This window comes from Gavia stellata, chromosome Z, assembly GCF_030936135.1.
Source record: "Gavia stellata isolate bGavSte3 chromosome Z, bGavSte3.hap2, whole genome shotgun sequence".
NCBI classification, from domain to species: domain Eukaryota; kingdom Metazoa; phylum Chordata; class Aves; order Gaviiformes; family Gaviidae; genus Gavia; species Gavia stellata.
In genome coordinates this window covers 49,368,010-49,512,188 of record NC_082637.1, presented here as the reverse complement: position 1 = coordinate 49,512,188, position 144,179 = coordinate 49,368,010, and the positions used below count along the sequence as shown (strand labels likewise).

At 38.8% G+C, this 144,179-nt stretch overlaps 1 protein-coding gene across 1 annotated transcript; it reads left to right on the top strand.

Moving 5' to 3' along the window:
* The first annotated feature begins 45,243 nt into the window (after nucleotides 1-45,243).
* MFSD14B (major facilitator superfamily domain containing 14B) lies at nucleotides 45,244-78,832 on the top strand. The gene is made up of 12 exons (XM_059833534.1): nucleotides 45,244-45,303; nucleotides 56,789-56,884; nucleotides 60,325-60,387; nucleotides 62,686-62,813; nucleotides 63,698-63,812; nucleotides 65,649-65,867; nucleotides 67,053-67,166; nucleotides 67,711-67,782; nucleotides 69,790-69,902; nucleotides 70,827-70,924; nucleotides 72,749-72,906; nucleotides 77,193-78,832. Exons 1-12 carry the CDS (start codon nucleotides 45,259-45,261, stop codon nucleotides 77,394-77,396), a joined length of 1,425 nt encoding a protein of 474 aa, XP_059689517.1. The 5' UTR covers nucleotides 45,244-45,258; the 3' UTR covers nucleotides 77,397-78,832.
* The last annotated feature ends 65,347 nt before the right edge of the window (nucleotides 78,833-144,179 follow it).

The following is a 144,179-nucleotide window of genomic DNA, read 5'->3' as shown; positions in this document are numbered from 1 at the left end:
GCAGCTCAATGTAAGAGTATTCTGCTGTTTTGGCCAGAAATCTGGATAAATACCTTGGGTTTTATTTCCTGATTGGTCTGGGCTCTTTTTCTTCCTTTTTTTGATTGTCGTATTTTTTTATAATAAGGTTCAAGAACACTCTCAAGGTGTGCTCTACAGTTCTTAAAAAGCCTTTCTCATCACTACCAAGATTTGGGCCTTTCTCTTCCCATCAGAGACCTCCTTGGTGGCATGTTCCTGGCTGGTGGTACACTCTTCTTTTTGCATTTTTTTAGCTAGGTATGAACAAGTCAGGGTTTCAAAAAGGGAAAGCATCCTGTATATCTGTATTGGTATTCTGTCAAGATCATTAGAGTTAGAACTCAACAGGAGCAGAGAGCCAAACAAGTTTCAGCTGCTTTCCAGACCTAACAACACAAACGGCTCTTCTGTGAAACATATTCAGACTATTTTTTTGCATTTACCCATACTGATTCTGCCACTTTTAGGGGGGGACCATCATACCAAAATCTGTTCATAACTGAACCGTGTCGGCTTGATGCTCATCTACCCACAGAAACATATGTGGTTGATGTGTACTTCCAAGCCTGATTTGGGATGATGCAGAGTAATTCATTACCACACTCTGTGTAAGGGCATCCACTTCTGGTTTGAATTACGACCTGAGGTCAGAGGCTGAGTCAGTCTTTTACTGCCTAGCTACAGAGTGCTCTCCTTCTGAAGTGGTAAGAAATGCTCTCACAGAATTTAGCCTTAGATGAGAGCAGGGAGAAGACAAAGATTTCAACTAACTGGCTGAACATTAACAGTAAGTTAGGAATTTAACAGCTGTCCATTGGAAGGGTTTATAAATCTCATCCATTATATCACTGAACTTTCTTTATTCGCTCCGCCAAAGATTTAAAGGTAGGAATTTGAATAAAAGCAAGAGACTTCAGTGCAAATCAGCCTGTCAAGAGTATCTATTACAAAAAACATGTGAGTTAAAGTTTGTTGATAAACTCTGTATACTTTGTACACTTCTTTTATAATATTGCTTCAAAGTATTGCAATGAAACCGATATGAAAATTACTCAATGCCTAATTATGCTACATCCTTGGAACAGGGAGAGGAGTGCTTACAACTGATACACTGTCTGTCCTGTCTGGGAAGTGTAAAGGAAGGTGTGGGAGATGCCTCCAGTCTCCCTACACTATGTCACGTTTGGTCATACAATATTTTTGTATGCAACCAGCAGGGCAAGAAAAGTTTTCTATGACAAGGTGGACCTTCAATATATGGTACATTCAGAGCAGTGAAACAGTAAAGCAAAAAACAAGTAACAAAATGGATGTCAGTTCAAAGAAAAGGGGTATAGAGCCAAACAGTTAAGAAAAAGTGGTCAGAGTTTACAGGTAGCACTGCGGGAAAGAAAGCACATATACCAAACAGGTTTTACATTCTCTATGCAGTACAAGACATCAAACAAGCAGAGGTACTACCACCTAAAGAGTACTGAAAAAAACCCCAAATGATGAAGTACTGCAAAAACGTGAAAAAGTGCCCCAGGAAAATAGTTCTGTAATGTAAAAACTCCACCAGATATGAGTGGAAAAGATAATACAGGCTTGGACACCATTAGTAAAAGTCTCTTTCACAAGATAGATAGTAAAAATAGACATTGCTGGGATCTGGAGAGAAGCCCAAGCAACGTCTATGTATTGCAGGCCTTACCAAATACTCATTTTCTGTCTGCAGATGAGAAAGATGGGAATATTTGCAATCTGACTGCAAATTTCAGAAGTGGTGATAATGCTGTTAAGTCAAAAGCCTTGCTGACCCCTCTTTCTACTAGTAATATTTTGCTAGTAGAAAAAAAAATCCTAATATATTTCAGCTTTGCAACTTACTGATAAACTGTGTTTTTCATTGTTAATCGGCTGCTTTCAGTTCCATTTTTAGAACAATGCAAATTAATGAGATTTGATAGAAACCAAAGTATAGAAAATGACAGACAGCCGGTAACCAGTAGACAGTGACTGTACATGTAAGAACTGAAGAGACTGCAACTCGGTATATTGCTTGAATAAACACTTATTGCATGCAGAACACTTAAATCAGCAAACCCAATTGTTTGTTGTGACCCAGGTTTGGCAGAAGGCTTCTTCCAATATTGTTTTCCCTGGCATGGCTATGAAGAATAAATGCCACATGCTGCAGTTACAAGCATGTGACTTTTCTATGTAAAGTGGCATCTTTCAGTGTGGAGAAGAGGAGGCTGAGGGGAGACCTTATTGCTCTCTACAATTACCTGAAAGGGGCTTGCGGACAGGTGGGTGTTGGTCTCTTCTCCCAAGTGACGAGTGACAGGGCAAGAGGAAATGGCCTCAAGTTGCACCAGGGGAGGTTCAGGCTGGATATTAGGAAAAATTTCTTTACTGAGAGAGTGGTGAAACACAGGAATAAGCTGCCCAGGGAAGTGGTGGAATCACCCTCCCTAGAGGTATTCAAGGAATGTGTGGACGTGGTATTGTGGGACATGGTTTAGTGGGCATGGTGGTGTTGGGTTAATGGTTGGACTTGATGATCTTTTCCAGCCTTACAGGTCTTTTCCAACCTTAATGATTCTGTGATCTTCCATTTCATCTTTGCTGTAAAATATGACAGAAAAAAACAAATACAAAATAAGAGAAACACACTGCTAGTGCATGAAGAGACACACCTCTGCAGTGGATTTCATCCTACGTGTTCTTCATATTACAAGTGCATAATGTAATGTTTGCAGGTCTAGGATATTTGTATAATTATATGCCTTGCCAAGTAAATAATTGCAGCAATGAAAGCTATGGGAGAAGGAATATGCAGGACTCTGGGTAATTGTCCAATCACAGATAGGAAGGTTCTGTCAGGCAGATATCTTTCATTCTTCCAAACAGTGAAATGTTGAGTTCAGGAAGCTCAAAATGCCTAAAACTAAAGCTATTATCGCATAAAAAATACAGGGGGTTTATTGTAATAAAAATAACTGTATTTGAAACAAGCTGCTAAGAAAATGTTCAAAGGATAACAAATGAAAGGAAAGACTATTTGTAATGTCAGAAGCTTAATAATATTACGAGAAAATATTGTACATAGACAGAGGAGATTTTAGTCCTGCATGTTTTATAAGCTGTATTCAGGAATCATTTTGCCCACTGGTTGAAGTCACTGAGGAAACATAAGGTGGTCCCTTCCAGCAGAACAGACTTGAATTGATTCCTCCCTGAGAGAAAGGGCGGTTTCACTCCAGAGAGCCAGGTGGAGTTACACGGGTAGTGCAGAGTGTAGGAGAGGGCAAAGAAGTGCCGGCACTAATCCCCACAGCTTCAGTATTTCAATACTTGTTATGTGTCCTGACATCTGGAAAAGTGAATCAGAGATGTTTTGTATTACAGCTCTACCTCCACACAGGCCTTCCACCATGAAAGGAATCTGCTGGTGGAAATACCTCCTTATTGATGCAAGGCCAGAAATTGCACACAGAAAGGTAAGGCACAAAAGTAGGAGTCACAAGAAGCTATGATATTTACTGTGTGAAGATAAAAGGTATGACAGACAACAGGGCTGGCCACAGAGAAAGGCCAGAACACGTGTAACACAGCATTGTTATGCAGATATTCAGTACAGCCAGCAGAAAGGCATACAAATTCACTTCATTGTTTTAAGTTTTGGGAGTTCAAAATACTTAAGCATGTTAGTTATTTAAAGGAAGAGAAGATGGTAAAAACAAAATCATGAAAAACATCAAACTAACATGAAGAAAATGAAACAACAATGAATTTACATAAACCAGACTGTTTTATTTTTGTCTGATATATTTTTCTTTTACTGTTAAAAATGAAAAAATTGCCATAAGCAGTTACGCTACCACTACCTCTGCGCTTTCATGGTGCAAGTCCATGGCTAATCTACCTTTCTTCATTTCCATTCTGATTTAAAAGAAAAACTAAAATTTTATCTAATTTTACTAGAACTGTATTTGCTTACAGCCTTTTTCTTTACAGTGGATCCCACTAAGAAAATGCTAATTTCATTAGTAAATAACTGCGTGTCTAGGCTGACACACAGACTCTTTTTGTACAGGTTGTGTGATTGAACGCTCACCACAGAAAGGAAGCAAAGGGTTCTCAACATGTGTCTGAGGATTTGTGTTATCAGAGATAAATAGGGCTGTGTCTTGCAGTCTCCTGGGCAAAATAAGGTCTTAGATTGAAGTTGTTTAGCAAACTCATGTAGAGAAATATTGTAACCTGATTTAACTCATAAAATGCTGTCCAGACTTGTATTAGAGATTCCAATTACCAGAGGGCACACTAACCTTTTTTAACAAAGCACAAAAAACCAGGCTTAGATTTAAAGTCCAGTGTTTCTTATGTATAAATATTATACAGTCATTGTTACATCTCACAGATTTGCAATTAACTGCTAAATGAATTATCACAAATTGATTAGTGTTGTGTTTGGATATTCTTTTATATACTTCTAAGCAGATGCAAAAAGGTATACAATCTTGTTTTGTTGCCCTGGTGTATATTCAACTAGGACATGTCTGTATACTGTGTTATTCTATCCAGCAGTTAAAAACTGTGGCTCCTGATTAACCCAGCATTGCAGTTTTACTCACCTAGACTTAATTTCCATATAACATTCCCTGGTACTTTATTGCCATCTTTGGACCCATATGTTCCTCCAAACAAACAGAAAATCTGTAATAAAATATACACGTCACCATACTCAGAATAGTATCTTATGCGAAGACTTTCCCACATACATAGGTAGACAGAAAAGTATTTATACCACTGTAAAAAACAGTCCTCTCACTTACAGAGGAAAAAAGAAAAAAAGTGGGGGAAAGAATGGAGGAGCTCATCAGTTATTATCTCTTATTAAGGACAGAAGATAAGTATGGGATTTCATGAAATCTACCATGAACTCTCTAAGTAGATCTCATTGACTAGGGGACTCTTTAGGTAATATCCTAATGCAATTTCAGTGGGTCCTTAGGCATCCTAGATGTTTCCAATGTCCTAGCAAAAGAAAAAGAAACCCCAGGCTGTTGGGAAGTGGGGGGCGTTTGGGACTGCAGCTAAAAAAATTATCCAGTCCCCAGTTCCAGCATATGGATTCCCCGATGACAACGGCATGGCTGGATTTTCCAAGGAACAAACCTGCTGGTAAGCACTCTCACAGCATCCTCGGCAGGCTGATAGGTGGTGTGGCAAAAGAGGAGATCACAAAATGAACAAATGAACAGATCATGGCTTTTTTTTCTTCTGATGTGAACTTAGTGCTTGCAACACTGCACTCTTGGAAATGAATCTCTCACTTATACACCCCTGAAAAGTAGTGAAATTCAAGAAATATCCATGTTGTGCTGCTTGTGGCCCTCACCTCAGTGCTGGAAAAATCCCACTTCAGCAGTGAAAACAGTTCCTCTCTTATCTGTCCTGGGTGTCCTACAAGACTTCCAACCACAGCGTTATTTATTCATGTGGACAACCGTTTACTTTTCTGATTGCTTTCAAAAGTCAAAGAGCCACTAGAAAATTATGCTATTCAGTCATTATTCTCTTGAAGTTCTTTGAGTGCCAAAGGTTGAAGAGCCCTTTTGGAAATTTAGGCCTACACATTGTACCCAAGGCTGCAATATAGCTCAGGGATGTCAGAGGCAGGATCAGGGTGAGGGAGATGCTGCCTTTTGGTCCTCTGCTCAGGCTGTTTAAGCACATTGCTGTTCAGCAAGCCACAGAGTGGAAGACGGTATAGGCACCCCCATTGATGCTGTCTCTGTTAGAACTCTGAAAATGAATTGTTGAGGTATTTTTTTACACACCATAAGGAAAATCATTTTGGACAGAGAGATAAAATCAGTTGTTCCCTTGTCACGGTGTGCTGTAAATGTAATGACGTGTCCTTCCAACGCGTATTTCTCCTTTGACTTTGCATGCTGCTGTATCAGTCTGAGGGAAAATAGCTTAGAATAAGTATGCAATTTCCACTACTTCCTTTGCTGTCTGAAAGCTGTATTTAAAATTTTCCCTCGTCCCCAACAAATCACAATTCTTTGAAATGCAGCTATCAAGAGAATGATAACCATAAATAAGAAATATTAATTGTCTCCAGTCGAGGGGGTGCTGTAAAAAAAGAGAATGTTCTCCCTCTATTTCTTTCTTAGACTCCTGCTTTCTGTCAAAGATTAAGACAGGATGCCTGCACATCCTACATTGCAAGGAATACATTGAGTTTCTGGTTTGACCCTTCAATACCCACCCAAAAGGGCAACACTTTTATTTTAGAGTACATTTGTTTCACTGTAAAAATGCCAATATCTCAGCAAAAATTACTAATTTCCAGATGATCCAACTGAAATGAAAGCATGGGTTGCAGGGGGTGGGAGCAGGAAAAGTGGGGAAGATAAGAATGGTTCAGTAATAAGTCTCAAAGGAGAAGTATTTCATGGGAGTGTAGCATACTGTAGGATGTCAGTGTTGGCTGCAAAAGTCTTTAGCATCTCCTGGGAAGCTGGTATTAACAGTTGGCAAGAAACTCTTCTTCTTTAACCAGATAAGAATGTAAGGACATTAAATGTCCTACAAAGGGAATAATTTTTGATACTGAAAGCTGCCTGAATTGAGTACATACACATCAGTAGAGTATGTATTTTCATCAGAAAAGCTGCCAAACATAATCACACTGTAGTAAAAGTATGACCTGAAAAGAATGAAGTAACTGCTGATTCCAAGAATGTTTCTAGAATTAATTAAATTAGCCTGATTATTAATGTAGGGAAATCAGACTAGCATTAGATGAAAATGAGAATAATATTGCAGAAAATATATCCTGTTTATATTGTTGTCAGTAGGAGTTTCTTTCCCTTTTCTGAAGAGGCTCTAAATCTTAATTCCATATTCCTAGTTTGTTCCAGTATCACTGAAGTAGTAATTCTTCTTACCATTGAGTTTCCTTCATCCACTTTTCTGCATCTTGGGATAAATCTCCAGATGTACAAAATGGGTATGCTTGGAGGGTGGAAAGTATTGGTCAAGACCTGGTAACTTAAAATATCGTTGCAGAACATGATATTTTCACAAAATCTAGAGTACCAGAGATTGCTACAACCTTTGGGACCATTCTATCTCAGCCCACATAAAAATAGATCTAAGAAGCAAACAGTAACACAATTTCTACAAAAGATTATAAAATAATCTGTTTCAAAAGAATGAAAAATATATTTTCTAATTAAAACATAACTAATGAAAAACAGATATCAGTATGTAGAAGAAACGGAGTAACTCCTACACAGCGATGCTAAGTTGTAAATTATATAATGACAAATCATTGAAGAAAAAGTTTAAAATATTATCTGTGGTAAAATGTTATATTGCAGAATGCAAGTGAAGATGTCTGTATAAGTTGTCCTTGGAGGACAGTGTCTCTGTGTTGAACAAACATATGGCCTTTCCAAAGTCCTGAAGTTCTCCACATGACCAGGTCTAGGAGAAATAAGTCATGTTTATAATGACTTTTAACATATTAACAGAAAAGAGCAAACATTCTATTGATTTACAATGTTAATTAATTAAAATATACCATCAGAAAGATTTTAAGTGCATTTTTTTCAGATAAAAAAAAATTGTAAATTATTTAATTTTATGCTGAGAATTTAGTTCTCTAAAAGATAATGTAAGTGTATTTAAAAGCATCATTGCAAAAAAAATCAAAAAGTATTGTTTGAAAATACATAGACAGTAAGTGTCAGGATTATTTTCCATTTTTCCAGTATTTTATACAGCATAAGATACAAAACAACATCCAGGGTCTCCCTGTTTGCAGTCACTATCAAGAAATTTGGCAATATTAGTTTGTTAAGATTCATTAAGTCGGAAACAGTGCAAACATAAAGCAAACAAAAGCTAAGAAGTGAAACCTTGAAATAGTTCCCAAATGACTCTGCTACCTGTATCCCCAGAGATACTCAATACACAGCTGGACAAGGCTCTGAGCAACCTGAAGCTTTGAACTGGTGTTGGACCAGATGCCCTTCAGTGATCCCGCCCAACCTAAATTACTCAGTGATTCAGTGGTCCAACAAAATGAATGTCACTGTGTAGATGAGATGCAATACTTAGTCCCAGTTACTGTAGCAAAAGTTCACATCTCACTGTATGTTAATTACTAGATTAAGAAAAAAGGGTACCAAGTAAGTAAAGAAAAATACCGGAAAAAGCAGGAAAAGAAAACAAATGGCTTGGTAAAATTAAATACATAAACATCATTATCCCTTGGTCTCTTTTACATTGTCATACTGACTTCTCTAATAGTATCTGTGACTTCATTTCCCCTCATGTCCTCTATCAAGTTAGAAAAGATAGCATTAAAAATCAAAGAGATATTAATTATAAGACAGAAGGAGAAATATGTATATTATCCCCTTGCATTGCTTAGTGAATCGTTCATGCTCTGCTTGAGTTTATAAGAGATCATCAGATTCCTCCTTGAATCAAACACCTATAAAGGCTTATCTCCTTTGTATCATCTGTATGAAATAGAATCTATTTCCTCATAAAATTATTCAAAAAACCTGAAGAAAACACAGTTTAGAAAAAGGGCAGACTACTCATCTATTTGGACATCTATTTAGCATCTGTAAGACTTCTAAAGAACTTTTAAAGTCTTAGGTAAGAAAACAATAGCACCATGCAGGGTCTTTAATCGAATAACCTAGGGTTCTGATTTTCTAACAGAATTTACTAGATTTCCTGTTCTATAACATCTATTTTTATAACAAAACTATTAGTCAGAAGTGTGGCTTTTTTGCCTCAGTAAATGAATTGGAACAATTCATCATGGTACTATCATAATGATTATTTCTCATTTGTATTGTGGGGTATCACCTAGGATCTTTCTTTATTGACCAAGACCACATTACGTTAGGTACCGCACAAACACAGAACAAGAAGACGATGCTTATCCCTCAATTTTGCAGTCTATAACATGGCATGTTCACTAATTCCACTTCCTCGTGTATGAGTAAGTAACTGTGTACATTCAGCTGTTGTACGTGCCTGATCAGGCTACATCAGCAACAGTCTGTTGCACACCAGGACCTTCAGAGTAGGACACTGTTCACCGCAACCCTGCATAGCTCCTTTTTTCAAAGCCTATTTAATCAGGGTGAAAGGATTTAAGTCTACTTACCACCTATGCCAGCCCCTGTGTTTTATTTGTAGTGAATAATACTTTGTCATGGAAATGTAAATATGGAGCCAAGGTCAGAATACATTTTCTAGGACAACCCATTCTTTGTGTACCTCTTTCATAAAGCAGACCTTGTGATTTTTGCTGAAAAGCTTTTTATGGTAAAGGTGGAGGCATGAGAAATATTTTTCCATGAAAATTACAGCTCTGAAAAACTGCAGCAAACATGATGGCTAATTAGTGTTTTGATTATACAGCTGGAATCATAGCCATGAAAAATTCTAGTCACAATGTTCTTAAATTCTGCATTCCAAATTACTTCAGTAACTCAATTGCAAAGTGAGTAAGTTCAGTCCTGGTGTAAGCGGGGTGTTGCAATGACTGTTCTGTTTCTGACAGAGATAAACATGGCCTAAAGCTATTTATCTGCTATTTATAAATAAAGTGCAATTACTCCTGTTTTTAACAATCATGTTTGCTTCTTCTATAACCATGATAGTATAACCACATTCATGCCCATTCTTTAGATACTGAATTAAACTGAAAGGTAAAAGCAAGATGGCTAAGAAAAATCTTTCTGTACTATTAACACATTTGCGTCATTCTAAAACTTGTAGTACCTATGACTCTGTCAACCATCACAAACTTATTTAGCTTAAAATAGAAACAATAAAGGACAGAGGATGACAGATGGTTACAAAATGAATTTCATGACTAAACTCCCTTGCTTCTACAAGCAAAAATGCAAAGAAAGACCAGAATCCACACCACAAATCATCTTTGTACACATAATTTAATTTCATTTTACTGATACTAGAAAACCCTTCATTTAAAAATATGCTCAACCAAGATGTTTTTCTGGAGCACCAAAGCGGTTTGCTTTTCCACCCTCAAAGAGCCTCGATGAACTTTATTTTTCAAGGAGTCTACAGCTTCACATTAAGCAGAAAAAACCTCTTATCATCAGATTTGTTAATATGAGTATCTGTCCAGGACAATTCTTGTCATAGATTCTTGCTGGAGACAAAGAGAAGAAGCACTTTTGTTTACCTACATGCTCATTTGCTGTCTTCATGGCTATGATGACCTGCATATTAAATTAAACTTATAAATGCTGGGAAACTTTCTCATAAGTAGTAGCAATCTGATTGAACTAGAAACACTTACTTTTAACTAAGAAAATGCTCCAGTGGTAGTTGCATATAATATTTTCCAAGACTGGCTAAACATTTAGAAAGCTTGCCTAGATGGATTAGCTTAATATCAGCTTTGGGGCACTTTCCCTTCTATGACATATTTTAGGATTTTTAGTGATATACAATGTCAGGCTGTTTACCAATAACCTTTTCATTTGTTCCTTTTTTTGTTTCTAATGAGAGATAGGAATTTGTGATCTACTATGAGTTTGCAGATTTTAGCCTTCATGACGTAAACTGCTGACTCCTACTGAGTCAGCTTTGGGTGCAGATGCATTTTAGGATATGGCTTTTTATGAAACACTGAAGTCCTATAAGGTTTTTAAACAATTGTCTTTCCTTATTGGATGCCATGCAGGAACAAATCTGGACTTTAGGGCATGATCCATTACAAAGACATTGGTGAAGCCTCAATGGAGTTCAGTTTTGTTTATAAAGCTGAGATTCAATTTCTGTGTTAAGTATATGGAATTCATCATATCTTCCCCAAATATTTAGCACTTCTTAATTGAATACTGAATGAATTTTCTCAGAATTTACATATAAAGCCATAAACTGAATAATGGATTAGAAGAAATTAAAAATTAGTCAGAATTTTAGCATCTGTGTGAGCTGGTCCTTTGCCCTGAATAATCCAAACAATGCAATAAAGCAGCCCTTTCAGGCTCATTGTGAAAACTAATTGAGATTTTGTATACAGGCTATATTTGAAGACACTCTTCATAGTTGCTGTACCTATTTAATTGGAAAGACTCAAAGAGGTCATCAACTCAGATGACTTTTAAAGGGAATTGCAGGAGTAGCTTAAATAATAACTGTTCATCCTCTAGAGCTAACACAGTGAAAAAGTTCTGCTGTTTTTTGTGACTCACACATAAGAATGAGGCCAGATACTCATGTTATCTCACCAGATACCAGATTACATGTTCCATCCCTGCCTGGTGTTAAAGATCCTATGGTTGCAGCCCAGCTCATGTATCAACTCCTGATGGACACCTGGGGGCAGCAGTGGCTTGATTGTAAGCTGGTTAAGCCTAATGGTTTTCTTCTTTTCTTAACCGTGACGTTGGCATTAATGAAAAGTGCTGAATTGTTCAGTTTGCAAACTGGACTCTTATAAATGCAATCAACCCACACCCCTGCCAGCTTTGTTATACATGTAGATGGCTATACCCTATTACTTCACCAAAAGGCCTTAGCAGAAACTTAGATGTGTATTTATAAGATGAGAAAATCTGTCAGACTGTATTTTTACACAGTTCTTGGCTTCTGCAACAAGACTGTTAAGAGAGGTGTTTTTGTCTACTGTGAAAAGAAGGGAAGCCACCAAATTTGTTTCACACAATTGCGTTATAAAACTAACACATTGTGGTCATTGCCAACATAAAGCAAGAAAGCAGAAGGGGAAGTCTATATATTCTGTTTCAACCCCGTAATCTTGATAGTTTCCTGTACATTAACATATTGTAAAAAAGGGAAAAGCAAAATAAATGTTTATTTGGGGTGAGAGTAACCCATAGATCGTTCATATGTTTGATCTTGTTTTTGAATGTTTGAAGAAGCTGCATAAAGGGAGGAGATTCCAGCAAAATTGTTAATGCCCCCACCCCCAGGCCCTCAAGCCATTTTAAATCTACTTATTACTGCCTTCAGAAACTGAGCTGCAGGTAAATGAAATATCTCACACCCCTGCCTCGGCCACCCCCCCACCCTCCCCCCAGCACAAGTTGCAAAGTCAGAAAATAAGTGGGATTCATTTAGCTCGCTTGAGTTCGTACTTTGATGTAGTCTGTAACTTCATGGTTGCCTACTTTTTTCTCCTCAAGATCTTTGCCTCTTTCAGTGCACAGTATAAACATTATACATCTCATGCGGAAGAAAAAAAATGGAAAAAGAGAAATAACATTGCACAAGACTGTAATGTCATCCCTTCAGGTCATCAGTTGACTTGGAATCTGAAAATTCTCTCCACAGACCTACCTCTGTACTTGACCTAATATAGTAACAGTCTGACATTTTGCCAGTCTCTGTCTGGACAAGCCTTAAAGAAAGATGAGATACTCCTGTGTTTTTTAGCATCAAGTAAATACGGAACCTCCAGAACATTGAGTTACACTGAGGTGTCTTCCTCCTTCACAACTCAAAAGGTTGTGAAAGGGGAGATTAAGAACACAGAACAGGTAGACAAACCTTAAACCATTGAATCATTTAGGTTGGAAAAGACCCTTAAAATCATTGAGTCCAACCGTAAACTGGACAATGCCAAGTCCACCACTAAACCACGCCCCTAAGCACCACATCCACACATCTTTTAAAAATCTCCAGGGATGGTGACTCAACCACCTCCCTAGGAAGCCTGTTCCAATGCTTGATAACCCTTTCAGTGAAGAAATTTTTCCTAATATACAATCTAAACCTCCCCTGGTGCAACTTGAGGTCATTTCCTCTTGTCCTGTCACTTGTTATTTGGGAGAAGAGGCCAACACCCACCTTTCTACAACTGCCTTTCAAGGTAGTTGTGGAGAGTGATAAGGTCTCCCCTCAGCCTCCCTTTCAAGGTAATTGTAGAGAGCAATAAGGTCTCCCCTCAGCCCCCATTTCACCAGACTAAATAATCCAGTTCCCTCAGCTGCACCTCATATGACTTATTCTCTAGACCCTTCACCAGCTTTGTTGCTCTTCTCTGGACACGTCCCAGCATCTCAACGTCCTTCTTGTAGTGAGGGGCCCAAAACTGAACACAGGATTCAAGGTGTGGTCTTACCAGTGCTGAGTACAGGGGCACGATCACTTCTCTACTCCTGCTGGCCACACTGTTTCTGATACAGGCCAGGATGCCGTTGGCCTTCTTGGCCACCTGGGCACACTGCTGGCTCATATTCAGATGGCTGTCAACTTACAACCCCAGGTTCTTTCCTGCTGGGCAGCTTTCCAGCCACTCTTCCCCAAGCCTGTGGCATTGCATGGGGCTGTTGTGACCCATGAAAGACCCTCCACAAAATTTCCTGTTATATCTCAAACCTAAGCTTTCTAAAAGAATGTTTGCCAGAATTTTGCCAGAATTGCAAATCGTGGACAAAACAAAATAGCCAGCACCAGGGGAGAGACATATGGCTTGCAAAACTGAAGCTGTAATTATTCCACTTGGCAGTTATAAGGCATGTTATAATGAGAAGTGATAATTAAGATTACTAGATCTGCCTGAAATATTTGCATGTGTGTGTGTAGAGTGTTTTAAAATTTATATAGTTCACTGAGAAAACAAACATTTCAGATGCTTATGAGACTGTGATTTTAATCATCACAGTGACACTTAACTTATTTCTATAGAGCTATAATCCTGAAATGACAGGTGAAGACCCTCAGGCAAGTCATGAGGTGTTAGGTGGTAGGAGACAGAAAGCAGCAGAAGCAGCAGTTTAATTTCCTGTGTGTTGTCCAGAAGCTCAGGCCCTTTGAGGTGGGGAAGTGAGAAAAGACCATAGTGACTGACAGCAAGTGTTTGTTAGCCAAGGATCTGCCTTTCATTACTGGCAATAGCTCAGTTTCTCCGAAGAAGTGAAGTAAATGTAAACACTTCCTGCCAGTTGTTATTCCCATTTTTCAAGACCCTGTTCTGGAGAAGCCAAGCTGCGAGCATGAGTGTACCTTCGCTAGGTTATACAAAGGACAAAGCTTGCAATGAGTTTGACCACTGATGGAGTATGTATGCCTTTACCTATACTAATATCCAAATACTGCCCCCATACTAGACAAATGAGAAAATCTCATTGCTTTCAAGTTCCCAAATTCCATAAACAAAACTTAAAAGGCTTATGTCTGATGAAACTTTAAAAACTGGTTGTCATGTATGTTGCTACATCTATTGACATGACAAGAGAATGAAATAAAAACTCAAAACATCTTGATGAGGCTTCCAAAAAACACTAACAAAAACTGCAAATCTCATCTTCATTTCAAATTTACTTTAGAGCCTGAAGAAGCTTGCTCAGCTTTTCCAGGCATTTTCTCATGGCAGTAGGTAATGAAAGATAATTTTCCCAGCATTTCTCCAACTGAATTGCAGGCTTAGCAGCATTAAATTGTACATATTTTTGTCATGCTTAATGGGGTTTAGTTTAGTCTTTAATTTCAAATTGTATGAAAACCTCTCTCTGAAAGTAAACCAGCAAGGATGCTGTTTGAGGAATGAATGAAGATTTTTACCCTTTGAAACACCATAGACAGTAACCTTTAATTTGTCATTTTGTGTTTTGTTGTACTGTTTCTTTTTATGGTTTCTACACTGACTACACATTTATCACTTACATATTGCTCATGATAAGAAGTGCATTGCAGAATGTTAATAACAAAAGTGTTATTTCTTATTCTATGAGAATAAAAAATTTTGCAGCCTTCAAAAATGTTATTATGTAAGAGCTGCCTTATGCAGTAATGACAAAAAATGAAGTTGCTTTGCAATTTGCACTTAAAGCAGTACTGATAATTTCTTCTTTCAGTTTTCTGACTTTGATATGCTCATTTTTTGAGGACAATTAAGTATTTCCTGTTACTTAAATTGCAGAAATACTTGCAGAAGAATGTTTTTCTTACCTTAGGTCTTATGCATCCATGTAACACCTCTGTCAAAGAATTTGCTATTTTGACTTCAATTTGTTTCACCTTATTCTCTAGAATATAAACTTCTCAGACCAGTTAACTGGCTTTTTAAACGAGGATCATTTTAATAGCACAGGTATATCCTATTTGTTTCCAAAGAAATGCTTCTTAAGTATGCATCTTTAATTATCATGTCACAGTCTAAAACTAAGAATGCATTGTTTCTGTGTGTTTAAATGTTAAAAAAGTGACACTTTTCCAGTGACAATTTTGGAAAAAGTACAGAATTATACCATATATATGGTGCTTGGAGCTTGAATTTCAGCTTGAAGCTGAAATTAGTTGGTAAATTCTTCATCATTTGTAAGCTCACTTTACTTCAAAACTTTGAATCAAATAATTCCTTAATGTCAACTATGATAGTCTTAAAATAATACATCATTAGTCTGCTACCATATGCTGAACTAGTGATTTTAACAGGGGTCTAACTAAAAGATTGTGAAATGCAATACGGAATTTTAAACCAAAAGACATAGTAACAGCAGGGTAGTTGATTATAACTTGTACCCTCTTCAGGAGCTGTAAATGCTAATGAAGAATGAGGACTCTATATGCACAGAAAGAATGTTAACAATCCAAAAGGTATTGTGATTACTTTAGCAGCATTAAGAAAGCAATACTTATATGCAATATAATGCAATATTTTACTAAACCCAAAAAAGTGCCTAAAGTTATCCAGCTGGGTAACTAGTCTTCTTATACTTAATGATAACAAAAGAATTTCCATCCAACTAAATGCAGCCTGTGAGCTAGGTTATTTTCTTAGGTGCATAAATATGTGATTTGGTAAATAATACAAGCAGAAAGATGGGGACTTACATGTATGTCCTTAAGTCTTATGTTATATTGATCTCATGGGAGGCAGTAAGAAACTTATTAAGCAATTCATGTTTATATAGCATATGCATAAAGGTTTGTAAGCCTGATTTTTAATGGTATTCTTCATCTAATGCAGTGCAGTGTGTGCAAACACAGCTTTCCATTTTCCAATTGTGTTTTTTTCTAAGGTTGTATAGACTTACCCTGAAACTCAAATACATTGTTTCAGCACTGTGAGACATGTTTCCTAAACACAGAGACAGTTTAGGATGGCTTTATTTACTTGACTGAACACATACAGATCATCAATCTCTTTTTCACAGTGGATAGCAGAATACACACAGGTACCTTCCCCTACCACAGCTGAGCTGTGTCTTGGGTGTCTGAGGTGTGATGTTAATAGTTTTTTTATCTTCTGGCATGTTAAAAAAAAAAGCCAAAGTAAGAACAGAAGTAGATATAAAAACTCCTCTTTGCTTTCATCATTTTGGAATGGGAGTGGAACAGGGCTGGTGTATCCAGAGAGAATTCATTGAATTTGATTCAATGATACAAACTTGCTTTTACAGAGGACAAAACCAATGTGCTGCATCAGACTTCTTGACAGCGGATGGCATGTGTGTTTGAGCTACTCAGAATGTCTTGCCTATGTCTGCAGAGCTCTGATTTGTATCTAAATTAATTTCCTATATATTTTTTTTGGTGTGTGTGTGGTTTTATGTTTTTTTTTTAAATATCATTTACCTCCTGCTGGCTTGCCTTCCTCACAGCACGTTCTTGGTTAGCCACAGATCCCTAACCACTTTCACTGGAGGTGCAGAGAGCCTGGGGAAAGAGGTTATAGTCTAGTTACCTTTCTTTACCTGTGTGCACATGTATTAAGGGGAGTTTAGGGAGATGCAGGTTATTATAATGATTATGATTAAATACTGTTGGAATTAATGTTTTAAACATCCTACAAAGTATAAAAATATTACAACATTCTATCAGAAAATAAGAGCAAATTTTTCCTGTGAGGGTGGTCAAACACTGGACATGGTTGTCTAGAAAGGCTGAGGAATTTACATCCATGGAGATATTCACATCCTGACTGGACATGGTCCAGAGCAATTTGGTGTAGCTCACCCTTCTTTGAGTAGCAGAACTGAGCTAGGTGATCACTAGAGGTCCCTTCCAACCTTAGCAATTCTAAGATTCAATGCTATATTTATTTTTTGGGGGAAAATGGCCAAAGACAATATCATGCATACTTTGGTTATTTGTTGCTCTGGATGACTACTCCTATATCTGAGAAAGAAGAGAATTCTGCTGCAGCACAAAAGAGGAGAGCGAGCAAGAAGTTGGGTGCTTGGGTATCTAAAAAAATGTCCCTGACCCTGAAAGAAAATATGCATTGGTAGCATTGAGGATCTTTCATGACAATAGAACCACAGCCTAAGAATATAACCAGCAGAGGGTTTGTGTATTTGATGAGAAAGAGGGAGAGAGTATGGATGAGACAGAAGGAGGCATAATTGAATCAGAAGAAGCAGATGAGTGTATTTGAAAGCATGATAATAAATGCATTAATATTTTTCCATACTAATAAAAATGCATTAATTACTCCAAAACAAATTATCTTGACTTTTGTTCATGACAACTTACTTAGAGACACCCTTACCTCCAGAGGTCTAGTGGAATCACTGAGGGGAAAAGCCTAGTATCTTCTATATCAGGCTAGGAAGAGAAAAAAAATGGAAGGAGCAGCAGACACATCATATGACAAGGAGACAAATGAGCTGTTAAAGATGATATTAATAATTGACAAATGAGACAGTAAGAAAAAATGGTAGAAAGTAACAGTGTAGGGTTGCAAAGGGTCTAGGAAAAACAGTAAAGAGGCTTCTGCTTGGCGTAGTGAAGCAGAGGAAACCAGCTGCATGGCAAAAAAAGTGAAGTAAAATGGACAGAGCAACATATGATTCTGTGATGGTGTGTTAGGGAGGAAGTTTTAGGGAGAGAAAAAAAGAAGCAAAGAGATTATGACTATAAGATTATGGGACATTTAAGCTTCAGGCAGGAGATTTAGCTGTCTGGAAAGAAATCAAAAGCCATTTTAAGAAATATTAAGCAGTAAGATTTGAACAGACATGGTAATAAATAAAGACATGAAAGCTTAAGATCTCTTATTTTAGTTCCTCATACAGCTCTAACGTTGAATCAGTTTTGGAGAGAAGCAATTCGACAAAGGTATGTGGTAATACAGTTATAACTTGTCTTTAGATCACAAAAAGAGGCAAGTTTTAGATGAACATATCTAAACCAACCCATATTATTTTGTCTTACAGAACATTTGAAAAATCAAGCCCAGAGGTATAACCTTTTGCTTAAAATGAAAAAAATTACATTATCTGTTCTTCAACAGTGCTGGCAATATGCTTGTATCAAGCAAAGGCAGTGCCTTCCCGTATGCCTACCACCAACTTTTAAATCCCACAGTTCATTTTAGACACAAACGTTTTGTATGCAATAAAAACATGAGTCTATATTCTATCTAGTCAGGCAGAAGTTCATGGCATTTGCACAAAAATGGTATTTCTGGGATCCCAGCAAATGGCTGTAGAGTCCTGACCTGTCTATCTTTCTTTCCTCAGAAATGCAGATTTTTGAACTTAAGTCTAATGCAGGCTGAGACCTGAATTTAATCCCATATTTCCTCTTCATAAACAACCGTAGTGACAAGTCATGCATCAGGGTGATTGAACTTCATAATTTTATGCCATCTCTTTGGAAGTGATATATTTTACCCATGCTGTTTAGTCTCAGAATAATAATTTAAAAAAAAAAAAAATCAAAGGAAGCAAAGCAAAAGATCTAAACAAATATGTGCAAAATGTGATCTTGCATGAACAATGCTAGCAAAATTCTTAAAGACTGATGTAAAAACCTGAAGGCAGATATATCTTATATAGTAATAAGAAGGAAATGCAACCCCAAAAATGTAAATGAAGTTATTAATTTTCTGCCTTCCCATCTACCCAAAAGCAAAGTGAGTCAATATATTTTTTCTCATCAATGTGAAGCACTGATTCAAATCTGGCTCACCATTAGAGAAAATAAAATTCTGAGTGACTTCTAATGGACCCGGTTAAGGTTGCTGGCTGAACACCCTGCAGGTTTTGCACTCCACTAGAAATAACAAACACAATCAAGAAAAAAATTTGGACAGCTCTTTCTGCAGTACCAGAAGCTTGTAAGTTGCATGTATATGCATCTTTTCAGATAAGAAGTTGCCTCACTCAATGTTACTTTACCTGCTAGAGCTGTTTTAACTTTCTGTTTCCCCTTATTTCAGGAAATATAAAAATTAGTCAGTTTTCTGTATTTGGTTTGTATGTGCCTTTTTATCAGGCACTTTTTATAAGCTCTGGGATAGATCTCTTGATCTTTCCCACCAGAGTTGTTCCATTTATATTAATTGACCTAAACCCAGAGAATTAGAGGGAGAAAGAGAGTGAATAAATCCATAGTCTAGTAGGTGGGTAGATACCTCAGCTATGGCCCGGTCAGGTTCACATGCTTGCTCTGCCAGAGTATCCCATATCCCATGGAAATGTCCTGTCCCTGGACCACACATTCTTAGTATCTCAGTATTTTTTCAGGGGACCTGATGAAGGAAAGGGAAACTTCAAAATATATTGAGTTTATCCTGATGTTGATGGCAATACTTTGGAAATTATTAAGATATTTCTCCCACCAACCTCTACACACAATGTCTGGGAACACTTTTCAAGGTGTATTTACTAAAGTTCCTGTTTTCATATCAACACTGAAAATGATACTGTTGAAAGGATCTGTTTTGAGCCTGAGTTCTGCTCACTGTTTCAAGTCATGTTCCTCTGTGGAGCTAAGAAGTCTGAAGTGGGACCTGAAATGCTGTACACTCAAAACTGACACTTGGCACAGAATTAGCTTTTTATTTGGAACGCTCACAGCAAGGAACCTCACCCACTGAGCCAAGCTGCCTTCAGTGAATGAAGGAAGGACATATGTAAAAGAGGCACTCCTAACTAAGCTGCATTCGAGCTAGGTTTTTATGCTCCTTGGGAAATAACCTCTAGAATTACAGCTGCAGCTATGCCACTAAATAAAGTTAACTTATTCCTATATCCATCTTCATTCTATTAAAACACCAAGAAACATGCTAACTCTGTAGAGCTGCCTAAAGTCTCGTAGCAAACATGCCTGAAAGAATTCTCTTGATGGAAAAAATTGCTATAATATGCTATACTTTCAGAATCTAAAATGGATTTTGTTAAGTTTTCATATTTGTAAAGCAATGATACTCTAAGGCAATTGGTAGATATTTTGCCATGTAGTATAACACAGAATCATAGAATCATAGAATCATTTAGGATAGAAAAGACCTTTAAGATCATCAAGTCCAACAGTAAACGTAACCCTGCTAAGTCCACCGCTAAACCATGTCCCTAAGCGCCTCATCCACATGTCTTTTAAAAACCTCCAGGGATGGTGACTCAACCACCTCCCTGGGCAGCCTGTTCCAGTGCTTGACAACCCTTTCAGTGAAGGAATTTTTCCTAAGATCCAATGTAAACCTCCCCTGGTGCAACTCATGGCCATTTCCTCTTGTCCTGTTACTCGTCACTTGGGAGAAGAGGCCAACACCCACCTCTCTGCAACCCCCTTTCAGGTAATTGTAGAGAGCGATGAGGTCTCCCCTCAGCCTCCTCTTCTCCAGACTGAACAACCCCAGCTCCCTCAGCCGCTCCTCATAAGACTTGTGCTCCAGACCCCTCACCAGCTTCGTCGCCCTTCTCTGGACACGGTCCAGCACCTCAATGTCCTTCTTGTAGTGAGGGGCCCAAAACTGAACATAGTATTCGAGGTGCGGCCTCACCAGCGCCGAGTACAGGGGCACAATCACCTCCCTGCTCCTGCTGGCCACACCATTTCTGATACAGGCCAGGATGCCGTTGGCCTTCTTGGCCACCTGGGCACACTGCTGGCTCATATTCAGCTGGCTGTCAATCAACACCCCCAGGTCCTTTTCTGCAGGGCAGCTTTCCAGCCACTTGTCCCCAAGGCTGGAGCATTGCATGGGGTTGTTGTGGCCAAAGTGCAGGACCCGGCACTTGGCCTTGTTGAACCTCATACAGTTGGCCTCAGCCCATCGATCCAGCCTGTCCAGATCCCTCTGCAGAGCCTTCTGACCCTCGAGCAGATCAACACTCCCACCCATCTTGGTGTCATCTGCAAACTTGCTGAGGGAGCACTCGATCCCCTCATCCAGATCATTGATAAAGATATTAAACAAGACCGGTCCCAAAACTGAGCCCTGGGGGACTCCACTTGTGATCGGGCGACAACTGGATTTAACTCCATTCACCACAACCTTTTGGGCCCAGCCATCCAGCCAGTTTTTTACCCAGCAAAGAGTGCACCCATCCAAGCCATGAGCAGTCAGTTTCTCCAGAAGAATGCTGTGGGAAACAGTGTCAAAGTCTTTATGAAATTCTAGGTAGACTATATCCACAGCCTTTCCCTCATCCACTAGGTGGGTTACCTTGTCATAGAAGAAGATCAGGTTAGTCACGCAGGACCTGCCTTTCATAAATCCATCCTGACTGGGCCTGATTGCCTAGTTGCCCTGTATGTGCTGCATGATGGCACTCAAGATGCATTATGAATATTTAATATTGTATTTTAGTACAGGATATTCTAATATGTATCAACATAATATTCATAATATAACTTTGACGTTTTTGATGGCGATAAGGATATAGGGAGTTCTACTAGGGCACAAGCTGAATAGATGACAATTCTAATCACCATTTTGCATTACAAAAACAGCACTCAAAAAAATTGCTGTATTTGTAAAGAAAAAAAAGAAGCCCAGCCCTTTGCATTTGACATTGCCTTAGTTAAAATATAAATAGCATTCACATTGAACTTCTGCATTCACTAAGATCATAGCTGTAGATTCCCGGAAGATGATCTTCAGCATGCTGCATTGAACATCCTGCAAATAAATACAAGTTTCTTTCTACTGTACTGAAATGTAAAGTAAGGATTAAATAACTGGTTTGTAACATGGTTCCTGAGTTAATAAGTAGAATTTCTATAAAATCCAGCAAGATTTTAGACTTATTCTTTACAGCAAATCATATATGTAAAACATTTCTTGGATTCAGGCATAATAAACTTCATCTGCAATCTGATAAAAATTCTTATCCTAATATTGCTTGCATCTAAACCTTCCATTTTACTCTTCAGGACATTAAAAAGACCTCAAATAATTTTACAAACTTCAGAAGCATTACAGAGAAACCTTTCCATTGATTTTTTAGAATTAAAATGCATACTTGCAACTCATTGCTGAATAACTGAAAAAGAAGTGTTGTTTTGTCCTTATCACACATCTTTAAGCAGTGTGAATCCCCAGTGCTGCTTGTTCATGACAGTGTTTGTAAGGAAACACATGAAGTGCGTTTTATTTCCAAGTTTCTAAAAAAGCACTACAAAAAATGGAAAGTATTTCTAAATCAAGGAAAGCAGAAGGTAGTGCCTCTTAACGCAAAAACAAAAATCTGTCAGTGTATTTAAAGAAAATCAGTGTAGATTAAAAACCTGGAAAGCAAAAGTACATTGATGTAAACTTTTTTACCTGTAATTCCTCACTGCTGTTGAATTGGAACCATGTTATTCTTCCTTCAGTTTGACTGATATGGAGATTTGGATTTTAGTTGTATTTCCCCAGATTTTGTTCTGTTTTAATTTTTATATTGATTTCCACAATTTTCATTTTTCAACAGATAGCAATCTGAATGTTTTACACTATCTTCCTGACACCAAAATTTTATATTTGGTGCTTCAGAGCGACTGATGTATTTAAGTACATTTATGGCGACTTTTGCTAAACTTTTCTTGCTAAGGAAGGCTGTGCTACTCTTCTATGTTATCTGTTACACATATCTAACTGGTGTATACTTTTTCCTGATTAAACATTGGGGATTGTCATATAGGTATATAGTTTAAAGGATGCATATGCCATTTTAGTATACTGATCCCTTATACCGCTTTTGAAAATGCTAGATATATTTTTCTGTCTACAGCATCTATCTCTAAAACAATGATGTACTAGTAGAAACATATATGCAGAAAGAGCAAAAATCCAGACAGTTACTTTGTTTGACAATAGAAAGTTTAATCTATGAAAGTAATCTCATGTGTCTTTTCTACATCCATTACTGAAGTCTATGCAGGAAGTGGAAATCTTAAAAAGACAGACTACTGCTACAGGCCAAATGGGAAACGGGTATAGTGATTACATGGATTATAAATATGTTCTTCAGAAACAGATGATTTCGAAATACATTGATGTCGGCTGTCTTCCTGACAGTCCTTCCACATGTCTCTCATGGTTAAGGACTCCCTGCCATGCAACTGTTTGGCTCTCATGTTTTTTGTTTGTTTTTTTGGCTGCACCACATGAAATCAATTCCAAGCAACAAAAGAAAACATTTCTGAAAGCAGAAAACAGTCATGAGTTTTATGTACCTACTACAATTCTTCTATGTCTGAGAATACATATTACAATGACAAATAAATGCACAGTCCAGAGGGGAGTGCTGAGAATCAAGGCTCAAAGCTTTTGGGCCTTATCTAACCATAAACTTGCAAAAACACTAAATCAGTTCTGTTTCTCGCTCTCCTCATCTTTTAAAAGGAAGTAATACTAAGCAATTTCACAGGAATTTTGCAAGTTTCTGTTACCTTATACTCTAAAGAGCTTTAGTATTCTTAGAAGTGGCAAAATGTTCTTATTTCTTTTAAGATTAAAAATCCCATTTTTCTTTAGGAATGTATGTCTCTCCAGTAGACTAATTGGCTCCATATGGGAAAAGCCTGTGCAAGAGGCAGTGAAGACAATGGCATAAATCAAGGGTAATGCTAAGGAACCTTACAAATTATTCCAAAATCGTTAACAAATGTGATCTTTTGCTGTGGGATGTTTTCCGTGGTGTGTTTCCACTTAGCAGTCAGATTGTTTACTGCACTCAGGCATAGCAGTTCTGTTGACATGCATTTCCTGAGAAGCCTGACACTGAGAGCAGAGCTTTGTCTAGCTTAGAGACAGTTGCACCAGCAAATGCTCTGCTTCACCTCAGTGCAGTGCCCAGCAGTGTGCCCAGGTGGCCAAGAAGGCCAACGGCATCCTGGCCTGTATCAGAAATAGTGTGGCCAGCAGGAGCAGGGAGGTGATCGTGCCCCTGTACTCGGTGCTGGTGAGGCCACACCTTGAATCCTGTGTTCAGTTTTGGGCCCCTCACTACAAGAAGGACATTGAGGTGCTGGAGTGTGTCCAGAGAAGGGTGACAAAGCTGGTGGGGGGTTCTGGAGCACAAGTCTTATGAGGAGCGGCTGAGGGAACTGGGGTTGTTCAGTCTGGAGAAGAGGAGGCTGAGGGGAGACCTCATCGCTCTCTACAGTTACCTGAAAGGGGGTTGCAGAGAGGTGGGTGTTGGCCTCTTCTCCCAAGTGACGAGTGACAGGACAAAAGGAAATGGCCTCAAGTTGCGCCAGGGGAGATTCAGACTGGATATTAGGAAAAATTTCTTTACTGAGAGAGCGGTGAGACACTGGAATAAGCTGCCCAGGGAAGTGGTGGAGTCACCCTCACTGGAGGTGTTCAAGGAACGTGTGGACATGGCATTGTGGGACATGGTTTAGTGGGCATGGTGGTGTTAGTTGATGGCTGGACTTGATGATCTTAAAGGTCTTTTCCAACCTTAGTGATTCTGTGATTCTGTGCAGCATATTGCACTAGAAAATCGCTCAGGAATACATCAACATAATTATTCAAGAACGACTGTCTTTAACGTATCCACAGCTGGAAACCTCACACTGCATAATCTAAATTTTATTCCCTTACACTAGAGTTCTTCAATGTTTTTAATTGATAGATCACCTCATCTTTTTAAAATACACACACAAAACTGTAGACCTCTACTGTCAAGCAACAGGCAAGAAAGCTGAGCACTGCTGTGTGTGATGTATATAAATAAAAAGTTATTATTATATAAAACTGTGTTTTATCTCAAAATTAGAAACAACTAAGTGCAGAATAGCAAATAAAGAATGTGACACTTGAACTGGGATGCCAGGAGATACCCACAGCAATCAAGAATTAACTCCCAACTTTCCTTCAGGTCACTTGCTGTTTCTCTGATTGCAGTATCTTTATGGATTATCTTCTCCTGCCTTATGAGTAACTTGTGACTTATAGACAATGGACTAGATAACACTGCATATGTACTAATGAGCTCCCAACAAGAGAAAGAAAATACAGTTAGCATCTGGAATTAGGTGGGAGTGGGAAGTGGGATTTAAGCCTATTGGAGGGAGGACGGCAAGGAAGACAATTACAAACTACACACAGATGCTTAGAGAGGTCCATACTGGCCGCCTCATGCCATCAATGAGATGTTCAGCTGACAGCACTTAAAATTTTGCCTCCATAGTTTTCAGGATATATTGGCTTATGCTTTCCACCAAGGGGAAGAATTAGTGTCTTCAGGGGAAGTCCTGAGGGTGCAGCCTACACATCATGCTGGTTTGTATAAAATACCGGGTTCAGTTCTTTGGATCCTCAGGGACCTTGGAGGCAAGACAGGTCTACTGTGACATAAAATGTACATCTACCATGCCAGCAGAGAGAACACAAGATTGAAATCTCTATAGGAAAAGGGAATCCTTTGCAAACATATTTTGTGTGCCAAATGGGCTTGAGACTCCCTACTTGTATTCACAAAAGCTGCTACTTAACTTGGAAAAGGAAATAACAGACAGGCCTTTTTAATTGTTCTTTTTTTTGCTCAGGAAGGAAAGGAGCCATAAAAGCCATCACTTTGGGAACAGAGTACTTCTGCATTTGTTTGAAAAGGGTTACACACACAACTGTCTGGTTTTGTTTGCTCCCCTCCATTTCCTGCCTTGGGGGACTATGAAGAAGAATACTTCTAACTAGACCCTTGAAACAGCACTTTTAGTCCTGGCAAAAAGCATTACCATTATTGGGCTTGGGTTGGGGGCAGCCTTGGCTCTAGCGACCGTGAGAAGATAGAGTTTAGGATCAGCGGCACCAAAATCCATCCTCCTGCGCTGGGTCATGACGTGGTGCTGCTCTCTGCATCAACCTAGGGTCGTTTAGGATCATGTGCAGTATGCACAAAACAACAAGTAGGATTGCAACCTTGGACTTCAGGAGGGCTAACTTTGATCTCCTCAGGAAACTGCGTGGAGAAATCCATGGGTTAGGGCTCTAGAGGGTAGTGGGGCTCAGGAGAGCTGGATGATATTCAAGTTCCACTTCCTCCAAGCTCAGGATCGGTGTATCCCTAAGAGCAAGAAATCAGGCAAGGGAAGCAGGAGACCTGCATGGTTGAGCAGGGAGCTTCTGAAAAAGCTCAAGTGGAAGAAGGAAGTTTACAGCACATGGAAGAAGGGACTGACCACTTGGAAAGATTGCAAGAATGCCATCAGAGTATGCAGGAATGAAACGAGGAAAGTCAAGGCCTCCTTGGAATTAAACCTGGCAAGGGATGTCAAGGTCAACAGGAAGGGTTTCTTCAAGTACATTGGAGGCAAATGGAAAACTAGAGAAAATGTGGGCCTGTTGTTGAATGAGACAGGTGCCATGGTGACAGATGATGCAGAGAAGGCGGAGTTACTGAATGCCTTCTTTGCTTCAGTCTTTACTGCTCCAGCCAGCCCTCAGGAGTTCCAGATGTTGGAGGTAACAGAGAAAGTCCGGAGGAAGGAAGACTTTCCCTTGGTTGAGGAGGATCAAGTTAGAGACCAGTTAAGTAAACTGGATATCCACAAGTCCATGGGTCCTGATGGGGTGCACCCGTGAGTGCTAAGGGAGCTGGCAGAAGTCATTGCTGGGCCACTCTTCATCACCGTTGAAAGGTCCTGGAGAACAGGCGAGGTGCCTGAGCACGGGAGGAAAGCCAATGTCACTCCAATCTTCAAAAAGGGCAAAAAGGAAGACCCAGGAAACTACGGGCCAGTCAGCCTCACCTCCATCCCTGGAAAGATGATGGAACAGCTTGTTCTGGGCGTCATCCCAAAGCATCTGGAGGAAAAGAAGGTTATCAGAAGTAGTCAACAGGGATTCACCACGGGGGAGTCCTGTCTGACCAACCTGATAGCCTTCTAGGTTGGCATGACTGGATGGAGAGATGTGGATGTTGACTTGACTTCAGCAAGGCTTTCGACACCCTCACATCATCCTCATAGGCAAGCTTAGGAAGTGTGGGTTAGATGAATGGACAGTGGGGTGGCTTGAAAACTGTCTGATAGACAAAGCTCAGAGGGTTGTGCTTAGTGGCACAGAGTCTAGCTGGAGGTCTGTAACAAGTGGTGTTCCCCAGGGGTCAGCCCTGGGTTCAGTCCTGTTCACTATATTCATCAATGACCTGGATGAAGGGATAGAGTGTGCCCTCAGCAAGTTTGCTGATGACACAAAACTGGGAGGAGTGGCTGACACACCGGAAGGCTGCGCTGCCATTCAGTGTGACCTGGACAGGCTGGAGAGTTGGGCAAAAAGAAACCTTACGAAATTCAACAAAGGCAAGTGTAGGGTACTGCACCTGGGGAGGAATAGCCCCATGCATCAGCACAGGTTAGGGGCTGACCTGCTGGAGAGCAGCTCTGTGGAAAGGGACCTGGGAGCCCTGGTGGCCAACAGGATGGCCATGAGCCAGCAATGTGCCCTGGCGGCCAAGAAGGCCAAGGGCATCCTGGGGTGCATCAAGAAGACTGTGGCAAGCAGGTTGAGGGAGGTTATCCTCCCCCTCTACTCTGCCCTGGTGATGGTGTATCTGGAGTACTGTGTCCAGTTCTGGGTTCCCCGGTTCAAGAAGGACAGGGAACTGCTGGAAAGGGTACAGCAAAGGGCTACAAAGATGATTAGGGGACTGGAACATCTTTCTTATGAGGAAAGGCTGAGGGACTTGGGTCTTTTTAGTCTGGAGGAGAGAAAACTGAGGGGGGACCTTATGAATGCTTCTACATACTTAAGGGTTGGATGCCAGGAGGATGAGGCCAGTCTTTTTTCAGTGGTGCCCAGTGACAGGACAAGAGGTAACAGGCACAAACTTGGTCATAGGAAGTTCCATCTAAACATGAGGAGGAACTTCTTTACTTTGAGGGTGGCAGAGCACTGGAACAAGCTGCCCAGAGAGGTTGTGGAGTCTCCTTTTCTGGAGATACTCAAAACTTGCCTGGATGCATTCCTGTGCAACCTGCTCTAGGTGAACCTGCTCTAGTGGGGGGGTCGGACTAGATGATCTCCAGAGGTTCCTTCCAACCCCTATCATTCTGTGATTCTGTGATTCACCTGCATTTTGAAGAGGAAGTAACACAGAGCAGAGCTGATGATGTTGCAGTATTTATTACTTGACTATATATGAACTGCAAGGAGGGAAGGGGAACATGCTGTGCAAAATATCTGCTTTTCCTCTCTCTCCCATTATATCTCTGCAAAATTATAGAGAACTCAAATTCTGTGTAGAAGGAAAAAGGCTTCTAAACTGACTCAAAAATATATGTATACTTTAGCAGATCTAGGACTGCTTTTTTTTTTTAATCTTTTCTGAAGCTCTGAAGGCAAAGTTCAAGGCTTCATATTAAAAATAAACAAAAAACTGTAGAAAAGCCATGAAGGAGAACCAAATAATCACCCAAGGGGGAATTCTGAAATATGATACAGGCGTAAACACAGCTGCAAGGGAAATAACTAACTCTGCTAAAGTTTAACATGCTCTGCACTGAAGGCACGTGTTCTTAACTTCTAAGTTTCTCAGAAAAAGCTATCATAGACTATACCACCAGAACTCACAATTTCTCTGTACCTGTAACTTATATGGATATACTTAAGTATGCTGTGAGTTTACACATCAATTTTCATTAATTAGGTTGCATCTTTAAAATGCTATTTTGTTAATCTACTAGTTAAGCTACTAGTGACAGCTTTTGTCTGATAAATATTTTTAGAGCCCTTATCTTCAAACTGAAAGGGGGGATTCAAAATAACAAGCAATATATAGAATGGTATTAACATTCCAGTAAAAAAGCTGAAGATACACTATTGCAAGGTATCGACATGATCATGAATGCACTACAAACTAGAGCTAGTTTTTTTCAGAATGGGTCACCCCCCTGGGAAATCTGAGTCAAGGGGCGAGCAGCGGTAGCAGCTATGACCACCCCTGTTGCAGGAAGCTACCAAACACTGCTCTACAGTGCCTGACAATATATGAATTTGTCATTCAAAGTGACGTGTTGTGAATACTCCAACCTCTAGGCCCTTTCAAACAGCTTAAATCACTGTTATAGTTCATATTCTATTATTTTAGTAAAAGTATAAAAAAGTGAAAACTGAATTCTTCTTCCCTAATTGGTGACATATGCGATATGTAAGGTCAGGCATATAGACATGTCAACACAATAAGGATGGCTTTTCTACTACCCTAGTAGTAAGCTTGAGGCCAAACTATGGCTCAATAAACTTTTGTTTCACACCAGAGAAGTAGAGGAACAGTAGCACCAGCAACAGCTAGATTTAACTGGGTAAGAGCAATGCTAGCTGAAATTCCAACAGAGAAAATATCTGGTTTGCAGCTATATACATTGGAGATTTTGATATTCACATTTTATGTTTCTTGAGCAAATTCAGGTTTAAGTAAGTATGTTCTGCCTTCTTGGCTTTTTTCTTTACTTCAGATTGACTCTCCTATAGTCTTTATTTCATCTGTCAAATTATACAAGCTGCTTCAAACTGTTGAACTGCAGCTATTTGTCGTTAAGTGATTGTTGTAACATAAAGCGAGTAAGTAGCGCCCACTACAGTTAAGGCTGAGTTTTGACTTCCATCCCTCATGTGTAGCCAGTAAATTCATTCGGGGCTCGGCATTAATGAAGTAGGATCTGTGTTGATACAGGTCAAACACCATCTTCCTTTCTCCTGTTTAAGTTTGAACTCTTGCATTTGAGTTTCTAGCACTGGCACCAGGAACTAACCTGCCATTTCCTGCCGACAAGGATTCTTCAGCATTTTAACTCGTTCTTATTTTAATCATTCATTTCTACTACTAAAACCCATAAAGAACACAGGAGATATGCATATATGTATACAGTAGAGACAATTTTAAAATATAGAACAGTAATAATTAAAAGTGCCCTTTGTTTGTTGCAACCTGACTCTCACTTGATGAAGCCATATTTTTATAACGTCGTAATTTTCACAATAATGTTTCTTTTCCTTTGATCACCAACAGGTCCCAAGATGTAAACACAGGCAAAGGCCTAGCACAGTGATGGATGTGTGAGTGCCACGGAAATATGGCATCAATGCCAACCTTGCTGCATGCCTGGAGTATTGTTGAACATGTTATTTCCTTACAGAGTAACTGAAGACACAGCAATCTACTGAAACTTTCTTCTAACTCATTTCCCATTGGAAATCAGCTAAATGAGTTTCTGGACCTCTAAACACACTGCTGTGAGCCAGCAAGATGTCCCATGTTGCCTGTGTATGCACTCTCCTTGATGCTAACACACCTCTTCAGACTGAAAGCATATACCATTTTGACTTACAAATAGGTGTCCTGGTTCCCTTAATCCTCCTAACAGATCACTTCAAGACCATAATAATGGGCTACCTTTCAATATTGTCCCACAGACTTGGCAGACTGTATGTTATGATCTGAATTAATAAGTTCCTTAGGAATATTCAGCTAACCGCTGCGTCTTATGCTTAAAGAAATAATATGTGACTATGCAGAAAGTAATGACTAATTTAATTAAATCAATAAAAGGATGGTTAGGGTTCTAGGCCTTTAATTTAAATACAGGTTTTGGACTTTTTTTAAACTGTATATGCCTAAAATTAGGTTTTATCTACCACCAACACCCTTGTCTCAATGGGTCCTGAGCATCTGTGGTACTCGTTAGAGTTGAATGTGATGGAAGGCATTGGCTTGCCTTTTTCTCTGGTGATGTCAAAGCAAGCTCCAGTTGCCCAACACAGCTGATAATCTGGCCATTCACTTTAAGGTGATCACTTCTAGATAATCAGACTTTACAATTTTGGCTTGCATGCTTACTAATGCATGTCTTATTACACAGTGCATAAACACCCCTTATTACACAAGCCCTCTGTCTCGCTAAACGTATCAGTATCATAATTTCTAATATTCTTAAATCGCTGTAATTTTTAAGTAGGAATGTAGATTTATACAGTATGATTTTTGTAAAACCACTAAGCAGTAGAATTCCCTGCTACAGGCTCTGTTAGGCTAAAAATACCCCAAAACAATTAGAAGTAATTTTAAAGGGACATAAACATGGAAGTCAGGTTTGAGTGAAAGGGTTAAAAGTCTTGAAACTCCTACAGTGATCGAGGAAAATAATTGTCTTAATTTTTTCTTCTGACAAACCACTGCATATTTTACATGTCTTCTGAAGTAACTGGTACAAGAGATGGTCAGGTGCTGGACCTGGTTATCCTTAAAAAATAATTAAATAAATTTCATTAAATAATAATTAAATAAAAAAGAAAAGACAAAATAACTGGGCACAGTTTAATAGATCTCATTTATCTCTTACTGATTTCCCATGATCCCAGTATTTCCAGTTGGAGTGTAATTTGTGTCTACATTAAAAAGTAGGCATTTTTCATTGTCATATTTAGATTTTGAGGTAAAACAAGACTAAGCTAAGAAGGAAACAGAATTTTCTATTTAAAAGAGACACATCAACAAATGGAGCACTCTGATCTGATGTATAAATGTTGAATATCATATGGGGTACTGTAATGTATATGTATGCAAAAGTACATGTCATTCTTCTACTGTCTGTGGTTTTTATGAAGTCTATTCACAACTGCTTTTATTTCCTCTGTAAGAAGGGTTTATGGAGATATGTCCATATGGAAACAGTAAGACAATAAAACATGGAATGGTCACTTCTCCACAGCAAAGTGCATTTTCACTCAGATATACAAAGCACTCCTGAATTCCACTCCTCTCTCAGATCCCAAATGTAGGGTTCTCTATTATTCTTGTATTTTGAATGAATTACAGAGATTACTTTAGCAGTTCTGTCAAGTTGATGACCAGACAGCCATGTGTCTCTAATTAACATTAAGTGGAGCTATTGTACACCCTAGATTTTGCAATACAGAGTTGCTATATTGAGCAACTTGAAATAGGCAATACTACAGGGGAAAATGCTAATGCTCAGCTGACTTTTCCCTAGTCCCTTCCCCTGCTATGAGGTAATTTCACTTCACATAGCAAGAAAAACATTCAAGCCAACTAGTTATTACAATTCATCAGGAATATGATTTTTTGAAAACATCTGCATGCTAATCTTCCAGGTCTTCTCTGACTACACTAACAACTCAACAATAATTCTTGCTACTCATTAGCAATGATATTTTTACAGTTTTTAAAAGGACAGTTAGCTAAGTTGGCTTAAATTAGCTCTAATATTTTCACATACTTAACAGTAAAGCACCTTGTAAAGAAGTACCCCAAGACTCCTTTGAGCAGAAAACCTAAACTGACGTCTATCCCTGGATGAATTCCTATAAAAAACAAAGGTAAAATGTGCATAACACCTCCTTTAGTCCACAGTGAATGACACTTTTTTCCTGAATGATAACTGACTATCATATTTGCATATAATCTCCTTGACAGCTATTAATAGAAATTATGGAAACCACATCTTCATCATTGTACAGATAAATCTCAAGCAAATACCTTAAGAATTTTTTGAATACTCATGCATATCACTTTTATAGCTATACATAAACTAAAGACAAATCAAATTGAAATTTCCTTTCACAACTGCTAGTCAAAAGTGGGAAATTACCCATATCCTGCAGCTGTGGATCACAGAATTATAAAAAACTTCCTTTAAACATGTTGGCCAGAACAGTTGCAAGTTACTACTCATAGGCATTTACACAATACAGGCAGCTGTAGATGATCTCAGGGACTAATGTTTCAATTTTTGTCACTAATTATTGCTGTAAGTTTTTATATGTTACACAGCTCACCCATAACAATAGTCTGTAATGCTTGATGTAATACCTAATTTTAACCTTTGCCACTTTTGTCTATAGAATTAAGGAAATGGTCTAACCAATGTGTATCTCATTCTCTGACACAAGCAATATGCCCTTCCTGTGGTATCCTCCACAAAGTCCTATCAGTGTAAGTGACTGTTGACAAATAAGAATGTTACATAAGTAATTTTTATGGTATACTTCCATTATTTTCCATAATAATTTCACCTTAATGTTATTGCAATAATTTATTTTTTATTCGGCAAACAGCACATGCTACATCCTGTGACAAGGATGCTTCTAGTAAGGAATGGATTACCTATCATCTAGGAAGAAAATTTTCTTGAGCTCCCAGCTCACCATCCTTCCTTCCCATCTTGCTGACACATGTCAAGTTTCTCTGCAACATTGTTGCAGAAAAATCCAAACTTCAATTATATATTGTAAAAGGGATTATGAAAGAGTAATTCTATATGCTACATGTCTGGCAGCAAAAGCAAACTGTTCTAACTACATAGAATATTCCTACATGTATATATGAGTACAGCAGGTTAGCAAATGACTGTTAAATGGAATCATAGAATCATAGAACAGTCTGGGTTGGAAGGGCAATGAGCAGGGACATCTTTAACTAGATCAGGTTGCTCAGAGCCCTGTCCAGCCTGACCTTGAATGTTTCCAGCGATGAGGCATCTACTACCTCTCTGGGCAACCTGTTCCAGTGTTTCACCTCCCTCATTGTAAAAAATTTCTTCTTTATACCTAGTCTAAATCTACCTCCTTTAGTTTAAAACCATTAACCATTGTCATATCGCAACAGGCCCTACTAAAATGTTTGTCCCCATCTTTCTTATAAGCCCCCTTTAAGTATTGAAAGGCCGCAACAAGGTCTCACTGGAGCCTTCTCTTCTCCAGGCTGAACAACCCCAACTGTCTCAGCCTTTCTTCATAGGAGAGGCGTTCCATCCCTCTGATCATTTTTGTGGCCCTCCGATGGACCTGCTCCATCATGTCCATGCCTTTCCTGTGCTGAGGACTCCAGAGCTGGACACAGAACTCCAGGTGGGGTCTCACCAGAGTGGAGTAGAGAGGCAGAATCACCTCCCTTGACATGCTGGCCACGCTTCTTTTGATGCAGCCCAGGATGCTGTTGGCTTTCTGGGCTGTGAGTGCATATTGCTGGCTCATGTCCAGTTTTTCATCCACCAGTACCCCCAAGTCCTTCTCCGCAGGGCTGCTCTCAATCCCTTCATACCCCAGCCTGTATTGATACTGGGGGTTGCCCTGACCCAGGTGCAGGACCTTGCACTTTGCCTTGTTGAACCTCATGTTGTTCACATGGGCCCACTTCTCAAGCTTGTGCATGTCCCTCTGGAAGGCATTCTGTCCCTCAGATGTGTCAATCACACCACTCAGCTTGGTGTTGTCTGCAAACTTACTGAGGGTGCACTCGATCCTACTGTCTACACTGTTGATGAAAATATTAAACATTACTGGTCCCAATTCGGACCCCTGAGGGATACCACTTGTCTCCATCTGGACATTGAACTGTTGACCACTACTATCTATGTGACCATCCAACCAATTCCTCATCCACCGAACAGTCCACGCATCAATCTCCAATTTAGAGTGAAGGATGTTGTGGAGGACCATGTCAAAGGCCTTACAGAAGTCCAGATAGATGACACGTGTAGTGCAGGAGAATCCCTGGCAAAATCTTTGGTTCATTTCAGGAAAAGAAAGACAGGAGTCTTGCAGTTCATGCTGAAAAATCCTCAGCACTGCCAGCCACTTGTGGATGCAGAGTTTGGCATTGCACATCTTTAATTCTAAAGGTGTGAAATATTGCCTTCAGTCAAATTAAAAAGCATTTCTCTTCCAGAATTTAGCCTTCAAACACAAAAATCTCAGCATCGCGTAACACAAATATTTAAAATTGGGCAGTGGGTAGGACCTGCTAATTCTCTTTCAAACTTTGCTAAGCTGCTGTTCTTCAAGTTTCTGCTACAGCTACTTGATTTCCATCTCCAGCATTACCATTTTTTAAAACTTAAATGATTTAACTGTTTCTTCTAACTTGAATGGTGGCAGATAATAGCCATGTCATAGTGATGCAGAACTAAGTCAGTGCACCAGCCCTGGTGATGTCACAGCAGGCAGCCTTCAGCTCCTGGCATCAGCCCTGGAAATGTCGTGGTGGTGTCAAAGTAGGTGGAGCACTGGCAGTGGTAGTTGGTGAGAATCCCAGCCGAGGATGGGTCTGAAAAGGGCTGTGCCAGCCCAGCCTGGCAGAAGAGCAGCCAGGTGAGATGGGTCAGGGAAGGGAGGGGCTGCCCATAATGATGGAGGGTGCCTGACTTGTACTGCAGTTGGACGTTCAGACAGGGAAGACACCAGACCACAACACATTCCTCTCCTTCCTCTGCCACTGAGCTGCAGAGTTTCCAAATGTCTACAGAACAGATAAGGAGGCACCAATCCCTACCCCTCCCCTGCCCCCATGGTGGTCTTAGAGGGAGCTGGAAGCTCCCCAAAGCCATGGGCAAAGAGAGCTCTGTGCCCATTTTCAGTGGGTACCCTGGGTCTCAGCTCCTGACACTAGCCCTAGTGATGGAGTGGCCATGCCAGAGTGGGCCAAATGCTGGTGGTGGCAGAAGAGCAGCCAAGTGAGATGGGGCAGGGAGATGAAAACACAGGGGCAGGGGCTGACCATGGTGATGGAGGGTGGCTGCTTTGTACTGCAGCTGGACGTCCAAACAGGGAAGCCACCAGACCAAGGCACACCCTGTCCTCTCCCTCCTCTGCCACTGAGCTGTACAGTTGCCAACAGCCTACAAGACAGATAAGGCAGCAACAATCCCTACCCGCCTTGTGGTTGTCTTAGAGGGAGCTGGAAGGTCCCCAAAGCCATGGGCAAAGGGAGCTCTGTGCCCTTTTTCAGTGGGTACCTGAGGCTGAGCTCCTGGCAATAGCCCTACTGATTGAGTGGCCATGCATGAGCAGGCAGAATGCTGGAGGTGGCAGAGAAGCAGCCAGGTAAGATGGGGCAGGAAAGGGAGGAAATGGGGTCGAGGGCTGCCCATGCTGATGGAGTGTCGCTGCATTCTACCACAGCTGGACAACCGGAAAAAGAAGCCACCAGACCACGGCACATTCCTGTCTTCTCCCTCCTCTGCCATTGCGCTGTGCAGTTGCCAGCAGTCTACAGGACAGATACTATAGCACCAAAACCCTACCCTGAGACAGATGAGCAACCAAGTGGGCAAAAGCAGGGAGGGGAAGGCAGGGACAGAGGTTGCCCATGGTGATGGAGGGTCTGTGCTTTCTACTGCATTTGGACGTATGGACAGGGGAGCCACTGCACCATGGCACACTCCTAACAACTCCCTCCTCTGCCACTGAGCTGTAAAGTTGCCAGCAGTTTACAGCACAGATAAGGCAGCAGCAACTCACAACACATGGCAGAGGAGCAGTCACGTTAGCAACAGCACGGGGAGAGGGACATGAAGCATGGGCTGCCCATGGTGATGGAGGGTGGCTGCTTCCTACTGCAGTTGGATGTCCAGACAGGAAAGCCACCAGACCATGGCATACTCCTGTTCTCTCCCCCTTCTGCCACTGAGCTGTAGAGTTCCCAACAGTCTACAGCAAAGATAAGGCAGCACCAACCCCTACCCCGCAGTGGTGGTCTTAGAGGGAGCTGGAAGTTCCCCAAAGCCATAGGTAAAGGGAGCTCTGTGCCCTTATTCAGTGGGTACCGAGGGGCAGAGCTCCTGGCACTAGCCCTAGTGATGAAGCAGTCATACCACAGGGCAGCTGCTGCTGCTGCTGCTTCCCGGTCTGCAAAGAGACCCTTCAGGAGGCCCTTATTTCCCCTCTGCCACAGCTTTCTGGGCCCTTCTTTGCTTTTCCGCCTCCAGTGCCAGAAATGCTCCCGCACTTTGCACGTTTCTCTTGGCAGGACATGGCATCAGGCGCCGAGGAAGACCCCGAGGAGAGTGGCTCTGCTGCGATGGACGGCAGCGTGAGCCAGCCGCCACAGGCAGGGCCGGAGGAGGCAGCAGAATGCTCCCAGTGCCCCATCTGCCTGGGAGACATCTAGGACGCAGCCTATGTGGCCTTCTGCCTCCAGCAATTCTGCTTTGACTGCATCGAGGACTGGGCCAGAAGGAGAGCTAGGTGCCTGCTCTACAGGCAGCCTTTTGACCCGCTCCTGCACTTCGTGCAAGCGGACGGCAACTACGAGGAGTATGTTGTTCCCTCGTACAACCGCAGCCGGAGGGACGTGATCAGAGAGAGAGTCAGGAGCAGACCCCCACAGTGGCACGACAACCTGCACAGCTCGACCACCGACGATGCCCCCTCCGCTGGCAGAAGAGGGCCTGTGGAGAGCCACCGAGTGCAGAGGCACAGTGCAGCCCCGGGGCCCTCCTCCCAGCAGGCTCCCGCACCCAGCGCTTCTTGAGAGCCAAGCCTGCTGAGCGCAGGGGCGCACCGGGCCGGCCCTGCAGCTGCAGCCTACGAGTGCATTGGCAGAGCAGTGCTGTGAGCTCGGCCTTTCACCTGCTGTTGCATCCAATAAACATCCAGATGGTTTCCAGGGGCTGGTTTTTTCCCAAAACAAAAGAGCTACCCACTGTAGGGAATGCTTCCCAACACTGTCTCAGCAGTGCAGGAAAGCCAAGGGGAGAATTTCCTGGGGGGTACGATGAGTTTGTTTAACCTAAGTTTAACGTCTTTGACGAACTTGTTGGTCTGATGCAACCAGAGCAGCAATATTTGTTGGCTTGCTGCAAGAGATGATCTCTCCCTCTCGCTCTCCCAGCTTCCCACTTCCAAGGGCCAGCGCGGAGCTGTCCAAACCCTTTGAGCAGCCGCCAGGCTGTGCGTCCCAAAGATCTGCGCATCGCCCAGCTGCCATGGACGCAGGCCACGCTGACAGCCCCAGCCCTGATGGGTCTTCCTGCTGGTGCCTCCGCACCCAGACATCCCCGGTCAGTCTCTGCTCACAGCAGCCTCAGCCTTTCCCTGTCCCTCCTCTACAACAGCAGCCTCACTCCTCCACACAGCCATGGCTGTGCCTGGCAGGCAGGCAGGCCTTGCTCTGCTCTTCCAGGGATGCGCTGGCTGGCTAGCAACACCCATCCCAGGAGAAGGAGGCCCTCTTGCCAATGCACACGCTGTGGCTTGATCTCTGTCAGGAGAGCAAAGCTCCAGACCCCAAGCCACCCAGGTTTCCAGAGGCAGCCCAGAAGCAGGCTGCCATGCAAGCACAGCACAGTTTGGCCACAGGCAGAAGCACTGGAGGAATGGGCACTCGGGAGCAGTGCCTGGGAGCCCTGTTGAAGGAGAAGCCTGGACGGCCTCTTTCCAAAGAGCAGCCACTGGCAAATCCCCAGTCATTAGCTTTGGCCAATCACGCCCGCACCAGAAGTCTGTGCCCACGTGCAGAGGCACTGAGTAGCCCTGAGCAAAAAGCTGTCGGTTTAAGAAAGAATGGATCACAAACTCTCCAAACCTCCTTGCTGATACTGCCTTGAGAAGAGGTTGCATGTGGGACCTCCTGGCATCCTTTCCAACCTGAATTTTCCTATGGGCCCATCATTTTCTACCTCTCGTTCCACACCGCTTCCTTCCGTGCTGGGAGGGGAGGGGAAGGCACTGGGGCATGGGCTGCCCATGGTGATGGAGGGTTGCTTCTTTCTACTGCAGTTGGATGGCCGGACAAGGAAGGCACCAGACGATGGCACACTCCTGTCTTCTCCCTCCTCCGCCACTGAGCTGTACAGTTGCCAACAGTCTACAGGACCGATAAGGTAGCACCAACCCCTACTCCCCCTGTGGTGGTCTTAGAGGGAGCCAAAGCCATGGGCAGAGGGAGCTCTGTGCCCTTTTTCACTGGGTACCCTGGGCCAGAGCTCCTGGCAATAGCCCTAGTGATGGAGTGGCCATGCCAGAGTGGGTTGAATGCTGGTGGTGGCCACCATGGTTGCCCCAGGATTGGAGTCTCATGGCCATCAGGGAGGCATGTAATGGACAGCTTTGGTGTTAGGCTGGAAGAGCCCTGGGCCAGGAGACAGGCGCTGGTGGTGGCAATAGAGAGTGGCTGCTTCAGTTGGTGGTTCTCCTGTCTTTGATGGCTGCAGCCCTAGACATGGACATGAGCAAATCTTAGCACACTTCTGTCCTCTTCTTCTTCTGCCACTCAACCAAGGAGTGTTTGAACTTTCTACTAGGATATTGAGCTAATCATGAAGAAACACCTTATCCTGTACCTCTACACCTTGTCCAGTATCCCACGATAGATAGTGTCATAGTCCTAGAGGAAGCTGGAAGGTCCCCAGAGCCATGGACAAAAGAAGCTCTGCAGCACCCACCTTTTTTTGGTGAAATTTATCACAGAATGAAAGAAGTTTTTAAATAGAAATTTTCTGACTCAGTAACCTATTTTTCCTAACCTAATTTTCCTGAAGTAAAGTTATTCTGCTGCAACCAATAAAGTAAAATAATATCTGGCTATGGGATTCTTCATTCAGAAGGGACCCAAACCACTATGCAAAGAGTTTATGCATTTAACACTATTCTAGGCATGTACATATACATTATTTCACTACACAAGTGCTCCTGAGTAGTGGTAAGAGCAGGTAAATTTTTGGAAACAAAACCAGATGTTGATCAAACTATGATGCTAAACTCCTTAATTGTGCAATAACTGTACTAAATGCATAATCTAAAAAATAATTGCAAAAGATCAAAATCCCAACTTATTACAATATATGAGGGCCACGTGATTTTTAGCTAATGTTAAGCTTCAAGCACACAGAAGACATAAAAAAGGTAAGTATAAGCAAAAGCTGAGTTTCTTATTCATGGGTCAAACAAATGTAGCAACACAAACAAAAGTCTCCTCAAAGCAGAATTACAGTGTAATGCAGCCATGGAATTTTGAAGACGTCTAGCAAGCAATAGGTAAATTAACATGGTATATACTGAGCTTGGACAATCTCCAATGACCTCTTCTCTAATCCAGTTTCCACTTGTCAACACCATCTTTGAACACTAGGGGGAAAAACCGTATTGTTAAGAAGTTCAGCAAGACTGTTTGGAAATGTATTAATGAACTCAATTATTTCACTTAAAGAATTTGGAAGAAAAAATTGTAGTACATTTATTATGCTTGTTGTTATTGTTTCATACAGTAAATGACAGTACTTCTGACAGCTCCCAAGCTAGAAATCTCTTTTGTTAAAAAAAAAAGTTTAAATATTAAGAATCTGTGAGCCAAAAGTGAAGTAAGAAAACCTTCTTTTGTTATTTTTTTCTTTTCCTTCATCCCATATTCTACTCACCTGTTTTACCTGTTTTTTTCACTTGTAGTGTAATTAGTATCTATAGGCTCAATGTATTGTCAGAAATTCCATTCTCGGAATTTGAACTAAATTAGAACTCATACTATGGCTAGGGAAGGTAGATGTTAAATCACTTTTGAAAGTCGATTTTTGATAAGTTTTAGATAATTGTTTAAAAGTTGCTTGAATGTCCAGTACCTCTTACTGGAATTGACAACATTTAATATTATCACTAGATTACTTTTAATTTCTGTGTTCCTGTCCTTTTCCAGATACTCCTCCTATTTTTTTTATCTCGAGTGATTTTAAAAGGTAAATTTCATTTAGAGAATTTGAACCCAGTTATAGGGCACCACTGTGCTAACCAGTTAAAAATATACAATTATATTCATAAAAATTAATAACCAAATAATAGCTCTGTTCCAAACAGTTCATAGATTATGGCACCAATGATGTTACTAATTCCAAATTAAGGTGAGTTGTGTCAGAGTTTTCTTCTTTAATTGCTATTTGGTAGCATAGAAAATGGTACTGCAGTAGTGCTAGGGACAGAAAAGAAAAAAACAAACAAAAATGTAACAGATTTTCAGCCACTGAAATCTATGAACAGTGGCAACTGTGCCCCAAATACATCAATAATTTACTCAGATAAAGCTAGAATAGCTTGTGCTGAACGTAAGAACGGTCAAAAAAATGTGCTGGTGAACCAAAGTGATAAAGAAAATATACTCTAATTGCATAGAATTACATAGGTAACTGGAACAAAATAAAAGGCAAAAAAACGCTTGTCCTCAAACCAGATTGGAAAATACTCTTCATTTGAAACTATAACCCCATCTAGTGGGACTCCTTTTTAATAGCTGATAGGATTTGATCTGTTCCTTACTCTGACTTTGAGTACTTCGTGTTAGCAAATACCATCAAACAAAAGCAGGAGATTCTCAGGTTTTGCCTACACTGGATTTCTCCTTAAAGTATACTATCTTTGCTAGCGTTATGATCCCTGGAGTACCCAGGCTGCACGGATTTCCTTCAAAGTCGTCTGTGGTCATAGGAAATCAATAAATTGCAAGGGGACCCAAGAGCATAAAAGAAACTAATCTTACTGTAGTGAATGTTGGGGACTAGGCTATAAAGAATTTCAGCAAACCAGTAATGAATACTGGCAGCGTACACAGCTAAATTGCAGTATGAGCACATTCCACCAGTTTTGTTCCTCTTGCCTTTAACAACACAAAGAAATTGAAGTGATGGCTCATCAGTTCTAAACTCTTCTTACCAAGAACTGTGATGTATGGAGTAAGGAGAGGGTCGAGGGTGTTTCTGGTCTGTAATACCTATAGCTCACATTATGGTAATGCATAGCTCAGATTAAATGCAGAAACTATGCCATGTGCCTACCTTGCAGAATGAGCTGGCCCACCTCTTGCACACACTACTGCTTCACTGATAGGAGCCTTCAAGTTGTTTTTATTGACAGCTCACTGAGTAAGAGCATCTTCATCAGCACCCTGCCAAGACAGAGCACTCTCACAAGCTGCAGTGATCGCTTTCTTAAGCCCTGCCTAGCTGGCTCCACCAACGACATCACCTTCTGTGTTCAAACGATTCTGTAATCTTTGGTATTTCTTTGATCAGCAATAACAGTTATCAGCATTGACATACAGGTTATCACCGATTTCCTAGAGTGCATACACCCAGCGACACAAATGGGGCAGTTATACTTCTGCCAGACCACCTGCTGGATACTTGCAAAGTTGGTCAGACAGTGCTGTTGTGGATTCTGTTTCAAAAACTCTGAGTCTGCAAAACTGCCAAGACTGGAGCCTTAAAATAAAAGCAGATATGCAGAGCTACACCAAATGCCTACTTATCCTGGCTCTGAGACATTAGCATATGCTTACAGCAAGAGTAGAAAATATAAGCAACAGCAGAGGGATCTTCCAATAAACTCACCCACCTTCGTGCCGCCAGCAGCATAGGGACTTTCTATTTCTTAATAGCACTTAATGGAGTTTTATTCCACAAATTTGTGTAATTGCCTTTTAAACCACTTGTACTTTTGAAACAAAATATCCTGTGGAAATGAGTTCTGTGATTTAATGACAATTTCCCTGGAAAAAAACTTGCTTCTGTTTGAACTTGTTACCTGATCATTCCATTTAGTGCCTCCTCTTCCGGCATTATAAGAGAATATCAAGTAATGGTAACAGACACTTTCTCAATACCAGTCGGGGTTTTATAATTGCTGTCATACCATTCGCTTCCCTGTTATCTCTCACATACTGAAGCCATTCCATGATTCTGCTCATCCTCATCTCCACATTCTACTTTTTTTTTATTTAAGGTAATTACTTCCTTTTGAGATGGGGGATGAGAACAGCATAGAGACTTCACGGATTCGTGATATGTTGACATAGTATTTTCAACTTTTTTCTCATCTAGTTATTCCTTAATTGTTTCAAAATTTCTGTTTTCCTTTTTAACCACTTCTGAGCATGCAGAAAACTACTGAAACAGTTTCTAGTATCTTTCCTAAGTAAAAATAGCTAATTCAGAGATCTATAAACCAAACGACTAATTAGAATTCTTTTCTGCTAGATGACCTGTCTTCATTCATCAATACTTTCAGCTGACATTTTAGCATTCAGTCAAGATCACTGTATTCTTTTAGAACTCTTTATTGTTTTGATCATGCTGAATAGCATTCTGTAATAAACATTGTATCTTCATTATTAATCCTCCCTCCAGATGGCTTAAAAATACTGCTTAGGAATAGTCTAAAATGCATAGAGCATAGAATTGCGGGGAACTGTACCAGTAACATCTCTTCAAAAACTGAGTATTTATACCTTCTTTTTGTTTCCAGTTATTTGGTTAACCAGTTCTTAATAAATATTACATACCTAGCTCAGCATGTGAACAAAACCCTTCCAACTTCAAATTCTGTATGGGACAAGGATGTAATGATATAAAATCACTGGTAGCTCTCTATTGAGCCTGAATCAACAGCCATAAAAGTTGATGGAGGACTTTGTATTGATTTGTTTATGAATTGGATTAAATACTTAAGTGATAGATGTAAATATTTTAACGCTGAAATTGTCAAAATACAATGATTTCAAACAACACCTTTCGCATGAACCTGATGTGGTAGCCAGAAACCCGTCTACCTACAAAAGCCAATATATTAAGCTTATAAAGTCACAACTTTCTAACTGAGGAAGCTGTCTGAATTAAAAAAAATTCTCAGTATTTTGAATCCTCTTAATTAAAAAAAATCCAAAACACCCAAAACTGTAAGGGATAAAGTGGCTTGGTTTTCAAGTCAACACAAAATGGTCAAGTCTTCAAAGGAGCAAAAATATTACTGTATTTTATAGTGGTGACTACTTTTGAAGAAATGAAAGGTTTTGCAAGTGCTTCTAGGCTATCAGAACAAAAAAAGTGGAAAGCAAGCATGAAATTCTACACACAATTGGCTTGGGCTGGCTAGGAAAAGTAATTTTAAAGAGTATGTGTTGATTTACCAATCTCTGTATAATGAGAAAGATAATTTTGGTTATCTATTTAGTTCAGGGTATCCAATGTTCCTCTTAAAATGCTGTTGTCTACTTTAAACAAAAGAGAGCTTCAAAAAAAGGTCATATAGAGAAATGCTTTCAAGTCAACACACACTACTTTGCTAAAAGAGAACACTTACTAAATTGCTGTGTAATGTAACATAGAAGCTAAATTTCACAATGCACTCTATTTAGTAAGTATATAGTTTGTTATACACTGACAAAACAGATACACAGCAAATAGAAAATGGCATTTTAAATTAACTTTTATTGTTCTAGCAAACTGAAAAGTTCTGATCCTGTAAACAGCTTGGTACTTAAGTGAACACCTGAGGTACCAAGGACAACAATGACTTGACCCCATTAACATGTCAAGACAGAAGGAAGTGCTTGCAGGATGAAAGCCTCTCAGCACTGGCCACACAGGCATTTTGAGCTCTCTGGTGAACTTCTGAGCGGGCGACTCGCCTGCTGTATTGATTTTGTACGGCCTGTTAGCAGTCATCATCTTTACCGTCAGCACTACATCATCTCAAAATACTCATTTGTGCACATACGGTGAACTGAGAGGTACTACTACTTCTTATGATAATGCGTCATACTTCTTATAACCCGCTGGCCTCGTAGTACTCGGGTGAGAGGAAACTGAGCTCACAATTACACCTGCCCGGTGACGCAGGCCCAAGGAGCCCAGCAAGGATTAACGAGGTGACGCAGGCCCAAGGAGCCCAGCAAGGATTAACGAGGTGACGCAGGCCCAAGGAGCCCAGCAAGGATTAACGAGGTGACGCAGGCCCAAGGAGCCCAGCAAGGTTTAACGAACCGGGACGCTAGTTTGGAAGAGATTCACCTTCCCGGAGGTACTGGCAGCCGTCACCGGCCGTACCCCCGCGGGGTAGACAAGAGCAGGGCGGCCAGCGGCCCCTCGTCCGTTAACGCGCCTCCTTTCGAACCCACCAGAGCAGCTACCGGCGCGCAGCATCCGGCCGGCAGCAGTTCCGCCGAGCCGGAGGGAGGTGGGGTGGGGCCGCGCGGTCATGTGAGCCCGGCGGCAGCGGCTGCGCCCCGCCCAGGCGGCGCGGCGGAGGCGGCCGCGGGCGGGAGGGGGAGGCCGCCCCCAGCCCGCTCCGCACCGGCTGTTCCTCTGGCCCGGCCTCGCCGGGAGGATGGTGCGAGCGAGATGATCCCTGAGCCGGAGCCGCCGCCAGCCCCGGCCCGGGGAAAAGAAGAAGAGGAGGAGGAGGAGGCGGAGGCGGCGGCTGTGCCGCCGCCGCCGCTGAGGGAGGGCGGCGGCGCCAGGCGGGGCGGCTGCATCATGCTGGTGAAGAGGGTCGGCCTGAAGGCGGGCGGCGGCAGCGCGGTGAGTGCGGGGCGGGGCTGGGGGCGCCGGGCTCCGCGGGGGGCGGTGGCGGCGGCGGCCTGGAGCGGGAGGCCCGTGGCGGCCAGCGCCCGCCCCGCCTCCCCGCCCGTGAGGGGCCATCTGCCTCCCAGCGCGTCCTCCGGGTGCCCCCCGCCGCCCTGGAAACTTTCCAGAAGTTGGGGTGCGGCGGGGTGCTGGGCTCCCGCCGGCCGCGACTGGCGGCACCTCAGGCCGGCCCGGCCCCGGGCTTCCCGTCGGCCGCGCCGCCTCATCTCTGCCAGCCCCGGGTCTCTGCCAGCCCCGGGGCATCGCTGCTAGTTTATCCCGGGCAGAGGAGACACCTAGAAGCAGGTGGTTGTAAACAAGTTTTCCTTTAGAGTATGTAAATCCGAGGTGCCTGGAAACAAAGCTTAGTTTTCCTTTGGAGTTCTAGGAGGTGCCTCTTGAACAGAAACCGTAGAGTTACAACGCAATTTTAAAAACTTCCCGGTCTTTCTGTTTCGTTTCTTCCCACTACATGAAGTATTAAGATGTCTTTGTGCAAATAAAAGGAGCTGGAAAGGAGTGGTCTGTGTGCTCACTTGAAAGCTTCTGTAGGAAAGTTGTGTTTGTGAGTGTGGCAGTGGTGCGTAATTACTTCCCAGCAGAAACGTCTTTCAGGTGGCTTAAGCCTTTCCCTTTGTATGTGCGTGCTCACAAGATACCTTAAAAAGAGACCTGAGATGACACATCCTGAGCTTTTTGCAGTAGGTGGGGACCGGTAACTTGTTTCAGGCAGGATGGCCTCGGCTGAGATGATATAACCCATCCTGGCTTGTTGGCAGTGAGCCCAGAGGAGAAGTTGGGGAGTAGAGGAAGCCAGGGGAACACAAGTAACAAAACAGATGATCCTGTCATTGACAGTTTTTGAAGGGCTACAGATACAAAACTAGGCAAAGCCTTGTGATGATAAATCTCTTTGGCAAGTTGAAATCACATAAATCTTATTTGCAACCTGACTTACTAGCTATTAGTACTTTTTTAGACTATATTCATGTTCAGGTGTTCTTGAATAATGTATTTAATATTAGTTTATTCACAAAATCAGATACGCTGAAAGCATTGCTTTTGCCAAAAGTTTTAAAACAATGTTAAATCTATGTCAGTGAGCCAACACCTGCTACATGTGTCACCGACCCTCCCACAGATAAGCATCTCTACTGTTGGAGAGAAGGTAGTTTACTGTTTTATGTTGATGTGAATGAACTTGTAATATCTTTAGCTGAGCTTTAATAGTGTAGCATTGATGTGATATCATGGCTAGAGCCCAAGAATGTAAAAAAAAAAATCTTGAAACCATCTGTTTGGTATCAGTAGGTTCTTCATCCCTTATTCATATCTGATGAAGGTGTTAAGGCACTTTTAATACATGATTAACCCAGAGAAGATGTAAAAAAAATGTTCTTCTATGGAATTCATTAGTCAAATCAGTTATTTTATGTAAGTTAATTTTGAAGTGACTGCTTCACACTTGTAACCGATCACTTCTGTATTTGAGTCTTTCAGTTCTCTTTTAGAAATGGTTATATCTTCCAAAAAGCAGGTTGGACTCCTTCAAGGAGTGCAACTGATGTCTGTTGTATGGTGTATTTGCTGTTGTAGGTTTGTATACAGCAGCTCCCGTTTAGGACTCTAGATATATATGATGCATTAATGCAGTCTGAAGTCAGAATAGGAAAGTAACTCTAGAAGAGGCCCGTTAACTTTTTAGTTAAGAAATGTAAGCTTTCAGTTTTATTAGCACAGATGATATGGTGAAAGAAGTAAAGGATGATGTCATTATATAGAAGAAAAACAGATGAATTTTTTTTTAAATACGAACAGAGGGTAGGAAATGGAGGGTGGAGGCAGAGAAATTAAAAAAAAATAAAGAACTTTGATTTCTTTCTCTAACTTTGAAGAAGAGTAAAACTCAAACGGAAAATAAAGCCGTAATTGACAAAGGCACGAACCTTTTTTTTTTAATGGATGAAATGTTTGTTAAAGTTGGATTAAGGATTAAAATAATGCTTTTGAGTACTTAAAATATGCTGTTTTATCAGTTTGAAAATTTAGCTTCTAAATGGCATAAATTCCTAATTTATAAAATGATCTCAGGTTTTGCTTCCTTGGTGGTTTTTTTGTCCTCTTCCTCCTAGTTGAGCCCTTAAGGGACTTTGTGTTCCTGTAATGCATCTCCTACAAGAGGGAAAGACATGGAGCTCTAGCCTTATCATCTGTACATTGGTGTAGCAGTAATACACTTAAACTTACAACAGCTTAGGGTCTGCTTCACAGTTCCTGACTGAACAGTCTGTTTCCTACTTCGTTGCTGCAATTCCTGCACCTCCCCGTGATTCTCACGTGGCTGTCATATTGCTAGAACTGTCTCTGTCTAGATGTTACTGAAAGAGGTTATTCAGACTAAAATATGAGGGGCTGGATCATGGATCTAGATGTATTTGAAGAGACCTTTGATATCAGTGATAGTGGATGCCTAGCATTTGAAGGTGGAAGCTTGCCCTTTGGGTTGCTGATGAAGAAAAATACATACAGAAATGACATTTTGGTGAGCCACTTCTTTGGTCTGTGAAGGATGTTTTAATTTGTATTTTTATTTTGATTCTTTCATCACATCAGATCGGTAGGACAAAGTGGAAGAGTATGACCAAGTCTGTAAGGTTGCGCAAGGCTTTCTCCCCTTACCCTTCCAGCTTGGGAGTAACAAGCTTCTGGTTTTTAATTTATCTGTAACTAACCTCACCCTGTTGAACGCATTAGCTAAAATTGGCTAAAGAACTAAAATATTAATGCTGAACAAATGACTTTTTATGAATTGAGTTACTGGCTCAAAACTAGTAAGAATAATAGTATGTTTAAGTAAATTCCACTGGAATTAAATCAGTTTCTGTTGGCTTTATTACGCTGATTTCGGTGAGCTTCAGAAATGTAAGTAAATGATGCTGTGGACTTTTTTTTTTTACTCGTTATGCAATATTGTTCCATCTGAATTATGAACACTGGTAGTATGAAACTTGGCATGTTGTTCACAATATTCATAGCATGTACTTCATTTCTATGCCACCCATTGTCAGTAAAATAATGCCACACTAAGGAAGCTTTTTAGCAAAATACAGTACTGTACTGTTTAAACAAAGTGCTCGTATGGGCGAAGTCCCCAAATGAGATATCTAAGCAGAAAACACACCCATGTACCTCTTTGAGAATTAATCATACATTAGTTTCATGTTCTTAGACACTATAAAATGCCTCAGCTATTGTGAAGCCTGAGACCTCTGTATTTTTTAGAAACATAATGAAAGCATTCTGAAGGTTAAAGCTGTACATCTTGGAAGTTTGCCAGCCTTTATTCATTAAACTATTTTAAACAGCGAAGCACAACTGGTAGATACCCAAAGAATTACATGTTTTTACCCTTACTGCTAGCATTTTTCTTTTTAACACTTCATAAAAAATAGATCAGAGTGAAACTGAGGCAGCATGATTAAATGTTATGAGACTTTAGTGAAACACCTTTCAGTCCAGTAAGCTTGTTTCTTAAATTTCTTGCTTGTAGGATTTAAATTGAGTTGCTAGTAGTAAGCACATTCTTCAAACTGGCAGTTTGGGAATTTAGTCTTTTGTGGACTACTGTTTTCTCCCACACAAAAATTATTTTTCCTGTTAAATCTGAATAATTAGAGATAAACTGTGTTGCTTTCTCAAGATTGCCAATGTCTGAATCTTCTCATCATGTTCAATTAGCACGGGGTCTGAACTCTGAACCAGTACCAGGAGTGATTAGCTGCTGTCTTGAAAAGCAAATCACTCTTGCTTATGTTCATACAGAGAGGGCACTTTTGCTATTCCGGGTTTGCTGTTACTGATCCTCCGGGTTCTGGCAATCTGGAAGGTTTTGTGTCCAGAGAGAAGTATGCTAGGCTAGAGCAACAGAAACTTAATTATATAAATAAGACTGGATATTTTAGTACCGAAAATCCAAACTTTACCACTGGGCAATGAGCTTGAGTAATTATCTATCCCATGGAGAAGCACGGGAATTAACTAAGTAGTCTGTGCTTTTTAGAGGAATTTCTCAGTGTTGTACAACTTTCTACATTTTAGGAAGAAAACTTCAGCAATGGATAAATTGGCTTGCAATTTGGTGTAGCATATATGCCGGTTATATGTTATTTCTGTAAGAAGTAGTTTAATTAGATGATTCAGTACTGTCTAAAGCTGAGCTTTCAGAATGTGGCAGGGCGAATGGTGATTGTTCTCTTGGATGCTTTTCCTACCCTTGGTGGCCTCAGCCCCAACGACTGAACCAGAAATGGTGTTTTCATGTTTTACACTCCTCAGAAGACTCCTCTTTCATAAGCTTGTCCGGCCTAAATTTACAGGAATGTGTTCCCAGCGGGAAGAATGATGTGGCAAGACATCTGAGAGTAAATTGCGTGAAGTGCCATGCAATTTAAACTTGTTGTCTCAGGTTCTGCTTTACTTATTTTCTTGTATTTTAGCATAAAAAGGCAGTGACAATTGTTTTCTTTTCACACTCTTCATGTCACTCCCAGTTAATAAATGCCAGTTGTATCTTCCTGCAGATGTTTTGACTGCAGCTTGGGGGAACCTGCTTCAGCATTCCTCCATACCTTTGGCAATGTTCTTTGTCCTTCTGCGGGCCTCCTTCACTTGCGCTTCCGTAAAATAGACTGTTCAACAATGTGTGTTGCTTAAAGCTTTTGAACAAAACAAGCAGTCAGGGGGTAGGAGGGGAGGATCTTTACGCAGATCTAATAAAAATGGTTAGAACACCAGAAGCAGAGGGTTAGCAAGGTTGTATCTTTGAATACACATTTGTAAACCACTGCTGAATGCTAAACTGGTGTCTTTCGTCAAACTGTTTTCTCCAGGATCACGTTCCTAAGTAGTAGTCATGCGGAATTAAAATTGTTTTTTCCTGTTTGCATTGATTAAATTAATCTACAGTAATTTTAATCTGCCATTTGATTTATTTTACTGATTCCATCAACTTCTGATGTTCTTCACCATTGCTCTCTAACTTTTCTAACGTGAAATGTGCTTTGTCGTAAGTGAACTTCATCACTTTGCTTTCACCCTTTTTACGGCTCAGTTATGAATGTGTTGAACCGTAGTGTTACCGAAAATTGTAACGAAGAAAACTCTCCAAACCAAATGATAGTTTAGAAAGCCGACATTGGTTTATTGCAGCGCCGGGTGCATGGGGGATTTCTCCTTCTAACATGCACACTGGGTTAAAATCATGACAGGTATTTAAAACAGTTAACAAAGTTAGTTACGCCTACTGGTTCTACCCCTTAATTAACTATTGGTTAGTATTTTGCTTACTTCAGCTTAAAGTTATAGTTCTCTTTTAATTCACCACGCGTGCTCAGAAAGTAGGGGGCTTAATTGGGTTGGGGGCTTTTCTAGCTAGGAGGTGTGTTCTTTAGCATTATAATGAGATTATAGGGCACTATTTTGGCATTCCATTCTATTTTTCTAAGATTTGTCCTTGTGTTAATCGTTATTGCTTGTTAGCAGACAGTTAGTGAAGACAGTCTTTATCTCTAATATGTCTAAATGCCACGTGCAGTTGTTATGAAGTATCTCCTTTACATTCTTCTCAAGATGTTCTTACTTTGTTTCCCAAGACGTTCTTACTTGCTTTTAACACTTACTTTTTCAAGACGTTCTTGGTTTTAACACTTGTTTTTCAAGATGTCCTGTAACACTAGGACAGAGCACTGGGACTCATCTGGTAACTTCCCTCTGCTGTGAAAACAGATTGTTGTTGGGTTTTTTTTTTTTTAATTTATCCTGTTTCTTTTATTTTTTTCTTTTTTACTTTTTTTTTTTTTTTTACTTTTTAATTCCTGTGAAGAGTTTGCACCCTTTTCTGCTTGCTTTATGAGCCTTTGGTGAGGGTCTTTGAATACGTTTACTTGAATTTTCAGAAGGCTTATTAACGTGATCTCCCTTATCTATATATATTCTTTTGAGAACTCCAGGAATTTTTTAAGGCATAATTTCTCTTTACAAAATCTGCGCAGGCTGTTCCATTTTGAACGAGTTGTGGTTCTGATACTCTAGACCTGTGAAATATGATTTAACCTAGCTTTTTCTTGAGAGAGTGCATCATGATCTTACTGTCCAGATACAAATCTGCTTAAGGTATTCCTTTTGCAACTGAAATACAAGTTTGGACAACATATAAGCTGAATTAGTTGTGATTTATATTCCAGCTCACAAGGACATCTAAAATGCTAAAGGCTGTGCTGGATTGGAAAGTACTTTCACTTCTATTCGTTGTATTTTTGCCGTGCATACAAGTTACATGTCTTAGACTGGGGTCTGTACACATAATAGCTTGGTAGTTGTTTCATGTGACAAAGGCAGCCAAGGTAATCAGGGTGCTTTTTGCACTTGAGTGAAATCTTGCCAGTTCCAACAAATGGGGCATTTGTGGGGAACGGTTGCAATTAAGGTGGTTCCTAAATACTTCTGTTTGAAAATTAAAGACGGTAGGCACTAGAAAGAGGAGGAGAGCGAGGTAAACATGTAGTATGCCTAGAGAGCTACCTGGGTAGTATGTGTGGAGAAAAGAGCTTCCATAATGTAGTGAGGTGGATTGGTAACATAGTATTTGTGCTAGAATAAGCTAAAATGATTAAATAGTGATGTAGTGAAGCATACCAGGAAAAGTTTGCATTTGAAATGGTTGAATTTTGGGGGGGAAACTAAGGAAACAGCAGTGAAGATAAATGTGGAAAGGGAGGGCACTTTATAATTTGGCGTGAACTTCAAGGTCTGAATGATTCATACATAAAAGCATGTTTCTCAAGATGTTTTGCTGGTTCTGTTAGTTCAGTTCTTTGTTTTCTTGAAAACATGAGAGTTGACATAGTGGACTGCAGTGCAGGTGGTTGTGGGGGTAAAAAAAGTACTCGTAGCAGTTAATTTTTGTAGGGGGAGAATGTTTCTGTAGACACTTTTTAAAAAAAAGTAAGAAAACTCTTCATACTGATACACTTGAATGTTGGTTTACATACTATAGAAGAACAGTGAGTGCTGTTTGCAAAGTCATCTCTGTACTGGAAGTAGAACAAGCAACTAGCAGGCTCTCCTGAGAGACCTTACTGCCTGGTGGGAAAGAATTTCCTGGAGGAGGTTTGTGGGCGGGAAAGACAAATTCCTGTGATTGTCTGTTCAGAAGTTCAGCTTGAGTTTGGTTGTTATCTGCCTGCGAGATAACAGGATTATTGGATTGAGAAGGAACTTCAGGGAGTTCTCTTCCTCCTCACAGCAGTGTGAGCTGTGAGGTCAGAGCAGGTTGCCTAGGGCTTTTCCAGTTGGGTATTGAAACCCTTGAGGACAGAGAACCATGTCCAGCTCTGTGGGCAATGGGCTCTGCTGCTTCACCCTCATGGGGGAAAAAAGCATGCTGTATTTATCCAGTCAAGTCTTTTTCTTAATCTGCCTAGCAGGACTATATGGTCCTCATCCCAATGTGAAAAGTTTGAAAAGGCGCTCTGGAGGACTTCAGGATTTGAACAGTGAGAAGTGGTTTTGTTCGGAAATAAGCACATTGCTTAAGAGAAACAAACAGTTAGCATGTTTGAAATTGGATGTTAAGGTGCTTTTCCAGCTGTTCGAACAATTTTAGTTGTTAAATTACAGATTTGAATTAACAAATAAATAGTTATCTAAAAATTGTGTGAATAAATTAATACTGTCAATTCTAGCTTTGCTCTGAAGATCTGGGACTGGCTATAAAATCGTTCTGGCTGTGGAGTATTTTAGGGTGAATTGTACTGGCTCTCCTTCAGAATGTCTAAGATAAGGTATTCTTACTGATACTATGTTGCAATTTTTTCCCCTTTTCTATGAGCAATTCCTTGCCAGCTAGATCTATCATCTTGACATCTCATGGGTTTATTAATGTTCAACAGCTGTGTTCTGCTTTTAAAAAAAAAAAAAAAAAGGTTGTATTGCATCGCAGTAGTTTTCCCTGTTATCTTCAAATTAACTTTTGGGTTTATTCTGCCTTCAATAAAGGCAGAAGAAAAAATGTTTTTTAGAATTGGGTATGGGTGAAAAGCAGCACAGAGGAGCAGAAGTGTAAAACTGGACAAATAGAAGTTCTAACAAAATATCTACTAGGACTTCAGATTTTATAATGATGGCCTTAAGCTTTTATTGTTAAGCATTTGAGATTACATAATGTTTTGCTTATTATTGATTGTGCAAGCATAATAGCTCAACCAGCAGCTGCATTTGAAAGCAATCGTAATGTTCATAGATAGTTTCTCAGCCCACACACTGGGCTATGATATGAAGATGATCAGCATGGATAGAAAATAAACCCGTAACAGATTTTAAGACTTTCCTGAGGGCACTTAATTTTTAAAATAAACACTTTAAAATTTGGGGGCTGGGGATGATGAAAGCAACTTCTATGTTCACTGTATCTGGGCTATTTCTGAAATTCTGTTTAAATCATTTTAGCAATAAAGAATTCAGTAGGTTGTCCCTATATTGTCTAGTTCAAGAAGCCTGAAGCTCTTTGTGCTTCAAGTTTATAACCATTTTTTTGCATGTGTGTCTCAATCTCGTTCTTTATGTAAATTGCAGGCAGTTGCATTCTGTTGCAAAGTATTTTCTCAACATAGAAATGAGACACACCCATTACTTCTGGGGTAGTTTCATCTTAAAGCAAGTGTGAAGTGCTTTTAGAAAGCTCTCTGATTTCAGAATGAGTAAAGAGTTTTTGTTGCTTATTTTATCAGTGGTCCAGGCTGTGTATATGATCAATCATAAGGTGTATTCTTTTCTTGAAAATAACTTGATGCTTGATTAAAAATGGAAAGCTTTTGTGATAAGAGTTTTTAGGACCTACAGAAAAGATGGGCATCTGGAAGTAACTAGCTGCATTGGTCCATTTGATGTCAGTGAATTTTCTTGTTTGCATGATTTTAGTTTCCCGATACAGCCATTTGCACAAGTGTTCTTGATTTAATCTAGACATTTAGGGCTCTGTAAAGAAAACTGAAAATCATCAACTACAGTCTATGTGGATCATAGATTGGTAGCTATTAGTACATCTGATGTGGAATGCTTGACTTCATTTTGACAGGGGCATGTTCCTTTCAGGTTTTAAATTCTACTTTTCCAGATTATGTCTTGAATCCAAAAGGCTATAGAGATTTCTGGTTTTTTAGTAGTTCGGTACAACTACCTGTAAGCTGCATGATAGTGCCAAAAATTATTTGCAGAGTATTTCAATCTCCAGGAAATATTCATTTAGGCTCAGTCCAGCAAAAATACTTATCTTTCACAGAAGTTTTAAAATTACTTCTGAGGAAAAAACATGCATGTCTTTTTGAGTATGTAGGTACATCATTTTTCTGGTTAAAAAAGTAAATCTCAGATCCAATTTGCATGTAATAAAAACATTACTAAAAAACCCCAAACACTCCAAAACTTCATTTTTAGTGGCATTAGAACTGTCTGCTGAATGCAAACCAGAGGTTTATGGTCCAATGTCATGCTTAGTGATACACAGGTGGGGGGAAGTAAGGTAGAGGCAGGAGAAAGGCTGGAGAGTCCCTTACCTACTCTCTACTGTAAAGTTTGCCTTTTTCAAAGGAAATCGCTGTGGAAGGGATCTTCAGACCTCAGAGTAATCTGTGTTAAGTGCTAGTCTGACTGACATACATTTTGGCAAAAAATTACTCTTAAAATTGTTATGGTATTACATTATATAGAAGTTCTTGCTGATTTCTTATGAGGAAGATTCCCCCCCCCCATAATCTTTGGAATCGTTGCTACTAAGAGATTAAAAATTGCATGGTAAGCTATGGAGAAATGTTAATAGTGCTTGAAAGTTGTCAGCCTCCCAGAGATAATCTTTGATCTACGATGATATTATATTATTTCCCAGGAGAAAGAGAACTGTTTTCTTCAAATCCCTAAGCTTTGAAGCAAGCTGCCATGTAGAAAATAATCTGAATCTTATTAGCTAGAAAAAATGCTGTCTGGGTTACTTTTAGTTTGCTGCTACAGGTTTTGCTAAACTCTCATAGATGTAAAGATTATTTGAGATCTAGGCACTTAGACTGTCCAGGCAGTAGGGATTTCTTTAAAAATCTTTACTATAGGTGGTTAGATTAAATGAATCTTGTAATATGAATGTTTTCTGAACCTATAATTCCTACTAATCTAGATGAAAGGTACTGAGCAGGGGAGAAACGCTGAATGTGTCTCTGCTCTACCTTCGTCGTAGGCTGTCTTGAGTTTTTTTGGTTCTCCCACTGGGAGACCCCGAGTTTCATGTTCTCCCTATTCTCCACCTGCTGAAATGACATAATCTGGTTGATACTTGTTGCCGGATGATGTCTCTTCAACTGAATCCCGGTTTATTGGATTGTGTAACATGCAAGAGAAGTGTCTTTTTATATTTTGGGTAAACTTCACGATGAGAACGTTGTACTGCTCCATTATAAGAATTGCCAGTCCTGTGGGAGTTTAATGGCTTTGGATTGGCTAGTAACACTTAAAAACAATCTTCTACAGGACAAGTGTTAGGGGAAAGGGAAAAAGTAATTTTAGAACCCCAAAACTTTGTAAAATAGTTACTATGTCAAGGGGCACATAGAAATGAAAGAAAGCAGCAGTTCTGGTTAAATCTGCTGTACCCAGAGGTTCTGCCTGGTTTGTCTAAACAAAAAGGTTCCAGATCTCTCGTCTGGGATCCCACCTTGGGTCTTGAATGGCAGCAGTTTCACAGTGTTGTGAGCACTTCCGTAGTTTGCTGATTCTTCCTGGGATTACTTGTTGACTAGAAGAATAGCTCCTGGGTCTCTAGTCTATGGGTACACCTAGGCGTGAAATCAGTTGCTCAGCAGTCAACAGAAAGCAGTTGTACAGACAGCATAAGCTGCCCCTTCTTTTCTCATACTTTGGCAGTTTCAAATACAAAAATTGGTGCTCTTCTGATTATGTACATTGTCCCACTTTTGTTGTAACAGTGATGTGATCTTCATAAAGCAGATCTGTTCCATTGTCATGTGTGGAGGTAGCAAGGAGAGCCATACCATTTGTCACACTGCTGTGGAAGGGTTGTGAGTAGTGCCCAAGGGGAAGGAAACCTAAATGTACACTGGAGGTGAGAGCAGTACAGGGCAATGGCAGGAATGGGGAAAATAGTTTGCTTCAGTCAGCAAGAGTTTGAGGGAACAAACTTTCTCAAGTTCCTGGAGATCTTTAGTCATTTTGTAATAACTTTTCTCCACCCTTGTTTGGCTTATTATCGTTCCAAAGAGCTTGGTAGTAGGTCATCCTGAAAGCTGGTTATGCTAAAACTATGTTTGTAACAGACCTTTGCACATGTAATGAACTGGAGGTGTAAAACCACTACATATTTTTTTTTTTTCTTTTTTAGCCACAAGGTTTTGGTCGGCCAAGTGTATACCATGCCGTGGTGGTCATATTTCTAGAGTTCTTTGCCTGGGGGCTCTTGACAACTCCAATGCTTACAGTAAGTATCACTGATCTGCTGTTGTCTTGGCAGTAATGATGACAAAAGTTAATTTGCTAATTCGTAGGGAGCGGGGTTTTAATTTGTTTTACACTTCCTGCTTACCTCATTAACTGAATTCCAGGAGTCTTAACATTCAGCACTGCACAGTAGTATTATACTACAGCTGCGAATTGGACTGCTGAAAAGACTAAAAGATAGTGAAAAATAAATTAGCAAAATGCTGTACTACTCTTTTAACTTTTATTTGCCTTTTAGAGTAACATCAGTTTAGTGTGTTGATGAAAGCCTCTCTGGAAATTCTGGCATTTTTTAAGACTTCATAGTTCAATTCGTCATGCAGTCTAACAATTGACTAAACTATGCATCCCATAGTAAACTTTATACGCTAATTGTGGGCTGGATGTTTTGCCAGCGTGTAACTTGAAGTAAAAAGTAAAGGCTTTCATGTAAGAAATGGATTTTGTAAGTATTTAATCTGTTCTGGAATGCAGTTATTTTCCAGACGAATAGATAATTTGAGTGTTTGGTAATAATATATGAAGCCTTTCATCTGAAGGCATGGGTCTTATTCACTGAAAACAGGCTTGCCTGGGAGAAGTCATCAAAAGTCTATTAGTCCAGTTTTTCATCAGATAATGTTGGAGAGCACTTTGAATACACGACGAGCAAGGTTTTGTAGGATTGAAAGACCTTGGAGTTAATTGTTTTCCTTCCCCAAACTCCAAATAAAATAATCTACATAACTCTTAAAAGGTGTTTGTCTAACCTTCCTAAAGACAATCACTGATCTTTTTAACATAGCTTAATATTAAAAGAGTCCATATAAACACTTTACAGATTTCCATAAAGTAGATGTCTCACTAAATTACCATCCTGTCACGCTGTCTTGCCAGTGTCAAAATACAGAGAAGCTTACTGGGTGGTCTCTTTTTTTTTTTTTTGTTCCTTTTTTTCGTAACCAAAATGCTCAACTTCAAGTTGCCCACACTTGACACTAATAATTTAAAGTGATAATGTGCAAATAGTAATTCTCACGCAGTCTCCAAAATAACGCCCACTTTAATACAACTACATGTTAGGTGGCTTCTTCAATAGTTCCTCAATAGTGTACTCCAACTGAAATAGTTCCATATGAATTTTTATGGTTAGTCACAAGCAGCTGAAATGTTAACTCTTGAAATTAGTATTTATCATTGCACTGTGTCTAATGGGAGTGTTATGAAATGCTTCTAATGTAAAGCTAAACTCTTATTTTGACTGAAGTATGTGGATTCAGTACAGTTGGGGTCTTGAATATCTTGTATTTTGAATGTTGTGTTCCTCCCTAATGTGGTCTTGAATACTTAGGCTGTTGCATTGGATTGAAAACTTAATTTAAAGCACTGAATTACATATAATGGTGTAACTTACCTTACACAGGTGTAAATGACTTCTGTGTTCTTGGGGGTGATGATCTTTATTTGTAATCAGCCTTGCACACACTGAAAGGCTGCTGTTTGATTTAAATAATTTCAAATCTGGTTTGATACTGTGCACCCTTCTGTGTTGTAATGTGCTTGTGGTTACTTACCTTGGCCTGCTATCAGCCAGCAGTACTAGAAGTCATGTAGAGCTTTCTTGTGAGCAAGGTTCAGCCTTTGAACTGCCAGCTGCCCACTTTTGCTCAAGCAGGTTTGTCTAGTAGGAAAGGCAGAAATGGAAATGTCTGGTCTGTTGGTCAAAGCGCATGATCACTCAAATTATTCGTGGTTGTGTCGTGATTCTTGACGTCATTGTCAACATTCAATCAGATTAAAATGTTGTGTTGTGTATTGTCAAAATAAATTGTATGTATTCTGTGATAGCTGAGATTATTTAAAGTTAGTTTTTTAGATTACTTTTTCACTTCTTCTGACATCTGAAAGCTGTAGTGTTTGTTACATGACACTATACTTAGAGAAGAAAAGATTTAAAGTGTTTATAAAGCACACAAACGCTATTTTGCTCACAGACTGCCCAAAGCTTATGCTCATTCCTCTTACTTATGGATTTATAAGCCAATATTAGTAAATCACCATAAGCAATATTCATCACTTAAGGCCATATTCTGTATTCAATATAATCTTTTTTTGAATATATGAATATTTCTATCGGTAGAACTTGAGTAAGGCAGTTCCCTCTACCTGTTTATCAACTTGCATTTCTCTTCTCTATAAAGTAACATAAATTAATCTCAAAAGTTTGAAGCAATATCAGCAGTGGTTGCCTCCCAGGAAAAATACTGGAAAACACTTCGCAGAAATATAATTAGATTTGACTCTGCGAGCTTCCTGCTTGCTTATTTTTTTTGAATTGGAAGACATCTGCTTTTTAGACCTCTAATTTGAACCCTGACTTTTTTTTTTCTCCATTCATATAATAAGATCAGTGGTCATACAGGTGCAAAATTGCTTTAACTATCTAAAGAGAAGATGAGACCAGAAGGAAAAAGGGGTGTAAATAAGCAGATATATCTGACCAGTAGTTAACATGGGAACGGCCACCTTTATTAAACCTATGATTTGAGCATCTCAGTCATCCTTGAGAAATGACGGTGATATTTTTCAGTGACACTAAAGTATTGTGTTTCTTCAGGCTAGTGGCTTTCTCAATAAGCTTATAAATAATTTTTATAGTTGTTGGCACTTACCTGTAGATAAAAACAGCAAATGAATCTGAAATGTGTGTGCATACACACTTTAATCATTGCAATAACTTTTTTAATCAACACAGTAGCACCTGTGAGGCCTTTTAACTCTCTTGCATATTTATGGTAAATCTGTTTAGTATAGATTAACATGCTTGCCCTTGAATTAAGACAGCCTGTAAAGCACCTTGAATGAATTCATAGCTATACTTAAAGGACACATGAAACACTCAGAACTGTTGCTAGTATTTATAAGCATCTACTTGTTCATCAAAGTGTTTCTAACTGTATGACTATCAAATATCTCCAGTTCGTTCAGAAAAGTTTGCACAGTGCCTTTTTGGGTGGTTGTGAATATAGTTCTGTTTTTTTTCTTGACAGAGTAAGTTAGCTGAATCTCATTTTCAATCCTAATTAGTAACAGTGATTGAGTCAACCTTTTGAAGGAATTACCTACCTCAAAAATTCTGTGATTTGTACCACATGGAGATGCTTTTTGCTTACATTGATCTCCTTTTGGAGCAAGGTACCCCAAACCAAACTATGCAGTACAGTGTGGTCTGTGCCAACAGAGGAATTTTTGCCAATCAATTGATACTAAGCCTTATCAATGTTTTCTTGTGAAGACAAATAAGAGTATAATTCTGGGATAAGATACTTTTTTAACAAGTCCCCGGAGAGCTATCTTGTTTTACAAATCAAATTTAAATTTTGAATCAACCTTGTCATGTCTCTCCTGATTCAAATAATGCTTTTTTTTTTCCCCTGTCAGGTCTTACATGAAACATTTTCCCATCATACATTTTTAATGAATGGTCTTATTCAAGGTGTTAAGGTAAGATTTTTTTTAAAACCTCTGACCTAAGTATTCTCTGTGTTCCTGTATTGTAATTTGTCTCTCCTGCATTCTCCATAAGAACATCCAAAACACCGAGAATGTAATTAATTCTTAAACCATTTTTTCATTGTAATGGTTATGTTCTTGGGCTCAGTTCAAGTTCTACTGCTAAATGGTAGCATATTGAAACAAGTAGACTATGTCTCAGAAGTTTAAATTCCTCTCATTTGAATAGGAACCACTTGTAGCTATTGTAATCTTGATAAGGATCTTTCTGAGAATGGAGCTAGGTTTTTAATGTCTGCTTCCTAATGTTAGATGATTTATATCAAAAGCAGATTAATACAGCCATGATGATACCATTGAGATAAAAGATTAAGCACTTAAACACTGTGATTATTTTGTCCAAGATGTGGTGTAAAAGCTAATTTTCAGCAGGGTTGGTTTTTTTTTCCTGATCTTTTTTTAATCAGTTTTTGAGAGTTCTGTGATAGTCAAGATATTCAGGGCAGCTTATAGCTTACTTATACCACTGCATTCACGCAGTGGTCATGCTGGATTGTTGCCACAAAAAAAGCTTGCAAAATTTCTCTAGTGTAACTAAAACTTGAAAGTCTCTTCTTTGCTAACTGTCTTACTGAGAGGCTTCAAAGCACTTAGTGTAACTTATGACTAAGTTAATTTATAGCACCCAGAAATTATTTAGCTTTGTGTTCTGTAACAAATCTAAAGCGTTGTTTTTAGCTGTAAGAACATGACATCTTTAGGACGGACTTGCCGTCTTGATATCTTCCATGGTGGATTGGCAGAACACCATGCATTAGGGATGTCAGAATGTCTCAAACTGAAAGAGGAAGTTAGCTTTGCATTGTTCTCTTAGAAAAACAAAATCCATGTTCCTCTTGGTGTTTTCTTTCAACTCTGTTAGTTCACAGTGCAGTGTAACTATGAGTATCACTTAAAAGTAGTAAAGGGAGGGATCCCCATATATTTTCTACAGAGCACATCTGTAGAAAAGTGTATTAATATCATGGTGTAAATGTATGTGTTGCTCTAACAGGTGTAATAAAGAGGGGAGCATAGAGCAGAGTGGGTGTGGACTTTAGTGTCCAATATTTTCTTTAAAATGCTGTTTATGAAACATCAGAAGTGTTTGGGGTGACAGTTAGCAAAACATGTTCATTCATATTCTACTGAAATCTTACTCTTAAGGAGCAAAAACATTAATGTCCTCTGAGTAAGGCATCTAACTTTCCTAGGATCTGGTGGTCTGGCTTTATAGCTTTTGCTGTCAATTTACTTACTGAAATCATTGGACTCAGACTTGTTTATCGGTATTTGACAGAATAGTGATTTAGTACAGTAGTTTGTACACATATGTTAAACTTGAAGGTGACTATATTTGAATACCAGAAGTTAGCTAAAGTTAGCTGGAGCAGACTTCCAGTGTATTGAGGTGCTTACAGAACCATGTATTTACTAATGTTTGGATTAATGGCAGAGTTGGATTGATGAGAGAACAATATGCTAATTTAGGAGGAAGATGCATCTGTTCTGGAGGTTTTGCAGTTAACAAACCTGTGAAAGGCTTTGCTTTTCTGTGTAATACAGAACAGACTTGAGGCCTAGATTCTAGGACTTAATGAAATGCTGAAAAATCTAGTATTTGATCCTTAGTCAATTTTTTCCATGACAACTGTACCTGTAAGTCTGACTTTTGCCACTGGAATATCATTATGGTGTTCCACTGTCTCAAGCTGTGAAGCTTGCTCAAATGGTCGTCATAGTTCTTGCAAAGTACAAATGTCTTGTACATAATAAATATGTAGTAGAAAGCAGTAAGTGTTCTGTTCAATTTGTTTCACAGAACAGTTAGGTTACCCAAAACTGTCCCTTAGAACAGTCCAAATTAGAGGGGAATTTGGGTTTGGGGTCTAGCACTAAGTCTCATGATAGAGGCTAAGATGATGTCCTTTGTGAAACTGGACTGTAGATTTTGGAGATTTTTAAGAAGCTTTTGCAGTCTGTGGTACTTCTGTATTGAATGAAATTGATCTTAAAAAATGTGTATGCCTCTTCTTTTGTTTCATTACACTCAGGTTTAATAAATTTGAAACAAACCATCAAAATCACAGAAAAGTAGACTGTAGAAGAAATTGTGTATGATTTCAGTTATCTACAATTTTGTGTTTAATTTCAAATCAAATTCCAATTTTAGCCCTTTTTTATATTGTGGTTAAAGTGAAATTTGGAAATGTAACTATAGACAAATTAATTGTTTTTCTTCTGTCACAGGGTTTTTTGTCCTTTCTCAGTGCTCCGCTAATAGGTGCTCTATCAGATGCATGGGGAAGAAAATCTTTTCTTCTTCTTACAGTTTTCTTCACCTGTGCCCCAATTCCGTTAATGAGAATAAGTCCATGGTAAGTGGTAGAGACTGCAGTAGCGAGCTTGTCAGTACAGCAGAAATTCAACCAGAGGAGTAGTTTGAGGAAGTGGGAGAGGGACAAAAAGACAAGAGGAAAGCCACTTTCCTTTCAAGACGTGATTGCGTTATTCTGGAGCTTTTCTGTTTAAGAGGTGTTAAAACTGTAACTTAAAAGTAGAAATTACGGAATGTGGTTTAGTTACTGTATTCACACAAGTATAACAGTAATTAAAATGGTTTGGTAGACCTGTCTAACGCAGTTTTAAGCTCAGCTGTTATTTTTTTTGCCCCCTGAGGACTGACAATGCTGTAATAAACATATTTTTAAAACTAAATGAACCTTAGAATTTATTGATCACAGAAAAGTATAATTGCTGCAGACGAGATCTTGCAACTCTTTGATTAGGCAACTTTGAAGTCTTAACTGAATGGAAATGATTTGGTTTCAGTTTCATTTACATTCATTGTGACACGAGGATTACAAAAGAACTTTGTGTACACTGAGTGCATTCAGAGTTCAGCTTCCGAAGTGTTCTATATGATAGTTTATTCCTTAAGTGATTGAGAAGCTGAGTTCTCAGATAGTTTAAGTTATGAAAAAAGAACTTGATTCAACTTTGAGAATGTGAGAATGTATAGGTACCATGTCCTGAAGGGGCCACTTCTTTTAGGCTGATGTAAAGTAAACAGCAGAATATTAAAAATCAAAATGCTGTTTTCCAGTATTTAGGTCAGACTGCACCATCGTTCATCTCCAGTAAAGCTCTATATTAGTTCTTGAGGAACACTTCTCATAGCTTAAATACAAACTCGCTTTTAGTAAGAGAAAAGCAAGAGGTCTTAGCTTAAACTTTCTAATTGTTGCTTTTAAATCATTAGGTGGTACTTCGCTATGATTTCGGTATCTGGAATCTTTTCTGTTACCTTTTCTGTAATATTTGCCTATGTAGCTGATGTAACACAAGAACATGAAAGAATTACAGCCTATGGACTGGTAAGATATGCTAAACTTGGAAAAAAAAAAAAAGGTCAGATTATGACCTTTGTATTGAACTTGTGTTTCGATGCACAGATTGTTTCCCAATTAATGTAATGAGGTTGACAGAGAAAGGAATGAACCATTCATCAAGGCATTGCATTAGAGTTTGGGAAATCTAATTTAGACATTTTACTGCTGCACAGACTGCTCTTTGCTCATAGGAACAAAGTAAGAATTTGACAACTTTACCTGCATAGAGGGCATGTGTAACAAAACATATTTTAGGTTTCACAGGCAGAACAAGAAATGTTGTTAAAGGCAATGCAAGTCATTTAATACTTGATCTGGCAACATCTTTCCACCAACTGTAAATTGCACTTTTAGTTTTTGTGATTTCTTTCTACTATAAAATGGCTTTTATTGTAGTCAAAAAAGGCAGGAAGGGCGAAAGTGAATAATACTGTATTTTTAGTAACTTAGTCATGACCTGTCTTAATTAGTAAGGGAAGAGGAAAATAGTTCAGTTAGTACAAACTAGCTGTTCCAGTAATAATGTAATTCCTGCTTAGTTTGCTTTCCTGAATATCTATATTGGTTTAGGTTTTGGAGGCCCATTGGTAGATGCCCTTAGCCTTTGAACATCATTTATCTCTTCATCCTCTCTGCATGTTTTCACTATACAGATATTCATGGACTTGATTTTTGGCTGACTATACTAACTTTGAGCTGTTAAGGTTTCCCTTTATTTTTAGCCTTAGGGATGTATAATTCCTCAGATGTTGATTTAACAGTTAAGAAAATAAAGGACTTAGTTTTCTTGAACCAAACTTGTGTGTATTGTTTTAGCAGAGCACAAAACAGGTTTAAAAGTTCTGGAATTTCCACTTTATTTCTTTTGCGAGTAAAGAGGGCCATAACTATATTTGGAGGATTTATTCGCCTGCCTTCAAACAGCTTTTTTGTTAACAGAAACAGCTTGATCTCAAATTCTGTAAAGCGGTAGACTAAAGTGCAGTTGTTTTGATGAGGTCTGTATATCTTTCCAATCAGTTTGTTTGTTATACCTTTTCCTTATGATTTTTTTTTTCTAGCTTGGTATAAAGCTAAATTTCTAGCTTGTGTTCTTACTTATTCTATAAAATAGTTACGCAGTGTTTTTATTTTGGGGACTGGAAAAAAGTAATTAAAAAAAACCAAACAAGCTAGCCTGATTCAAACCTTTTCTGATGATTTTTATAGTGAAATTTAACTACAGCACTTATTTTTCATCATGTTCCACTGTATGAGAATATAGTAAGTGATCTGTTAGTAGCTGCATGTCACTACAACATAGTATGAAGCAGTACAGTTGCTGTTGAAGTTGTTGTCATGGCTAATGATTTCCTAGTTTGTTGTGCTAATCAGTGGTAACTATGTATTTAATATGCAAACTGTTAACAAAGGCATTATGTATTACCTGGACTGCTGAGGCTCAGGTTCACTTAGGCAGGCATTTAAATGTGCTGACAACTTTTTCAATGAAATTTCATCAGATTCATAATTGGAAAACGGAAACCATTTTAGTTTATTTGAAAGTAAGTGCCACTTTCCTCTGAGCCAAACTCACTGTTTGACTGCAAATCCTGTCTCGTATAGTGGGCTGTGGAGGAGGCTGGAGAAACTTTATTTGGACCCGTATTTACTGTCATAAGTGTTTGTTTGTTTGTTTGTTTTTTTTAACTTAAATACTGACTGGTGTTTTTCTAAAACCACATTTCTGGGGAGGGGTGGTGGTGTGGAGCAAGTTACTTCATTTTTCTGCAGTGGCAGAATAACCACTTTGACAAGTTTGTAAACTGTTCTTGTGCATAGGTATCTGCCACTTTTGCAGCAAGTTTGGTAACTAGTCCTGCCATTGGAGCATACTTGTCTGCCAGCTATGGAGATAACCTTGTTGTACTAGTGGCCACGTTGGTGGCTGTTGTGGACATCTGCTTCATCCTGCTAGCTGTACCAGAATCTCTCCCAGAAAAAATGAGACCTGCTTCATGGGGAGCTTCTATATCATGGGAACAAGCAGACCCTTTTGCAGTAAGATGCACTTAAATAAGTAATTAATAAATAATTGATTATTAATTAACAGTAATAATTAATTGCATTTGTAACCCTGGGAAATCTTTAATCTTATTGGTAGCTTGACTATTCAGTATACCATAATCTCTGTTCTCTGATCTTGCACAAAGAGATCTAGCTACATTTAAAAACCAAAACCAAACCCAACTTTGTGGATTAAATGGTTCTTGAATTGGAAACAATGTTTGATGTGAAATCCAAAGGGAAAATGCTTTACTTTTCTAACTTGCTCTATTTTATTGTAAGAGAAATACTGAATTCTTACACTGCTACAGACCCAAACCCTGATATTGTAAGACTTTTCCATATTCATTTTATGCTTTGTACTTTTGATTGGCAGTATCTCTCCCCACTCTTGAATTCCACTTTTGGTTGTATGTGTTTGGGTTTTTTTTAAATATAGAATGGATCTATAAAGCCTGATTTTTCTACAGGCATATATAGGAAGGGTTAAAACATACCATGCAGTCTTTCTAATAACTTGTTCACTTAAACACATATTAGCTGAGTAAGTGTGAATATGTTACACCTTAATACCTTAACAGAGGAAAGAGTGATTGTTCTTAATGAAATCCATCCTGCTGGGAACTGGTTGTGAATGTTGAGAGATGAGTGACATGCTTGAAAGACTGCAGTTAAAGAATTTGTTGTCCACAATTTATTTGTTACTCAAACGAATTCATATTATGGATGAACAAGTGTAAGAAATGTACAAGGAAAAACACACTCATAATTTGGGAAGAGAAACATTCGTAATGAAGCTATATTATTTGCTAGCATCTTTCAGAACAGATTAGTATGGAGATCAGTTAGAAGATATTATGCATTTTCCTAAATATTATATGGTGCTGTTTTCAGTATATACTTGTAATTTGGCACTGAACAGTAGCTTCAAAAATCAAACGGAAACTGCAGAAGAATCAGATACCACAAATCTTATATAACAGGGGGTTGTTTCTAACTTAGCGTTCAGCTTATCTGTTTCCATGTGAGATTTTTTTTTAATTTATTTTGGGTTTTTTTGGTTTGTATGTGTGGGTAAAAATGGTTTTTTAAAAGCTGAATCCACCTTCTGCTTTCTTTATGCTTTCATTAGACTTGGTATAAACGTTCCAATACTTGTGATGTTTCTTTGTTTTACAGTCTCTGAAGAAGGTTAGAAAAGATTCTACAGTTCTCCCGATCTGCATTACAGTTTTTCTCTCCTATCTGCCTGAGGCTGGCCAGTATTCTAGCTTTTTTTTGTACTTGCGACAGGTAAGTGTTGGTGTCTTCGCATCTTAATAAGGATGTTTATATTCCCTAAAACCTGTTTCTTGTTGAAGACTTTGCTCAGAAAACTGCTTTCTGGCAAAATACAGCTTTAAAAAATAAAGGCAGGGTACTTTGCTAAGCCAAGAACTGAATTAACACTTGACTCCTGAGGCATAAACCCTGCCATAGCTTAAGTATGTGTTCATAAAGGTAAGTAGACCTTTGTTCCCATTCAGTGCAGCAGTTTGTATGTCTTGAGGTGGGATCTTCTCTGTTGCAGAGCTGTTGTGTCTGTGGGAGTGGATAAAGAACTCCAGTTTTCCAGATGCATGACTTCCTCTGTCTCCTTTTTTTAAGGCAGTTTTTTTTTTCTTGTGTGGATTTCTTGGCAAGTGCTCGAGTTAAGGATTATTGAAAGTGGACACTTCTGCATGGATTTAGATTATAAGCAGGGATCAGTGTTTTCTTTGAAGAAGGTACCTCTTTGCTAGTGATTGTCCTGGATTGTGTTTGGCATTTGTTTTATGCATTTTCTGCTTTTTTTCAGATTATAGGTTTTGGATCCACTAGCATTGCGGCATTTATAGCTGTGGTAGGCATTCTGTCTATAATAGCTCAGGTAAGCTTTATTCTTTTTAGTGTTTTATTAAAGAGTACAAACTGAATGCCGAGGCACACTTTTCTGACTATTAAGCTTTTCTATAAACTTCTTACATGCTTTAAAATGCCAGTGTATCTTGCATTCACTAAAGGTTATATTCATATATAGTCTGCGTAAATATCTTGCTTTAAATCTGCTTTCCTTAGAAATACTGGACCTGGGCATCAGAAAATAAAACTAAAATTTGCTAAGCTTGGATCAGTAAATTTACTGGAACTCTGGCTTTAAATGATTAAAATTATGTAGGAAATTGGTTACTTAGTGCAAAGTCTTCTGAAAGGGAGACATGTTATTTGTTTTAAGCAAAGTCATGCTACTTGCACCTATTCAATTGGCTCATGCTATCAAACTTGTGTGCAAATAATGCAGGTGTTGACATGGTCTGTCCAGGGTTGCTTAGGCTCAGCATGGAGGCTGAGGAACTGTGAGGCCGTGGTATATTGCTTTCATACCTCTTAATTGGCAACGGTCAGCTGGTTTTTAGACACGTTCTTTATACCTTTTAGAAATCGAACAGTTTTTATGATGTGATCTTTGGTATCTTTATGGGTACAGTTTGTCTTCTTGTTGTGATAACAGGAGGAGGAATGGCATATACAGTGTGCTGTAACCTTGTTGCCATCCTTAGCTGAGTGGAGGTCTTACTGTTTTGATGTAAACACACATTCCTTAGTGTTTACCAGTTTCTTGGTATCAGTTGTGTCCTTCATTATCAATACATTATTTTAATCCTTGCTCTGTGGTTTGTTCTCAGGCTTTTATGTGCACTCACATTTGCCAATGACACTTTCTTCACACCAGTATTTTTGCTAAAAATCTTTAAAATGGCTGCCCTTCTGGTTCGTAATTTTCAGTGTTAAAATGAGGAAACTGTGCATTGATTTTTGAACTCTTTGAAGAGTGCAGAGTATCGAAATAAGCTTTGCTTCATAAATACTGATTTGTCTTGGCATGTTGGATATCTCCAGAAAGAACTGATCGCATGTAGATAGTTACTGTATTTTTGCTATTTAGCTTTCAAACTAGCTTTGTCTAAGAGTGAGAAACAAGAAAACTAGTGCGAGTAAGCTGTACATGAGAAAGGAAGTATGCTTTGCTCTGCAATCCGTCTGGTTCCTTTTCTCTGGCTTTTTACTGATGCATTGATTGAGTTTCTGTGTTACAGAAAAACGTGCACCGTTAACTGAGTAAAGTTGTCCATATGGACTTTGTCTTACTAGGAACAGCCTGCATGTTGCCATGAGTGTATTGCTGTTGTAGTTGAATTGGGATCTCCTTTCCCCTCAGCAGTAACACTTCTAACAGATGAAAAACAGTGGCCTTCCTTTAGGATTAGTTTCCATGTGCAAATAAAAAAGTCATATGAGTGGTGTAAAGAGTCAGCAGAAAATGCAATTAAAGATGCCTAGGAATTGGCCTCGGACAAATTTCAGTGCATGTGGTGAAGTTGGAAAAGCAGTAGGATTTACGTGTTGGTTTTAATTGTAAATTTGGATAGTAATTCACCTGACCTAAAGAGATTACTTTTATCAGAACTAACAATCTTTTTTTCTCTACTATTTCTAGATACTGGTAACTTCAACCCATATCCAGCCTGTACTATCTTAACTTGGTACCATCATTTATTGTGGAACTGTCTAGGCTGGAATAAAACAGAATTGTAAAGGTGGAAACGAAAGCCTTTTTCAGTAGAAACAGACACTGAAATTATAATATCCATAGAGAAGGCAATACATATATTTCTCAGTGTCCTGAAGTAGAAATTCTTTAATAGTTAAAAATGTCTTGTACATCAAATGTTGTTATGATTAGTCTGCATTTTGGACTTAATACAGGAGAAGTAAGAGCATGAATAGTGTGAATTTCCTCAGCAGATGAAAGGTCGTCTGAACGTGTAGAAGGAGAAATTAATTTAGCAATCTGGCTTTTTAAAATAACTTTTGGGTGAACCAATTTCTCTTGCAGACTGTGTTTCTCAGTATCTTGATGAGGTCGATAGGGAACAAAAATACAGTTCTCCTTGGCCTTGGCTTTCAAATCCTTCAGTTGGCTTGGTATGGTTTTGGATCTCAGTCTTGGTAAGCACGCATTTTTGTAGGTACATACCTGTTAAGAAACTGAAAATGGTTTTCCAAGAAATTCTACCATTTGATTCTGTTGTCATGAGTATTTAAATGTTCTGTGAATTAAACATTCTCATTTGCACTACACTACCAAAGTTTGGTCTGTACTTTGCACATATAGGAATGATAGAATTTTTCGGGTATATAGTGTAAGTTGCAGACTCACAGCACTTTTGAAAAATGAGTCTTTGCACCATTTTGGTCCACTGAATTTTATGTCCACAAATGTGGTTAAAACTTTTTCCTAAACTCACAACTTAGTAAGTAATACGTTTTCTCCAGTAATTCCACTAGATCCGTTCAATCAATCAGTTACTGGACCTCTACTTTTTTATTTTTTTCTAACACATCATTCTCTTACTATAACTATATTTGGTCTTGGAAACTATCTAGAACTTCTTTGTTTGGAAAAACTGTAAGTAAAGTGAACTGGAATCATAAACTGGACCAGCTTTTTCTACACAAAGTTTGTCCTGCTGACTGTGGTGAATGCATGTTCTTTATCAGAGTGCTTCCTAGTGAGTTATACAAGTTGAAGAACTGCCTCACTGGAACACCTTGTGCAATTGTTCCCTTGTACAGCCTTTCGAGAGGGAAAACCTGTGCATCCCTTTGCTCCCACTCCTTTCTTTTCCTTTGCTGTAATAGCTAGTGTAGAATTGAATGCGCTTCTGTTCCAACAAGCTCAGGGTAATTTGTGGGAGGGCAGCAGGAAGAAGGTCCTGACCAGATAATTTCCAGTCTTTAGGTATTTTAATAGGAGGACTTTTGAAAGAGCATTAAGCCTTAAATGATGGTACCCTTGTGGCTTTTTTTGGGGGGTAGGGAGTAATTATATGGGCAATCTAATTTTTAATTCAAAATGTGTATTTAATACAGGATGATGTGGGCAGCAGGAGCTGTAGCAGCAATGTCAAGCATTACGTTCCCAGCAATCAGTGCTCTGGTTTCACGAAATGCAGAGTCAGATCAACAAGGTGAGTATTGATTGAATTTCTGTTTCAGCATCAGCCTGCTTTCTTGGATGACTCTTCTGGCTAGAAAGCAGAATACTTATCTAGGTGTACTTTTCAAATATGTTGAGTAATGAGCTTCTTTGGTAGTAGCTGTGAAAGTCTGCCAATCTATGTAGAGAGGAAGGAGGTACGCATTTATCGAATTTGCATTGCAAAATGCATAGTTTCTGTTTGACCAGCTACTTCTCTTCTAGCTTCCTGTAAAAGTACTACAAAAGCAACAAAAACAGATGTGGTAACTTTCATGTTTTTTTCTTCCTCTTTTCTTAATAAAAGTAATATTCTCTAAGTAGATAGTGAGCATTAATGTAACAATATAATCTTTTTAATCGAAACTAAAACCACATTTTTCCAGATTAAAATAAGCCTATAGAAGAAGCTCTATTCTGTGTGGAAAAGTTGGCCCTATTTGCTATAATACTTCAGATTTTCAAGGAATAGAAAAGGAAGCTTAAGTAAATAGTTGATCTGAGAAGACAGAAAAAGTCAATGATTTTGATGTGAAGGTGAACAAACAATCAGAAATAACTCTTCATTTAAAATGATGTGAGGGAAGGAGTCATCACAAAGTATAACACTGGTGTATAATAACTGAATTTAGTGTTTTCTTTAAAAAAAATCCTGTACGTATAAATCGTAATTATCAGTCTTGCTTTAACATTGTACAACTTGAAGTTAGATAAGTGCAGTTAATATGGGAGGTACAAAGGAGGTGCAGTTCTAGGAGGCAGATTTCTATTGAGTTTAAAAGGTGCAAAAGACAGTATTTTTCACGTTTTTTTTTATCATTCCCCTCTTCCCGATTTTTGTTCCTAATAGAAAAATTTAAAAGTTTTTTAAAATATTTGTTTTCTATTTATGTCATTAAATGAATAATTAAGTTGACAGAAGCCATTGATCTTTCATTTTACACAGAGGAAGCTACTGTTAATAGCTCAGGCATGCAGTAGTTTCTAGAGTGAAGTTTTGCCACCTAGTGGCACGAAGATTGTAAGCTTACATGACAACCTATGAAGAAAAAAACTTGGACAACTTTCTTTTTGGCATGTTTTCTTTCCTTCCATTTTACAAGTGAATGCCTTAAGAAGGAAGGGGATACACAGACGACTAATACTGTAAAAATAGTCTAGAATCTTAATCTGTAAGATCATCAAAAAACTTCTTACACTGTTGTCACAATCACTTAATGAAGTTGAAACAGAAATACACCCATAGAACTTTGATTAATCAAGCTGTTAAAGTAATGTAATGTAAAACTGCAGCCAATCTAGTGTCGTCAATTTACTGCAGTACTGCTGAATTTACTGCCCCGAATAAGTTACTTGGTAGTTAAATAAATTCTGGTTTTAGACTGGTGAAGGGAAGAAATCTGTTACAGTTTGTGCATATTTTGCCAATAAAAACCTCTAACACATAGATATATTACTCTAAATTTCACTTGAAAATAAATTGAGCGGGTACCACACTTAATGTCTGCTTTCTTCATTGTAGGCTTTGGGTGAGGGTGGAAGAACGCTAATACAGAGAATTAGACTTGCACATAAATTTAGTCACTCATATTCAAAACTCATATCACTTCCACTAGCATGCGAGTACAGTGACAGAACTGTGGTCATGCAGAGGATTATTTTAATCCAGGAGAGTTGTCTTCAATGTATTTCTTAAGATCTTAGTATGTAGAAATAATGATGAGATGTGCTGTTTTGGAACAGCCTTTAGAATAGTGTTTTATTCTTGATTTAAAAAAAAAAAATCCTATACTTACATTTTTTTTTTCTTCATTAGGTGTTGTCCAGGGAATAATAACTGGAATAAGAGGTCTGTGCAATGGCCTGGGACCAGCACTCTATGGCTTTATTTTCTTTCTCTTTCATGTGGAGCTCAATGAATTGCCACCTGATCAGACTTCTGGAAAAAAAGCAATGCAAGATCCCAGTGATGAGGCAAGTTTAAAATTTGGTGTGAAGTTTACAGTGTAGAACTCATAAGGGTAAAAATCTGTAATTTTTGGTTGATTTAAAATCTTGATACCTAATTCTTGAACTACTTAATTCTTACTTGTCAGCATTATTGAAATATTAAGTTAGCTTATAATTTAAATTTGATAGTAAATATTTAGATTTAAAGTAGTAGCAGCTTTGGTTTCAGTATTCTAATGGAACCAGTTAACTTCCTTTGATGTAAATCTACTCAAAACACAGCTGTAATCCTGAATTACAGTGAAACATGAAATTTTGACAATAGGAAGGTAATTTTTGGTAACTCAGTAAATTTTAACAAGTTTATCTTTGAGTCTCACAGCAATAGGTTAATTATTCACATATACAGTAATTCAGTATACAGTTGAGATACATGTATTTTTTTTCAATGGCAGTAACAATGCTGTTCATCACTTTTTTCCTTACCTGTATGAACCTTGGGGAGGAGGGGAGAAGTCAGTCCTATACAATGTTTCTTTGGGACTCCCGTCAGTCTTTTCTAGTATTCCTTCCATCTTTGTTTCAGGTCTGCATTTTTGTCTGCTTTGTTCTTTCTTATCTGGCTTCGAAAATACCAAATATATGCTTACCAGAGTTTGGCGAATCTTATGGACCCTTTTTTTTTTTTTAGTTTGATTGCTCTGACCTCTTCAGCTATAATTTCATTGCTTTCTCAAAATACTAAGAAAGGACTTTTCAGAGAGCTGATGATCTCTTAGCTCGTAATTAAGCTGATTAAGAAAAACAACAGATTAGCTGAATATGTAAATAACTGGTGTCTGTTACTGTGGAAACAACCGATTTTTGTTCATCTCCCAGTCCGTGTATCTTTCCAGGTATTAACTGTAACCAGTGCTTGAACATACTGCTCACTGCTGTACCTATGGTGAGGTGCTCCATAATTTACTTAAGCAAACTGAGTAGAGTTTTTAGAGTAAGGAGGGCAAGGACACTCTTTTTGTTGTACAAAATGGGAAAACCTTTATAATCATGATTTCAGGTTTTCAAGAGCTTTGTCATGCTTCCACTAGTTAAAATTTCGCTCTTGAACTCTTGTTTTTTTTAAAGCATCGAATCACATAAGCTTTTCTTGGGGGAAGGGAGTGTGTTGGCTTTTGAGCTTCTACACACATTTCTGTTACAAGTAATTTCAGCATGTTGTTACTTTAAGAATATCCGTGTGTGTTTTTTCTTGAAGTGGACCGGATATATTACAGTGGAGCAACTGACAGTTCCAGTAAGTTATAAATGAGTCAAAACTTCTGTTGTGGCATTTTCTAAAGCTTATGGTAGCAGAAATTCCTGTGCTGAAGCCTAATGTATGAGCTTCCTTATAAAATAATGATTTTTCTAAGCTGTAAGGGTAAATTAAATCGTTGTTTCAGGTGTCCTTGTTTTCTTGAAAAGCTACGTAAGTAGACATTTTTTAGTGAGCAGTACAGCAAAATCAGTAAGTATTTGCACAACTAAGTTGGCTTTTTATTCTGATTTCAGTGGGACAGCTTTTATGTTTAATTATGTATGTACTCATAAGCTTTGTTAAATGTCTGTAATTACATCTCTCCCTGTTGAAAGTTACCAGGCGGCTAACACGTAAAACCATCATTCAGGAAAACAACAATACATTTTTTTTCCTACTAATTCTTATGTTCAAGTCTAATGTAATAGTGGGAAAGAATTTTGCAATTTATGTATTATATAGCTTTAAAAATTTATCTAAGTAAGTAAAATGAGTGGAAGTAAAAACCAGGTAGTGCACCAAGATTAGACAAGGAAATTAGCAAATGTGTACAAGCCTAGCTTACAACAGTAGTACCTTGGATTTGCAAGGCCCAAATGCAAGCTACCTGTCTCTTGACAGTGTTTTAAATTGATAACTAGGAGTTGCTTTACAGATACACGTATTTTGAAAAATGTTTTCTTGAGTTTATTAAATATTAATAAATGTTCACTAAGAAGCATTTTAATAAGTTTAAATGGTCAAGTACCTTGTTTTAAAAAGTTACTAGATGTCTGTGGAACTGCAGTTAACTGATAAAATGTGTTTTAGTCTGTGACAAGCATTGTTAATTTCTTCTTTTTTTTTTTTTGATGCTTAAGCTTGTATTCTACCCCTGCTTGTCAAAGGCAGTGCGTCTATAGGAACTGAACTGAGAATGCGCTTTTACTGTGCTGAACCTTGATCAAAACCAGGGTGCTGTTGAGGTGAATTAAAAACAGTTCTTCCTCCTTTGTTTCCACTACTCTAATACTGGGTGTTACTGCAACTGCAGGAATTTTTTTTTTTTAAGTTGTTATCAGAAGTAGGTTATTTATATAGGTATTGTTAAAATTATTAATGTGAAGAACAAATTTGTTTTTGTAACTTGTAACACGTTCTACTTTGAGGGAAAGCTGTCTTGTCCTCTTTAAAAAAAAAAAAAAGTTTAACTTAACCAGTGACTATTGTCATGATTTAGTATTGTACCTTTCAGATATAAAGTCTTCTGTATTCACTGATGGACAGAGTGCTAAAACAAGTTGTTAAATATAATGGTTCTGTAAACTTCCATAATTAAACAGTGGTGAGAGGAAAGTCTGGATGCAAATTTCAGTTATTTAACGTGTAGAGTAAATGGAGGAGAATACATCCTAGTGGTCATTTCTTGTCGTTTTTTTAAACAGCTTGAACTTAATTTTTTTCTTTTTTTGACTTGCCTTTTAAGTATTAATTTCTGTTATTCTAGAGGACTTAAGAATAGGATTTTACTGAATTTTTTTTTTCTCATAAAAGTGGGAGATCTGCAGTGTTACCACAGGTCACACTTGTGATTCTCTTCTATCAAAGAAAAGATCTGATGCACCTATTTGGGAAGGATTGCATATCTGCTCTACAGAGCATAAGTAGTAAAAGTTAAGCATATCTGTCTTAATTCCTGTTTAAATAACTGTTTTCAAAACTGGAGAGCCTGAAGAGGCGAGTGGGGTTGCATCATTATAATTATCCGCAGGGAGCCCTTACAGCAAACAGTGCAGTCATAGGCTGTGTTTGGAGAGTAATGATAATACTTGGCAATGCAATGAGTAAGGACTGCTTTTCAAAACTTCTTACTCTCTTCGGTGAACTGCAATAGTGGAATATTCAAAAGCTACTCAGATAAATCAGCTGTTATACTACAGATGAGGATATTAATTTATGGAAGTTTATTACATTCTTTAAGTACTTGTGGGCTTAGCACCACCTGAAGATTTAAGTAATATTGTTAATATAAACTATTATTATGATTATATACTTTAAATTTAGAGACCACCAGCTGAAAAATTACGCCTCTGCTTGTAACAAGAGTTGAAACAAGGGAAATATCCTGTTACTGTATGCTTAATTGCAGCTACTTTCTCACTTCATATTAGAAAAACTTCTGCATTTCATTTGGTAGGAGAAAAGTACACTGGATTGACAAATTTCATCTTCTGATTTTTATTTAGTTTTAGTTGATGAAAATACAGTAAAGTTGTTTAAGATTAAAGAAAAAAATTGCTGGATTGCTGGCACCTTCTTTTGTAGAGTTTTGTCATCAAACTTAGCTGGTTTAAAATTAGTCTTACAACCTTTCTGGTGCTTGTTTTTAATTGTGGTTATGAAATGTGGATAAGTTGTGTTTTAAATCTTAAAATAAACTGCTAGAAGCAAGAGAGAATAACTCCAAATACCAAGTTATACATGCCAGCAACCTGTGTTTGCAGTGAGAATGGTATGTACTGCATAGGCTGCTGTTACTTTCCTCACTCATATATTAGTTTTTGGGGGTGTTTGTTTCTTCAGCTAACTTGATTCTGAAGTATGTCAGCCATGGAAGCAAGTGGAAAAAGTGAAGTTAAGTTAAAGATTTATTGAGCATTTGTACTTCTGGTGTTGAAACCTTATCCTATTAATCTTCAGAGGAGTCTTGCTGGCATGTTACCTAAAGAAAAAAAATTACAAAGAAGCATCAGTCAATGTCTGGTTTATCTGCTAAGCAATCCTCTTGTCAACTGATAGTTTTGTGCATGTTTCTGTTTTTTAGATCAATGTGGAGATCAGGTGAGGAGTTCTTAGGGAATGTAGATGCAGAAAATTCATGTTTCAGTGCACATATGAGCTTGTTTGCAATAAACTTTATAGTCACTGTAAATATGTCTCCCATTATTTCCTGCCTTAATGGTATAGTTCTTAATGCAGAAGTTAACGTCTAAAACCTCATGGTTTCTTTGATATGTTTGTTTTCCTGCAGAGAGCAATCATTCCTGGTCCACCCTTCCTGGTTGGAGCATGCATTGTTCTTCTGGCTTTCCTAGTCGCCTTATTTATTCCTGAGCACAGCAAAGCCAGCAGTACCAGAAAACACAGCAACAGCATCAGCAGTACTCTGAATAACAATCTAGACCGAAGTAGTGAAGAGGACATTGAACCATTGCTGCAGGATAGCAGTGTATGAAGGCTAAATTCTGAGGAGACTACGGAACATATTCATGCACTGAACTGTGACTCCGGAAGCTTGGTGGGATGTACAGAGTATCTGGCCTCTGAAAGGAAGGCAGCTGTGTACAAGGGAAGGTCATGTGCTGTAGGATACTTGAGGTTGATACCATACTTGCAGGAGGGTTTGTTTAGCATGGCAGGTCACAACTAGGTGTGATTCCACCCAATATTGGACTGCAAATGCTATATCAAATCCTGGTATGGGGTAGGAGCCTGAATATACAGACATAATGGAATTTTTTTTAAAGTTTGGTTGTTTAATTCCCAAAGTTGTATGCAAAATAATCAGCTTTGAGGCAGAACAGTTTCTGCCACCACTGTTAAAGGTTGTTTTGTGTTTCTTATGCGTCTTGGCTGCATGTATGCCACATGTTGACCTCATGATGTGAGAGGGACTCATCTGTATAGTTCTGGTATCTGAAATTGTGGTTATCAAAAAAGTGATCAGATTTCCTGAAGACTCGTTCTCAAATACTGTTTAGTAACGAGAAGTGCAGTAGTTACCAGAAGGCAATGATGAAACTGAGATGACTTGTGAGAGTGTATGATTGCACATGACAGTCATTACCCATAAATGAAGGTCATATTGAAGTCTTAAACCCACATTCCAGAACAATCAGTTCTGAGCAGTTAAAGCAAATACAGATGGCACCTGAGAGCACTGTTCGCATTAATGTTTTGCTGATTAAAAATAGAATTTTAATTATAAAGTGAGCAGAGTCAGAAATATGGACACTCCTGACTTCTGAGGCAGGAAAAACAGTGGGTGCCAGAGTAGTTTACATCAAGAAATATGTATATTTATTGCATTTTGTCACTTTATCTGCCATATGAAATAATCTTTCCTATTAATTCTTTTCACCCCTGCCTTAACTGCTACTTAGTGTTCAGTTATTAATCATCTCTAGCCTTCATATCACTGTCTTATCTGCTTAGTCTTATGGATATATTCATATCAAATTTCCTTTCTAAAAGATGCTTTAAAAGAGTTATGAATGGCTAAAAATGTACTAATTTTTAGAGACATTTTATGAGAAATACACAGATTTATATGTATTTTGCTGCAGTGTAACTGGACCATTAAACCCAACTTTATTGAAGTACTCCTATGAATGTTTTATATGTATGCAATATATGTAGATATTTGTAAGGAGTTTTAATTTTTCCAGATGGGGTGCTGTGTAAATCATGTATTTATAAATGTAATGAGGGTACTGACAGATATACAGTTTTTTAAAAGGATTGTGTATTGACTGAACAAATTTTAAATATATATTTTGAAACTTGTTCCACATTGAGCAGAAATAACAAACCTTTTGTACTATGCGATTTGGTTTTTAAGTTAATAAGCTTCCTAATGCATAATAAATCTGCATCTTAAGCTTTCTAGGTTTCATGTGTAAGTCTGTGTTCTTCCAAGTTCACTGTTGCGCCTTCGCTGATTCAGAACAGAAGTGGTTTAATCCTAGTGCTGGATTACAGTACCCGAATTCCTATTGTACTGCCGCGTTGTGTCTGTGTGATCAAGCATGTTGAAAAGCATGCTTTGCTCAGAAGTCCATTTGGTGTCTGACATGGTGTCCACTGGGGTAGAGAAGTGGAAAGAGTGGAAGGCAGTCAGTTTTTAAAAAAAAAAAAAAAAAAGGCATTACTGATCTGAACAATACTACAGAATTAAGATGCTTTTTCTGATGAGGCTTAGGTGTTTGTTTCACTTTGAATTACTTGGAATTCAAGCCTGGGCTTTTGTGCTGGATATTTTATTTTTGCTGCAGGCCAGACTGCAGTCAAGTAGGCTTTGCATGATCCTAGTGTAGAGTATCTTAAACTTGGTGTGGAACTTAACACTAACATACAGTATGATGTCTTAAAAGTAGCAGGTGTCAAATTTTTTACTGCTAATAATATTCCAGCAATGGACCAGATTTTGAATTTTTAAAGTAGAATCTCAGAATCACAGAATGGTTGGGGTTAGAAGGGATCTTTAAAGATCATGGGGCAGGGATATTTTTCACTAGATCAGGTTGCTCAAAGCCCTGTCCAGCCTGACCTTGAATGCTTCCAGGAGGTGGGGCATCCACAACTTCTCTGGGCAACCTGTTGAGGTGTCTCACTACCCTCATTGTAAAAAATTTCTTCCTTTTGTCCAATCCAAACTTACCCTATTCAGTTTAAAACTGTTGCCCCTTGTCCTGTCACTGCAGGCCCTGGTGAAATGTTTCTCTCTGTCTTTCTTATAAGCCTCCTTTATCTACTGAAGGGGTCTGTCCAAAGCCTTATCTTCTCCAGGCTGAACAACCCCAAATCTCTCAGCCTTTCTTTATAGGAGAGCTGTTCCAGCCTTCTTAGCATTTTCATGGCCCTCCTCTGGACCTGCTCTAACAGGTCCATGTCTGTCTTGTGCTGGGGAACCCAGAGCTGGATGCAAAAAATATTTTGAGCATGCACCTATACTGTATATATTTATAAATTATGTATGTGTACTGCCTTACTAATAAAGTACATTATAAAAATAAAAAGGTGAGATACAGATTAAGTAAACAATTCCAAAATATTTTTATTAGTGGTACGAAATAACTTTTTGCTCTCACTAGAAAATTAATAAATAAGTGATGCTGTGGAATATGCTTCATTATTTTTCAAAACCTTGGTTTAACACTGTGGTAAAGAGATTCAAAGGTCTGGTTTTAAGTTCAATTTATTTTGATACTTGGTTTTAATGGCTGTCATTGCTGAAGAATATACCTCACAAAGATACATAGATCCAAACTGAAGAAGTGCAGTGGTGGCTGTGCTTACTAAATAATTTTTCAATCCCATACACCAGTTATGCAAAGGTGTTTATTAAAATTTGGCTAGTAAGTTTCCATCTTCCCTGATGTCAATCAGTTGTTCTTGCAAGCTAACTGGAAGGTTTTGAATTTTTGTGTTTTTTAACAAATGGATTGAAAACCCACTAAAAAATTTAGAAGATTTTTAAACAGGTTAGAAAATTATTTCCAAGTTTGAGTGTACAGGTACAAGAGTTCTTACAGGTGACACCTTTGCACTGCTTTTGCAACAAAATCTCATGATGATGGAAACTTTTCCAAACTTGTATTTTCAAAATGCTCCATACAATGAGTTTCTTTAAAAAAAGTTATTTTCTCACTCATTGTTAAAACATCACCTTTACCTTGAAGCGACAGGTTATATGTTTTTATTTTTCTAAAATACTGGCCTAGGTAGCATAGTACTGACAAGCCCTTTTCATCACAGAAAAGGTCAGTAGATTAGGAACACTTGCTTGTCTTTCTGCGAAAGAAAAATGTGTGCTCATCTTTAAGTTTGACAACTCTTTTAAGCACTTTGCCACAAGACAACCAATGAACCTTTGTCATGCAGAAGACTTTCATGGTCACTCCCCATCTCTTTCCAAGGTATTTTAAAGATTCTAGTGTTGAAAGGTCTTGTTTTTATAAAATTAACCACATTGATGACATCTTGTACCACTTTGTGTGCTTCTGGCTCCAACTTACTTGCTGCACTAGCTTACCCATAAGTGATCCAGTGAATGAATTACACTATGGCTGTAACCTTATTCCGGGAGCCTTATTTTATTCCAGTCAAAGCAGCCACTCCATCAGTGGTTACACTTGTACAGTTTTTCCATGAAACATCATTTTTATTAAAGAAACTGCTTACTGTTGAGAATATATCTTCTCCAGTACATCTTCCCTTTAGTGACTCACAAAAAGTTGTTCATGTATTTTGTCATTTAAAAAATCTAGCCAATACCATAAACTGAGACACCTGTATTTTCATCCAACTGTGTAAGACTTGTTTCTTCAAACCTTCAGCAATTGTTTCTATGAAATTTTGTAAAGTACTGGATTGAGTATCACATGACTTTAAACATCGCTGAAAAAACTTGTAAAGGTTTGTCTTCATATCCTGCATGGTTAGTTTTTAAATGCCGTGCTAATCCTGATGGCTTCATACTATTATTAGCTAATGCCTAAAGGCACAATATATGCTTAAACTGAGGTTCATTGTTAGCGATAGTGGATGTAAATTCATATTTCAAATAGTTGTCTTGATAGTTCCGAATTTTTTTGGCCAAATTTTTGTCATAACTGATTAGATTGTCATTGATACTACCAGGCAACGTGGTTGATGAAGGGCTTGTACTAGGAGCAGAAGTGTCAGCTCTGCAACTTTCTTGTTTGCTTGTGCTCGTATTATCAGTATTACCTTCAATCTGTGGGGTTTTTTTCAGGAATCTTTTTAAGCCACTTGGTAATTTTGTGAGGGTTAGTTTAGTTACAACTAAATAATACAATCCATAGATCCACTTAACTAGGCACACTTAAACTGTAATGTCACAGTACGCTGAAAGTGACTGAATGAGTGAGGGTGCCACTGTCAATCCCCCTCTGTGTTGTGAAGCACACACTTTTCCCCAAGGATACCTTGTGTACTGTCTACATGATGTATGACCATCTGACATACAGATGAAATGAGGGTGCCCTTTTCAAGACATACTAAGTATTAGTAAAGCTTGATTTCTTTCTTACTTTTTTAGATAAAAAATAAACAGAAGTTCTAATATTTTCTTCCTGCACCCCAGTGGATTGCCTTGCACTCCCCCAGAGTGTTCAGCCCCTAGTTGGGAGACCAGACATGTTTTATTGTAATGCAAGAATGTGCCGTAACAGTAAGACTTCCTCAGAGAGTTAATGGGCGTGCTTCTTTAGGGCAGCTGCTGGTCTTCATTTGTGTTGAGCTGTGCTTCCCTGATCCAGAGAAACAAAGTTTTAGTTGTTCTGGTGCAATGTATCTTTCTTCTTTTTTCAGGAGAAATCAAGAGTCCTGCCCTCACAAAAGCAGGGGAGGGGAGGAGGGAAGAGAGATGAAAGATCTAGAAAACTGTGCTTAGGATACTTTTTTCCTTTTCTTCTTCCTCTGTGCAGAGATTTTGTGCTGCTGTGTACATGCATTTATCACAAAAATATGATGTTACTGTACTTTGATTATAACATACTGGGAGATTATAAAACAACCTAGATCTATGGCTTGGATTGTTGAAAGAAGTGTGTTAACCAATCTGTTTTATATACTGGTATCAGAATGTCTTAACAAGAAAAGAATTTGTTTTAAAAAGTGGTTCAAAAAGTCTCCTGCTCAGTCTTCCCTGTTGATGTGGTCCACAAGCCTTCACTTACACGATCTTCCAAGCTTAATTGGCTAAGCTCAGACACTTCCTAGTCAATCTGAAAATGTTTGGGCACCAGGATGAGAGACAAGCAGAATAGCCTATTTTTTATATGATTGAGGAAAATGACCATGATTTTTAGTCCTCTGTTTATTTGCATACTGTCTCACGTGTTGTGTTTCAGGAGCTTGGTGGTGAGGCGACTGATCTAAGAGTAGAGGTAAAGGCTTGAATCCCATGTGTTTAAATAACTATATTAAACCACCTTTTTATTTTCTAGACAATTTCTCTTGAATAAATGTTGCAGAAAAGAAGGTACTATTTGTCTTCTCTCATTGCCTCAGAAGAAGAACAGTCTTGCTCTGTTCTCTAAAAGAACACTTGGCAGTAAGAGGATGGAAGATGCTGGGCAAGGTTCAAGACACACTCCCAGGCCTAGCATTGCTACTCCCTGGCCCTTGCAGTCTGTGTATTTTGTGTTGATATAAAGATGCCTCTATCTTATATATCGCATATTCAGCATCAGCACCTTAAAGCAAGAGTGTTAAAATCCTTAATTTGAAAGTAATTGTTGGGTCAATTGTTGTTGAATCCCTGAGAAGTATAGAGCTCGGTAGTGTAAATGCAATCGACTGAATTAGGTCCTAACAATTTTGAAGTCAGAATATTTTATATAACCCTTGGTTTTGTTGGCAGGGAACAATGGCCACTTCTGATTGCATACCCAAATGAGAATTTAGGCTTACGGATTTCAGAAAGTTGCCTCTATCTGAAGTGTCCCTTAATTGCTGCCTTACTTACCCCTTAATGTTTATGTATCAGTATAATTGTGTGAGAAACGGGCTCTAAAGGAGACTGCGCTGCTAGCTCTGCTACATCTGAATGAAGGCAGAAATCTGCTCAGAAGGACCTTATTTAGTGATGATGCAACAAAAACTGACAATGAACAACAGGCAAGGAGCATTAGCCATGTCAAATGACTTCACTACGCATGTGGAAAGTGTTGATGTTCTTGAAAAATTTGCTGTGGTTGTATTGTTTTGTCCAGAAAATCTTACAGGCAGATTTTATCTTATAGGCAACTATTTTTCTTTCCCTTCTCCTCCTCCCAGTTTTGATAAAGAGTATTTTTAAGCATATTTTTATGCTTTGCAGCAAAATTCTGCAGTCTTTTCTTAAAGTGATGAGTTCTCTTTTGTTAGAGATGCTTAATCATATATGGAGCTGTCTGCTGTACAGTATGCAGATGCCACTTTTGACAACTTGATGCCTTTTCTCAGAGCAGTGATTCAAACATCTCTGTGAAAAATAGTGAAGGAAAAAAACATGACAAAATTGTTGTAGTAAGAGAGTGAAGTGTTAAGCGCTGAAGAAAAAATGAAGCATCCAGGTCTAAGCATCCTTCCATGTTTCTTAAAGCTCCAAAGCAGTTTTTTCTTGCTGGTTTACTTCTTTATGCTTGCATGATAACTGAAACGTATTTTTGTGATCATTGGCTGCATCTGTAACTGGCTTATAAGCAGCTGCAACTTCTCTAGGCTTGCCCAGCTAGCCCTCTAGCCCATACACTTTGTGCTCATGCTTAAGTGCATTGGGAGTTTTAACTCATTGCAGCTAGTGATCCCAGAAAGTTTTAAACATGCATTTAAGTGCTAGTAGAATACTTTAAATACAATATTTAAAGAAGTGTACAAAAGGCATGCATTTTATATTTTTGTTACCACTGAGAGAGAAATAAAACGAAGATCGAGGAATACAAATGTTCACTAGACTATGCCACCTAAAGCCAATGGCATTCTGCAGATCCTTGTCAGGCACGCATTTTGACCTCTGAGAGAGGTGGCAGGCCTCTGTGCAGTCTTTAGAGGAAAGAGCTGTTTGCAGAGCTGCTTATTCGTGATCTTAACTGGGTGGCTAAGGATTTAATGTGCTTGGACAATGGGTTTCCATTTTTCCTCAGGAAGCAAGCTTTCCCTGCTAATGAGTTAGCTTTCATTTTTCAAACATGAAGGCATATTGGGGCAAATATCTTGGGAAATATGGAGCACTGAAAACTCCTAGTGATTGTGGAACGAAGTAATCCAAAATAAATCCAGATTTTTTTATTTTTAATACAAATCACTTGAAAACAGAAGATGTGGCAAGATCAAGAGAAGAGTTCAGTTTCTAGTGTTTCAGAATAATTCTGAAATTATTTATCTGTATATGCAATACATCAGCAGCACCACAGCTGCCCTTCCTGAAGGTGAAAGAAAAGAAAAATGTGATAAAGGTCAGATTGTCAGGCAGCATATTATGAGCAAAACACTTTCCTAGGGTAGAGCCTCACCAAGAGTGGGCTGGTGCCACCTTGACATTACAGCATCTGTCAAAAGGAAAAACAACTCATGACTCTAGGCAATAACTGAAGGTAGTAAAAACAACCCATTTGCCCTATTTCTTCCGTCTCTAGTGGGGGGGGAAACGTCAAGCTACCGTGTAGCAATAATATTAAAAAGTTCTGCACAGGTGCCTCAAGCAGCTGGTTGAGGTCTTGGTCTTTTATTTTATTAGGAAAAACACAAAGGTAAAAGCTTATCTCTAAGTTTGTGGAAGGAGCCCAGGGCAAATATCTTTGAATTTATTTGCTTTTATTCAGTGTTGAATGTGGTTATATTTGGAAAAGGGGTCTATAAAAATGGAACAGGAAAGAGTCCATGTGTGCCTTTCGAGGTAATTTTTTCAAATTTTATTTTTAAATAGGATGTTTATTTTCACTTAATTGCAAAGACTCCAAACTCAACCTGAGATTTTCAACTTGTGCTGTTATATTTCTAACACAATTACCAGAAATGTTGATCCACCTAAGGTGAAGGGTAAGTGTAATAGTAGTGCATTTGAGATAGTGTGGGGTTACTGAAGACAGAGAAGGAAAGAAAGCAGCTTGACTTCCTTAACCAACTGAGTTTTCAAACCCGATAAAAATCTCATGAAGTGAGCTTTATCTGGAAGTTGATACAATAAAGATTAGCACTGGTTGCAAGAATGTTTTGTTAAAATCATTTAGTTAAAAAGTGCTTTTCTTGTAGTAAGACCTTGCTTTGAAATGAAGTATTTTTGCCATCCCATTGATCAATGACTTTGGCGAAGGTTGCATCTGAAATATATCTTGATTTTTAAAAAATTGATCCTGTGAATCAAAAGCTAGTACGAAAACCTGCACACCAATCTGGATCTCTGAAAACTGAAAAACTTGGCCTTCAAAGAAGAGAATTCAACCCCGTCTCACAGAGCCATTTTCCTGTGATACCCTGCGTGCCACAAGCTTCTCCAACATTCATTCATCCCCTCAGAGGAAAACTTACAGCTTCAGGTACCTTGTTCTTTAAAGCTGGGAGAGGCCAACTGCTGCAGTCTCAGGTGTCCATTTTGCAGCTGATTCCAGTAGGATATACTTCCTTAACTCCAGTGCTGTAAAAATGTCTTTTGTTTATGTGTTCATGCTCCAATATTTTTTTCCCCCTGAGATGACAGTTCTTTTCTGACCATGTGAGTTTTGAGAAGATTTCTAGTAGTTGGTACATGACGATGTTTAGCAGCAAATAACCATGCTTGAATAGGAGTGTTCAGATGCTTGTTGTCAGAGGAACGCTAGTGTAATGCTTTCTTGTGTCCTTTTTGTCCTGCATAAAAACGATCTGTAAGTCTAAGGAAAGGGTCACACCGGAGTGCTATTTAGAGCATTGGATGTGCTGGTCACTTAAGCCTTGACTGCATCATTTCTTTACTAGCCAAGGTTCAGCTGATTAATGCTGTTGACAGCAGGGGCTGGAAGTGCCTGACACTGCTAGTTGCAGCTGTCTAGAAAGCCTAGTGTTAGTAGTAAAAATATCAGAAGTCTTGACTTTTGTTGTCACAGTATTAGCCTTCACATCATGGTCTCAGGACTACTTCAAGGTGTAGGTGTCTTTGTAAAAAGATTCTACCACTTTCTTCCGAAGTAGAATTAGTCATAGGAGAAAATCTTAGCTGAGGAAGTAGCACATCCACCCACAAAACCCAGCATGTTGTAGAAAGTGCCTTAAGGCACTGAGTTTCAAATGCTTGGGTAAAACATCACACATACTTCTTGGATGTTAGTCTGAGACCTTGTAAGCTCTTTTAGAAAATACAATGCCTGCATTATGGCAAAAAGCTAGAACTATCTAAAAAAATATATCTGGCTTCACCTTTCAACTCGTAGGACCACAAAGAGCTTTACCAACTGGATGCAAACTGTTTCTAATGCCACATAAGACAACTCCCAGTAAAGGACACACTGAGGGAGCGAAGAGTTCTTGTGTTGACCTCTTTGAAAGTGCTAGTTGTGAAATCTGAGATCAGTTTCATTAATGCATTCTGTGGATGGACTAAAAATCCTCACCCAGTCATGCACAATGCAGTATAGTCTCTGTTCATATCTCGCAAAATTTTTAGTAAGCTTGTATAATTGTCTTCTGTGTGTGTACAGATTAGTCTGGATTTCACTAAACTGAAAAAAAAATCAAAAATAATAACCTTTTGTGCAGTGGAAATGTATTTGCCAAAGCAGGTGATGGAAAGTAGAACACGTTCCTGTTTTATAATTAAATGTGGCAAATAGCAGGAAACCTTTGGCGAGAGTCAGCTGTTGTGTTAAATGAACTTGTGATTGAAAGTAGTCAGACACAGGAGGAGCCTCGCTTCTGTGGGGTTAGATGGCTAAATTACTGAAAACCAAATGGAAATAAACTCAGTTAATTAATCTAAAAGAATGTATACAGATTTGTACCAAAAATATTAAGACTGGTATGACTGAAGTGTGAACACAAGAGTGTGTTAAAGCCTTAGAAACAAACAGGGGTATGGTATGTGTTAACTGCTACAGAACACTGTACATAGTTTCATTCATATGACTTGATTGCAAGAAGAAAAAACCTGAAATATTAATGCTGTCAAGGTGAGAGGTCTTGAGCCATAAAATACCCGTATTGGAAAACAAAAGAACCACAAGTCTCGTGCATTTTGCTTGAGGTTTACAAGGAGTGAGACAAGTTGCAGAGGTGAAAGATCCCATGAAGTGTCCACACTGAAGGATTATAAAAAGCACAAGTGTCCACACTGAAGGATTATAAAAACCACATCTGCCAGTCAGCGTGTCATAGTCAACCAAAAAGAAATCAAGATGTGTGAGAGCTGAATAGACAGCATTACTTGTCCTCCGTGTCGTGCCCAAGCTATCCTGGCCAGACTGCTTGGTTGCACGCCTTGGTGCTTGTTAGTATGCAATTGCATGCACAGTGTATCTGAGATAATTTTCTTAAATGAAATCACCTTCCTCTTCTGTATCATCTTGCATTGAATTTTGCTACATTAACTTCCCACAAAGAGAGGAGTGAGTTAAAAGCCCTGCAATGACTGATAGCATTTTAGTAGAGTGGGCGGTGGCTGGAGAGTGCTTTGTTCTGTGTCCACAAAAGTAAGTGGTGCCACCAAGCAGGAAGGCTGTAAGAGGATAACTTCTTTGGTGGCAATGCTAGTTCTGAAATGGTTTGGTTTTAGTGTCTGTTATCTCAGGTGGATGAGCTAACTGTGCAACTGCATTACAGAAAATTTAGAAATGCTGCTCTCTGTGCAGAAGTGAAGCCTACATCAAGAAAAGCTCTAAGTATAAAAAAAGAAAGAAAGCATATGTATGTGTATTGATGGCACTTACTGTTGGAAGGAGGAAAACGAGTCTCTGATCAGGTATTGGATTGTGTGGGACAGAGAGTGAAAACTGGAAGTCGAGATCAATGAGCCTTTGGCACTTGAAAGCTTTTATGCTGTAGAGAGTGAAGGCTGTGGAAGGGGTTATCTAAAACATTGTAAAAATTGGCCAGTGCTGTCACAGCACAGTGTGATCCAAGAGGTGACAAATGTGCTAGTCTTTGTGGAATCACGGGCAGCACCGGAATGGTGTGACTGTCAGCCTGAAAGCACTCCTCCACAAGCTGCTTGTAGCTGCACAAGTTAGTAACTACCAAGTTAGTTAGAAGAGTGCTGCCAACATCTTTTAGCAAACAAACAAAAACATAAACTTCCTGTCATTGAAAACAGGGGAAGAAAACACGAGGCATACAGCTAGATCACAGCAAGACTGAGGCCACCATGTTTGAGCCAAGAGGGAAGCTGGAGCTACAGAGCATCCTTGGGCTGGAGCATAATACACTAATGCAAATGCCTGAAATCGTAACTTTTTAGACATTCCAGCAGCTGGATACTTTTGCAAATATTTAAGGAGAATCTGAGAACTTGAATGAGATGAGCTCCATGATGCACTGTGATGATTAGCAAAATCTAAGTCATCCCTGGGTACTTGCAGGGATGGCAATGGCCTGTCTAGAATTATTAACTTCACTGCTTGATAGCAAGTCTGCTTGTGCCTTGGGAGGCTTACAGATGCACTTCACAGTACCTGACACTGCTGAAGGTAATTAAATGATCTGCTAACGAACAACGTTTGTGTGTGTTTGAAGATCTACCTCCTGTTAGTGGTGACCAACAATGTAACAGGAGCTTGGCTTTGTGTTGTTTACTCAATACCTTTTGTTATACCTGCATTAGGAGATCGCTTGGCACAATAGAAGGGGATCAGTAATTGGAGGCTGGTCCTGGACTTCTGTTTCTGTTCACAGTGGTGGATCTGGGGATTTACTCTGAATTACATCTAGCTTGGTCCCCTAGGCCAAAAGTCTCCATCACACATGTGGTTTGGAGATAGCTAAAGGCAACAGGTATAAGGGCTGACTGGATGTTCTTGTGACAGAGAGGCCTGGTAAAAGGCTCAAGGAATCTGTTCAGTGTACAGGAAAACCACTGTGAGAAAAGAGATTGTTAAGTAGAGACAATTAGGGTAAGTGCTTCAAAACTGCTCTGAACCAAGTTGTTAGTGCAGATGTAGCCTGAATGGAACAAATTTTCCTTTGACCGCTTTAATCGCTCTTGCAGGGTAAAAGATGAAATCTATCTTCTCTCCCCTTTTTAAAGGTACCTCTTAAATTAGGGCTTCCATCACAGGTGGTGGATAATTTTAAGGGATTCTGAGTTTAGGACAGATATTCTGTCCTCAGTAGTAGCTCTGTGCCTTTATTGACAGACCTATTCCTCTAGGGATACTCCTCATAGGAATTTTAATGGGAGCACAATTTTCCAGACAACTGTAGACTTGGCCCTCAGACTCAGTAGCTCAATTTGCACCTTGTGTTTACTGTGGCTATCAGAACCATTTGCAAAGATGCCTGCTATGCTTGTATTTATCCATGCTGAGTAGTCCTGCTGAAGATAGAATAAAATTAAATGGGTATATAAATCTTTGCAGAATGACATCCTGAGGCTGGAAGGACCTTAAATGGATTGTTTTTTAGGATATGTTTGCTGGTGCTCCCTGCCCATATGAGCTTGGTGTGTTCCCACTTTGAGCTGTCTGGGCTCCATAACCACAGCTAGCTCAGAAATGAAACCCACACAATAAATCTGGCTGCAAGGCGAGATGAATTAACACAGATTTTTTGCAAAGTGATGGTAGCTGCCAATCCTGGTTGATCCAAGCCTGAACAGAGCAAGTTTAAAAATGCTTGCAAATGGTGCCATAGAAATACCCTTTAGCGTACTAAGACAGTATAAATCCCAACACTGCCTTAATAAGAACTGTTTGGTGATAACTATATATAGCATTGTCGGCTTGCCTTTAAAATTTTGTATTAGTTGTAATTTCTTAAATAATTTCCTTCAAATTCCATTTTTCTTATGTTAATCTGTAGGAAATGTCTGCTTCCAAAAAGTGTATTCTGCTCTATGACCTTTACATCTTGACATGCAAATGCCGACTGACTTAAATTTTACAATGGTAGCATAGTCAGTGAAGCTATCTACAGAAACAGAGTTAAGCATATATGTTTTTGCAGGACATGACATTTACCTTAGGATCCATTCTTTCCATTCCTTTACTCTCTCTTACCATGTATTTTGCATCACTTCATGTTCATTTTCCTTTATAACTTACTTGACAAAAGAGCCTTTTTGAAACTAGACCTTAGTACAGAGAGAATTCAGAACGATGAATCATTAATATTGTGTCATTATTATAAATGCATGCATTATTATAAATGTACACTCCTGCACCTTCATTGTCCCTTTAGTATCGATTTCATGTTTGTTTTGCTGATGTCTGTGCCTTTGTAAGAGTTTACTTTTAATTGATAAATAGTATTTATCAGCAACAATCAATAAAAAAATCATATTGTTATGCAGGTGTCAGAATATATAGCTCAGACATGGCACAGACAGGAAAATAAACCAACATTAATTAAGCTGTAATACAGTTTCCTGAACTGTGGGAATCAGTAATGTTACGATTTTAAAATATCCATGTGCTCTTGAAATGGAAAACTAAACATAAATGCAGGACTAACATATTCATGAACTAGATGTTACCTTTATGCAGATTTTTAGGTTCTGATAGCTAAGCTACTGAAATATGTTTGCGATTTATTTGTCATCTTCCTAAACTACAGCTATAAAAGGTTTTACTACATTTCAAAAATATTAAAACTGTGCTAGAATTGAGTTATTGTGCTCTGAAGTCAAGTGACCACTAGCTGGCAATGTTATACAGCTCTTCCTGTTGCAGATTCATTGCATTAATATATCATGGTTTGACTCAAGACCTTTAATTTTAAAAATAGAAAAAGAAATTGGATTTCAGTGGGGCTGGGCACTTCTGAATATTTCACTGCTAAGGCTCCAGTGTAGATTAGCAAGAAAATAGGAAGGACAGTGGACAGAAATAGTTTCTGAAGTAATAACCTTTGCTTATAGGATTTCTTTTTTCTCCAGTTCTGTGTGTTTAGTTTTAACTTTGATTTTAAATGTCTTTTACTTACCTCAAACCACCCATTGTGTTGAAAGTGAGGCTTATATAATAATTTAATCTGCCAATAGCCTGGACTGTACTAGCAGCTCTTCGAAACTCCAGTGTAGGTGTCCTTCATTGTGCTTATTTCAAGTATCTTTCCCTCACCTTCAAATGTCTTAAAACTGTATCCCTTCCTGCCTATACACTATAGTTTGTTTCCTGTGGCATCATTTCATGTCTTCTTCAACATCTCATCAAGGGAGACAAACAATGGGAGCTACTCCAAAGTTCAGGGCAATGAGGATGCGTACCAATGGCAGCACAAGATGACTACATTTCTATCCCCATGCACCAGCTACTCCAACTGCCGTTATTCACTGTATTTTTTTATTGCTACCAGGTCTCTTACTTGCAAGTAGGTGGAGACTCACGCTTGTATGAAACTCAGTTGTCAGAGTATTATTTCTTAAGATGAAGAAAAATGTAAGACAATGAAGCACTGAGACAAATGAGTTTAAAAAATTTCTTGCAGTATTTTGTCCTGTAAAGTCACAAGTTTTATCCTGGAAAAGACCGGTGTAGGGAACAAAAAGGTGGGATAAAACCTTGCTTTTAATTCTGATGAGATTCTGGAAAAGAAATTGTGCTCATGACTGAAAATGTTTTGTCTACACTTATTACATTAAGTGTTTTGAGATTGTTGATTCCCGTTTTTCACTTAGTGAATAGACTTGTGTACACTCAGTTCTCAGTGTTCACTTTTCTTTCTCTAGTCAATGCTTTTGTTTGGTCCCTTCAGAAATAAGCAGGAGAAGGACAAGGCCCTGCTGGAGAGAAAACTGTTACAAGGAAAAGAAAAAAATGTGACTGTAAATCATTTAAACAGAGGCATTCAGGAGGCAGATGTAGTGAGGGGGGATACCTTGAAGTCAGCTTCAGCATGGAATAGATTCAGCAAAGATAGCCAATCATGTTTGTTGCTGGTCCAAGGTGGTGGCCGAGCACCCTGTAAATGTGGTGGGAAATCTGGGCCACAGTGGCTGAAGTCAGCAACTAAAGGGCTCCTCTACACATGAAGAATCCCCTGCTTTGAGAAAATTGGTATCTTGGAAGTGAATGGATATGTGAACAGCACAACTGTAGCTTAGATGTAGCATGCTTTTATCTAAAAATAAAAAGCGTCTTCCAGCCAGCTGTTTGCCTAGTAGAGTTTGGCTATGATTGGGCTGTTTGCCTAGTAGAGTTTGGCTATGATTGGGATGCAAAAAGGTGGAGTTTTTGGTAGGAATTACCTACTTCTATATCTCTTAAGTTTTCTCACTATTGATATCTGCCAGCTAGACTTTAATATGAAAGCTCTTTTGATCATGTATCCTGCTTTGCTGGTTTTTTTTGTCTTTTATCTGAAACATGCTTTCTCTCTTGGGATAAACTGTTCACTTTAGCAAAGGTTAATGAAATGTTTACTTCAGGAAACTATTTAGTCAGTAGATGTCTTTCTGTGCTGGATAAATTTTCAGATGGTGCTCACTGGTAAACAAAGGGAGTGAGCTGGAGCTCAAGTCATGTGGAAACTATTCTTGTTTTCCTTCAAAAGCATTCATTAAGGAGGGATGCTTTTTAGTACAGTGATAGAAAAGCATGTTTACTAATGAAATATAATTCTAATTGTAATATTAAAAATGGGCTTAATTTATAGTAATTGCAGATTATTCTGACACCAGGATACCTGAAGGAAAAATCATCTCCATTTCTCAGATGCTGGGATTTGTCTTATATTTTTTTCTGAGTGTGTCTAAGAAGACCTATACTAATGATCTCAAACTGTAGCAACGCTAAAAATTGAGATGCATCCTCCAAGTTTTTAAGTTAATAAAAGTCTGTTCTCATGGAGTAGGCCACAAACAGATCAAGCCTAAATAACCCCTTCCTAAATTACACTCTTAAAATGATGCACTAGGGAAAAACTGGTATTACAGGCTAGAGAAGTTTTATTTCATCAGAAAATGGCAAATCTATTCATCCTTTGATACCTATATTCTAACATATGCCTTCTAATTGGCTTCTCGTCACATCACTGCAGCTGCAAAGAAAATAACTAACTGTAGACTAGTATGTTGCATTTCTATCCCCTCTGCCATGTCCCTAAGGCAGCGCCCTCTCTGAAATGGTGATACTGGAGCTAATCAAGACAGAGGTTATTAAAAAAACTTTGTTTTGATGGGTTACTGAAAGAATGAAGTGTTTGCCAAAGGTAGCTTAGCAGAGATGATGTGCTCAGTTTTGACAAAGAGCTGGGCCGATAAGCATGACTAAATAGGTGGAATTATGGTGATAGCATGTTGATTGCTATTACATTAATTGGTAATAAATGTCTATTACTGTTTTGACTCCAACTGTATTGCTGCACTCTTCTGTAGATGTCCATCAGGATTGCTTAAAAAAAAAAAAGGATGAAACTGTGGCAATTGGGGTCTTTTTAATTTGTCCAAGAATCTGTGGAGAATTGTTTATTGAAAAATTATCAAAATCATAGAGCTCTATAGCTTCCATTCTCAAAGGAAACCACACTGTCAATCTGGTTCTGTTTCCACAATATTTTTGGATTCAGTCAGTTTTCCTTAATAACTTGGTTATATTATTATTATTATTATTATTATTTATTATTATTATTTATTATTATTATTATTATTATTATTATTATTATTATTATTATTATTATTATTATTATTATTATTATTCAGCTCATTGTAAGGATTGTCTTGGAAGGACCAGTGAATGGTAGAATAAAACAACAAAAAAAAAGCAGTTACTTTTTGTGTGTACCTCTAACCCTTTTTGTCTTGCTTACTGCAACAAGAACTTAAACAGATGCAAAAATTATGTTGAATGCTAGCTTGCCAGATTTTAATGTGTTGTGCAGCTATATAACTTAATGGAAGACACTTTTCTATCAGTAACCATGCCATTTGCACATTTGCTTTATTGAGATACAGACCTCAACAGTAGGCAGAGGTTATGTAAGCAAACTGGTTCCAATGTACAAAATGATGTCGTGGTTGACATTTCTGCGAAATATAATTTATTCAGATGGTCTTGTCATTTCCATACTCTGCTTGACTGCACCTGATCACTTTCTGAGTAGATTTTAGTAACATAAAATCTTATTTAAAAATTTTCCTTCGCAGCTCCTCTGCAGTTAAACTGTTTGCTGTACCTGGTAAAGAGATAAGATTTTTCTTGTTCTTTGTGTTTTGACTATGAAAATGTGGGAATTGGAAAGTGTAATTTTCTTGGTTTGAGGAAGAAAACTTACCAGCTAATAAATTACTGGATTTTTTTAATGATGTCTTCAGATATAACTACCTAGTTTCTATTTTATTTATTCATTCTGTTCACCATCTCAAATTTCATAATATTTCCTTCGTGCTTGTGCATTTCTAAGGAATGTTTTGTTTCCCACTTGCAGCTAAGCACTCTGTGCAGTACAACAGTTTTTTCTTTACTGTATACAATGTTAATGATAGAGGTGTTTTGAGAATAGCTGATTCATTCTTTACCTAGTAAGACTATTTCCACAAAAACCAAGTCTCCAAAGTACTGGGCCTATTTTTAACATTTTTTTTCACCTTTTGTCTTTTCACTATTATCTATGATACTCAAAAATGTCCAATTTATTAGATAATTAGAGTGTAAAATGTAATTTTAATACTACTTGTGAAGTACAGTTCATCCTGATTCTGCATCAGATTAGTACTGACACCTTTGATTGTACTCCCCTAATTATTTGAACTAAAGTATGGAGTATATCAGGGATTTATCAGTAGAAAAGCAGAAGATAGGTTACTTTTGTATTTGGCTCTAGAGCAGCTTTTCTCAGTCTTGGATCATTTTTAACTGTCCACAATTCAAGACAGAATTTTATAAGTCTGAGAAGATTCAGAGAAGAGTCAAGAGAGTGAGGAGTTTGCTGTAAGTTGAGAGACTCAGGAAAGATTTGGCTTATCAAAGAGAAAGGGAAGGAATTGTGATTTACACCCATCTGAGAAGGGACAGACATCTGCTAATAAATATCTGAGAAGCAGGGACTGAAGTTATAAAAGAAGACGCAAAGTTTGGAAGTTGAAACTAGATGAATTCAGATTTGAAATGAAGACTGTCACCAATGGCAATAAAGTACTGGAACAACGTAGTAGGTGGTACAGTGGATTTTCTGTTCAGTTTGTTTGAGATTTAGTTTTTCTGATGCTTTTTAGTTCAAGCAAGTACTTAGGTTCATGGCCTGTGCTGTGATGGAGAAAGTTGGAGCATAGCAGTAGCTTTTTGGTAGTTCCTTCTGCCATTCTACTCTAAAATTTCTCATGAATAAAACCACTACTCCACTCCTCAGAGATAAGATTTAATATGCCATTATCTTCTGAATTTTTTGCTATAACACTGCCTATTTAGTGCTAAATTTTAAAGGGCTGTTATTGATTGCACTTTCAAAAATACATTTCCACATAGTATGATATACAGGACAAAGAAAAGAGCCTATAATCTGGGCTGTGTGGGGACAGGATGTATTTTACTGTGCTGTGTAATCTTTTTCTGCAGCTTAATTAGAAAGTCTGTGTCAGCAGATTGAGAGTGTAGAGCGCAAACCGCATGAACCCAGGAGAACTTATTTTATTATTAAATGTGAGGGTCAGTTTTTTCAGCACCTTTGCTATTGTCACCCCTGAGCTATGATGAAGGAATGAGCACAGACTTGCAGTGTGCATGAGCAAGCTTTCTTGAAACTGTGCCCACCTAATGCGTGGGGAGCAGTGGAAGTACCGGGCAGCATATTTTCTCTTAGGTAACTTTTCGCCTTGAATGATAGGTCCTATCTGGGAGACTGTGGCAGCTTCTAAGTGGAGGAGTTTTCCCTCTGTGACCTCCCCCAAGGGTAGAAAATTGCTGAGTCCGTAAGATTTTTTGCAGTGATTGAAGTCTGGTCCCTGGATTGGAGTCTCTGGCAGGCAAAGCCATCCTATTTTAGGGGCTGATATCCTTATATAACACAAAGCCATAGTTAATAAAACATCAGTTTATTCATAGCTTTTCCATTGTGACAAGCAAAATCTGAAGATCTGGGCTTTCTGACAGCCCTGAGGTAAAATTCTGAAAGAACAAGGGGTGGGGAGAGGTCTCAAAAGTTTTTCACATATGTAGGATAAAGATGCAATTGTATTTTGTAATGATAAGGAGAGCAAAAAACCCTTTATTTCCTTCTGGAAATGTTGACTTTGGTGGCAAAGTCTTTTGAAGGTCTGGAAGGGCTTTGCTTGTTTCCGATTTATTAATTGCTTTCATCTGTATTCCTGCTTAAATTTTATTTGCTGAATTTATTGAAGTAATCAAAAGTAATTTAATTTATGACTGAAAACAGTCCATTGTTGTTACTTGTAACATAGGATTTTTGGGTTTTTTTTATTTTGTATTTTCCTTGTGCTATTAGTCTGCCAAGGATTTCCTGTAATTATTTGAGGGTTATTACTTGTGGAAATGGAATTTTTAGAAGAACTTATTTTAAATTAATACTCTTTCTGTGGAAGTCAATGGTGAAGACAAGATAGATTTATTTGGGAGCAACGCAGGAGATATTCTGTACTTTTAATCATCCCAATTAAGTTTGTAATTAGGAAACCCTGGGACATGTGAAATTGGTGCTTACAAAATACCTGGTACTCTTCATGACCTGTTTTTGAAAGCTGGTTCTTCACTGTGCCTAGAAAAATGCATGCATGTATTCACAGTTGAAATTGAATGCAAGAGGTCACATCTATTTGCCTAATTACTTACTTAGGTGTAGACTTTGTGCAAACAATGTTTTATTAAACTCTTAAGCTCTCAGAGTCATTAACTTGAGTGAAAATATGAATATTTTAGGACTTTTGTCTGTCAGTGTACATCTTTAACTGCTCCAGATAAAAGTTTTATATTGTTCCTTCTAGCGCAAGAGATGTACTAGAATGACAGCAAGGTGGAATTAATTTTGAAATGAAATAGTAAATAGCTTTGTACATATTGATGCATTTTGGTTTTTATTATAACTATGAATGTTAATTCTTTGATTTTGCACTGTAAAAGTAGTAATTGTTTTGCTTTTGACATTGTCTTACGTGTTTTTGGTAGTTAGAGGGAAAATTAATTCCTTATCTAGAATGCATTATTTTTTTGACATTTGTATAAGAATATAGCTTTAAAAACTGCCACAGTCACTGCATTCATCCCTCATGAGATTTCAGTGAAATCACGGATGAATTTGGTCATTGTGATGTAAATTTTTAAGGCAAACTACAGAGAATAGCATGTATCTTTGTCCCTACTAATTTTCTCTTTTAGATGGGGAAAAACATCCTTTTCTTCCTTTCAGTGAAGAAAGATTTTCTGTTGAATTTATAATTGCACATCTAGAAATTGTGATCAGTAATCTACAGGGTAGATTTGCTGGTAGCATTGTCATGACATTTGTGAGAGATTAGTGTCAACCTTTAGGACCACAGAAGCTGCAAAATAGGTCTTTTTGCCTATGTTAAGGTCTGCTTTGTTCAACCTGAGCATCATCAAAGGTTAGGAAACCCAATTATTCCTTGAGCTTTTCTGCTCAACCTGGGATCTTTGAAAGAACATGAGGCAAGCTGGCTGAAAAGACAATAAAATGGAAGGAAATCTTGTGTCTAATAATAAAACCTAAATTTATCATAGTTATTATTTTGAAAGACTATGTTTTCATAAAATAACTAGCCACTGAAATGCATATAAAATATTTTCTCCATCTGGTTTCCAAATTAGAATTTTTCTATAAGCTGTTCTTTGCATAATATTAACTTGACTGCATAATGATACAAAGCAGAGAAAATAACTCTTGTTTCCTGCATGTACTGGAGAAAATGGTAATTTGACTGACAGTAAGAATGACATTGGGATTTTTGAGATTTTTCTGGGTCCAAACAGACTGTCTTCCAAAGTGACCAATGCACCATACATAGTCATTTGCAAGAGTATCAACCGTACTTCTTTACTGCCTGTTTTATTCTTGAACAAGAGAGAATACACCTGTGAATAAATCTCACACCATATCGTCAATCTGCACAGTCTTTCCTAGACTGCAGAGTATTTTTTGTATTGATTATTTTGTGTCTGATTTCTACAGGAATAAGCTTTTACTGTAGCTGTGAGAAATATCAAAACTGGTGTGTTTTCCTATTCTCCTTTGAGGGAATTTGATGGTATTTTTCTTTTTCTGAGAACACATACAAATCTAGAGGGAGATTTTCTTATTTGTTCAGAGGGTGAGAATCCTGGGTTCATAGCAATTTAAGGCAAAAATTAATTTTGATTAGTGTGCTCTTTCTGGAGAGCCATGACTTTGGAAAGGAGTTGGAGCTGTTTTGGGAAGTGATTAAGAAAAAACTTGCATTTTGGGCTTTGTGTAGCTACTCCCTCTGGAGCAATTGGAGACTGGGAGACCAAATGTTTTCTTCACTGACTCTAAGTGGCCAGTTTCCCCCGCTGCATCCCAGCTTTGCCCTCCAGGGCCACAGCAGCAGCCCGATTGCCCTTCCAAAACAGGGAGGCCATGACCATTTAGCTCTCTGGAGAGACCTGCTCCAAGCACCTATTTACTTTGTCTGTGGGCAGAGCGTGCTCTGTTATCTGTACATTGTTGTAGCATACTTCCCTTTATTTGGAAATACCATTGGTTCTCGTGGTTCTCACCTTTGTGGAAGATTTTCCACCTGGTATCTTGGAACTGGGTTTTGATGAGACCACAACAATCATGCATTCAAGAATGAAATGTTTTTTTCTTGCCTCAGGCTCTTTTCTTTTTGTGGCCAGAATCATCCATAGGATACGGAAACTGCTGTCTCTCAGCTGAAATAGGCTTTCTAGAAACTGCCTTGAAACAGCCTTAAAAGATACTGGAACCTGAGAAGTTAAATGCAGGAATTTGAATCTGATCCTGAGGAATAAAAAGGGGAACATCTTCCATGCACTGATTTTTTCTATGTGCTTTCTGGCAAAATTATTGGTCAACTGGACTTCACAGTCTTACTGGAAAGTACCAAATCACAGGGACCCCTGATGAATGAAGAACTTTTTTCTAGCCTTTTATGACAACTTTTTTTAGTCAGTTGAAAGCATTTACTTCATTTTGGGAGCATTTGGTGTTCATAGAATTGGCTTATACTTGTATTCATCATGTAAATTCCAGTATAATCACATGTTTCCTCCTCGTGTCTGTTTTGGGCTGTTTCACACCTGCTAAAGCTCCCTCTCCTGGCTTTCAAATTTTCTTTTTAAAACTTCCAGTTTTATTCAAAGGTGGCTTTATACTTGCAAAAGATGCTATATTTAGAGACTGAAGAACATTTGAGGGAATGAGCATGGACCATTTGTAAGGAAATCATCTGCACTTCAGCAGTATGTGTAAGATGTTTAGATAATTAATTTGTTTCTAAGGTTTTGCCCCTGCTCAGGAAAAGAATTGTAGGAATCACTTTTTGCTTCTGCGCTTGTGCTGTGGGAGTCTAATATCCCATGGATTGTTATTTCTTAGCATGACTTTCCAAAATCAGCATGAAATACCTTATATAAGTTTCTCTCTGAGTGAAAAGCTTCACACAGTTAGCTTTGGTAAAGGAATATAGAGAATCATTCCCCAGAGGTCTCTCCCATATTTCTTTAGCTCTCTAAGAAGCAATCAGCAATACCTAAGTATGTCTGCAAGGCATTGAAGGGAGAAAAATCTCCACATTTTTGACCCCATCTTTTAGGTGGAAAATGGAGAAGATGGAATTGCTCTAAAGGAATCAGAGAACACCATGCTGGATTTTTCTGTCAGAGTCTTTTTTTCCTTCAGTATTTTCACTTCATGTCAAGTCTTGCTCCCATCATGCATCTTAGAGATCCTTGTGAGGCACAGCTTAATTGGGGTGCTAGTTGGTTAGGAGTATTTTTGACAAAATGCATTTTCATGGGACTGTACCAGGTGTGACTAAACTTTCAGAAAGAAAGTTCAGTCTGCTGGATGTAGTTTCATACCAAAATCACAAAAAAGAAAGAGGCAAAGGTACTTACTTCATGTACAGGGTTCAAGTTCAAATCTCACCTCAATTAAATACCTATCTGTAGAAAGAGAAATGCCTCTAACAAGTAGATATTAAAAGAAACCCACTCCAGGATAGACAAAGGCCAAACTTGAGTGGTAGTGTCCTGAAGGCCACCTGATTGCTCTAACTGCTGGGATGTGGGCTTTGCTTACTCCCTTTTTAAGAAAAGATTTGAAAAGTCTGTTCATTTCACTGCTAGACAGAGCAGAAAAACTTTTGAAATCTCACAGTTTGAGGTGGGCAGATGGATGGTTGTCACGGAAATAATTTCCCAGAAATCTGCTTTGTATTTTTGGAATTTGGAAAGAAGGGTCTATTCCCAGTATAAGAAATGAACAACCCTTTATCACATTGTACAGCACAAATAGCAGTGTACCTAGAGGAACTGAAACATTTGAACACTTCTCTTCACTGAGAGAGACCTGTAGAAATCTGCAGAACAACTGCAGATGCAGCCTGTCATTTATCAGTGATTCGTAAATGAAGCTGTGGTCTTCAGCCTTCAGGCACAGTGGGTTTCAAACCAGTTCTCTCTTTCCATCATTTGATGCATGAACGTTAGTGATCTGTTAGTGATCTTCTGCTCATGTCTCCTTTTGGGACTTGAGTCCTTCTGGCCATTAGACTGCCAAGATACCTCATTACCCAGCCATGTCTTTGGTATGCACCACATTCAGCTATTTTGCTCGGATATTGTTTTATCCCTCCTCATATTACTGTACATGGAACAATCCCATTAAGCAGCTGACAGTTCTATCTCTTCTGTCTCTTCTCACTATGTTCAGCTATCACCCTGGGTTTTATCTAACTCAGTTTTTATTTCTTGTGCTTTGCTGAAGATTAGCAGAAATGTATACTGCAGAATATGTTGACACAGTCCAGTCCAAAAACAATTTTTCTTGTACCCAGTACCCATGAATTGAGGTGGTAGCTTATCAGCCTTTCACCTGTGGAGCACAGTTTGTGGCTGCAGCTCACAGTGCTTATTATTGACAGGTGAGATCAGAACTGCTTCTGGAGTGGTTCCTATTCTAGTACATCTGGAGCTGTGATAGTGCATAGAAAACTAACACAGAGCTAATACAGCCTTAAAAGCTTATAAATTCAATTATTTTTTGTAACCTGAATATCTGGAGTTGCATACTGTCCGTGGGGTTTGTGCTGTCAGCCAAAGTTATGCACATACAAATAACGTATTTACTTTCTGCATATAAAATCCTGTGTATGCACAAGTTTGGAAATTTGGAGTAGTTGAAGTTGAGCAGGATTATCTTGAATAATTCAGATTATTTTATTTCCAGTGAATTCACAATTATCATTCCTTGGGAGACTTGCCAGCCTCAAAGGAAATACAAAATGCTCTATAAATTCCAGTTTGGGGTGAAGCATCAGAAGGGCTAACTCATCAGTGTGAAAGCAATTCAAGCAATACTGGAGGTTCTCTAGCCAATATAAAACAATAAAGACAAATGCTATAAACTGATCCTAGAAACCATGCCAAACCACTTTTTTTGCTCTAAGACTGAAACACTTTCACACTGCCCCATAGAATGTTTATCAACTTTTACAAAACCTAGACAGTAAATATTTTTTCTTTCCTACTCTATAAAATCTTTAATCTGGGATCTTATCCATTTTACACTGAGGCAAAAACCTTGGTCTTCTAAGATTTTTTTTCTGCAGAAAAACAGAAGGAAAGATGTCTGCAAGGAAGCAATTATGTAGCGTATGAGAAACCCAGGTGTTCTTCTGCTTGTCCTGACTGAGGCCAGGAATTCACACCCTGTACTGCCAAACCAAGGTGGATGCTCTGAACAGACGCCTGTTCTGGACTCATGTGCTCCTGCTTTGATTACCCAATCCATCTTGGATCTGGGAGGTACTTCCCAGTCAGTTCTGGTCTGCAACCTCCATTTGTATTTCCACATGAAAAAGCACCTAAAAAATTTTCCAACCAGCTCCATGTTTGACAGTGATGCTGTTTTGGCAAGGAAATTAACATGTGTGCAAAATTTAGATCTGAGCAGGCCGGGAGTTTTACAGCCCATAAGGAACGTTCTACTGTCATGTATAATACATGTACTGCAGAATGTATTGTATATACTTCACAAACAATATAGTTTAGTTTATATACTAAACAATTTAGAAGCTAGGAGCACCTGCATTGGTGGTGGTCTGGCAGGAACCCTGTCAGGGAAGCACATGGAAGAAAGAAGAGGTGAGCAGTGCCAGAGAACTGCTCAGGAGAGGTCAACTTTCCTCATACCGTCATAACGCAAGTTATAATCAAAACCACTGCTGAACATTGGGTTGCTTTTCTTTGGCACACAATTTGTGCTCGTTGTGTGAAAAATATGATAATTACTCTTTGGGTTTGGAGACTTCAGCTACCAAAGTTTGATTTTGTAATTTGTTAGCTGGCATGTTAAGGGACTAATGACCAGTTTGTCATTACGATAGCAACTGGGTTTAGTACTGTCATGGGGGAGCTGGCTGCCAGAGGGTGGGGAAAAGAGTGCCGATCTGCCCAGTTAGTGGCCTGCCATCACCATCTGAGGACTAGGCAGGTGCAGGATGCCTGGCATGGGTTTGTTGCTCCTGACCATGCTGCTGCTGGCAGTGATTTTTTTTTTTTTTTTTAATGTAGAAGGCTTGGTGTTTAAACCAGGATAAAAGGTCAGATTGACTCAGTTCTTGGTTTGTTTTATTCCTGATGCCCCTAATTGAATGTTATGAGAAAGGAAAGTAAAATGTTTGGTTACCTATGCCATTATTCTTAAATAACCCTACAGAAGGAAAATGTTCTGGGCCAGGTTTCTTGCAGTGGTGAAAGGTGACATAGAGTATCTCCATGGGGGAGTATTAGCTGCTTAGGTCTTCTCCATAGTACGGAAACCAAGTCTTGATTTATTAGCTATTGCAACAAGCTGTCTTGACAAGATGGCAATTCTTTTCTTGGGATGTTTTGCAAAACAGGTCTTGGAGACAAGCTTGGCCCATCCAAATTACGTGCTGGTGTCAACATTGACAGCTGTGCTGATGCAGTGACTGTATATGCTAGGGATGATATTGGCCTTTCAACTCTGTCAAGCATGCTTGTTGACTTAAAGAAAAAAAATTGGACAGGGTTTTGAAAATTTGCTATGGGGGGAGAATAAATTCTGAATTAACACAGCTATGCATAAAATCTAGGCAGAGTCTCTCTGTTAGGCAGAACACAAGAGAAAGATGAAAACCATTCTGAGAGAGACTCCAAACCTTTCTACTTTAGATGCTAAATAGAACACAGAAAGTTTACTGTTCTCATTTTTGCTTGCCAAAATGCCCCTCTTCTAAGGGTGATTTCAACATTTCAGACATGAGAAAAAATAATCAGGTGCAAAGTGTGATCTGCTGTCTGAGATCCTTCTTATGCAGGTATTCCTTGTGCATTTAAGATGGGTCAGATATATGGGAGAAGAAGATGCTAAGACAAATAAAAGCAAAGAACAATTCTACTCTGAAAAGTGACAGTAACCAGTATTTCTTGTTTCTCCCTAATTTCTATATCTAACACTTCGAATTTACAAGTAAAAAGACATGGATTTGTTTTCCTCCAGGACAGCAGTACATATACATCCCAGACACCAAGTTAGTTTCTTTGTACCCCACCCATCACTAACACTTATACCCTGCAAGTAATGTAGGTAGCAGCAACTGTGTTAGACCTTGGTTATTGCATTGTAGCTGGGGTCTTCAATATGTTCTTTATGGCACTTGTTCAGCCCTTTAATGAGCATGCAAGTATTATTCACTGGATTTAGTAATGCTCAGAGAGGAACGAGTGCCAATGCATATAGCTAGGCTGGCTCTGTGGGCCCTGGTGGAATGAAATGCCTGTTGCCAAAGTCAATACATGCTCTCCATCATTTATCAACAGTCCTGGTTAACAGGAGAGGTCCCGGATGACTGGAGGCTTGCCAGCGTGACACCCATCTACAAGAAGGGCCAGAAGAAAGATCTGGGAAACTACAGGACTGTCAGCCTGACCTCGGTGCTGGGGAAGATTATGGAGAAGTTCATCTTGAGGGCGCTCACAGGGCATGTGCAGGACAACCAAGGGATCAGGCCCAGCCAGCACGGGTTCATGAAAGGCAGGTCCTGCTTGACCAACCTGATCTCCTTCTATGACCAGGTGACCCACCTAGTGGGTGAGGGAAAGGCTGTCGATGTCGTCTACCTGGACTTTAGTAAAGCCTTCGACATTGTCTCCCATAGTATTCTCCTGGAGAAGGTGGCAGCTTGTGGCTCAGACAGGTGCAGTCTTCGCTGGGTCAAAAACTGGCTGGACGGCCAAGCCCAGAGAGTTGTGGTGAATGGAGTTAAATCCAGTTGGTGGCCGGTCACAAGTGGAGACCCCCAGGGCTCAGTTTTGGGACCGGTCTTGTTTAATATCTTTATTGATGATCTGGATGAGGGGATTGAGTGCTCCCTCAGCAAGTTTGCAGATGACACCAAGTTGTGTGGGAGCGTTGATCTGCTCGAGGGTATGAAGGCTCTGCAGAGGAATCTGGACAGACTGGATCATTGGGCTGAGGCCAATTGTATGCGGTTCAATAAGGCCAGGTGCCGGGTCCTGCACTTCAGTCACAACAAGCCCATGCAATGCACCAGGCTTGGGGACGAGTGGCTGGAAAGCTCCCCTGCAGAAAAGGACCTGGGGGTGCTGGTGGACAGCCGGCTGAAGATGAGCCAGCAGTGTGCCCAGGTGGCCAAGAAGGCCAACGGCATCATGGCTTGTATCAGAAATAGTGTGGCCAGCAGGAGCAGGGAGGTGATCGTGCCCCTGTACTTGGCGCTGGTGAGGCCGCACCTCGAATCCTGTGTTCAGTTTTGGGCCCCTCACTACAAGAAGGACATTGAGGTGCTGGAGTGTGTCCAGAGAAGGGCAACGAAGCTGGTGAGGGGTCTGGAGCATAAGTCTGATGAGGAGCGGCTGAGGGAGCTGGGGTTGTTCAGTGTGGAGAAGAGGAGGCTGAGGGGAGACCTCATCGCTCTCTACAATTACCTGAAAGGAGGGTTGTGGTGAGGCGGGTGTTTGTCTCTTCTCCTAAGTGACTAGTGATAGAATTAGAGGAAATGGCCTCAGGTTGCACCAGGGGAGGTTTAGACTGGATATTAGGAAAAATTTCTTTACTGAGAGAGTGGTGAGACACTGGAATAAGCTGCCCAGGAAAGTGGTGGAGCCACCCTCACTGGAGGTGTTCAAGGAACGTGTGGACGAGGCATTGTGGGACATGGTTTAATGGGCATGGTGGTGTTGGGTTGATGGTTGGACTTGATGATCTTACAGGTCTTTTCCAACCTTAATGATTCGTGATTCTGTGACCAGCTCCAGTAATATGTAATGTTGAAACACATATTTTACACAGCACAATTTGCTGGTTTTTCCAACCTATTCACCAAGACCTGAAATGCAGATTAAATGTGCTCTGGGAGATTTGATTTTTTTTCCTTTTTTTTTTTTTTTTTTTTTATCTTTTAGTTTAACTTTCCTAGCCTGCTCCTGAAGGCTCACATCCTAAATTATCATTTTTTCAAAGTCTGTCTGTCTTCGTACAACTTTACTGCCAGGTAGCTGTAGAGGCCTGGTGGATGCAATCACTTGTTTACTTCCTGCTTTTCATGCCCAGCTGGCGCTGGCAGCGTGTTGGTGAGCTGCTGTCTGAACTCTTCATGTAATGCAAAGGAGTGGTGTTTAACAGCTGAACTTCTGCTGCACCTTTTCTTGTTTGAGAGCCATGTGCTCACTGCAGGGAGAGGTTGAACAGAGGTATTTAAACTGTTCACATGTTTCTTCATGTTCTCATTTTCTGCCTCAAATATTTCCTCTTGCCAAATGCCTTTCTCAATAATTGCTTCCAAACCCCAGAGTCCAGCTCCTCAGACCTGGTTTGTTATCCCCATAGTCAGCTGACAAATTGTCTTGCAATGATACAGCCCCCATTCCTTCTCCCACAAACAATTTGCCTTTTGCATCCAGGAAAAATGGCCCGGATCAGAAAATTCACATATCTCAAATTTTTGTAATGCAACGTGAATCCTTTTTCTTGGAACTATAGATTTCTTTTGTGAACATGGTAAGTGAAATGGGGTCACTGCTATAAAATCTTTAATTTTTTTCTCAGATGGAATACAGTTTGTCATTGAAGGGTTTGCATACACTTCCTCACTCTGTTTTTCTAGGCAAGCTGAATCTAAACTGTTATCAGGACAAAAATGGGAAAGCTTTTCAGTGTTTACGATTGTGAAATTCCTACTCTGATGTGCAAGTAGGTGTATGCCTGAATCTACAATTTGCATTTTTAACTAAGCAATTTGGCCAGTAGCCTCACATGGAACTTGCTCATTTCTGCCTCGAGCTCAGTATGTTATAAGCTGAAATGTACTTCTCCGCAGGATGGTGCTTAGAAGCTTGATTCTAAATGTGCACCTCATCACAGAGGATTTGCAATCACCAGTGTTGCACAATATTTTGTGTATGAACAGCTATATAAATTAAATTATCACCTTTAGTAAATTTGGATTAAAGGTTAATTACAGGTATTTTAGAAATGCTGAATACATCTGCTTGTTTTGGGCAGAACTACACAAAAATACTGTCTGCTGTGATATTTACTCTCCCTTGCTTGGATTTTAGATCAAGTTCCTAAATATTGTACGGAAAAATATTTGACATGCAAATATTTTCCAATGAAAAATGCTCAGAAATTAAATTAATTATTTGAAGTGTTATGACACTGATGTGAAGATCATTCAGTGTTTATACGTTATTTAGACAAAATTTCCAATCCCTGGGCAATTCTTCTTCAGTACAGCAGACTATTCCAGCAGCTTGTGTATGTCTTTGCAATCACCAGGCTTAGTTTGAACAGTACCTGACTTCTCTAGCAAAGCCTGGAGAGTTTGATGTCAAAGCAGAGCATTCATTTGATCCAGCAATCTGCGCAAAGAGCTATCTTAGCTAAGCAGCAGAGAATGCCAAGGAGGGGAATAAAACTGTGATTCCTGTTCTCCACAGATAATTAGATAGTTAAGCCTAAAATAGAAGGGAACATGTAGCACTGCTCAGCTGTAAACCCTCTCCTAAAGCTGGGGTCAATCCTATGTAATGAGAAAAAACAAAATACAAAGATCCTCTCCATTAAACTAGTGGCTAGGACATTCAATGGGGTACATTCTAAAATGTATTTATTGTGTGATTTGGAGAAGATATCTAAGCCAATGCACTGTTATTAGGTACTCCAGGCTTGTATTTTTCCTCCTGCAAAGTTATTTCATTTCCTATGAATATTTTACAGAGCTGGGGTTTAGACTAGCTAGGTGACTGCTCTAACAACTGGATTATCTCTTCTGTTTCTTCCTACCACTTGTCCTGGGAATATCTCATTAGCTATACAAAGTAGAATGGCCTCAGTTGGAGAAAGAGAGATACTGTGCAATTCAGGCACTGTCCAAGGCTGTGGAAAATTTGTACAAGATCCTGATCCAAATCAGGCTGAGTGGTGGTTAAATTCATGGTCTGATCTACTGGATATGCCAGAGAGCACTTCCTTCCAAAAACGCTTGCCAATCACTGCCTTTTGCATAAGGTTTAATTCAGTTTCAGGCCCTAAAAACACCTTTGTGTCAAGATAAGCATGGTGGAGGAACACATACTAATGTTACTGATACTAGGCATGAGTTAAGAATCCTGGTAGATGAACAGCATCAGTCTGTAGGTGATATCATGCATAGCCTCTTATTTTGGCATGCTGAAATTTTATTAGATGTAGATATGGTTAAGCGGGAATAGTAAGGCTCATAAACAGTGGAGTCCTTTGCAGATGTAGCCTCTACATTACCAAAGAGTATTTGGATTTTATGCTGCTAATTGCATTTTCCCAGTTGTAATGACTGGAAGTTGTGAGTTTTTCCTGAAGATGAAAGATGTACCTGAAGGTTGGAAGATTCTTTAAAACTGGAACTTCTTTAAAATGGGAATGGTATTCCTCCCCTTAAAATGACTTTCTGTAACTCATCCTACAAGTTCAAAATCCTTGGCTTCATCTGTCTCCAGTCTTGCTTATATGCCTGCTTTCTCTTATTTTTTCACCTTCTCTAACTTACCACTAAGAAAGGCAGTTAGTCAGATGCACAGCAGATGATAGAGCTATGGACACCATTGCAAAAATCCCTAAGAAAATAGGTACTTTAATACTTATGAAGGGCAGACAGAACCTTGTTTTCTTAAATAGTGGCCACAGCTGTTCAGCTGATGGAGCCGTCGCTATAGTTCATGACATCCGGAAAATAATTTATTTTATTCATATTTTTAAGAGACTTCAAAACAATGTGAAATGCTGTTGCAGGCTTGCAGAATTAAACTAGATATGAAGATACATTATCTTAGGCATAGAGTTTTGAAAAGAATTTTCACATTTAGATAAAGATAAATGCATAGTAGTTATTAAAAATGTCCAGCAGGTGATTCTGCTTGATTTTAGGGATTTCATATGATTAGTTTGTTTTTCTTTCTAATTCCCATTGTGTGTATCTATATTTCTACGTACCAGAATATCTTTAAAATACATTATCTTCAACCCATCAACATAGTAGTGAAATATGTACCACTTAGCTTTTCCCTCCTATTAGATTCAAATTTACTTCATTTTTCACCTCACACAGACTTTGCGTTACTGTAATTTATTTACATAAAAAATCCTAAGTCATGATAGTAAGGTTAATGAAAGATGTGTTCTATATTAAAAAGAAAATAACTTTTGTCTCATTTCAAGTCATCTGCAATTCTCCTTTTTTCTCTGCTTAGCCTTAAGTGAAGCTTTTTGGCACAGATTTGAGTATCAGCAGAGTGAGGGGTGACATCTGAACGATAAATACACATGCTAGATAGATTTCCATCCTTCTGTCTGTCTTGCCTGCTAGTACCTGGATGATGCAATTCCATTTAAAGCATCAAGGAGGGACAATAGATCCTGGCTAAGGCACCAGTAGAGCACAAGATTAGGGTGTAGTTAACAGTTTTTTTTACAAGCGTCCTCTGATATTTCTGAAACTATGGCTACTAATACTACTTTTTGCAACAAATTATGAACTCACTGGATTGCCAGTTTGTCTTACATTAAATGTGCTTGCCCAGTATCTAGAATCATGTGTCCTGACCTTGTTTGGAATCTTTAGCTACTTCTGTCGTTAACGTAAATAATGCATGATCATCTCAATAAAGCAGAAATGTATTTACAGTCTGCTCAGGATTAAGTAAAATGTGCATACTGGAAAGACAGACAGAAAGTGTCTTTTCTTGCTTGGGCCATAATGCTTGGTTTTCTCATCTTCTGTTGCCCGAGCCTAGTGCTCGTATAACCTCCCTCTAAAAATCTTGCTGCATTTCTCTGGAGATGGAATGAACCTGACAAGCTAAAATACTGTTTCATATCAGTATATCCACATTGTTACCAAAAACTATGCCAGCAGGTATCACACGTTAGCTTCTTGCTAAGATGTAAAATAAGCTGCTTTATTCTCATTACTCCTCTCAGCACATTGCCTTCTAAGCACTTACAGAAAGGAATTACTCTAACTACCTGTGAAGTCTGAAGGATGTTTGGAGCTACAAAGTTTTTCTGGATTCCTTCTCAGTCATTTCATCTTTTGTTGAACTGGTCTGCTGCTTCCCAGGACTGAATGACATCTGAGAAAAATGCTCAAGTAAAAGCTTTCAAAGGCACCGGATGGATCATAACAGGCTGTGATTTCTTGTTACAGAACGATGGCTGCTACATAGCCTTTCCTTTTGATTATCATCACAGATATGTCAAACCATCCAGAAGTAATTTAGATAGTTGGAAAACTCTTCTTTTCCTCTGTAGTCAAAGTATGGAGAGAGCAGAGTTTGTTTGTGTCCCAGCCTCTGAAGATGTAACACAAAATGCTTCCTGTCAGTATCTTCTCCACTAGCTTTTAGCACCTCTGTGTTCAGTCCTTTATTTCCCACCATGAAGTTCTGATTCAGAGATGTATCTCTGTGCCTTGATGTAGAACAATGAGATACCGTGGACTACCAAGTAAAGGCCACCACTCTTTCATTTAGTGCCTTGAAGCTGGGATTGAGCTGGACAATGTGTGCACCCAGACGGCTTGATGTGGGTTGGTTGGCTGGCTGTGGGAAGCAGATAGTTTTTACAATGCAAGCAGTGACTTTGGGGGCCCTGCTGTCTGCACATCTCTATCTATTGCATCGGTACGCTTATCCTTACACGTTCAAGATTCGTTTCTATAGAAAGCAAGAGAAGTTGATGGGCAAAGCATGAAGATGATAGTACTTATATACTTTTTTAAAGGCTTGGAAGTAGGCAGTATGAAAAGACTTGGCTCATCCTTCCTATATAGCAGTGGAGAGACTGTGGTCTGCATGACCCCTGGCACAGCCGGCTGAATTGGTGTGACTTTGAAACAGACTCCAAGCTGGGCTTTGTTCTCAGTAATCCACATATCAGATAACAAAACTGTGCTCAACTTTTAAGGCCTTTTTATAATTCCACCTCCTTTTTTTCTTTTTTTGTAAATTATAGAGGAATAATTAGCTCTCTTAATTAGCCATAGATCCTATTAAGAAGATGGCTTGCACAGAAGTCATTAGGCCAAGGAGGGATGTGTATGTTGTCTGCTACTATAAAGTCAACCAGCAGAGGGTACTAATGACTTTCATTGTTGACTCCTGTTTATGTAAATATTAATATATTCAGTGCTGAAATGTATATTTGAAAAAAATGGTATACTACCAGTTGTGAAAAACAAGACAAGTTTGTCATCCAGTCTGCATTTTGCTACCTGCATTTGATTTCCATCTCTTCAGTGGACATTTCAGATGGTCCTATATGTGGGTAATGAGTTAGCTGAAAAGGTTGTATAGAGGAGAGAGTAAGTTACCATGTTGACACATGTGTGCTGGAAGACTACAATCTGAAGAAATGTATAAAGAAATGTCCTAATTTACCATCTATATGTGATGTTGTTATTGTACAGGCAGGTGGAAGCTTAACCCTTTGGAAAAGCTGCTTGATGTGTACCGTAATTACAATTACAATTGTATGAGCACCAGGCAAAACTTTCTAAACACACGGGTACACCAGAAATTAGGGAGGACTAATAAATCTGGGCTTTATTAGCAGTTTTCTTTGAGCTCGGCTCCTTGTGCCTGGGGCTGGGGGTAGCGGGCCCAGGTGGGTGCCCAGCCGAGGGGCCTGCCGGTGCGACCCACGGCGGGTGTGCAGGGTCCAGACTGCAAGAGAGAGCAGGGGGGACAGGTTGGGCTGGCAGCAGGGCCCCCTGTCCATGGGTCGGGCTGGGCTGTGGGCCAGGCCATGCCAGGGAGCTTGGCCCCAGCTGTGGTGTCCTAGGCAGGCCGATCTGGCCATCGGGGCCTGCTAGGCCCTATCACTGCTGAATCCTGAGGTCCAGCCATGTCAAGCCAGTGGCAATGAGCAGCTTCATACCTCTGAGGTATTTCTGTGTTGTCCATTTATTTACTGTGCAATTAAGCCACATTTTTTTTCAGGGTCCCCTCTGGCTTGGCTTCCACTTGACGTTCAAGTGGCTTTTTGCTGTTTAGACGCTATGGGAATTGCTATATATGCCCCTCTTCAGAGTGTAAAAGTGGGCTACGCAGCAGGGGAGAAAGTGGACCTTAGTAAATAAACGAAATGCCATCGATAAGGCAATGAACAGCAAGGTGCTGCTCAGTGGCATCTCCTGGCACCGCTATGACTAAAACCTGTCTTGGTGCGTTGTCTGCTGACAGCCCCCACGGTCGTCCCAGCCAGAGGCTGTTCCAGCCTCCTCGTTGCCAGTAGCACGCACATCTATGGTGTAGATGGCTTAGATTTTTTTCATATTCGTGAGTTCCATTTTTTAAATTTTTTTTTGGTAATTTGATTACTGTGTAGAACCACATGTTTTAAAATCCAGAATCTGGACGGATGGCACGTGCAAAGCAATGTGCTAAATGATGGCCCAAAATTTAGAGGCAGATGGACCTTCTTCCTGTCTGCATCTCTGAGACAGCACCACAGTGCTGCCAGGCTGTTTTTGAGATGATGCCTGCTGGGAGGGTCCAAGTGCGGTTTGTCTCCCCATGTTTTTGCTGGAAAAGCATGGAACGTGACATGTTTGTGCACAGGCACAGGATCTGCCTGACCCAGACATTTTGGGAGCACACCAGTTACGGTGAGTATTACCAATGATGGCAGGGACCATAACTCAATCAGTGTAAGACCCTTTGAACTAATGAAGAAATTTAGAAAAAAAGGGATAACAAAGGATTTTGCAGATATTTTTCTGAATTACCTTTTCGTATGAACTCTAGAGCCTTTATCTGAGCATCTACAAACATTTGGGAATATCACCTTGGACACCTATGTTAAAAAATCTTGCTATACGTTTCCTAATACTAGTTACTGTAATAGTATAATAACTCGCACAGAGCTTTTTTTTATATTAAAAGTTTTTAGAAGCCCAGATTTTTGAATTTTATACCTCTTCCATAGCAGAGATTTCTTTAGCTGCAAAATATATTTGTGTCACTTCTGGTAGTCAGAAGTAGAAAAGCTTCGAACTGAAACACAAACAGAGAACACAGTCCTTTTGAAAAGTACCCCAAAATGGAAACCTTATTTTCTTCTTTACTGCAAGCATACTATCAGTCAGATGAGCCAGGACGTTCAAGATGTATTTAGTCAATGTGTTTAATCCAATAATGGTATGGTTATAGTTGGATAAAGAAATCCTCAAACATACTTACAAATAGTTACACATATTTGCAAATCAAACCCGAGAAGTTTCAGAGTGCCTGCAAAAGAGCAAATGTTTTTTTGGTCTGAACTGGCAGCTCTTGCTGCAGCAGTATTGTATTTTTTTTATATCTTCACAAGGAAAGGTCATGATTTTGCAACAAAAAAGATTTTACAGCAAATTAATGGTTTTCTACCTTGTAAAACTGCTACTCAGATACGCAAAATAATCATAGTCAAGGAAGGAAATATGCCATACTTTGTTGTCAACTCATAAAAATATGATTTATTTCCACTACTCATCCTGGTAAGAGAGATTGTAGGACTTTTTTCAAGAACTTCGAATTTAGGGTTCAGTTTTCCCTCCAGATGTGCAAGTCTGCTCTCCATGCATTATAACTCCCTTGGGGCAGTGCTTCTATTTTAATTTTTTTTTATATAAGTTGCAGTGTAAAGAAATATTTACTAGTCTGTGTGGACCAACCCACAGAAAACTAGATTCACTGATGCTGTTGCAAAGTGTAGATTGTACCTTCATACGTCAGTGGGAGTATGTATGTCCCATGGGATTTATAATTCAGAAAGGAAAAGCAGAGTGAATCGAGGCTCTGAACTGTATCAAATACTCCACAGCTTTCTCAGACAATGCACCGAGTCACCTCATTTCCTGTTTCTGAGCTAATGCCTCTTTTTTAAGATGGTTCTCACAGGAGTGCTTTGCCCCCCCTTTGTGCTGCAATCTCTTTCGTGGCTGACTTCCCACTGGGAGGATGGAGCAGTAGGCTGTGGAGGTTCAGCTTGACTCCTGTATTAAAGCTACCAGATTAATTTTGAAGGAGTATAAAAAAAAAGAGCATATATAAAATTGTCTCACACAAATTTGCTGAAGCTGACTCAGAATCACTTTTTCTGTCTGCATTATGCAACCACCATGAGTTTTCCAGAAGAATAAAAACATTTGTTGACATGCTGTGCCATGAGAGTATATCAGCCAGCAGGTATCTCTGAGGGAATCAGTGGCTGGGAATCCCACCAACTCAGTGTTTGTGATGAGCACGTGTGCTGGAGGCACAAGGCAAAAGATCGCTCCCTGTTTTCCTTGCCTCAATTTTGCTTGCAGGCATTTTGAAACACTGAATCCTAGGAAAAGCTGGATTTTCTCTCAGGGAAGTGACATTTTAGTGCAGACAAGCATTTAATGAAGGAAAAATAAAACTAATGATGACTCTGGAGTATGGACACAGGACCATCTTGTCCTGCTTGGTGGCTCTGAAGTACTGAACACTACTTTTGGGTAAGCGTAAGTTCTGGCTTGAACTAAACTAACATTTCCACGTTTGTCTCGGGCAGGATATTAAAAACCCAAACAGGTTATTGAATTCCTAGAGAAAGTTGGGGCCATTCTGTTTTGTTTAATCTCTTTTTGAATCTTCTCTCCACTTGTAGCAAGCCTCAAGTGGCCTTTGAGACTTTTAGAGGCCAATGTAGAAATCTGTCTTGAACTCGTCTTGTTTTCAAATAGACTACACAACCTTATAAAAGCTGTTTTCTTAAGAAATCCTTAGAAAATAAATCCTGATTATGGATGTGATTGTTTCATTTAAAATGATTTAATTTTCCAGAGATTTGTCAGTTCTTTCTAGTTTCCTCGAAGTTTATGTCAGAAAAGTTTTAAAATAATATTTCCAGGTACACAGTGAAGCTAAACAGCCAGATTTGTTGTAATTCATGACCATTTGTTGTTTGCCTTCAGCTATTCACATAATGATAAGGGAAATACGAAAAATTCACCTGGATTAATGATTTCTTTTTTACATCAGGAAAGATATCATCTCTAACAAGCATAATTCAACATGCAAAATGTAGAGGACAACAGATGTGTGGCCCCAGCATATGTTCAAATAAACGCATGATAAAGTGAAAAAATGAAAGTGTGAATGTTTTTGAAACACATGGGTTATGGAAGTGCTAGCTATGAATATTTAGAAATAGCATGAGGGAAAAGAAAACAACAGCAGTGAGCTTAACTGCACTGGGAGGTAGGTATTCCACGTCTCTACCTGCATAAAGAGCTATTATAACATGTTGAAATGTCACATGGTATGCCCCTGATCACCTCAAACAGAAATTTCTCTCTATATTTTTATATATACAGGAAAAAGCAGTTTTTAGATTAAGCATTTATTTTCTGAGCTTTCCATTCTTCACTGGTAGCATTTCTCTATCTGATCCAAAGTTATAACACAAACCCTGTCAGGTTGGAAGGAATAATCTTATGCATTAATTTGTCTTGCAGGATTATATCCTTCAAATTAGAATAAACACATTAAGCAAAATAAGGTGAGGACTTTTTAGCTGAAACATTTTTTATTATTGTGATTGGAAAATTCTCCTTTGTGGAATTGCAAATTTTAGATATTTCGTCAGCAAGGTCGGTTTTTTTCCTGTTGGTTGTGAGAGGCCCAAGCTTCCTCTGTGCTCTGAATAAATCATATCAGAAAACTGAAATAAGAATGGCTAGATTACCAGATGATTGGGTACTTATGAAAAACAGACCCAGTTGCTTTTTGAAGTCATATTGTCCAGTCTGGTTGATCACTGGATCAACAGCTTTTCTTTGTTTTCAGTTGCCAAATCTTGTTAAAGAAATGAAAAATGTATTTTTTCCTAATACTGTGTTTCTGTATAAACTTGTCATAGTTGCTCTAGATAAAATCTATTAAATAATAGGTGATGTGATCCTTGTCCTGATGGATCTGAAAATGTTTTTCACGTATCATGATAGACTTTAACGTTCTTCACTCATATGAAATGGCAAGATGTACTTCTATTGGATTTATGAGTGCTGAAAATGAATCTTATATGCCAGTTGCCCTGCTCAGGAGGTCTCTGGGAATCCAGCACCGAGAGCTTGGGAGGACATGAAATGGCACAGTTCTTCTAGCTTTTTATTTACCTCAGGTACTGAGAGGAAGCTAATATAACTCAAAACTGAGTTAATACTTAACTGAGTTAATACGTATTTCTTCTTCCCCTGAATGCTGGCATTACTCTTCCTTCTTATGGCCTTCAAATTATGATGGCTAATGGCAGTTAATAGAAATGTATGGCACTGTGGAGGTGAAAATTGGCCAGGCAAAAATATCTGTTGATTCATTTGGATTGTAGGGGGATTCACAAACTAAGCAGCAGGATAGGGACAAATAGATTATTACAGTTTAGTGCAAATGAAGTCCTAAATTTCTGGATAATCCTTTTGCTTCCTAAGGCAAAATTTCTGTCCTTTAAAAGGGCAAATTTCTTCCTCAAGCTTTCAGGCAAGGCTTGTTTGAGCTAACAGGCAATTGGCATTAGTATCTGGGGAAACATTAGAAAGTATTTTTCTTGCACAGCTTTATAGTGAGAGCCGCAAGTGCTCATTTACCTGTTAATATCTATCATGTTTATTAAAATAAACACATTTATTTGAGTCATAAGGATGCTCGCAGGAATGCACTTTTTCCCCCTCAAATAAAAGGGCAGTTATTGCAAGTGTTTATCTTGTATTGCACTTGTTAAATAAACTTAAGGGAGTAGGAAATATGCCAGGGAAGCTAATGACATAAATGAAGACAACAAAGCAGATAACATGTTAAGATGAAAATATGAGCACATCTGACATGTACAGAAAAAGCTGACCCTTCACTGTCTTGTTCTCACTTGGTTAAATCTTCAGTATAAAGATTTACTTTGCATACTCACAATTAAGGGTATATTTTAAACACAGAAAACCTTCCATGTAAAACAATGTTATAAATGGAATTATCATATGTCCTGATCCAATGTGGGGGAAGGTTTCGATATGATCCCAAGAGCAAGATTAAGACACAAACGAGGTCAAATGCCGTATGCCTAAAAAAGCTTGTTATTATCAAGCGATAGGATAGAGTGGAAGGAAAAGGTAGAAATCAGGCAAGCAGTTAAGGTAGAGTTGCAAGAATAGTCACCACCACGGATCCACAGCGTCCTGGACGTCCAAGCCTCTTGGTGGTTTGGCGGTGGGCAATCGCACAAAGTTTTCTTTCCACAGTTTCTTTTATCCCCTCATTCAGGGGCTGCAGTTTCCACGACAACGGTGTACTTGCAAATCTCCGCAGTCCTGCATATGCACACACACCTCATGCGACTGCATTCCTGCATATCGCTTGGCTCGGCAGGATGATGCTTCACAAACCAGAGGCCTCTGTGGCCTTGCAGCTGTCCTTATTGCATTCTGCGGCCAGCTTAAACAAACAATCTTCATTCACCTTAAACAAGCAATCTTTGAGACAAATATTTCACAGTTCAGTCTCTCACATCATATCAGTGTTTCCCAATTCCATTTTTACCCTACACTATAAAATTGCAAAACAACAGTAGGATTGTGTTTGCACCTTTATCAAGATCCATGTGTTACAATAGTGTCAACATATCAAACTGGAAAAGTGTCAGGGGACTAATTGAGTTCAAGACAGCAAAAATTTCTTCCCTTGCTCCTGAAGGAGAGCATTTTCCAAGAGAGCTGGTTGCAAGATACCTCTTCCTCCCTGCATAGCATGTGGAAATAGGATGTGGCTCAGGACACAAAGCAAGGCTACCTTTTTCACCACCTCTTACAGTGTCTTAGCAGAGAATCTGTCTTCCCTGCATTTGTGGTGTTGAGTTATTGGAGCAAGCTAAAAAAGCCAGGTGCAGTGAGATTCGTTACTTTTGTTCTTTTGATCTCACATGCACTGGACAAGAAACATGAACTGATCTAGCTTTGTTTGCTCTATTCTATTAAATAATAGTTTTCCTTTTTTGTAACATGAGCAGATCTATTTATAATTTTATGATGGCTTGCTTTCCTAAGCAGATACTTTAAATCAGTATCAGAATCAGACTGGATCAACAGAATGCCAAATGTTATTTTAATAACCTCTTTCAACTATCTCAAACTTAGAACCTTGTCTAGAAATATCCCATAAAATTACAGAAGTTACCCACTTCTGTGAAGGTTACTGTTTATCTGGTGCATGATCATCAGTCATGAAACTCATTAGCCAAGGTGAAATGAAGTCTCAGTTGAGAATTAGCTTACACAATCATTCACATTTTCAGATTCCAAGCACAGCTAAAGTCTGGGGACTCAATCAACCTTTTCACATGTTGGTGAAAACCACAATGATGGCACTTAGCTGTTAAAATAAGCTCAAAACTCAGGCATATATCAAAACAGTTCCGTGGCTAGCCTCTATTTTCCTCAACTCTCACTGTAGATTGCGTAAATCTGGAGGTATAAAAAATGTTTAGAGACTATGGTAGAGATCATAATTTCAAAGGACAGCAGAGATATTTGGGATCCAGGACCACAAGTCCTGTGAATAATGCCAATACTGAGAGAACACCCATAAGAAATGAAGTCCTTTGACATTCTCGAACTGAACATTTTTTAAACTCTTTTCTTCATAAGCAATCTTAAAACCTATTAATTTACAAAATTTTTAAACTCTAAATTGCCTTTTGCACTAGAATTTTTATAAAGTAGAGATCTTGCAGAACATACTGCAAGTGGCATTTGCGAGTGATTGTAAATGGGAATTCACAACAAATACAAGCAGATAACATCTCAATGATAATAAGTAATACCATGGTTAGCTTGTGGTGGATATCTTGGATGTGATATTAGAGTAATATGGCTGGCAATGCTGGAATAATTAATCCTGAGTTGCCACTAACAAATGCTACAGCAGGAATGCTTTGTTAATTTACAGGTGGAGCACCTAGGAAGAAATTTGTACTAAGTAGAAATTCACTTAGGGTAACTGGCTGCTGAGAAAAATAATGAGAAGGATACAATACTATGGTTGTGTTTAAAGTTATGTGAAAAATTGAGACAAAAAGGGGGAAAAAAAAGAGTAAGGTAGGCCACTTGAATTAAAACTTCACAGAGAATACAAAACTTGGAGAGATGTTGAGACAGGATTCACTCGGTCACGCTGTTATTGAACACTATGCAATATACGTTCCTTGATGGCAATGTGTGGGTCTTAGCCTGACCCTGGGATTCTTTGGACTTGTAAAGGAGAATAATGCTTGAAAACATAGTGCACATCAAAGAGAAGAAAAGTTGTAAGAAAAACTATAACCTTTGAAGAATAGGCACAATTTGAGAACGTTTTGTCACACCTTGAAAGATAGCTCATATTGTGGATAGTGAGAGCAGACACTGCAATATTTTCACAAAGTATAAGACGTATGTTTGTATAAAGTGTGTGATATTCAATGCATGTATTCTGTGGAGACTGGATATTAAAAAGCTGTGTGAAGGATTTTTGTACTGAAGGCATGTTATGTATGAGGGCTTGATCAGATGTGTCACATTCATGGAGAATTTGACTACACTCCTTTTGTATAATCATTATTTGAATTCTTTTCTGACATTGTTAGTGCTCTGATGTCACTCAGCAGATTTCAGTAGCATTAATTTTCAGCTATGCAACTGTAGCAACAGAGTGACATTTAAGCAGCAGTAATGCTGCTTAATTTGTGCAGATATACAAGTCCAATGCCAGCTGCCTGGCTGGAAACTCTGTGGTGGGAGTGGTGGCAGTGTTGCAGGTAGACCCCAAAAGTTTGTGCCAGGCAGACAAGTGCCAGTTGATCATTTAAGATGGTATTAGTCTCACCTGAGTCAGGCTGAAAACAGGGCTTCTCATCAGAGGAAGTTCTCTCAATTCCCTCTTCAGTCCATGGAGTAAGTCAGACCACCTCTCAGGGTAGTTCATCTCATCTCTTTTAGAAACCCATTTTAAAATTGGATAAATTGTCTGCTGAAGAGGGCTCTTTTTCTTCATTGACTAGAGCCTAGATGATGAATGTGGACTAGACACTAAAGTTTTAGATGATTAGTAGTCCGACAAATCTTACCCTGGGTAGCCACAGCCTCCTATTTAACATTAGAGGCAGGTCTAACCTGAGTATAGGGAAGATTAAGGGGAGTTTAAGAATCAGGGGTGGTCACTGGTTGCCTCTCTCTTTTCCTTTGCTAAATAAATCTCAGTAGAAGACAGAATTTATCTCTGTTTGTGATAAACTTGCTATTCTATATAATCTACAAATTTAGTGGGTAGTTTGAGCAAACAGTTCCTTGTTACCAGGCAGCACAACATTTTTTAAGTTCAATAGATGGGCTAAGATAGTTAACTAACTTGCATTTAAAATAAGCCTCAAAACCATGCATATATCAAAGCAATTCCACTACTACTCTTGCTGTATTTACTCTGCTCTATGTTGTGTAAGAATCATTTACAGTGTACCTTTTGTTTAAATTACTTTAATGGGCCCCAAGTCCAGAATGCGTATAGTAGCATTCAGTGCTACATGATAGGTGCATTAAAACTCCAGAGGAAAATATAGACTATTTAAGACTGTAGTGGAAAGAAGTGTATTTTATGCTATTTGAGAAATAATATGTTGTCTTGCAATTATGGTGTGTATCCTATTATGCCGGTAAAGGGCAAAGATAATTTCATACTGTACAGCTAAACTTTGTGTAGCCTTGTTTTGGAACAGATCTGAAAGACAATTTTTTTATTATTGGTTTCGCAAACAATAATTGTTTTAAAATACGGAAGCTGAATATGAATTTTTCTCTCCAGCTATATAAGACATGTTCTAGTGTAGACTGCAGTGGTGTCTGTCCACTGCCAGGGCAGTCTTCCTGCCTTCTTGTTTTCCTTTTTTCTTATTCTGCCCCTCTTTTTTCCTCCTACTTAGCTCATTTCACATCCTACCTCCCTGAAGGAATTGATGAGTTGGACTGGCTGGACCAAGGGCACTAAGAGAGTAGGAAGCACATATATGTTCAGGGAATTTTGATGGGACCAGGGACATGTTGAGAATTGGGCAAGGGAAATACATGTTCTTCATAAGGAAAATGAAAGCTTGAAACTGGTAATCACCTTTTTAACCTTTTTTTTACCTCACCATTTTATTGAGACTGTGATTATGAGCTGCAGATCACAACCTCAGGTGCTTTGCCATATGTCCTTCTTAAACTACAGGACTACTTTAAAAACAGACTCTTGATAAAACAGTTATAGATTTGACCTTAAAGATTGATGTGATGTTTCATTGTCTTAAATGTTTCAAATGATTTAACTTATTTGTTTAGACAATGCAATTGGGGAATTATCATCAAAGGTCATGGGAGATCTTTCCATTTACATTATCTCTGGAAGAGTGCACTTTGGAAGTTCCCTTCTTTCCCACTTCTGAGAGAACATGGAATAGGTGGAGACAGAGGAAGAGAGCCCCATGGCACCCCTTGGGTTTAGGTAAGCAGGGGTTCTGTTTTTTCAATAGCATAAGTAAAGCACAGCAGTTAAAGTAGAGTCTTGTAAGGGAGAGTGTAGGACCAGGTAGTCTGAAATGCAAAACGCCTTGTTTTAGTATTTCTAGCGTACAAGGAATATGCAAAAGACAACCTTTTCAGTAGGGATAAGAAACATGCTTAGAAGTACAACAGGATACATGCTTAAAACTGATCACTTGAAAGCTGATCAATGTGTAGTATTACTTCTTGTCCACTCGATTCAGCTCTATACTTTTCTAATGTCATGCAAATTAAGTACCATGAGGTGACTGTTCCCACTCTTTCCTGTGTCATGCATTTCTATCTCTGTCCTTGCATTTCTTTTTTATCCTTAGAGAAGTATGGGCTTCTAATGCTATATATTATTACAATTATAACTGACACCTGAAGCAGGCAAATTCCCTGTCAGAGTTCTGAAGCAGCAATTATTGCTATACTAAAAAGCCAGTCCTCATAAAAAAAAAAAAGGAACCTATTAATGATCAGCCTCTGTCCAACCTCCTCTTTTTGCAACAGTATTTTGAAAAGGTCATGGCTGAACATGTGTATTTTTATCTTTGTAAAACGCATCTGTATGAAAAATTTCATTCAGTTCTTAGGCTGCATCAGGACATTCAGATTATTATGGCTGACGCTTGCATTGGACCAAGTGTGGGTAACATAAGTGAGAGGTTTGAATGAGCATTCAAACAGTCTCTTCTGTTTCCTTTCATTTTGAGAATTTCTAAAATTGCATTTTAAGATCTTCAGTGTTGAAAAACAAGTTCAGCATGTTTCAGGGTATTATGGGAAAGACCAAAATAACAGAATTTTCCATAAAAGCCTCTCCAACTATATCAGGATTTTGGACTTCTAGTCTGGACTCCAAATTTTACATTCAGCTTGACTTCCAGAATTTAATGTACATTTTTTTCGCTTTTTACTTTTATCTCATAAAAGTTCCCTTCTTGCTTGTTGCAGTGTGAGAGAATGTACTACTTTTCTGGGTTGATTCTTGAAACCACCCACCACAAACCTGTATTTAATTTTTGTTTCTTGGGGAAGAGGAAATAGGTCCTTTACATTTGTGTGAGACCATGCGCAGCTTCAAAAACCTTTCGGACCAAAGGGCTGTGGGCACAGGAGGTGAAAGAAAACAGGCTATTGTATAAGTTGAAGATAAGACTGGTAAACACTTATTTAAGTGAGAAAAGAAGAGTTTTTATTTCAAAAAATCTTGGCAAGCTTGTCAATGAAAACTGTTACTGCAGTGTGGGAAACAGGGAGGTAGTTACTGTTGGAACATTTTTATACCTGACAAGGCAATTCCTGCCCTCACCCCCGTTGTTAATATGATTGTTTAATTAATTAATATTATTCCTTTTCCTGCTGGGGAATTCCTTTCTCAGACTTGTATGACAAGGAAAATGGACTATAGTCCGATGGAAGATGTTTTCTTCAGACAGCTAGGGTTAGTAGAATTAACCTTGCAGGATGTAAGCATGTTAAGGTGTCAGGAACACCTTGAAAGATAAAAAAGAGAACCAGGGAGCTACAAGAACTTCCATGCAAAATGGAACCTAACTCTCTGATCTAAGTGATGATCTAAAACTAGTTTTACTTTAAGTGCCTTGAAATGGATTTGAGACTAGCTCTGTGAGAGAAATCCTTCTCAGCAGATGCTAACTTTGGAGATGGAAATGTTTGATTTCACTGATATGGAATTTCATGGGTGGAAACAATTAGTGTAGGAATTAGTGAACTGGTCAAGGATTTATTAGTTCTTGAAGGCCAGTTCAGCCCAAGTTGTAGGTCATTTAGCTACTACATCTTGTAGAGCTCTTTTGGTTTTGCATTAAACTTTCTCTAAGAGCTGAACTGAAAGTTTGGAGAGAAGGGGAATCCTTCATCCCCAAAACAGCCAGCAAGAACAATTTCTCTTCTCCATAGACTGTTTTGATCTGTTGTATTGGGAGAGAGACAGGATAGAAGGTTAAAGGAGCACTGATCTTTTCTTTGAGGGAAATTACATACTTCCATTTTTACGTAATGGCAGTACATGCTAGAAAGAAGGACATTACAGAATTGTGTACTGAAATTGTAATGAAAATTCTACAGCACTTATTTCTCCCACTTTATAAAACACCTTATCTAAAGTGTCAGAGTAATAGCACATCATAACTCATAACAATGCACCCATCAACCAAAAAATTACCACTCTCTGGCTGGTTTAAAAGGTTCTAAGCGCAGACAGAACAACTCACCTTATTTATCAAATTCTGTCAATAGGTTTCTGGGCAATAAAGGCTGCATACTCATCTTTCTTGCAACTTTCTAGCTACAAAATAATGAAGAGATTTTCATTTAATCATGTCTTAGATCTAAAACCAGAAGGACCTTACACCTGAATGGCAGGGTTCATAAATTCTGATTAATGTTAATTCTGAGACCCCAGGTGCCCGGGCTAAAGATAATAATGGAGCCAATTTTTTTCATAATTCTCTTAAGAAACACGTGGAACATCAACCGTCAAAAACCCATTTAGAACAAAGGTTGTATCACACAAGGCACTAAACTTGATTGCAACTAATTTAATCAAAGGAACAGCTTTTAGAATCTGTAGGTAATCTCTACAGATCTTGTAAAACAATAGAAAGTTGTAGGAGCTAAAAGTTAAGAGATAACAGTGGGTGATCAGAAAGCTGTGATTACCTCATTAGTCATGAAAGTCAAGCACCTGTGGTTTGCAGCAGTCATGTTAATTTCCTTCCTTAATCCCAGATAAAACACTTCTGTGCGAGTGTCTTTAGGAACTCTGAACTGTTTTCAGAACTCCTAGCTAAAAGCTGTTAAGAATAATTTCTAGAATGGGGATCTGAGATATGAGGACAGTCTTGTCATTGAAATGCGTGTTACTTGTAGAGCTGGCAGAACATTGCTCTACTGGAAGATGTATTGCATTGAGATTAAAACATTCCCCTGGAACATATGTATTTTTCAAACAGGATAAAAGACATAGAACAAATAATTTCAATGAAGTCCAATGTGAGTTTACTGGAATGTTTTTCAGTTTACTAACTGTTAACATTCATTCGTATTAGAGTAATCAAAATGCTAACACCAAATTACTACAGCCTTTTTGTAATTAAAATAATGACCAAACTTCTAAAATACTTTAAAATTAAAAATATTTAAAATAAAATTAAATCAGACTTAGTGCAATATTTCTGTAGGGAACACTGTCTCTCCAATCCCACATGGAATTAAAAAAATGCTTAAGTAGTCATGAGGCTTGATGAACTTTATTTGATTAAATTAGCAGCAAAAAGCATGACAGGCATTTCCTAAAATTAGGAAGACTTAAAATCATACTATTTAAATACATGGAAGTAATACTTAAAATATTTGTTGTTAAGTAAGAGATCTTAGCTTAAATGGTAGCTAATAATTTGTAAACAGTCTTAGCACTTTTCAGTTTGCAAATATACCAATGAATGTCCAACCATCCCTATTGCAACTTACAGTTGGTGAATTAAGCAGATATGCTGTCATAGATATAGGACACTCCCAGTTAAATAAAAAATTATTTAGGCAGAGCATTATAGACATGATGATGACATTATGCCAATATTTTCTGTGAGCTTGCAGCTGAGTGACAGTCTGTGATTCCTGGAACATTAGAGAGAGATTTGATGGATTCTGAGGCCCAGGAGAGAGTCTGAATACAACTGTAGTGACAAAAGCATGGTTCAACATAATGGCTGTGTCCACCTTTTCCTTCAAAAATGTCTGTGTTAGACATACATACACTGTGCTTGAGAAATGGCTTGGAGCTACCAAAGACACAAGAAACACCTGACAAAAAGAAATAGATGAAGGGATACCTGAAAGCAGATGGTGCATGGGACAGGAGAGAGACGATCCTGAGGAGAATTATGAAAATCAAAATGCTTAAGACAAAGTGGTTGAATGCTTAAAAGGGCATTCAAACCTCACCAGATGAGAAAGTAATTGAATAAACTGATTTTATCTTGTAGAAGAAAGTGTTCTGCAGCACCACAAAACAGACTTTTATATAATAGAAGACTGGTATGCCATTAGAGGAATTCAGGACTAAATGATCAATATTTTGGAAACAGACCCTTAGTGACACAGTAGGGTGCCAGTAGCTTTTAAGCAGCAATCAATCTTAACCCCACAGCCACTGTCATCCCATAAATCTATTGTAGCTTGAAAGTAGCTTTGCCCACAAAAGAAAAAAGTAATGAGGACTCAGACTCTGTTGAATGAGCTTGTAATCCAGTGCTGAATGTGTAAAAACATTTGATGTCCGAAAAGATAGTTACTACTGATTTTGTGTAAAAATTCTTACTTCACAATAAAAACATCCTTTTAACAGATATTTGCTGATGACAGATGACAGATGACAAAAGAAAAGCTGCTGAGAGGAGTTACCTGAGAAGTGATTAGTCTTGGTGGATTTCACTGCAGGAATATTCTAGAAATACATTTATGTTGGTTTTTTATACTCATATTACTGATTCTTTTTACAACTTAACCACAACATTTCCATGATTTTAAATACCTTCTTAAAACCTTGTTTTCTGTAAGTTACCACATATAAACATAACTATTGAAGAGACTACTAAAAATGTATAGATGTGTTTTAATTATTAGGCAGCTTTTTGTATGGCTCATCTAGGGAATAGTTTGTAAAGTTGTATTTCTGGGGAGGTCCCACTCTCTGTAGACTGAGCTGACTGTGTACATCAAATAGTATGCATATTTCTTTCAAGGATATTTATTTCAAGAATGCTTTGTAATCCCAGTATCTGCGATTTTCTAACATACTTCTTCCATCTCCTGCTTAGGTACTATCCCTAGGATATAATTTGGAATTTACCCCATCGCTTCCAGCCACAAAAAAATAAGTGAGTTATCTTATCGCTTCACCTCCCCAGATTTAAAGTAAAAGAAAATAACTGCACTGTGAGCAGGGTATTTGTTCGAAGGGAGTGAAAAGACTCTTCCTTAGAACAAAAAAGATTGATCCAGCTATAACAGACTGGAAATGAACTTCAGCATGTACTTATTAACTATAGTGACTGGATGAATATTATTCGCTGACTTTTATTTTGTCTATCTTGCTTTGCCTGGAAGCAAGACCTTTATAGGTGAAGTGAGCTTCAGAACCACAACCATTTCATAACTCCTCTATAAATGGTACTAACTGGCCCCACTGTCATACTTTTTTCCAAATGCAGGCCAAGAATTAGGCATGGGTGCAATTTGAATGATCTTTTAGTCTACAGAAAGGGTTAATCCCAGCCCAGGCTGAGACCATGTTGCTGCTATGATCTGGATTGATAAAGAACTTTAGTGTGGTTTGACAAGCTGGGATATATTCAGTTGTGTCAATCTAATACAGAAAATGCATTTTTTTCTGACTCTTCAGATAGGAATTTACCATTTACACCTTCAGGACTTTAATGTCTCTTGACTCCTTGATTTAATAAATACTGTAAGAACAAATTTGGTCTTGTATATATGCCTGTAGCAGGGACCTCGTATTTAAAATAAAAATATCACAGGAGGATATCTGAGGAGCAGAAAATGTGAGAAGCAAATTTTCATTACCATTTGTTTTCTTTTATGGAGATATTGCTTCTTTTTGTAGGCTTGAAATTGCTGATTTCATGTGTGTGTTATACATTTCTACATATATTTATATTTATACAGAGATATATTTATTATAATGTGTGTATTTATATACAATATACTTTAACGGTTATCTTTTAAATTGGAAAAGACTTAGATTAAATATAATATGTTCACATTAGAATTTTTTGTTCTGCCACAACAAACAGATTTTGGGATTGTATTCTGAACTGGGTTTGATTCAAGCTTGTCCAATCTATCTTAATATAAATAAGAGGCTGCTTTAAAGCTGAAGATCTATAAAACATTTTCTAGAGAATTTGAACTGAACTTAAATTGTAATTTTATTTTACAAGTGACTGTTCAATATTTATTAGATTAAAATGCATAAATACTCTTATATTGTGTAAGGAGAATATTCTGTGTAATGAAAATCCTGGGTTAAACAGACTGTCATACAGGACTTAAAATATAGACTGTTAATCAGCTGTAATTTCATTGTACTATTCACACTAGTTCCAGCCTGGACATGGCAGTTAATACGGCTGAACAAGAGAAACTGTAGAATTGCTTTATGTTCTTATTCATTCCTGCTGTTTTCCTGTGTCAGTAATGCTCCAAGGGATGAAAATGAATCTGTTCCTTTCCTCTCTGGCACTTGCTGCTATTTCCACATGCTTTATGGTGTGGAGATCAAATATGCCATTCTCCATACTAAGGTTTGTAATTGGTTTTTTAATGAGTATCCACATTTGTGCACAAGTTTCTTTTTGACAGACTTGTGTGGGATTTAGGATATAGGCCTGAATACCTATCCCACAAACATGCAATGTTTCCTTCTGATTGTGGTGTAAAATGGTGATTTTCCTTTCCATATGTAGTGGAGTGTTTTCACCAAATGTCCATAATTTTTTGACTAATTTGTTTTCAAAAGCCATAATTTTTCTCTTTTTTTCCACTAGCATTATCTTTTGAGCATTCTCATTCTGCTCTGGTGTTGTACGGCTTTCTCTTTTAAACATTGCAGAGGCCTCGATCTTGTGAGGCCTGTCTAGTCTTTGCTGTTACTGTTGGCTTTATAGACTTAGAAAGGTTAATTAGTGTAACTTCCTGACGATTTTCTAAAGTAACATTGGTTGTCCTTGGATTTGAAAGGCATTTGTTTTGTCATGACCGAGTTTGAGTTAGGTGTGGCATGCTATTTTTACAGATTATTTGGGGTTTTATGAAAGTGTTGCTCAGTATTGCAGTATTTAGCTCTTCTAGACTGATTATCTAGAATGTCTAGATATTGCTTATCAGGAATTGCATTCAAGAGTTCTGGTGGTGTGATCATTCAAACTATGGGGCCAAAAAAGAGTAGAAAGAACATGTAGCAGCCTTTCACACCTGCATACACATCCACCCCATTTGGTTTTCTGTTTAGCCTTACAAAACTCTTTGCCTAGCTTTAGATGGCATTAGTAATATCGGCCGTTAGAAATGCTGAATCACACTGTCTCTTGCACTGCTCTTTTCTTTTGCTGTTGCAGTTTGCCTTCGGTTTCTTTTCCCTATGATAGAGACTTAAAATGTGCTTTTCAGTTCAAATCAGAATTTCTCTCTTTTTTTAGTTCTTCATTTTCTGTATCGATTTCTATTTCACTGATCTTTCACAATTTTTTTTTTTCTTATATTGCCAGCACAAGGATTGTGGCCTACTGGTGTAGGTTTCTTCATGTGTGTAAGATTTTTTAGAAACTTCCCGAATTTTACTTTTTTACATTTTAATTTTTTTTTCCCAGAGATTGGGTGAGATCCATGTCCCTCTGTGCAAATTTTGTAGGTGATTTGTGAAAACGCTACTTCAGACACCAAGCATATTTCTATGGCTCTTCCTCAACTCTCATAAGCTTCAGGTTCTTTGTCTGTTGTTCTTTCCATTCATTAGTCATCATGGTATTGTTTTTGTTTTTTGCCTTTAAAATCAGATGGATATCTTTTCCTTGTCACTATATTATTTTGTTTGCTCAAGGCACTTGCACATTGCTAACAGTCCATTTTGGAATCTGTGTATGAGCTACACCTGTTGAAATAGATTTTCAGACAGTGGAGTGAATTTCCATGAAGCAAACCATGGTGAGGGCTCTTCACCCTACATGCTTATTATCACCAATGCCATAGTAGACCTTTTTTTGCTTGAAATGCTTCTAATTAGCATGTTTCAGCTTGCTCTCATTGATGATAAGGATGGCAGGTGGGTAACTGTCTCCTTCCATCATGATTTTTGAGAAGTCATATGTTGCTATTATATTCCAATGACAAAAATTAGACTGCATTATTTCTATCAGCCCTAGATTTTTTTGGAAACTCAGCTTACATTAAACTTTAATACAAAATAAGGTTCCAAGAATGTTCTCTGCAAAACAACTATTTTTACTGAAATCTTTGCTTAATCTTGTTTCTCTAGTTGCTATTTCTATGAGATTAAGTAGTCCTGCTGTTACATTACTGGGCTTGAAACAGCCAACTGTAGTAAAATACATATGTTCTTCAGGAGCTGCAGTTTTGTCAACATAGGAAATGTGTCTTCTGTATTAGAAAGGATGAATATCGGATGATGGATGATGGAGGACTAAGAGAAAGGAGATGACTGAGATAAAAATAAGAGCCTGAACTATGCTCTCTTAGGAAGGTATGCTAAAAAATGAGAGAGACTCTTGTTTTCATCATGCAACATGTCCTTTTTAAGTTAGAGTTTCCCAAACACAACTGTTTCCCTTGCTGAATATAATGAAGAGGAACGGACATACTTTCTAGTTTCCAGCTCAGTCGGAAAAAGGTTATGTTCCTTTCTATTTCTGCAAAAATTATTTTCTCAATTCATTTTAATCTGAATTGAAAATGGATTGATATTTAGGTGAAGTTCAATCAGTGTTAAGAGTGTAATGTTAATAACATTGATGTGCGTTATTCGATTACAGAATGTAATAACATTTTCTTTAGTTATTAAAATGATTTTTCCCCATAGTTCAGAATATTTCCAATCAGACTTTTACAGATAGTGAGGTCCTGGGTCAGCTACTTACAGTACTTAGCTGAAAGAGGAGTATTTCTGATGACCTCTCATGATTAAATGCATTTTAAAAAGCCCATTCAAAAACTCTCTAATTTCTTTCTTTAATTACACTGATTTTTTTTCTTAGTTATCAGTTCTAATACATGACTCAATCTGTTCCACTCTTGAATGTTTCTGGGAGGTTTGAGGAATGATTTGTCTGTCTTCACAAGAACAGGTTGAAGTACTGGAAGAAAAGCGGGACTAATTCTTATTTATAAGAAAACCCTTTCTACTTTTGCAGCATTATCAGTCAGAGGATTTACTTGAAGGGAACAAACTAGATAGAGCAAATTAGATTGTCAAGATTAAAAAAAAAAAGAAGGAATAATTTGTGTTAATAAGAATAGTGTCTGCACTTCTGCTCACTACAGTAAAACGAGAATGATTAATTCTTACGCTTCAGAGCATAAACTGATCTGTTTAAGTTGGATGGAATTTTCACCATTTTATCTTGGTGTAAGTTTAAAAATAACTTAAACTGTTGGAAATTTTTATACTGGTATATATATTTAGTAGCAAGACATCTGTGCAAGCAAAAGCCTAGATCAAATGAAATTTTTAATATTATTAGGAAAAGATTTTTCATATTTAAGCAATGTTGATACTTAGCTAATTAAAGTTTAACATAAAGTTTTAAGAAGTAGTATATATTTAGAAGCTCCTCTGTTCCAGTGTTAGGTACACTGTATTTGGAAAAACCCTGTTTCTAAACATACTCTTAATTAGTTGAAATTAATTAGTAGAAAGAAAGAGAGAGAAGAACTAGGATGAGGGGAAGAGCCTAAGTATATACTAAAAAGTATCCTTAGTGCAAAAATCAGTTTTAAGTGAAGAAATAAAGTTAAAAAGAAAGAATGTAAATGACTAGAAAATAATGTTATCATTCCCATCATAAAAAGAAATTTGTGAAAAGTGACAGCACATTGGAGAGAAAAGATCTTCCATAGATGATATATGAAACAGACAATTAGATAATGACTAAAATGTTTTTTTTGGTTGGTTGTTTGGTTTTTTGGTTTTTTTTTTTTGGTTTGGGTTTGGTTTTTTTTTTTTAGGGATTGAAGAGATTTCATATGCTTGGAAAATAAGAATAGGTAAAAGGATACTTCTGGGAGTTAACAAATAGCAAACCTATCTTTTCTTGCTAGGGAAATGCAAGAGATACTGAGCCTCTATACACACAAAGGGCAATACATTTGTTAACAGTAACAAATACTGATCTTTAAAGATCAGATTAAGCCAGATAAACTTGACTTCTTTGTTTGTACTGCAGAGACTAAAGATGAAACAGTAAATGGAGGATGTTGAGATTTTAGTAAAACATTTTGTTCAGCATTTCTTGATTTTTATTTCAATCATTATTTCAAATGGACTTAAAAAGGACCATTTGTATAACGTGCTTACATTCTTTTTCTGTCCTTTAGAAAATTTCTAATATATGTGTTTCTGTGTTCCATGTCACAGGGACCAATATAAGATTACATTCAGGGTACAATGACTTTGGGGTACATTAATTCACTCACTGAATTGTAACTACAACTCTTAATTGACACGTGTAACTATAAATTGGTGATGTTACTCAAAAGCATAAATCAGATCACCATAAAACTACAATAAGTATGCATATAAGCAATTCTCCTAGCTCTCACTGCATTATTATGAAGTTTAAATTTTTAGAATCACTGTCTCAATTCTGAACACCTATGCTGAAAGAAGAGAAGTTGAAAACTGGAGCTCTTTTACGATAGTGTCACATAGTGTACCTACTGTGTCTTGTATTTGATTTTTCTTGGAAGACAGAAGCATAATGTGAAGACACTAAATCTCTCTTTCTACCTTCTCAGAGAAAAAAAGTGTGAGACAGTGAGTTCACAAGTCTAGCACTCATTGAAGTAAATGTGTGGTGAGTCAGACCTCTACATGAAATCTAGACTCCAGATGTTTTACAGGTATTTCTGCCACAGGTAGAGTTCTTTTCCAGTGGCTAAACAAATATTGTAACAAAATATTTATGAAAAGATATGGTCTATGAAAATATGCCTCCAGTGACTTCCAGAGATGCTTAAAAATTTGAAAAGACATTTGAACCAAATGATGGGAAGATTTATATAGCTGATGCTGAGCCTTTGAAAGAATAGATGGTCCAGAATAACCCCATGCAGGCTGGGTATTGACTGGCTGAATATCACCTGCAGAATAGGATCAGGGGATGGCCTTCTAGCCTGCATGGAGTGTGCAGTCATTGAGAATCTGCGATGCCAAAAAAGGAACTGTGGGAGCAGTTCAGCAGATTGTGCAGCAGCAGAGATGACAAGAAAGAGGTTGACCAGATCTTCTCTGAGATCCTGCACCTTTAAGAGTCCCCTCAAGGAAGGGGCAGGCAGCATCTGAAAGCTGAAGGCTTAAAGTTGGTGACTTCTGGCACCAGGAGGAGGGCTCCTGCTCCACCTGAAGATTTGCAGCTGTGGAAAAGACTCAGTGCCCTCCTAGCAGACAAGGTTCTGGGAGCTCTGTCAAATGAAGCACCTATGCTGGCTAAGCCTCAGCTATGGAGGAGCAGCAGAAGGAAGCAGTGAGTGTCAGTAGCAGAAGAATCCTGTCTGGAGGGGACAGAGGCCCCCATCTGACAACCTTACCTGTTTTCTGGGGACATTTAGTGCTTGCTGGGACCTATATTTGGGATGTTGTTGAAAGACTTGTTTGGCTGTCAGACTCTTACCCCCTGCTGTACTTCCAGATGGGCACCAACAATACTGCCAGGAGAGATCTGGAAAGTATTGTGTAATTACATGGCTCTGGGGACAGTGGTCAAGGCCATGACAGGCCCAGATAGTTTTCTTCTTGATCATGATCCTGCCAGTGACGGGAAAAGACTTGAGGAGGAACAGATGGATCCCACGGGTCAATAATTGATTGCACAGCTGGTGTCAAGAACAGGGTTTTTGCGTCTGTGACCATGGGACAAGCTTTGAGGATCGCAGACTACTTGGAGGACATGGGATCCACTTGACTGGGTGGGACAAATGCATCTTTGCTAACAGGCTGGTCAACCTGATAAGGAAAGCTTTAAACTAGGAATAATGGGGAGAGAGAGGATGACCAAAAGTCAAGTGAGGAAGTGGTAGACTGGGTTAAGCCTGCAAAGGGTGTAGGGTGATATGAGCATTTGTAATCAACAAAACAGGGCTGAAGTGGGGTCACTCCATGTTCTGTGTGCACAGAACAGTGCATATAGGACAGAATTTTGGGGAAAGCTCTCATACCTTTTCTGGGAGATGAGCATGACTAAGTGCCTGTACACTGATGTGCATAACATGAGAAAAAAACAAGAGAAATTAGAGGTCTGTGTGTGGTTGCAGGGCTACGATCTCATTGCATCACAGGCATATGGTGGGATAGTTCATGACTGGAGTGCTGCAGTAGATGGATACAGGCTCTTTAGGAAAGACAGACTGGGTAGGAAGAGAGGGGGAGTTGCCCTTTATGTGAGAGAATGTAAGGAGCTCTGCCTTGGGATGGGTGATAAGTGAACTGAGAGCTTCTGGGTCAGGATTAGCAGACTGGTCAACAGGGATAATTTTTGGGTGTTTGCTAAAGACTGCCTGATCAGGGAAAACAAATAGGTAAGGCCACCTTCACACAACTAGATTAAGCTTCATATTCATAGGCCCTGCACCTCATGAGGGACTTTAATGATCACAGTATCTGCTAGAGGGGCAACACAGCGGGACACATCCATGAGGTTTCTGGAGTGCATTAAAACCAGCTTCTTAACATGCGATTGAGAACCTGATGAGGGGTGATGTTATGCTGGACTAATTTTTACAAACAAGGAAGAACCTGTATGGGGTTGTGAAGTTCAGGGGCAGTTTTACCTGTGGTGACCATGAGGTGATGGCATTCAGGATCCTGAGAGCAGTGAACAAAGCAGAATGCATGATCATAACCCTGGACTTCAGAAGAGCAGACTTTGGCCTGTTCAGGAATCTGCTTCAAAGAATCCTGTGGGATATGTTTCTGGAGAGAAGAGGGCTCTAGAAGAACTTGTTGATTTTCAAAGATCACCTCTTCCAAGCTCAAGAATGGTCGAGCCCAATGCGTAGGAAATGAAGCAAAAGTGGCAAGAGGCCTGCATGGGTAAACAAGGAGCTCCTGTCAAAGCTCAGATGTAAAAAGTAAGTGTACAAGAAGTGGAAATAGGAAAAAATGACCTGGGAAGAATATAGAGATGCAGTCTGAAGATGCTGGGACATGGTTAGTAAAGCAAAGCCCACCTGGAATCGAATCTGCCAAGGGACATGAAGGGGGACAAGAAAGGTTTCTACAAGTATATCAGCAGCAAAAGGAAGACTAAAGAAAATGTTGGTTTGCTGCTGAATAGGGCAGAGGATCTCATGACAAATGACACAGAAAAAGCTGAAGTAATTAATGCATTCTTGATGTCTGCCTTCTGGCAAGAGCAGCCTTCAAGAATCCCAGGGGAGTATGGAGCATGGAAGACTTACCCTCAGTACAGGAGGATCAGGTTAGGGAACATTTACATAAACTGAATATACATGAGTCCATGGGACCTGACAGGATGTCCCCATGAGTGCTGAGGAAGAAAGTGAATGTCATTCTTATCTTTAAGGAGGGTGAGAAGGAGGATCCAGGAAACTACAGGCCAGTCAGCCTCACCTCGATACCTGGGAAGGTAATGGTGGAAGTCCTCCCAGAAACCATTTCAAAACGCATGAAGGACAAGAAGTTGATCAGGAGTAGTCAGCATGGATTTACGGAGGGGAAATCATGCTTAACCAAACTGATAACCTTCTATGCTAAGATAAATAGCTTGGTGGATGAGGGGAGAGCAGTGGATATTGGCTATCCTGACTTCAGCAAGGCTTTCAACAGTCTCCCGTATTATTTTCGTGGACAGATTGATAAGTACAGGCCATGTAAATGGACAGCGAGTTGGATTAAAAACTAGCTGAATTGCTGGGCTGAATAAACTGTGATCAGTGGTATGAATCCCAAATGACAACCAGTCACTAGTGGTGTAATCCAGGGGTCAATATCAGGACCAATACTGTTTAACATCTTCATTAATGACCTGGATTTTGGGACAGAGGGCACTTTCAGCAAGTTTACAGATGGTACAAAACTGGGAGGAGTGTTTCATGTGCCAGATGGTTGTGCTGCTATTCAGAGGGACTTTGACAGGCTGGAGAAGGCAGTAGACAAGAAGCTCATGAAGTTCAAGGGAAATGCAAAGTCCTGGGATGAATAAGACCATGCACAGTACATGCTGAGGGCCAACAAGCTGGAAAGCAGTTTGGCAGAAAAGTACATGGGGGTCCTGCTGAGGAACAAGTTGATCACGAGCCAGCAATATGCCCTTGTAGCAAAAAATGATAGACAACATCCTGGGCATACATTGAACCACCAGAGGAAACCCAAGTGACTCTTCCTCTCTCCTCAGCACTGGTGAGGCCACATCTGGGTGCTGTGTCCAGTTCTGGGCTCTGCAGTGCAAGAGATACATGAACTTACTGGAGCGAGTCCAGTGAAGGTCCAAAAGGATGATTAAGGGTCTGGAGCATCTGTCGTACAAGGAGAAGCTGGAAGAGGCTGGGCTGTTTAGCTTGAAGAAGAGAAGACTCAGAGGGGATCTTATCAGTGTGTATAAAGATCTGATGGCAGAGGATACAGAAGACAAAGCCAGACTCTCCATGGTGGCCTGTGACAGGACAAGAGGAAAAAATCCACAATAAGAGTGGTTAAGCAGTGGAACAGGTTTCCCAGGGATGTTGAGGCGTTTGTTCTGAAAGATGCTCAAAATAACTGGAGAAAGTCCTGAATAGCCTGACCGTTAGCCCCCATTAGAGCAGTGTGTTGACCCTCCAGATGTCTATCCCTATCTCCATTATTCTGTAACTCTCGTTATTCAAATATGTAGGAACTGCCTTAGTCTTCTAATATTAAAATTGTAATAATTTCTGTGTAAGGAGAGATAAAAAGCTGGGAATAATGAGACAATAATATAGGTACCAGAAATCCTTTGTACCTTTGAGACTTGTGGAATTCTTGCTGGAGGTAACTTAGAAATTAAATCTATATTCACATTTTTGGGAAAGGTACAGCATTGAAGAAACTTTCAGGGTGGAGTGTGGCAGTCATGCAAGGGTTCCATCCCACAAAAGTTCCCTAGGCAACCTTAGATGTTGGCAACAGCAGGGGAGCTTGGTGTGCTGACTCTAAGAGAAACTGTCCAGAGGGTGGAGCGGAGTGGAGACACCACGGCCAGGCTCTGTGATAAGATGGCAACTGGAAGGCACTATGTAACAATGAGATGGAGACTCACCCTGATAATTAGGATACATACCTGGTCAAAGACAATGCTACAGTACAAAGATACAATAACCTATTTAGTGTGTATAATGGTGTGTAGTCGAGTACCTGGGAATGGGCCCACAGCCTGTCACCTTTTTGACAAAATACTATCCTTGGGTGGACTTTGCTCATTACAATCTCATTATAATACCAAAAAACCACACCTCCATCCCAAAGCTACCCACCTCCAAGGTGTGACCACATGTCACTGAGCTTGCGGTCTGAATTTTTCTTGGTCTCTACCTTTAAAAGCAAAGTGAGAAACTTTTACACCAATTACAACAAAGAAATATATGACTAGAGTCACTCAAGCTCCACCTGTAAAGTAAAAATAGTATAAAAAGGCTTAAGAGAGGAGGGATGTTAGGGAAGATATCATCTCAGACCTGCTCTGACATCTGGGATCCGTCGATGGGCTGAACCTCTCTTCCCCCCCCGTAAGGACGCTTTTGGGTAAGATTCGAACACTTGGCTATACCAAGTGTTTCCCCAGGAGACTTAGAAACCTCTGTAGAGTTGTTTTGTGATTTAATGCGTTTGTAGCCAGGCTATATTAATCATATTCTTGGTATGTGCACATGCTTTGTGGGCAGTAGTTCTATCAGGGGCAAACCAAAAGAACTTGTGCATCTGTTGCTTTAATAAACTGAAATATTCATTAGTCTAGCTGTGAGAGTTCTCTTTGAATGTGACCAAATTCCTTAAGGGTGGTCATGCTAGTTCATGCAATATGGCTAGACCGAAAGTGTATGGAGTTACGAATGCATCTGTAATTGTGGGAATTCAATACATATATATTGAGCACAACTGGACTTGTAACACAGAGAATTGGGCATCACTCATAATCTAAGCCTAGCTGCCCCCAGCCCCTCTGATATCTGAGGACAAGGTAGAATGCAAGGGGATTTATTTTCTGCCAAATTGCTTTGCCCCTTTTACACCACAAGACCCTTCTTGTATTTCAGATGAATGATTTTATTTGGCCCTTGTTATTGCCTGTTTTACTTCTCTGCATTGTGACTGTGTATGGAAGATAAAGGATAAAAGCTACCTGGTATGGAAGTACCCAAGTTAATTAACCTAACATGAAGTAATCCAAACCCCACACATTTGGTATGAAATGCAGAGAGTAATTGGAAAATAAAAATCCCAAAAGGAATTACAAAGAGATACAGCAAATTAGGGAGAAGTTTGCATTAAGGTATGTGGGCAAGTATGCTCCTCCCAGGCAAACACTTCCAAACACTCCCAAATGTGGGTGGGAGCAGGAGGGGCTGCTGCCCAGTCTGTATTGTACCGCAGGAGGGTAATACGCTACTTCTCTATGAGACACAAGAGATTACGGCCATAATACTGCTTTCCTCCTGGATACATCAGAAATACACTGAAGTAGATAGACTGCTTATCTTTTGGTGTAACTTGTATATGTGTGAAACAGAAGTAAAAATAATAAACTGTGGTTCCATCAAGTCTATATATTGTATTCCACCTACTCTTTTTTGTGTGTGTGTTTTTCTTTGACTGCAAACTCCTTTGACTGTTTCTAAAGCACATGGTCCTGAATCCTGAGTGGAGCTTTTGTGATCCAATTGCAATATTCTCTTAATAAAAAGTGAGACTTTTGTAAGTGCCTTTAGCAGCACAGTTCTTGAGTCAACAAACCTGCAGAGCTGAGTCTCTGAGGTACTCTTGGAGATACTGTCAAAGCACATGCTATCCCTCGTGTTTAGGAGGAACTTACGGTAGGCTTTTAAAAGTTACCACCTTCTAATTCCTTCTTAAATCACAGTGACTCCAAAAGTACATGACAATAACCAGGCTGTTGCTGTCCCAAGACTCCTGGCTGCCATACATTTTAGTGTTGCTTTTTTATTGTGTCAGTACAGTACTGATGACAGCACAGCCAGGTTTTAAAAATTGTAACAGTGAACCCCAAATAAGTTCTTTAGCAAGAAAAAATCACCTATATTTAGTTCAGTTGTACAGTAGGGGTGGATGCTATTAGGTCTTTCCATAGTTATGTTGTTATCCCAGATTTTAACCTGTTTTCCATGTGCGCATACTGAAAAACACGTCACCTGAAAGATAGATCTGTGTCTGTGACAACTTGTGGTCTCCTCAGTATGTCTGGCAGACTTTGAGAGACTTCTGTCATACAGTACTTGTAGATTTCCCTGCACAAGGGACAAATTGTTTTCAGCCAGCTTTATAATTTCTTTTGTGTCTGCATGGCAGTACAAAGCGATGAGGATCCTGAGGATCCAGCCCTTTGTGTTGGGTCTCTTCTAACTTCTGAGCTGGAACTAGCATGAAGTTGCCAGTCACAGGCAAAGCCGAGGTAGAGAAGCCAACAGCGAAGACTGACATAAAAGAAGAAGTCCCAAAGCTGCACAGAAAAGAAGCTGATTAGGGAAATGAGACCTGCAATTAAGGCCATGAAGAAATATAAATGACAGATAGAGCACAGGGGACAAAGAAAACTGATCTTTAAAGGGAACTGAGGACAAGGAAAGATCAGGGGAAAAGAAGAAAAGACTAGACAGCTGCAGAAGAACAAAATCAGAGAAAAGAGCACATTTAAGTAGGCTTAAAACTTGGGATATAAAACGCATCTCTAGAAATACCAGGAAATATATATTTTAGAAGATGTAATAGAAACAGTTTCAAAATAGTATGAATTCTTATCAGTTATTAATTAGAAAGGTTATTATTAAAAAGAAATTCTCATCCCCACTGTTGGTATATTTACTGGCAGAGCCAGAGCCCTTTCAATTATAAATCTTAGTTTGGTTGTGTAACAACTGTGGTACACCAAGTGTACAGCCTTATTTCACATGCAGGTGAGGATCTTTTTCAAACACCAGGGAACATGAGAATGATGCCCAAATACTACAGAGGAGTCTCATAGCAAAGAGAGAAGAAACTATTTGTGTATATTCAGCTGTTTGGGCATGATGTTAAGTAGGAAACTCTTTGCTTGTGAACATTTCCAGGCCAAATACAAACATTTAATCTGGCAAAATTCTAAACTTTTTCCTCCCTTTCATAGACTGTTGAAACCCCTGTCTTTTGTTGGGAATATAGACCCATATTGACATATTCTAAGAGCAACCTCTGCTATGCCAAACCTGTCTGAGACAGGGAATCAAACCATCTTGCTCATGAGGTCTCAGTCACTGCAATACTTGACTTCCACACAACTTTGCTAGTTGACCTCTGCTTTCTGAATTCTCATCTGAACTTTCAGACTGAGATTCTCCAGAAAGTTAGTACTTTCTTGTAATGTACCATGGAGGATTTGATATCTTGTATTAGGACAAATTCTCTACCTTCAAAAGCACCTAATGCTACTGAGAGCTTTATAGGCTGGTTAACCTGAACTATGAAAGATAACACTCACCTGGAGAAAACTAACCAATCTTTTAATTAGTCACGAGTTAAAAATGGGATCTGTTAAGCTGAGAGGCCTTTTATAGTGGGTTTGTTTTTTTTTTTTTTCCTCAGAAGTACTGGGTGCTATGAAAAAGAAAAGACTGGAAAGGTTGAGAACAGGTTGCCTAGTAAAGGTGAAGGAGGAGGATGTTGAGTGTAGTGAAATCCCACAATTTTAAGAGCCTGAGCAGTGCTGTGTGGCAGCTGATGCTGATCTGTGTGAATGACTATGTTGAGAGGGTGTCCTTTATGTTGACACTGCTTTTTCTGATGTTGCTGTGTAAGGATAATTAGACTATATTATAAAATACTGCCATGGGTAATCTCAGTTTGCTAGGTTGTAACTTATGAGTGTTTAACTCTGCAACATTAGTGATGTGTGTGTATGCATACAAAGAACAGATGATATTATACTTTGCTTGTTGTATTGAAATATGCTTTAGTGGAAAAAACCCAAACAGTAGACTTAAAGAGCAATGATGTAGACAAAATCAAAGATGAGTTAGTCATATACAATAATCAAATCTATTGACCATATTTACTTTTTTTTTCTTCTGAATGCTTTCTTTTACTCCTATATTTTGCATAGGCTTTAGACATATGCATTTGAAACAAGCAAAATAATGGTAGTACTGTCTGCACTACTGATGCTGGACAATTTTCTCTTTTACTCCTGCAATCTTTCAAGAAAACAAAAAAACCAACAAAACCTCCCTTGGTGTTCATAGTCAAACAAGTGCTGGTTCTTTGAAAATCAGTAAACTTAAGCTGTGGAAACCTATTCCACAGAGAAGGAAAGACATTACTTCTGAATGATACTGTTCAGTAGAACCAATAGCAATAAAGTGTCTATGCCATAATTTTGACACATACAGTAGACTCATAAAAGTTTACCATGATTACACCAAGCAGTGAAAGGAAGCTACTGCAAGGATAGTTAAGGAGTGAGGCAGGAAGCTCAGGGAAAGTAACAATTCAAGCGTTTCTTTGACATCATTCTACCAGGTGAGTGAAAGACAGCTGCATCCAGCTCTGCTAATTTGCTCATCCCTTCTTCCTTCCTTCCAGCCTACTGCTAGATGCTTTTTAGACTGCTGGCTGCAAACCTAAGGCATGCAGCTGGAGTGCCCAAGATATTGTTCATGCCAAGAATGGTCTTGGATAACCTAAGTTGAAACATTTGAGGTTTCTCAGGATGTAATGCATGAATTCAGATATTAATTCATAATATTCTTGGAGAAAAATATTGCAGCTGACTGCTCAGGGATACTTGTAACTTTTGTTTTAGGTTAGTTTTACTGTTAAGTTCCTTCTCCTTTGTTGCTTTCCATTTTTTTAATTCTTAATTAATTGTTCTAGGTACAATCCAAAGCTTGAGCTGAGTTTTAAGCTAATTTCTGATAGACTTTTACTTTGTTGCCAGGTTAGAGAAGCCTTTAAAACTCTTTATGACAGAGTGAAGTTTGTAATCCACCACTACATGTACTACTCTCTGTAACTACGTGTTGCCTTTATACAGACTAGAGAACTGTCACACTGTTACGTGCAATAAATCAGCAACTATTGAAAAAAGCTGCCAAGTTCATGGCAGGAGTTGTAAATTATTCAAGTCTTTCCAATAGCAGCTTAAAATGAGAATATCCAGATAACCCAGAGATCAATCATCATGCTGAAACACTGCCTTGGTCTGCCAAAGGAAATTAGGTGAAAGAAAGTCTCATAGCTCTGTCAAAATGCCTTTGTCATAGGCAATACCAGAAGAGAAAGTATTCATGAAAAAAACCACCCTACATGTTGGGTGTTTTGTTTGTCTGCATTTTTTATGGAACCTGTCACTTTATCACCTTATCTTTCTATACGCAACATAAAAAAATTATGTCAAAATAACACAGTGTTTAGATACTGATGGCAATAATCTTTTGCTTAATATCAAATGAACATCAAAAAGGGCTATCATTCTGGTGGGTGTTATATCTGGGTCAGCTCATAGCTTAAAAACATCCCGCACCAGTTCCATTTCTTACTGTGTTCACTGCATGGAAAATATATTGTTTTCAACTACAGGGAATATAGTGTGAAACAGTCTATTGACTTTTCTTCCCCGCAAGAAAAGCATCTTTTAATTGGAGGCTTTTTACACTTTTACAAAGAAAATTGGGCAAAAAAGAGAAAGAAATTATGAATGACAAGCTCACTGAATTCTTTTTACATTTTCTTAAGAAATTCATTGAATAGGCTTCATACTCAGAGATTTTTACCAAAGCTTCAACAACAGATGAAAGAATGCAAATAAGCCCCATTTTTTTTCAGTAGTTTGTTTTGTCTCGGGCCTTGAAATACATTACAAGTGACAGGATGAGATGGGTTATTTTTAGAGTATGATCAGCTGCAGCCTGTCACTGAGTTTTACATTTCTTGTAGAGGTTTCAAAAGTCACTCAGAAATTAACCTATGTCAACAACTGGCAAACATTTTGACCACTTACCATTTCCAGACTGGCACAGAAGTATTCAAGCTGGCTTCTCCTCTGTCTCGTAGAATAATGTTTGACTGACTGATGAGAATACACATGGTTCCAGTAGGTAGGGTGTATATAATTTTGTACAACAATTGTCAATGACATTATACTGCATTTTAAATTTTTTATGAATGTCTTTCATACAACAAATTCACCTGGACAAGGCTGTTGGATTAAAAATAATCCTGGTATTTGAAATACCTTTTTTGTGTAGAATGAAATTGGAAAGGCTACAGTGACTAGCTAGCTTTTAAAATTTATTATGAACTTGAGATTTCTCTTTTCTTGGCTGGGTTAAGTTATGAAGTTACCGAAAAGAGGAGCAATAGTGTGGTAACTTGAAGTTATACAGGTGTGTGAGTCAACCTGCCTATCTTAATAGATAAACCTGAGTATTTTTGTAATTAGGTTGCTAAGCAAAGTTGCTCAACCTGAGATATTTATGCTTATGAAAGGGGAATATCTGAAGGTTTTGTGATGTATTAATGAGAAAATTCCATGCAGTTTGTGTGTTTCAGGGCTTTGTTTCCATCAAATAGTGAAAAGGCAGTGGGAAAGGGCAGCTGCATGCGAAGGCGAACATACATTAAGAAGTGAACATTCTACCACGTGGGGCAGAGATCATCTACTCAGTATGTGTCAAAGATCTTTGTATATTCACATATTTCAAAGAAGCATATTACTGAATATATGTGGTATAAACACAGACACTTCAAGAGTACAAAGTGATCTGGAAATCAATTATGGAATATGTTACAAACTCTGAGAAAGGACAACAACCTGAGCAGGTGACATAGCCAGAAGCTAGTGTGGGATTCATGTAAATGATGTTTCTGAAGTCTGCCAAAATGCCAGATGTCTTTTCTGAATCTGGATCTTCCAGATCGTGGCATCCACATGACTATCTGATCAACCATAGAAATGACGGATGAGAAAGGGCCATTGATTGTTTATACAGTTCTGCCCTATGTTCAGTACAAATAGTATGTTACATTTCCCTAAGACTTTCTGTCTGATCTAAAACCCACTTTGAATATATAAAACCTATGAATTAAGACTTGATGTGTTTTACAGAGCAGGAAGGAGAAAAAATAGAAAGGCAAAGCTGAGGCAAAGTACAGATCCTAACACAGAGGCAACTGAATTCATCCTGCATTGCTCAGCATCTCAAAACCAGATTATTCCTCAAGATTCCTGGGTAGGGGAGTTACATTTCCAAATATGAAGAATCAAACTGAAAAATTTAGCCAGG

Bases quoted from the DNA above. Each gene is read 5' to 3' on its own strand.
- MFSD14B (XM_059833534.1), top strand. From the start codon at position 45,259: ATGCTGGTGAAGAGGGTCGGCCTGAAGGCGGGCGGCGGCAGCGCG. The intron at 56,885-60,324 runs GTAAGTATCACT...TTCCCCTGTCAG, and splicing joins TGACAACTCCAATGCTTACA to GTCTTACATGAAACATTTTC. The intron at 65,868-67,052 runs GTAAGATGCACT...TTTGTTTTACAG, and splicing joins AACAAGCAGACCCTTTTGCA to TCTCTGAAGAAGGTTAGAAA.